Source organism: Anomalospiza imberbis, chromosome 1 (assembly GCF_031753505.1).
Source record: "Anomalospiza imberbis isolate Cuckoo-Finch-1a 21T00152 chromosome 1, ASM3175350v1, whole genome shotgun sequence".
NCBI lineage: Eukaryota > Metazoa > Chordata > Aves > Passeriformes > Viduidae > Anomalospiza > Anomalospiza imberbis.
This window is the reverse complement of record NC_089681.1, coordinates 150,126,067-150,263,462: the sequence shown is the minus strand read 5'-3', so window position 1 is coordinate 150,263,462 and position 137,396 is coordinate 150,126,067. Positions and strand designations below refer to the sequence as shown.

At 47.5% G+C, this 137,396-nt stretch overlaps 1 protein-coding gene across 1 annotated transcript; it reads left to right on the top strand.

The window, feature by feature from the left end:
- The first annotated feature begins 32,501 nt into the window (after positions 1-32,501).
- On the top strand, positions 32,502-121,924 carry WNT3A (Wnt family member 3A). The gene is made up of 4 exons (XM_068176103.1): positions 32,502-33,402; positions 84,031-84,272; positions 118,305-118,570; positions 121,310-121,924. The coding sequence occupies exons 1-4, from the start codon at positions 33,332-33,334 to the stop codon at positions 121,787-121,789; spliced, it is 1,059 nt and encodes a 352-aa protein (XP_068032204.1). The 5' UTR covers positions 32,502-33,331; the 3' UTR covers positions 121,790-121,924.
- The last annotated feature ends 15,472 nt before the right edge of the window (positions 121,925-137,396 follow it).

Sequence of the window (137,396 nt, the reverse complement as noted above, 5' to 3'; positions counted from 1 at the left end):
GTGGGAGAAAATTTCTATGGGGAAAAAATGAAAGTATTCTCAAAGTAGGTCCCAACATCAACAGATTTCCTTGGATATTTCAAAATACGACCTTTTTGCCTGCAAATTACACGCCGGCTTAAAAAAAAAAATCCCAGTGTGCAAAGGAAAGGCTGGAAAAGGGTGGAGTGAAATGTCCTCAGAAGGGAACACTGAGCTCCATGGATGTCCTGGGCTGAGCTAAAAGGACATTTGCTGTTCTCCAGTTTCACTTTCTGCTGGAAAGCCTTGGGAAAAAAAAAGACCAAGCTCCTTTGGTGTTTCCAAACTACCTGACCTTCCTCCTGAACCCAGCCTGGTTTTGGGTTCTGGGAGACCCACTTTGTCCAAAGCCACTCCCCAGCAGCTCTTGGGTGGCAGGAGTGTCCCCAGGGACGTGTCCTCCCATGCTGCTCCATCCTGTGAGCAGCCACACTTATTTCAACAAAAATGGGAAAGCTGCTCCTCCTCGGTCCTGCTATTCCCAGCCTGAAATTCTGGAGAAAAATGACATTTCTTGGTGTTTTTTAAGGAATTTCTCTGAAGTTGCTGACAGTTGCTGTGGCTCAAAACATTGGGATATTTCTAGGACATTTACCAGGGGAGTTTTTCCCCGAGTCCACCATCCCTCCAATCATTTTTGGGATGAGCAATCCCATTGTGCAGAATGCTGAAGGAAAAGCGATCCAGCCGAGAGATCTGGCAACCCTTCAGCTGCAGAACAGCCAGAAACAAACTGAGCAGAAATATTTTTGTAGCCACAACATCAAGCCCACCTGTTGAAAATGTGTCAGGGATTTTCCAGCCCTGCTGAAAACTCTCTCTCTTTGCTTTTATTTTTGGAGGATGGGTGATGCCGGTGGTGTTATTTCACTTTTTTGGACGTTCCGTGCTAATAAAAGTGTTTTATTTCACAGTGTTTTGCTTTCTTTGAAACTGGGCTTATGATTTCCTGCTGGAACTGAAATGTCATTGTCTTGAAGGCTGTCATCTCTCTGGTCCCCAGCCAGCATGTCTGGGAGCCGGGTGTTGTCACCTGGCTTGGTTTGTGAGCACTGCCAGGTTTTGGCCAAGTTAGAAGAAGGTTCCTATCAGTGATCTCCACTCCTGTGAGTAAAATGAGCCTTTTGAAAGAAAACTCAAGTTCAAAAGTCCTTTTAACAAGGGCCTGGAGGGACAAGACAAGGGAGAATGGATCCAAATTGACAGAGAGAAGGTTTAGATGGGATATTGGGAAGAAATTCCTCCCTGGCTCAGTTTCCCAGGGGAGTTGTGGCTGCCCCTGGATCCCTGGAACTGTTCAAGGCCAGGTTGGACCTTGGGGCTTGGAGCACCCTGGGATAGTGGAGGGTGTCCCTGGGTAGAAGTGGATGATCTTTAAGGTCCCTTTCAACCCAAACTGTTCTGTAATTCTGGAGTTTCTGAGCATAGAGTATTTTTCTTGCTGCTCTACCTGTCTGCTGCCAGTGGTTTTGCCTCCCTGCACAGCCAAAATACAGAAATAATAATTTTACAAGTTCCAGTTGCTGCTCAAGTTCTTTCAAACCTCATCCCAGCCTGCTGCATCCCTGAAATCCTTTCCCAGGATTGTTTCCAGCTAAGCAGCAGAACAAAAATTCCAGCTCTCAACAGGTAACTCCCAGCTGGGGACAATCTGAATATCACTGGGGCCTTCTGGTTTTGCTGTCATCCATTTTCTTCTGTCCAAATCTTTGACCAAATACAGTTTGGGAGCCAACCTGAAGCCTTGGAATCTTGGAGCATCCCAATTTCTGTGCCCACAGGGCTGGACGAGCTCAGAATCCAAGGCTGTGTTGCCTGGTGGGTGTTTGGGATGTGACATCACCATGTGGCAGGTGTGGGTAGTTCGGAAGCAGAGCAATGGGAAGCAGGACCCATTCCCAGTGGAAAGTTGGGATGGATGTGCAGACTCCAGGGCAGCATACTCATCCTAGAGGCACCAAGTGGGTCACTCCAGATCTGGCCCAAAATCTGACTTCTATCATATATTTGGTTAATCTGACAAGGAATTTTTCAAGGAATTTCTGTGGAGAAGCAGAGATGAAGCTTGATAGGTAGGAAAGTTCATCCTTATTTGTTTCAAATAAATGTTTTTCAAAGTTTCAATTTGGAAAATCAAAGAGTCATCAAGGCTGGAAGAAACCTTCAAGATATCAGTTCCAACCATGAACCCAACGCCAACATAATCACCCCAAAACTGGATCTCCAAGTGCCACAAAAGTAGTACACATTTTTCACTCTTCTTCACAGCCCCGAAAGAAATCTTTTGTGTTCTGTTTTCATACTCACTGTACTAAAGAACTTTGGAAATCTGAGTCAAATGCAACTCCAAGGTTCTCTGCCTTTGGGGGACTTCCTTTCTCATTATTCCTGGGAAGCCTGAGGTGCACCAGGAACATTCCATGTACCAAATGTGCACATTGCAGAACAGCCCCCCAGTCTGTATCCATGTACTAACCTGGGCAGGGGCAAAAAAGGTGGGAATCTTCCCATCACAGTATCCAGTTTTTGTGTCAAATCCTGATTTTGATGACATCCAGATAGAAGACTTCCCTCCTTTGTTTTATCACATCACCAGATTTCCTTCTCTTCTGAAATCAGAGAGTTGGGAAATTCTTTTCCCTGATTTTCCAGTGGCACCCACCAAGGAGAATGTCAGGGGATAAGTATGGGACAGCTGAGCAGGAATAGACCCAAAAAAATCATGGAACTGGATGGTCTTTAAAACACAGGGATGATGGAATTAGATGGTCATTAAAACACATTAGGTGGTCTTTAAAACACAAAAAGAGGGACACTAAAACACACATCCAGATGGAGCTGGGTGGATTTTAAAACACAGGAGTGATGGAACTTGGTGGTGTTTAAGGTCCCTTCCAACCCAAGTCCTTCAGTGATTCTGTAATGGTTTGATTGAGGATGAGTCTGACAGACACAGCCAGGATGGGATGGAGCACCATAATTCCCAAAAAAGATTTAATTAGTCATTATTAGCTATGGAGAAATGATTAATTCTGCCTCATGTGTTTGGCCAATACCTCCAGGTGAGTAAATCTGGCTGACTTAGTGATGGCTTAAGTTTTAGCTTTTATATTTTCAGATTCTGTGCTGCTTTAGTGTGTGGGTCTGAGCTTCGTATCAGGGGATGGTGAGCTCTCTGCACAGAGCAGGGAGACAAAACAATTCCTTCTCCAGCTGGGCACCAAGGACAAATGATCCAAACCTCAGGCCCAAGAGCACAAACAACGTGGGCTGGAGAGAGATAAACAAGCAGGATGGGACTGCATGGGCTGAAGCTGGAATGGGACAATGAACTCCAATGTGCAAATGGAGCAGAGCTGATCACAGTGAGAGCCCCCGGGAGCGCTCGTGCATTTTGGGACCATTTTGGTTCATCTTGGGTGCAGCCCTGGCTGGGCGCTTGTGCTGCCCAAGGTGGATCCATGGAGGAGATCCTTTTAATAAATCCCTGCTTTATTCTTTAGCTCTCTCCAGCCTCTGTTCTAGGTCAGCCTCTCAAGGCATCATTAGGAGCTCCTCAATTCCCACACAGCATTCCTGCAGCGTGCAAAAGGGAGGCTGGAAAATGAGTGGCAGCTCCTAAGCCTCCCAAGATTTGATCCAAAGCCTGGATTTGGACAAGATCAGCTTCCAAGGTCAGCACAGGGCAGATGGGAAGGTGGGGAGCACGGAGTTGGTTGTGTGAGAGCCCAAAACCAAGCCATTCCATGGCAAAATCCGCCCGGCTCTGTCGGAGAGGCACTTCCAGGATGGACAGGCCGGGCTGGTTTCTGTATGGAGCCCATTGTTCAGCCAAGCACAGGCCTTCCTCTCTGGTTAATGGCTCAGCAAAGTGTGTTGCTTTAATGGTTAATCATCTACTTACATTGTTCAGCGAGGAAAGGCAGGCAGATAATGCCCCTGGCCTGCCGTTCATGTGACAGGCTGACTTCCCAGGCAGAGCAGGGCAAAGATTTCACACTGGGACAAGGAGAGAAAGGGAAAATGCCAGGCTGGGAGGCTCTGGTGGTTACAAAATGAGTAAAAACATGCATAAATCCATATGTGGCTGTAGATACACACATTGTGTGCACAAGCAAAAATGTGTGTAGAACAGAAACACACACAGATCCACAAAATGAAATTATGAAATTTGAAATTGTTATTTCTACCTTTCACTTGCAAGGTTGGCTATTTGTTCAGGGCAGTGAGATTACCTTGATAATTGATGATTATGATATGATGGCTATGATGATGATGATTTTATGTTTTATTACTATCTGTAAAACATATTATGTTTTATTACTATCTGATTTATGATTTTATTACTATCTGTAGTTGTAGTTATCAGTATGACTATTACAGTTATGTATTTTATTATATATTATTCTCATTATTGGTGTGATTATGATTGATGATTACTGATGATGGTGATGATGATGACACCAGATTATTATCACCATCTGCAGCACCTGTGCTGTGGGCACTGCCCCATAAGCTCCTCCAGGAACACAGATACCTCTGGCACAAGGGCATATGGAGGAATTCCTGTCTGGACATGAAATTATTATTTCCACCCCAGATGATTTTCCAACAGATAAATGAGCTGATTATCAAATATCACAGAATCAGAGAATGGTTTGGGTCAGAAGAGACCCTAAAAATCATCTGTCCATGGGCAGGAAAACTTCCCCTAGAGCAGGGGGAATTTCACACAAATGGTTGTGAGCTCACAGGCAAAACTCACTCCAAATTCTTTCAGCAGCAAGTCAGACTGAAAACCATCACCTTCCAGGGTTTCAGAGTCTCAGAAGTGTCTCCTCTTACTCTGGTTGCAAGTCCCGAGCTTGCACATCCCACCCTGCACCCTTTGTTGTCTGAATAGGTCCACCAGAGATGTTGTGGAGGAGTCAGACAGCTCAGTTCCACTCCCTGGTATCATTTTGGAGGGGTCTCTTGTTTGGAGATGTCTCACACAGGGAATACACCACTATTTCAATCCCTGGAAGACCTTGGAATCCTTGAGGTTGGAAAGCCAAGATCATCATCATTATCCTGGAGAAAAGGAGGCTCAGGGGTGACCTCATCACTCTCCACAGCTCCTGAAAGGTGGCTGTGCTCAGGCGGGCTTGGGCTCTTTCTCCAGGAACTGACAGAACCAGAGGACACAGTCTCAAGCTGCACCAAGGGAAGTTTAGGTTGGAGATCAGGAAAAAGTTTTTCACAGAAAGGGTGATAAAGTTCTGGAATGGCTGCCCGGGGAGGTGGTGGAGTCCCCATCCCTGGATGTGTTTAACAAAGCCTGGATGTGGCACTGGGTGCCAGGGTTGAGTTGAGGTGTTGGGGCTGGGTTGGACTGGATGATCTTGAAGGTCTCTTCCAACCTGGTCATTCTGTGAATTCTGAGAATTCTGTGAATCAAGTCCAACCATTCATCCAGCACTGCCAAATCCCCCTGAACCACATCCCCAAGCACCACATCTGCTGTGGCCCTGGGGACATCTACCTGATCCCCTGGACTCCTCCACATGAGAAATCAGAGTTTGTCAGTGCCAAGGAAGGAGCCTCTGGGTCAAATTTTCTCCCTTAGTGTATTCAGCAAATATCAAACTTCATTATTGCATCCTGACCTAAACATCTCTGTGTGACAGTGACAAATGTGCATTTTCACCCCAAGTGGAGGGGCAGGCACTGAGTTTTTCTCTCTGTGACAGTGACAGGACCCAGGGAATGGCATGAAGCTGTGCCAGGGGACGGTCAGGTTGGATATGAGAGGAAAGTTCTTCCCCCTGAGGGTGCTGGGCACTGCCCAGGCTCCTCAGGGAATGGGCATGGCCCCGAGGCTGCCGGAGCTCCAGGAGGGTTTGGACAGTGCTCTCAGGGATGCACAGGGTGGGATTGTTGGGGGTCTGGGCAGGGCCAGGAGCTGGGCTGGATGATCCTTGTGGGTCTCTTCCAGCTCAGGATATTCCATGATTCTGTGATACACCCTAATTTGACAGGAGTTTGGTTCCACACATAATCAAAATTAAGCATCCAACTCCACTCCCTTGAGCTGATCCCTTCCAGAGCATCTGTCCCTTCCCACAGGGAATTGATAAGAGGAAACACCACCACCAATACACTGGGAACATGTCCTTTATTTATTTATTATTATTTATTTATTGCTTATGTCCTTTTTATTTTTAACTTAATAACTAATCACTCATGTCCCATAATGAGGATTTTTTTGTCTAATTACAAAATACCACTGAAACCCTTGAAGAAGAAGGTGGAGAAGAAGGACTAGTTAGTGCTCTAAAACCTTTATCTTAGCTCTATACATATTACTACACTCTAAACCCTTAAACTCTGAGTTTCCCACCCTGTGATATCACACACTTCTATTCAAACTCCACATCCACAATCCCAGTTCTGTCATTCCATTTTGGAAGCCTTCTCCATGGCCTCAGGTCAAATGCAGTGTTCTCCTGGGGGTCAGTGCCTGTCAGCACAGAAAGCCCAAAACTCTCAGTATTCAGGGTTCCAACACTTAATAACTCCCTTGATCCATTCCCATCACCCTGAGCAGGATATCACCATTTTCCTGTCTCCTAAAACACACAGCCCAGCCCCCCAACAGCAGGAAACAACACCCAGGAGGGGAAAAAAGAGACATCTGAGCCACTCAGGGCTGGCAGACCAGACACAGGACTACCCTCAGCAGCCTTGAGAACCGTGTGACTCAGCAAGGTCAACACACTTCAAGTCCAGGAACAACTCTCTTGCCTTTTTGTCATCATCCCAGGAGGAAAGAGGCAAAAGGAGAATGGTCTGCAAACACTTGGAGTGTTTGTTCCTCCCCGGAGAACACTTGACACTTGGGAAGTACTCGAAGCCTTCCAGGGCAGGGATGAGTAAGCTTTGAAGTGCAGGTTCCCTTCCCACCTGGAGAGCTCCAGCAGCACCTCAGCCTGGCTGGAATCTTCTGTCATGAAGCTGATTTTGTTGCTGTTAAGCAGTGATGTCACACAGGATGATGGGGAGAGGTTGTGGCCACCAGGCTGGAGAAGAGGATCAGCAGTAGGAATTAGTCCCTGTCTCCAGGGGGAAAATATGCTGAGGGTTTTAAAATCAGGGGGAATGGGACAGGTTTTTCCTCAAATAAATTTAGAGTGAGGTAAACACAGCCAGGCTGAGCTGGCAGGGATCTTTTTGGCTGGGTCCAGACAGGAACTCCTCCATGTGCCCTTGTGCCAGAGGTATCTGTGTTCCTATAGCTTACCACAACACTGGTACTGCAGATGGTGATAATAATCTGGTATCAGCAGCAGCAGCAATCATCAATCATAATCAAACCAATAATGAGAATAATATATAATAAAATATATCATCATAATAGTAATCCTAATAAATACAACTATAGATAGTAATAAAACATAAAGTCATCATCATCATCATGATTATAGTCATCATATCATAACCATCAATCACAAAGGTAATCTCAGTGCCCTGACCAAATATCCAGCCTTGCAAGTGAAAGACAATGAAGCAAATCTTTGAGATTGGCTTTTCTTCTGCTCAGGGACAATAAGCCAGAGCCCTCTCTCCCCATAGTCCTGAATCTGACCTGTCTCAGGACCCCATCCTCCTCCCAGCACAGGAATCCACCTGTTCTTCCTAACAAAAATCCTTTCTGCTGCTCCAGGGAAGGATGTGGCCTCCCTGGAGAGGGTCAGAGCTGAAGAGCGGAGATGAAAAGAGCTCTCAGAAGATGCCCTGTGAAGGGCAGTGGAGGCACAGCCAGCCTTGTTTGGTGTAGGGGACACCGAGAGGTGATGGGGCCACTATATCCACTGGGAATAAACTTGTCCAGAGGGGAGGGAAAACAGGCTCTGAATGCAGTGACACAGGCTGGAGTTAAACATTAGTGTGACCTGTCTGCAGGCCTGGCTGGCAGCAGCAGGGACAGGGCTTGGGGGTGGAGGGGTCACTCAGAAATCACTAGCTTGGCTTCCAACCCCAGGAACCTCAGGACACCCAGAAAATTCACTCAGGAGCTAAAATTCCCCAAGGCAAATGGTAGAATAACAAGGAGTATTTTACTCAAAGGAGCAAAGACAAAAGATCTCCTCTTCCTCAAGACAGAAATGCAAAGTAACACACAGAAAAACCTCCCCTGCACAGAAAATGAACCTATTTAAAATAAACACAGTTTACCTTTGCCTATTTGTCCCCTCTGTTTTAGCCCATCTTCTCTCCATCCAATTCCAACAAACCCTTCAGCCTTTGGGATCTCATCCCTCTGGAAGACAGCTATGCTCTGATTGCTTTGATTTCAAGCCTTTGCTACCAGGCTGATTTTTTTTTTTTTTTTTTTTTTTTAACTGGGAATCCAGGAAAAACCTGTCTGAGGAGGAGCTTAAAGGCACTTTCATGCCTGGTACAAAATCCCAGGATGGTCTGGGTTGGAAGAAGTCTTGTAGATCATCCAGTTCCTACTCCCTGCCATGGGCAGGGACACCTTCCATTATCCCAGATTGCTCCAACCTGGCCTTGGACACTTCCAGGGATCCAGGGGCAGCAGATGAAAATCATAGGAATTTTCTCCAGTCTGACCAGCTACATCTTTTTGAGGCCACTTTTCACTTTCCCAAGAGCCTGTGAAATTCAGTTTCAATTCAAAGCCCAACTCATTTTCTGCAGATGGCATCTGCAAGCTACAGAAAATCAGTGTTTCAACCATCCATCAGTCATTTCTATATCATTCTTCCCTGCAGATCTCTCTGCTGCTTCCTGTAGCCAGTCTCCAGTTTCAGCATCTCTCTGTTTTAAAGATTTTTTTTTTTTTATTGTCTCCTTTTGCACTCTCCTAAAAAAGAAACTGAAACACTCTTCCTGTGCCAGGGAAGAGAGAGGCTGTTGATCCCCAAAAAAATGCCCAACACAGATCATTGCAAACCAATAAAAGCAACCAGAAGGTCTGTCCCCAGCCAGGTTTCTCTCTCCAGCAGGTCTAAACTGTTTGCCAGACTGATTTTCAGCTAAATAACAACTTCAGGGTTTAAATTTCCAGTCCTTTACAAAGCCATTGCTCTTGACCACGTGATCCCTGCAAAAACAGCTTAGGTAAAACTCTTGACATTGATCCTCGGGGATTCCCCTTCTGAATGTTCCTGCAGCAAATGGTTTTATTTTATCACTTCCTAATAAAACCTGAGCTCTGGGGCTCTTGGGTCTATGGCCAAAGGAAAATCTGGCAGCAGCCCAGGGCAACTCATGACTATTTAGGAGACTCTTGGTGCCAGAGTCGATGCCCAAGAAAAGGATGCAGAGGGTGGAAAGGTCCCAGTGACCCGCAATTCCCCAGTTTGGCTGCTTTCTTCTCCTTCACCACTGTCCTTAAAACTCTGCTGGCCACAGGAAGCCTTTGGATTAACCTCCAGACTGAAGAAGTGGGATTTGGATGCACACTGAAACATCCAAATCTTGGTGTCTGCACCTCGAGGGACGATGGGGTTTTACCACAGGGACTTCCTGCCATCTAAAATCCCCCATGGGCTGCCCCACCTGCCCCACCTGGATGCAGACATCCAAAAGTTTTGATGCCCTGCAGGTCAGGCTCACATGGATGTCCTAGATGCCCCACAATGTCTCAGACAACATTAAACACCTACATTGAGGTGGCTGATTTGAGATTTGGGGGCTCCATGTGAGAGGGAATCTAAGGTTTCATTACGATCTGTGGGGATCTGATCCCATCACCAAATGTGGGCAATACCTGGAAGGATCTTGGACTGCTTTTCTCCTGCTCATGTCTGGACCTTCTGGAGCCACATGGAATGACTCAAATGTAAGGAAAACTTCCTTGCATTTGCTGGATTCAGCAAAGTCTTGTTCTGGGAGATTTCTGGCTCCCAGAGTCCCGTAAGTGGCTGGATAACTTGCACATCTTTGCATGATGCCCTCAGCTTGGACATGGAATGAGAATTTGATCTTGGAAGGAGCCACGAACCAGACCAAGTGTGGTTCTGTATTTGCGTCTTTCCTTCCCCAGCTGCCAGGGAGGTTTAGGAGACACCTGATCACTAATTTCCAGTTTATCTCCATGTTACTCTAACTGTCCTTCATCTTCTGGCTTTTTTGAATCATTTTCCGAGGCCAATAGCAGGAAAATGTTCTGCTGTGTGCATTGGAGCCACTGGGCACTCAGGTTTCTTTATGTCCCTCCAAAATAGTCGCATCACATCACTGGGCCATGGGCAGGAGTCCCAGGTTGGGTGGTTGGCTTGGGAACATTTTTCCAAGCTTTTTGTGGTTGCCTGAACCTTGTGCACACCTGGAGCAAGGGATAGAGTATGTTTGTATGTAGATGTGTATCAACACATCTTTTTTTTTGGATGGGATCTCTTATTTTCCAGAGTTTTTTTTAGGTAAAATGCAATTTCCCAGGAGCCAGTTTGGGGCAGCCACCCTGTTTGGAGTGGGGACACCATGGAGGGGCCTGGATGGGCTCTGTCCATGCCCCAGCTTGGTTAATTTAGGGCCACAGGATCCTAGCTCAGACCTCGAGTTTTTGGGCAAGCACAGGCAGTGTTGTGACCAGCCTGCACACCTGAGCTCCAAATGAAGTGAGATATTCTCAAATTGATGCAGGTTTGATGCCCTGATTGATGGGCAGGGTTCACTCCAGGTTCCTCCTGCAGCCAAGTCCCCATCACCCACCCCTCCTTGATGCCTTGTGCAGGCTGACCTAGAACAGAGACTGGACAGAGCTAAAGAATAAAGCAGGGATTTATTGAAAGGATCTCCTCCATGGATCCACCTTGGGCAGCACAAGAGCCCAGCCAGGGCTGCACCCAAGATGAACCAAAATGGTCCCAAAATGCACGAGCGCTCCGGGGGGCTCTCACTGTGATCAGCTCTGCTCCATTTGCACATTGGAGTTCATTGTCCCATTCCAGCTTCAGCCCATGCAGTCCCATCCTGCTTGTTTTTCTCTCTCCAGCCCACGTTGTTTGTGCTCCTGGGCCTGAGATTTGGATCGTTTGTCCTTGGTGCCCAGCTAGAGAAGGAATTGTTTTGTCTCCCTGCTCTGTGCAGAGAGCTCACCATCCCCTGACATGAAGCTCAGACCCACACACTAAAGCAACACAGAATCTGAAAATATAAAAGCTGAAACCTGAGGCATCACCCTTCCCTCCTCTCTCTTGTTTTAGTTGTTCCTAAACCTCCCTGAGGAGCATGAGGGAAGCAATCTGCTCTCCTCTCACATACTGGCACTGGAGTGAGAAGCAGAATCCATGCCCTGCCCAATTCCCAGGGGATGGAGTGCAGGCTGCAGCTGCAATTTGCAAGGGCATTTTGGCCCCTGGGAGTGTGTGTGGGCATGCCAAGCTCTCCTGGCCTGTAAATCATTGTCAGCACTCACACAGAGCAGGCCACAGGTCAGGGGCTGAGCACTGAAGCATCCCCTGCCACCATACCCTGATTTACGAGCAGTTCCAGCCCTCCTGAGGTGGTTCCTCACCCAAGTGCAGTGGGGTCCCAGGCTCTGGGGAGCACAGGACATTTTCAGGGGGTTCTGCGGGTGCATGATGTGCAGCTTTGTCACACTGAGATGCCTGACACATGGGAAGTGCTGGGTTCAGCAGGAAAGAAGTGGTGGAAAGGACACAAGGGACCTTCAGAGAGGCCCCTGGACCACTCAGCTGCTGGAGGGCCACCTCTCAATCCTGACATTGGTGTGGGTGAGACATGGCCAAGGCACAGGACACCCAGAGCAGGTGCTGGGGTCTGCTTTGGGTGATCTGCTGAGAGATTTCGTGCTTCTTCAGCACAGCATTTGTTGTTGGTGTGAGCCTGAGCCAGGCAAACAGCAGTGAGGGTGTAAAACACAGAAAATCATCACGATCACCTTGCAGCTCTTAATCATTCCCTTCTTAACCTTCTTATCAGCCCAGGTCTTCTCTTTCCCTCATTCCCACATTCTTTCTGCATCCACCTCCAGGCCAAACGGGTGTCTCACATCCACACCCCACAGCCAGACCCCTCCTGAGATCCCCACCAATCTGAATCATTCAGCTACAGCTTCCCCCTGTGGGGAAGAGGAGAGCAGGGAGAGGTCCTGTCTCTCTGTGACAGTGGCAGGACTCAGGGAAGGACTGGAGCTGTGCCAGGGGAGGTTTAGGGTGGAAATCAGGGAAAGCTTCTTCCCCAGAGGGTGCTGGGCACTGCCCAGGCTCCCCAGGGAATGGGCACAGCCTTGAGGCTGCCAGAGCTCCAGGAGAGTTTGTACAACACTCCCAGGGATGCCAAGGGTGGGATTGGTGTTCAGGACCAGTGTGGGAGTCCAGGACATCCCTCTGGCTGCCCTGGCTGTCTCCAGACCCTGGCAGGGGGCTTGGAGACCTTGGCACGAAGTCAAAAACACCTGTGGCTTCGATTTTAGCCCTTGGAAAAAACTGCCAACTCTGTATGAGGAATTAAAAGTCACAAGGGTTTGAGTAGTGTGATAGTTGAACTAACACAGGGTGAAAAAGTAGAATTTTGGGGTTTCTAGAGTAGGGTTCAGGGGGTCAGATGGAGGGATTTGGGTGTGTCCTGGCCTTCTTCTCCTTCTTCTTGTCCTCCATGTCTTGGTGTGATGGTAACATTTTCTATTGGTTTAAGGTAGAGACCCAGTGTCTAACATAGATGATAGGTATTGGCACGTTATTGTAAACATAGTACATGTAATTTCTAGTATAAAATGTAAACGCTGCCCAAGGCGACAGGCAGAATGCCATGGCCTCCTTGCTAGACAGAGCTCAGCAGGTCAGAGAAAGAATGTTATAGATAAGGAAAAATAAACGACCCTGAGAAGCTGATCCTATGCATTTCAGACTCCTTCTTTGGCTGCACGGGCTGGGAAACAAGGACTTTTAAAATCTTGGGGTCATCCCAACAGAGCAGACCCTGAGAGACCAGGAGCTGGATCAATGATCCCTGTGTGTCCCTTCCCACTCAGGATATTCCACGATTCCATCTCTCTGCAATTAACACTGATTTCAGCCCCAGCCTGTCCTGGTTAGTCCAGGCCTAGGCAGGGTCTCCAAGCACCACGGGGGCGGCAGGAGGGGCCGCCCTGGGTGTCCCCAGCTCTGTGCGGTCCCACGTGGAGGAAAGGCTGCAGCACTCGTGTTTTCTGCAGGGAGGATCCCGTGTGCCCTGGGTTCCTCCACTGGGGCACGTTCAAAAGCCAAAAAGGCGTGTGCAGCTTCCAAGAGCATGTTCCTGCTGGCCTGGGCTGCTGGGCAGATAAAAGCAATTCCCATCCAATTTAACCACTCACTTTAAATCCTCCAAAGTATGTGCAAGGCGGCCAAGGCTTGTTGGCACTTTCAGCACAGGCTGGACCTCGTCCATCCTCCCTTCAGGTCCTGTCTTGAAGCAAAGCCACACTGAAGGTTTAAGGGCTCCTGCAAGTTGCAGCAAAGCCTCGGACTGGCAGGCCAAGCTGGAAAGTGCTGGGATATAAATCTCCAGTAGCAGCTTTTATGGTGAGTGAAGATTTAGGTGCTGAAGGTGGCCTTGCTACGGGAAGTCAGTGCTTCTAATCTTGGCCTGAAGCAATAGGAGGAGGCTAAAATTTGGGAAGAGGTTTTTTGGTGAGCCAGTTGGCCTTGGGAGAAGGGGAAGGACGTGGGGACTAGGGTAACACAGCCTCCCCCTCAGGTGCAAAGTTGGGGCATTTTCTCCCTTGTGATCCCATATTAAACCACAGTGTGATTTTGGGATTGTCCTGGGCAGGGCCAGGATTTGGACCCGTTGATCCTCATGGATCCCTCCAGGCTCAGGATATTCCATGAATCCAGGTGTGATTGGCAGGAGCCTTGTAAAACTCCAGGACTAGCACTTACCTGTGCTGCTGGATAATGCCTGGGTGACTCAACCTTGTCCTGGGCTAAAGCTGCACCTTTGCTGGGCTTTCCTTTGATGTTTGGGGTTTTTCTCTTTGGTTTGGGGGCTTTCTTTCCTTCCCACAGGTCGTGAGTAAGAACTCAGTGGTTCAGGCAATTAAACCCACACACAGGATGGAACCTGGCAGGCCAAAGCAAGTCCCAGCGCTGCTGTCTTCCACTTGGCAGTTGAATAATATTTATTATTATTTATTATTTTATTAATTGTATTATAATTTTTATTCTTTATATTTTTTATTTATTATTATTTATCTTATTAATCAGCAGGAAGATTCCTGCTATAAAAAGTTGAATGCTTTTTACAGGTTGAGGTCTTAATGCACAAGGGATTGAAAGTGTTGAAAATGGAATAAAAGAGGGGCTCTTATTTGCTTCTGCAGCAAGTGTTTCTCTGCTTTTCCAGATGTGGATGGAAAAAAAAAGTTTTTCTGCCTTTTTGATGGATTCTTTGCTGGTCCCTGATCCCTAGTCTGGGAATCCTGTGATTCCCTGGTGTGTATAGACCTCCTCAAAGTGCCATGGCTCACTAAATTATGAATAACTGGATTTTCCCAAGGCAGAGAGAAATCCTGCATCCCTACAAGTAGAAAGTTCAGGAACAGAGATGATGGTCCTGGTGGGTGTGGAAAAGGTTGGGAAAATCTGTGCTGTTCTGCAGGCTGGGAAAACCCTGCTGCTCCTCTGAGGAACCACCACCGCCCTCGGGGAGTTTTTTTCCAGGTTTTATTGGCAGAACTGGCAGGCTTTATCACGGGAAAGAAGCAGAGGAACGTGATTTGTTGTAGACTTGCTCCTGCCTGCCTGCTGGTCTTTTCCATGACCTTTTCCACTGACCTTCCTCCCGAGAGCTTTTCCTCAGTACATCCCATGGAAACTTCATCCCGGGGACTCCGGAGCCACCTTGCTGTGGGCACTGGGAGAAGCCGCTCTGAGGGATCTGCAGGTGGAGGGAGTGGAAATGGCCCCATCTGTTGGCCACAAACCTGACCCGGAGCACAGGGAGCTCCAAATCACCTTAAAATCACAATTGTTCGTCCATGTCAGAATAAAAACGCCCCGTTTCCCGTGATTTCCGTGGGCTTCCGTGAGCTGGAATGGGCAGATGAACATCTCCAGTGCAGAGATAAACAGCAAATAAATAAAACAATCCTTGCCTAGCTGAAGACATTTATTTCAGGTGTTTTTTCTCCTTAGGAAACAAGGCTTTGAGTCGAGGGAGTGAAACGCTTCAGGAAAAAAAGAAAACAAAAAGTGGCTTTTCTGTACATTTACAAGTGAGGAATGCACTCTGCAGTCGTTGTGTGGGAAGAGCTGTGAATTCCAGGACACCCTGGGTGCGGATAAAGCTGCCCTGGTGCTCCTGATAAACCCAAAATCTGCGGGATCCCTGGGAAGGGCGCTAAGGCAAGCTGAGGAGCAGAAGCAGCTGGGATGGATTGGGATGCACCTGCTCCACCGGCGGCTCCGTGGAGAACCAGTGCCATCTTCTGGCAAGCGAGACCTTCCCCAGCCCAGCTCCAGCCTCAGCCCGTGCACAGCCGCAGGTTTTAGGGTCTTTTTGGGCAGGGAGCTCTCCAGAGGATGCCCCGACGTCGTGTTGCCTCACACTCGGCCCTGCGTTGTGTTTTTCTAGGCTGTGTGCAGGTGGAGGATAAAATATTGTCGCTGGGAGAGCTGGAAATCTGCCTCTTTTCCACCTCCACGCAGGATTAGGTGATTGTACAACGTTCTGCCAGCTCAGTTTGGGCTTCTCAGAGGGCGATGGAGCCCAGTGACATCGGCTCACTTCAACCCCCACCATGAATGGCACCACCCAAACCCGTGGAGAAGAAGAAGGAGAAGAAGAAGGACCAGCCTCTGCCCTAAAACCTCCCTCTTGCTTTATATCTATTCCTGTATTCTAAACCCCTAAACTCTGAGTTTCCCACCCTGTGATATCACACACTTCTATTCAAACTCCACCCCCACAATCCCAGTTCTGTCATTCCACTTTGGAAGCCTTCTCCACGGCCTCAGGTCAATGCAGTGTTCTCCTGGGGGTCAGTGCCTGGCAGCACAGAAAGTCTGAAATTCTCAGCAGCCAGAACTCCCACATGGGACTAATTCTAATTCCAGTCCCATTTTCCTAATCCATTGAGAATGAGGCTAAAATCTGGGATCTGAGATGCGGCTTGGGGCCATCCTGAAGTAACTCAGCTCGTGAGAAGATGAGGATGAATAACTGGGAAGCAGAGCCCTGAATTACCCTCCTTTGAGCAGTGGGTTCCTCCCAGATGGCAACCTTTAATTTAATCACTTAAATCACTTAATTTAATCAATTTAATCAATTAATTAATGCTCTGATAACTGAAACTGTTGCAGCTGTGTGGTGCAGCTCCAGCTTGAGCCACAGGGAGGACCAGAGCAGCTGAAACAGATTGAGCTGGATAACTCCCATCCCCCACATCCCCCTCTCCATGGACAGGACAGCTTTTCCTGGGAATATGAGCACGTAGTTGGAGTGACCAGAGTCAGGAGCTATTCAGGTCTTGTTTTCCCCATGTACTCAGCCCTGGTGTGGCCACACCTCAAATCCCAGGGTCAGTTTGGGCTCATCATGAGCAGAAGGACATTGAGGGGCTGGAGTGTGTCCAGGGAAGGGAAGGGGATGGAGAGCTCCTGAGGGAGCTGGGAAAGGGGCTCAGCCTGGAGAAAAGGAGGCTCAGGGGGGACCCTGTGGCTCTGCACAACTCCTGACAGGAGGGGACAGCCAGTTTGGGCTCTGCTCTCAGGGAACAGGGACAGGAGGAGAGGGAACGGCCTCAGGCTGGGCCAGGGGAGGTTTGGATTTGATAACAGAAAATTCTTCATAGAAAGGCTGGTCAGAAATTGGAAGAGGCTGCCGAGGGCAGTGGTGGAGTCACCATCCCTGGAGGTGTTCAAATCTGTGGTTAGTGGTGAACACAGTGGTGCTGGGTTACTGCTTGGGTTTTATAATCTTAGAAAGCTTCTCCAACCCTAAAAATCCTAGGGACACTTTGGTGAAGTTCATATTCCCTTCCCACCTGCTCACGAAATGTCAAACCAATGGACAATGAAATGACTCCATATAATCTGAAGTTCTTCACCTGAGGCCAGGTGCTCATCTCTTAAGGGGATTTTAGAAGGAATTTTGAATGAGTTAGAGACAGGACCTCTGAGTTTTTAGAGGATGTGATTTATTTTCTTATCTTCTACATAGGCAGGAAGGGTGAATTCGGCTCACGTCGTTACAGCACAGTTCAGAAGGTCACAAGGCCCTTAGTTACAAGACATTTTAAGGATTTATTGACTAGTAAAATACTGATAACAAGGATATTTAGGTTTTTGATTCAATCCTTAAATATGGACCCATGCTACAGTGTGAGCTTTCTTAGCCAATCATGCTATGACACACAAACCCACAGTGCTGCATTCTAAACTCCTTGTTACCTCTGTAACTACTTTTATTTTTTCTATATCTTAAACTCTAAACTTTCTTCTACTTAGCTTAACGTGTCTCTGCTTTAAACTATAAATCCACATTCTCACTTCTAGCACCTAAGCCTTTTCCAAGGTCTCAGATCAAATCCTGGGTTTAATTCTAAGCTTTAGCTTACAGGCCCAAAGTTCTGAGAGTTCCCTGTATTTCGGATTCCAACAATCTCCTTTCTCACGTCCCTCAGGATTTCCCCTGAGGGCAGAAATTGAATTTTCGGGAGCTGGGAGCTGTTCCGTGGTCACTAGATGGCAGTGGCTGTTCACATTTGGCAGCTCTTGGCAGGTGAGGAGCAGCCCAGGTGAGCAGGACAAGTGTGTGGTTGGCTTTTTGGGCACCACTAAAAGGTCTCACTGCTGTTCCCGACCCTACATGTGAGATGTTCCTACACTTCAGTGTTCCACACATTGTTCACCAGTGGAACTCACTGCTGCAAGAGGGGAAGAAAGCCCCAGCCAATATTTTATTTCAATAAATAAACTGATTTACACATTTATCCTCCTTGCAAAAGCAGAGGAGATATAATGCGGTGATGGGACAAGGGGCATGGCTTTAAGGTGAAAGGGTGGAGATTTAGATGGGCACACGTTGGACTTGATGATCTTACAGGTCTCTTCCAGCCTCATTATTCTGTGATTCTGTGACTGGGGAGGAATTCTTCCCCAGGAGGGTGGTGAGGGGCTGTAATTCCCAGAGCAGCTGTGGCTGCCCCTGGATCCCTGGCAGTGCCCAAGGCCAGGTTGAACACTGGGGCTTGGAGCAGCCTGGGACAGTGGAAGGTGTCCCTGCCCATGGCAGAGGTGGCACTGGGTGAGCTTTAAGGCTTGACCCATCCCAACCCAAACCACTCTGGGATTCTATGACAGCGACAACCAGCAAAATAAAAAAAATTAACAGTGTGACACGGTGAGAAAAATTCTCTTTCCAGGACAGAAAGGGACCCATTGCTGCAGTTTGTGAGTGGTCCCCCATGAGATCATTCCCAAGGAGAAGCCTTAATTTGGCTTAATTTGTGACAGCAATTAAGGGAAGCAATCAGCTACTCCAGTCAATTATGGTTGACCCAGTGTTTGCACTTTCACCACATGGATTCATCTCCTGAGGGAGAAAAGCCTCAGGAGCTGTAGGGACACCTGTGGGAATCTGGGCCTCAGGACATGGAGGAACCTGTCATTCCCTGGATGTCCACACCTGGACAGCTTTGGAGAGCTCTCAGATCATCTTTGGTCCGAGGTGCTGAAGGCACATTGGCACCAAACATGGATGGAGCCCGGATATGTCCTCTCCTGGATTTCTCCTCGGTGTCTGGCACTGGTTTTTCCACCTCTACAAGCTGATTTCTCTGGGATCTCCAGTGGACATCCCTGGGGAGCAGAGAGGATATTGTCCACTGTGCTGGCTGAAGCATCCAGAGGGATGGAGAGGAGGAGGAGGAAGGAAGGGATCCACTCCCCATCTCCTCTACAAGCCCATGGTGATGGTCACTGCCCTGCAGACAGCTCTGGAGAAGGAAAAAAAATCTCAAAAATAGGCTTTTTCCACAGTTATGGATCATCCCTCCCATTCTCCATTTTTTTCTTGAAAAGCCTGAGATAAAGTTTTAAAAATTCATCAGACTCCAAAGAATAGTTAGAAAAAACCTCCAACAGAGCAAGGCTGTCATGGTGGTTAGGTCTGTAAGGGCCTACTCCAGTAACAATGAGTAAATTAATTTTTTTTTCCAAAATTATATGGCTAACATATCATTATATTAATGTGATTTTCAATTGTTGCATTTTCCTGCCCAAATCTCGGCAAGCAGAAAAAATTATTTAAAAAAAAAAAATATATATATATATAAAGGATTGGCTGCTTTGGTTTTGTTGGTCTCTTAATTGTTGAATTTTGCGGTGGCTGGAGGAAATTTATTGCACTTTTTGGGGATGGCCACAAGATTTTAACAGAAGCTGAGACTGGACCTCTCAGAAGCTGAGCACAGGCTGGTAGGTGCTCATCTGGGAGGTGGATTTTTAATTTTGACTGTAATATCCAATAACAGTCTATATTACCCCTGGTAGTCAATGAACGTTCATGTACTGAGTGTGGGGGAAAGAAAAATATCTTTATTTGCAAGCTCACCTCTATTTAATCTGTGATTTTTTGATCAAGTGCCATCACTTCAGGGTCCCAGAGCAGCCTTACAGGTGGCAGAGACCAGATCTGTGGTTGGACATCCTCAAGGATGAAAAGCCCAACCCAGAGCCTCCAAACCAAGCTGGAGCTGTTGTTAAACTTTTCCAAAACATAATCTGGAATTATTTGATTTATCAAAGCATAATACAGCTTTTGCACTGCTCCTGGGGTTTGTTCTTTTATTATTAGAACCCCGTGCTGTCTTGTGGCAGTGAGTTGCTGGGTTTAATCATCAGCCATCTGTAGAGAAGTGGCTGCTTTGACCGGTTTTAATTTCAGTGCTTTCAATCCCATTGGGCTGGATCATGAGTCAGAACAAATTACAGCTCCTTGACTGATTTCTCTGCTGATCATTTTGTCTGCAGATCTTACTCACCACCTCTCAGCAATGAACCCCTGATATTTTTAACCTGCTCCTCTTTTCTGTCTCTATTTCTCTTCCTTTGCTATTTTGACGGAGGGTGAGTGGAGCTGAACAGTTTCATACTTAGCCAATCTCACGAGGTACCCCCAGCATTATTCCCAGTTTCCTCCTAGATATATTCTGACTCCATTTCTCTATTTTTGGGGATCATCCCTGCACAGGGAGCTGTCCGTCAAGGACACAGCTTTTTTTGGAGCAGAAGTCCTGCGTGGTGCCCACCAGTTTGGGTTCTTCAAAGGCAGTATCACCTGCTACCCGTGCTTGGTGACATCAGCCAGTCTCATTTGTGCTGTGATAATTAAACCCCAATTAGCCTAAACCATCACCGGGTTTTTACCACTTTGCTCCCATATCCATCATCTATTTTTTAACCAAATTTGACCTGGATGATCCCTTCTTCCTCCACTTTAACAGAAACTGCCATTTTCCCTCTAGTCCACCTTTTTCCTGCTCTTCCCATGACTTCATCTTTCCATTTCTCTCAGCAGAATTCAGGGCTTTCTTGCTGGTTTTGCCTATTTTTTTTTTTTTTTTTTTAATTCTGGACAGCTGCTGGTTTCTCCATGAGCCACGATCACTCTAAAGCCTGGGAAATCCACCCCATATTCACAGTCCATGGCAACACTTCAGTCTGAATGAGGTGAGAAGCCACTTGTATACCCAAGGTGACACAGAAACCTCGGAAATGCTTGGAAAACAATTTTTTTTTCTGCACTTTGTTGGATGTTTTCATGCTCCCATGGAGACGTGGTTTGTGTCTTTTTAGGGATGTTGTTGGTGTTAAGAAGGAGGAAATTTGGATTGTTCAGCCTGGAGAAGAAAAGCTTTGGGGTGACCTCACTGTAGCCTTCCAGGACCTAAAGGGAGGTGACAGGAAAGATGGAGAGGGAATATTTCCAAGGGTCTGGAGAGACAGAACAAGGGGGATGGCTTCAAAATGGAAGAGAGTAGATTTAGATGGGATATTAGGTGCGGTATTAGGTGAGATATTAGGGAGAAATTCTTTATTCTGAGGATGGCACAGGGTGCCCAGAGAAGCTGTGGCTGCCCCTGGATCCCTGGAAGTGTCCAAGGCCAGGCTGGTTGGGTCTTGGAGCACCCTGGGATTGTGCAAATTGTCCCAAAGTGCCCCATGACGGACAAGAGCCCTGAGAAGGGTTCTCAGGTAAACCCTAAAAACCTGAGGTCAAGGCCAGCTCCAAAGTTCTGCCATGGTGGTTGAGGCTGCAAAGCTCCCAAGAGTTCATTTCCCCTAAAAATTCCTAAAAATTCCCTGTCCCTGGGAGTTCCAGGTTTTACCATGCCCAAAACTGCAGGAAGTGGCCCCGGGGCGTTCGTGGTGAACACGGCAGTGGGGGGGTTGAGGTTTGGACTTTGTGATCTCAGAGGTTTTCCCCAACTCCTGTGGTTCTGGGAGGTGCCAGGCAGTCCCTGGGTGGGGACATGTGACAAAAAGGCAGTTGGACGAGGTGGCTTCTTGTCCTCACCAGCAGCTCCCTCACACCTTCCCTTAAATGGGCTGGACTTGTCCCAGTGGCCTCATTCTCCAGCTCTTCAGAAGAGCTGCAAGGAGTCTTTAAAATTGCTGATTTCTTCCAAAAAATAAAAATACATCATAAAATTTGCATTATTTATGACCAAGCTGGCCGACCCCACCTGAAAATACTTGGCAGTCTCCATTTTTATGCACTGCTTCCTCAAATGTCTGTATCTCCCAATGAAGTTAGCAAATACCTCAATATTTGATGATATTTGCTTCTGTGTTGTGCTGTTTCTGTGCAAATGTACATCAAGCTCCATGGTGGGCAGAACATTTCAGAAGCCACCTTCCCCACCTATTTTTAAAATTTAGAAACTAGAAAGTAACTCGTGACTCCACATATATTTGATTCCTTCAAATCTTACAGGTTCTGGGAGAAAGAGGCAGAGGAGGAAGAGCTGATTCCTGATGTTTGGGGTGTAAATTTCTTGATGTCTTCCAAATTTGCAGGGTCAGATTTGTGCAGCTCCAGCTGCCAGGAGTCCACTGAGAAGGAAAGTAGGTGAGGACAGGATGAGGAGAGGATGGGGAAACATCTCACGGAGATGAACTCCATCCATGAACCACCTGCTGGGCTTTCCTACCAGCCGGATGAAGATCCAACCCCAGTTCAGGCAGTGTTGCCACCAAACTCAGGGATGGGAGCACAGAAATCCCTTTTTCTGGGAAAAGCAGGGTTGGGCAAAGATGGGCGAAATCCTCCCAGGAGAGCCAGCACTTCTGAGCTCACCCAAATATCCCCAAAACTGCACAGTCCCTCCTGCCACGGGGCTGTGGCCACAAAGCTCCTTTCTCCTCCTGCCCACTGATTCCTGGGAGGTTCTGCAGGAGCTTATCCAGTGCCTGAAAGGAGAAGTAACCTTTTAGTGGGTGCCACTGCAGTTCCAGGATTTAAGCCTTGCTTTGGTAAATAGAGGCGTTTTCCAGACTCTGGACCAGCTCATCCCTGGTGTGACACCAGCAGGGCAATGGCACATGGGTGACCCAGTGCCCTGTGAAGACCCAAGCACTTTTTCTACCTGCAGGGAAGGAGTATAATCCTTTTTTTCTTAAAAAAAAAAAAAAATTAAAAAAAAAAATCACAGCTTCCAATGGGGCCAAGCCCTGCAGATTTTACTCCACGGAGCCAAGAGGATTTCTGGGCAGGATCAAAGCCAAGTAGGGCTGTTAAGAGGCAAAGTTCATCAAGCCCTGTGATTTCCTTGCCATTCCCATGAAAAAAACCAACTCCGGCAGAGCCCAGCTCTGCTCCTTTGCAGGCTGCAGCCAAATCCAACCCACATTAAGGGAGTTGCTCCACATCCATATTGAAAAGCGGGTGCTTGCCAACCTCGACGTGCCTTAAACTCCTTGTTTTAAACTCCTGAGCCCTGGCCTGGGGAAAGGATTGTGTGCAGGAATATGTTCGTGCAGTGCCTGGCACTGGGGGTTCTGGCTCATGACTGGGATTTGTAAGCAGCTCCTGCAAGACTTGTGAAGCATTTGAAGTCTGGTTTCCTTGGGAAACTTGGTTTAGCTGATTATGTTGAGCGTCTCCATCCGCTCGTTTCCTCCCCTCCAACTTCTGAACCCCTCGGCCAATCCCAGCCCACGCTGGCAGGAAGATAAAAGTTTCAGCAAGATTAAGTTGTATGAAAATAAGGGCACAGGTAGGGGAGGGGGAAAAAAAAAAAAAAAACTTTTTTACTGCATTTGCCTCTTTTCCCCCGGGAGAAAAGGGAGCTCAGCCCTTATCAGAGCTCACAGAGGAAGGGGGAAGGTGCACCAAGCATCATTAGCTCCGTTTCCCACTGAGTTTCTTGCTGCTAAAGCCACGTTGCTTCATGCCCAGGGCTTGGAAACAGCTTTTTAAAACAGTGGGAAGAATGGGAGGATGTGGGCTTGATTTTGGCCCTGTAGACACGAGGTTGAGAGCAAACCAGAGAGATGCAGCCCCAGCTTTTGCTTCCAAATGCTCTGAATTCCATGGCAAAATTCCCTCCGTGGAATCAGAGGATCATGGGATGGTTTGGGTTGGAAAAGACCTTAAAGATGATCTGGTTTCAACTCTCCTGCCATGGGCAGGGATCTCCCACTGTCCCAGGGTGTTCCAAGCCCCTTCCAGCCTGGCCTTGGACACCTCCAGGGATCCAGGGACAGCCACAGCCTCTCTGGGCACCCTGTGCCAGGGCCTGCCCACCCTCAGAGCCAAAACATTCTCCCTCATATCCAATCTAAACCTTCCTTCAGCTTGAATTCATTCCCCCATAGGAGTGAAGAGCATCAAAGGCATCAATATCCCTGCCTGGGCACTCAGCCCTTCCCCAAATCATCCCATGGGCACCGCTGCTCCAGGCACTGCCCTCCCCCACTCTTACACCCGAGCAAGGAACCTGATTCGTGGCGTTTTGCCCCATTTTAATCCATGGATTTGGATGCTGGGCCAGAAACCATCTGCAGGTGTCACTCCTGCACGCGAAGTCGAGGCAGCGGAAGGGAGCTGGGGACAGGTGGCCACCCGGCAACTGCATTAAGACATCATAACTTCGACTAATTTGTAAACAGGCTGAAAGAACATCCACCCTCCCTGGAAGGGGGAGAAGTGGCTCTTTAAACCCTGGGGATATGACCTCTTGTCCTCTCTGTTTGTAAGAGGGAGGGGAAGAGGGGGGGAAAGGGGAAGGGGAAAAAAAAAAAAGAGGAGGGAGAAAGGGAGAGAAAGTCAGACTTGTTGCCGTGTTAAAACCTGCCCCCCACCATCAGCTTTTGTGATGAAAATGGTGAGGGACACTCTCCAGCTCCTGGTTCTCGCTCTTTGTCATTCAGGCTTTGCAAGGGAGAGCTCCTTTCTGTTTATTTATCAACTGGGATCCCTTGTCAACACCTCACTTGACTGAGGTTTTAGCACCTTGGTGGGGTTTTGTGGGTTTTTTTAACTGCCTCTGCCAAATCGTTCAGGTCTTGTCCTCCCCTGGGTGCAGGCAGATCTTTTCTTCCACGAATTTTGCAAGAACTCTTCTCCCCTTGGCATTCTCCTGCAGCAAAGCACCAGGCAATCCCCAGCCAGCCCTTGACAGTGAATTTTGGGGTGCACAGGAGATATTCCATTATTCATTGTTTATTTCATTATTCATTATCTCACCATTTCCCACCTTGTGGCAGAGCTCTGGCCCCCTCCAAGCTCCTCTTTCTCCTCCTGTGGGTGCACCACTACTTTGCCACTGTGATATTTCCCATTAAGATGTTTGGAAACAAACCTAATGCCAAAAAAAAAAAAATCAATCTAAAAAAAAAGAAAAAAAAAAAGAAATTGATGTTCTGCATTTTTAAAACACATTTAAATGTTTGCAGACCTTGACCAAGGCACTAGTGCAATATCAGGCAGTAACTATAGATGCTCCTGTGCTCTCAAATTGTACCCTACGTTCCTATTAGTGATTTTAATATATCTTAATTAACTTGCTCTGTGGCTGAAGAGAAGACACTCCAGTCTGGGCAGTTTTTCAGTCCAGTGCTTGTCAGCAGCCCAGAGTAATCCCTGTTTAAAATGCATATTGATTTGCAAACACGAGGCTGAATCCCAACATTCATCTCAGCGATGCTATCACTTGAGTTTCAAAGAGGGGGGTTAGGAGCGAGTTCACAAAGGGATCAAATTCTGGTTTAAATTTTAAATTTGTTTTTTCCTTTGTTTGCACCTGCAGCAGGAGTGTGGCCAGCCCTTTGAAAAGGAGTGATTTGAATTGGGTGTTAGAAAGGGATTAGAAAATTTCAACATCAGTGCATCCATGATTTAATAAATAACTGTTCCTCTTATTGTTCTTTCTGTCTCACAAACACTTGGCCTTCCTCTCTTTTTCCTTCCCTTAATCCAATGTATATCTCCACCCTCAAAATAAATAAAGAGAAATCAGATGGAGCAGAGTAAAGAAACTGCAATTTTAAAGCCAGTCCTTACTCTAAGTGTGAATTTGGAATAAATCTTCATAAAATCATAGAATATTTTTGGTTGGAAGGGACATTAAAAATCTAAGTGTGAATTTGGAGGAAATTTTAATAAAATCATGGAATATTTTTGGTTGGAATGGCCATCAAAAATCCTCTAATTCCAAATAATGCTGGACTTGATTTTGGGCATTTAGGTGAAGGTAATTCATGAAGTACTTAATGAAAGAGGGGCAGAAAACAAGGACCCCCGAAGGATGTTTTATTCCACTCACCAAAATCTCTTCACTCCCAAGGAACTGAACCCCTTTGGAGATGCATCTTTACCAAGCTGCCATCCCTTTAGAGGCTGAGACTGAGCAGTAGGAATGTGTCCAGAAAGGGGTTCAGGATTTGCCCCCAAGAGCCAAAATACCTGACCCTTAAATGCCTCTCTCAAAGCAAGCAGGCGATTAATAATAATAATAATTTATTTTTATTCTCTTGGAAAGATTTCATTTCCTCAGTTAGGGGCACCCAGCCTCCTATGAATGGTTGCTTCCGCACTTCGCAGCAGGTTTGGAGGCCTGGAGATTATCAGCTCCCACTGCTGATTAATGGGTTTTTAATCTGAATCTGGCCTGGAGAAGTTCCACACAAGCAAACACATGCTACACACACAGGGCTCAGGTCGTGTCTACATCTATTGGATTTCCTTAGGGGCCACCTGCCACTGATCAGGGTCCTCGGTTCCAATTTTGGGTTATTTTCTCTAAGATTCTGGAGTTCTCAGTGTGCCAGAAAAGCAGGACTGCTCCTTGTGGACTCAGATTTGCCTTCAAATGGTCGGTTTGCCTTCAAAAGAAATCGGTTTTCCCCAAAGCTCATCCTCTAAGGAAGATGCCAAATTATCCTCACAGCAATCATTTTTCCGAGGATGATCTCCACAAAGTGACTTCACTGGTGGACACCACCTGGAAAAGTCTCCCTTACACCAGCCAAGCTCTGACTCCCCTTGCTGCAACCCCAAGAGGATGTGGAAAGTTCTGGAGAAGATGACAGAGTCCCAGAATCACGGAAGGAGTGGAAAAAACCTTAAAAATCACCTTGCTCCATGCCCTGCTGTGGGTAGGGACACCTCCCAGCAGGCGAGGTTGCTCCAAGCCCTGTCCAGCCTGGCCTTGGACGCCTGTGATGGGTGACAGGGACCAGCTCAGTGGGTTTAGGAGGCAGGGACAAGGACAGGGAGTGTTCACCTGGACAAGGTCTGGCACTGACTCCTTGGGCTTCTTAACTCCCCTGCAGCCTGATAGAACTGGACACCCATGCTGGGTTCCCTTCTGCTGTCACTTGTCAGGGAACAGCGGGGTGGAGGCCCTGCTGCTTCCAGTGGCCAACAGAAGATGTTTTCTAGCCTAGGAACCTGCCCTGCCCGAGGGCACAGGGTCAGGGCAAGGCTGATGTCCCCACGGTTGGTGGACAGGTGACAGGAAAGAGCTGCCTGGTGACACCAGCCCGCAGCACCAGAGGAGCAGCAGGAGAGTAGCAGGAGGTCCTCTGGAGCACCAGAGGAGGCCAGAGAAGAGCAGCGCCCACCATTCCTCCTCTCACCTTCCAGGGCAAGGCCCTACAACCCTTGTACCCACCAGAACCCTGTGTCTCCACCAGGGACAAGGACACATCCCCTGCTCCGGTCCCTGCCAGGGGTGGGGAAGGAAAGCAGAGCCCAGGTGCTGCAGGTCCCCGTGCTCTGGGTGCGTTTTTCATCCACCCCTTTCCCTCTGCGGGTTTGTTCTCCTGCTGTACCACTAGGTGGGCCAAAGCCACACGGGTGACAGTCCCACCTCTCCCGCAGGAGACACGGGGCAGGTGGCTCTGCTTCATCCCGGGGGACAGGAGGTGGAGGGAAGGAGCAGGAAGAGGTGGCAGAGAGCCCCAGGTTCCTCCTCGAGTCTCGCTGTCGTTTAAGCCCCATCAGGAGAGGTGTCCTGTCCTAAAGCAGCGACCATCCCGGGAGAGGGATCCAGCTGGGACAAAGCCACATGGCAGAGTGGTGGTAAAGGCACCACCCGTTCAAGCCCTGTCCTTGTCACCTACTGGCCCCCTAAAGCAGCTCCTTGGTGGCCAGGACGTTTGTCAGAGCCTGGATGGAAGGGTCTGCGCTGGTGCCTGTGGGAAAACTGGAGGCACACAAAACATGAGAGGGAGCCCTCCTCGAAAGAACATTTTTGTCACCCGAGGCTGGGTAGCAGAAATAGAAAAGTCAGTGTCGCCGATTCCAAAGGCAAGGAGCAGCACCCACGGCAGGTCTGCCCTGCTCTGCCAAAGGTCTGGGGCGTCCCAGGGCAGCTCTTTGGGCATTTAGGTGAAAGTAGTTAATGAAGTGGTTAATGAAAGAGGGGCAGAAAACAAGGACCCACAAAGGATGTTTTATTCCACTCACCAAAATCTCTTCACTCCCAAGGAATTGAACCCTTTTTTGGAGGTGCTCTGCCTCCATCCAGCTGGTAGATCCAATCCCTCCTGGGCTCATTCCAGCACTGGGTTTTACACTTCCAGCCATCCCCCATTTCCCTTCGGAGCCCTGAGATCAGAAGATAACACAATTATTCGGATATTTTTTAAATGGGAATCCAGGAGCAGCCAAAATTCCAATTACACACGGAATAACCTGGGCACATCACAGCCACAGCCAGGGGTGTTTTCGGGCAATGTCAAATGTTTGCTGCTCCCTTTCATGTCTGCTGTCCCCTCCCAGCTGAGGACATCTCTTTGAAGCCTGAAGAGCTGAGAAACACACCCAAATTTGCCCTGATTTGCTCAGTGCTATCAGTGCCTCCGCAGGGCCCTGTGGGCATCTCGGCCAGCTCCAGCTCTCAGGAGATGAGTCCAGAGCAGATCCCAAACGCAGGAATGCAGCTCCAGGAGGAGCTCACCCCACCTCCACAGGCTGGGATGGGCGGCTCAGCTCTCCCCTGACCCCGGGGGCAGCCAAGGAGGAAGGAAAGGTGGAATCCTCTCAGTAAAAACCCCTCTCCAGCATGGGAGCAACCTCCACTTGTGGGCAGCAGCTACAGCCAGAGCAGCTGAGGGGACACGGATTTAGCACCAAAGCCACTTTGTCACCACTTCTGCCACCGAGTCACCTCCCCAGCCATATGCTGCCCATCTCCTGCCTCCCTCCCCACTCTGATGAGGTGGACATTGACCAAATTGTCACTTTTTGTGCTGCTGTGGCTCCTGGATATGGGGATGACACGGCTGAGATGGGCCTCAGTCTTTAGGGATATTAAAATTGAGGGATTAAAACCGGCACAAATCAACAGGCCCATGACAAAGCCTGGCCTCCTTCACCCCAGCACCCAGGAATCCAGAATCCCAGCATTTGGATAATCTCATATAAATAAGAAAAAAAGTGTCGTTATATATTTTTATAAATAATAAATAAATAAATAAATATTTTAATACATATACTATAATATATTATGTATTTATTTATATTTCTAGTTATATTTATCATTATATTTCTATTTCTAGTTATAGTTATTTTTATTTCTATTTATATCTGTATTTATATTTTTATATATTTCTATTAATATCTGTGTCTCTCACATGCTCTGGGGAGTCCACAGCAGGGCTGGCTTCAGGGAGGGTTACAGAGCTGCCTGGTGGGGATTTCCTGGTGCTCCCAGTGCTCCCCACGAGCCAGTTTGGGCCTCTGGGCACAGCAGGAAAACAAGGCTGTGGTGTTCTCCCATTGCCAGGGTGGCTGCACCATCCCTGGAGAGCAGAGGGTGATGAGTGGGGCACAGAGGGAGTAAATTGTCGGGAGGGGAAGATGAAGCACAGCCCAGCCAGAGCCAGTTCCAGCTGAAATTTGCAGAAGCAGAGAAATTATCAGAGTTTACCAGTGGGAATTCAGATGGGAAGGAGGGAAGGGGCGAATCCCACTGGTGTCCTCCACTAAAATTAAACAAAACCTTCTTCCCCACAGGGGTTTTGTTCTTCCCCGGTTCTGGTAGGTTCTCCATGAGGGTCATCTTCCCATCCTGAAGCCTCTTGCATGGAGGGCACAGGGGCAAGGAGAGCAGAAGTGACTCAGGGAGTATTTGGGAAGTGTGACCAGTCGTGATCCCTCCAAAGCTCCCTCATCCCTTCCCGCAGGCTCCTCTGCGATGGGAGCACCCTGGATGTGCCTTTTGTGGGAGCAGCTGCTCCTTGCGGCGGCTGCCCGCTCCGGGGATCGCTCATGTTTCTAAATCCAGCTCAAGTGGCCCCTGGAGCTGCCAGCTGGGCCATCAGGGTGAGTAAGCAGGACAGAAGCAGCAGTGCCCTCACCAGCCCCGTGACAAGGAGCCCGTGTCCTCCCATGCCCTTTTCCCTGTGCCGCTGGGGCCGCTGGAGTTGCCCAGCTCCTGCTCCTGCAGCAGGGTCCTCGTGGAGTTACAGAGCCCTGGAATGGGTTGGGTCGGAAGGGACCTTCAGTCCCGTCCCATTCCACCATCCCAGGCTGCTCCACGCCCTGCCCAACCTGGCCTTGGACACTTCCCAGGGGCAATCACAGCTTTTCTGGGCAACTTCTCCCCTCAAAAACTCCCTGGAACTCCCCGGGTATTGATGAGCAGATCCAGGAGAGAAGAAGCCAAAGCCCCGCTGCTGTCACTGCACTGGGGGCCAGGTCCTGCCCACCCCAACGTGAACGATGCACAGATATTTGGGGGAAAATGGACCAGCCAGGCCTTAAATCAACCTCTGGGAGAAAACCCTGCAGCTTTGGGCAGCCAAACCCAGCGGTGCCACCTCCCCGAGGCTGCCCTGCATCCCTAAGGCCCGCGGCTGCTTTTCTTTTACCGATTCTAAGGAGCTGCGAAACGCGGCCCTCGGAGGTTCGGGAGTGACGGATATCCAACCACCGGCAGCATTCCTGGGGCCGGGCACAGCCAGCCCACACCCCAGAACCTTTTGATCAGCGTCAGTAAAAGCTGCTGGCGTCAGAGCGAGCAGCGGTGCTGCCCTGCCGGGGGAAGGCACCCCATCCCGGGGGGTGTCTGTGTGTCTGTGTGTCTGTGTGTCCGTGTGTCTGTGTGTCTGTGTGTCTGTGTGCCCCTGACAAAGTGGATTATCTCCATCCTCCTCCCCGAGCGGCAGCTGCAGAGCAAAGAGGTGGGGGGGAAAAAAAAGGGAGAGTGGCTGAATTTGTACCTTCAGGTAAAGTTGCCTGCTGCTTCCTGGAGGGAGGGGCAGAGGCTTTGGGAGATGTTTCGAGCTCTCGCCAGGAACAAAAGGAGGGGAGATTAGCTGGAAGGGATGTGTGTCCTGCCCCGTCCGTCCTCCCCTTTGCCGGGACCCCCACGCCCAGGCTGTGAGTGTGTGTGTGTGTGTGTGTTCCAGTCTGCAGCGTGAGCAATTCCACTTGAAAAGACAGAGAAATCCCCTCCTTTGAAAGTCGCAGTGTTTGGTTCTTTCCAGTAATGCTATAATTGGATGGGATTTTCTCTAATACACAGGGAAAGTCCTTAAGATGATTTTTCACACACCACCACCCCTCCTCCTTTTCCCTCATCCCACCTTATGCAATAAAATTCCCTCCTCCAGCCCCTTCGGCTGCTCCGGGGGGGCGGGGGAGCTGCCCAAGGAGGCGCAGGGGGGGACGGATTTAATACCCTCGCTATAATTGCAGCATCAACACCGCGGGGATTTGCTGGGAGAGCCGCGCAGAGCATCCGTTCCCCCTCTGGAAGCCGCTGGGATCGGCTCCGCGCAGCGATTAAATCTCGGAGCACTTGCCAGAGCTCACATTTGCAATCGCTTGTCATCCAAGCCGAAAGAAAATAATCAGGGCCCGACCCCTGCCAAATTGCCGATGATTTAAATATCCCCGAATGAACTGCATTTCTAGTATAATTTCACTAGAATGAATATATCTCTCCATCTAGCTCCACACAAACATATCTTTATATGTATGCATGTAAAGCCCTGTGTGTGTAAATAGAAATATTCCCGACTAAGGGAAAATATAAATGCGGCTCTTAATGAGGATGAAAGCGCATTTTGATTTGAGCTAATGCAGGGTTGCAAGGCTTCCCCCAACAAAGTCATTAAAAATTGCACCTCTCTTTGTTCCCTGCGAGCCACAGAAATTTTCTGATTCACAGATAAAATAAAAGCGAGTCAAAGAAATAAATAAAGTCTCCTCCAGCTCGCTGAAACCTTAAAAAAAATAATAAACAAAAAAGGTGACAAAACCCAGAAAAACCCCAAAAACCGGCAGCAAGCAGTTACAACCACCAAAAAAAAAAAAAAAATATATATATATATATATATAAAACCGTGGAAAAGAGGATGGTTGTTGTTATTCCAGGGAGAAAAGATCTCCTCGCTCATGCAATGCCTCCATCCCCTCTTTTCGCCTCTCCAGCCCCCTTTCAAATGAGCCAGGGGAAGGGGGACGCCTGTCAGCTGTGGGTGACACTTGCTCCCAGCCCCAGCCAGCTTTAACCAATATGTTCCAGAGGAGCAGCAAATCCGACCACGGACCGGGAATCGAGGAGCTACATCTTCATAATAATATTAATAATGATTCCCCCCCGCTCCTTTTTTATATTTTTTTTTTCCCTGTTTTCCACCCCATGGGGGAAAAAAAAAAAAAATCCGAATTTTTGGGACCGCAGAAATCACCCCCCACCACCGGCACTGAAAAGAGAGAAATTGGGACAATGTGTAGAGAGAGAAATTAAAAAAGAGCTCAATTACTGGTGCCCTGTGGGGTGGATCTGGTGGATGAAGTCGTTCGCAGCGGCGCCTTCCCAATGTCCGGGGCTGGGATTCCTGGAAATTGGGATGGTCTGAAGGAGCCCTTTGGATGGAAGAAGTCGATTTTTTAGCAGATGTCTTCAGTGGAGCTCTTGGATCTGCAGCTGCTTGGACTGGTGGGGAAGGGGGGGTGCGTGCCTGGGGGGTGCCTGCGTGCCTGGGTGGAAATCCTCTTTTTTTCCATAAAAAAGAAGGAAAAAAGCCCCCAAAAAGAGACCAAGCGAAAGTTTCTAGAAAGTTGCTTCAAATGCATCCCAACCGTCCCCGTGAGGAAGTTTGGCTTTGAGAAGAAGACAGAATGGCAACAAGAAGGAGAAAATTGAGAAAATAATAATTTTTAAAAGAAGAAGAAAAAAAAAACCTTTCACACTTTTTTTTTTTTTTTTTTTTTTTTTTTTGCATTTTAGTAGCTTCGACCCAGGGAGTGAAATCCGGGCAGGTTGTTATAGCTACCCAAATCCACAGGGGTCCCCCCTGTCTATTTAAACCCCCTAAATCTTCCTTCCCCTTTTTAAAACTACATTTTATCCCTTGGCTTGTGGGCCAACGTGCCCCCTAATGAGTATTAAAACACTATCTCCTTGCAATTAGCTCATTCCTGACTTCACGCTCCTGATTGACAGAACAAGCCAAAGCATCAGAATTCTCCCTTTGGCAATAAGTGCTGATTGGGTCCTTTTTAAGAGAGCTACTTCAAACTTTTTTTTTTTTTTCTCTTTTTTTTTTTTTTTTTTTTTTTTTTTTTTAATATTTGCCTTCAGTGTCTTGGCTGAGAGAAGAGTTTTTTACCTCTCTGAGATTTTTTTTTTTTCCTTGAGAGTAGTAGAGGAAGCAAGAGAGGATTTACCTGGTCGGGTTGAGCTCACTTCATTTGACTTTTTTTTTTTTTTAAATTATTGTTATTATTATTATTATTAAAATAATCATCCTGCCTCAGAAGAAAGGAAGGTTTTTGGCAACTCTGGTTAAAAAAAAAAAAAAAAAAGAAAGACAACTTTTCATCAATGGCCTCTTTTGGATATTTCCTGTTTCTTTGTGGGTTGAGTCAGGCTCTGTCAAGTTACCCAATCTGGTGGTAAGTTTTATTCTTCTTCTTTTTTTTTTTTTTTTTTTGCTCATTTTCATTTATTTTTCCCCTCCTCTGTTTTCTCTGCAACCCCTGCGCTTAAGATGACTTGAAATTCTCCTTTCGTTGCCACTCAGCTAAAGAGGTGGGATTGTTCCAGCGCCAGCAAGTTCTTAGAACCTGCATTTCACCTCTTTTATTTATGCATTCACTTTGTTTATTTTGACTGGGTTATACCTGATCTCTCCTTCTCCTACTGTAAAAGAGAGAGAGCGAGAGGGAGCGATCGGAAAGTTATTTTTTTTTCCGAGTGCTTTGATCCTCTCCTGTGAAGAACAAAAGGCGCTGCCTGAATTAAAGAGATAATGATACAAGTTGACATGAGCATTTCAAGGTGATTTCGAGCTAGTCAGGTGGAAGGAAGGGGGGGAAAAGAGCGAAACTTTTGGGTGGTTTTTCCCCCCCCCCCACTTTCGCTTTAAGGAATATTGAGGGGTAAATTTAAAATAAATAAATAAATAAAATAGGGGGGTAAATGGGAAGAAAAAGGAGGTGAAGCTCCACCACCTGAGCTGTGGGAAGGCAGAGCAGGGCCGGGGCTGGGGGAGCCGTTCCCGGCGCAAAATCCGCGGCTGCTGCGCGCCCCTTGCCCGCGGATGCGGCACTTTATTTTTTTTTGGGGGGGGGGGTTCGCTTTTTCTCCTTCTCCGCGCTTTGCACCCTACGCCTTTAAGAGCCTTTTCTCGCTCGCTCCCCCACAAAAAGCAAATGGTGCTGGGCAAGGCATGTAAGCGCACGATCTGCTCTAATTACCCCGCCGAGGTAATTGGGCTCGGGGAAGCCCTAGCGCGGGGAGGCTCCGGCTCCGCGGGGCTCCGCGGGCTGAGCCGGGGGGCTCCGCGCCCGCGCTGCCGGCAGCTCCCAAACGCCCCCCCTCAAAAAAAAAAAAAATAATAACCCATCATCCCCGTCCTGCTAATTAATTTTTTAATTAATCCTTGCTTCCCCCCCCCCCTCCCCACCCACCCCGCGGGTGCGGGATGCGCGGTCCCCCCTGTCCGGCGGTGCAGAGGTGAGGGTGTTGAAGGCAGCAGCCTCTCCAACTATTTCAGGTATGTCTGAAAGCAGGGAATTCGTTGGGATGGGAGGAAAAAAAAAAAAAAAAAAGAAAAAGAAGGAAAAAAAAAAAAGAGCAATAAAATGCAAATGTGTTCTTGGGAAGACAGGCAGCGAGAGCACCTGGACGGGAGTCATTAAAAAGCAATCTTTTATTCCCAGCCACCATCTAACTTATAATTAGAAACTCTGCTCGCATTCCTGATTGGAGAAGGAAACGCATTCCTCTAATACCGACATAAATATTCGCTTGTCACCCGGCGAGGGGAGCGCGGTCCCGGTCCCCCCCGTCCCCCCTGTCCCCTCCGTCCCCTGCTCCCGGAGCTGCGGGAAAGGGGGAAAAGATGGGGAAAGGCGCTGGGAAGAGGGGCAGGAGGGCTCCTCCCGAGCGGGGCATCACCAGGTGTGTGCGGGGGGCGGCAGCGGCGGCACTGCGGGCTTTGGGCTGCCTTTTCCCCCCGTCCTTCCCCGGTGCCAAGCAGCGGTTTCAGACGGTTCTTTCGCAAGGAGAAACCCCCCTTAGGCCATGGAAATGCAAAGGAGGCTTGGATTGGGGTGGGGGAGTCGCGGGAGAGGCCCGGAGCTGTTGCATTGGCTGCCGAAATTCCCCCTCGCCCTCCCATCCCTTTCCCCCTTTATTTCTCCTCAACCTTTCCCTCTTTATTTGTCCCCAAGCGAGATACGAAGCCCCCCCCGTGGCTGGAGATGGGGAGCAGCCCTGGAAATGTGGGACTCGGGGCCTGTGGGGTGGCACTGGGGTCCCAACCAGGGCAGGGAAGTTCCTTTTCTCCCAGGCCAGCCCAGCTGTTCCCAAATCCCAAATTTAGCAAAATCCAGCGTGCTGCTTTGTTTGATTTTCATTTTATTTTGTTCCGCTCTTTCTTTTGTTTGGTTGTTGTTGTTTTTCTCTTTTTTTCGGAAGATAGAGCCAGGATTTTTTTTAGTCTGGTCATGCAAGCAGCAAACGTCCCATCCCAACCATCTCCCCTCTGTCAGCTCACGGTGATTTGGGTGTTTAGAGCAGAAAATCTGTCGTTTGCCAGCCCCAAATCGTGCCCCCTCCCCACTAATCGTTTCTAATTAAAGCATCAACTCATCCTAAAGCACGCGGGGCTGTGGATATTTACACTCTGAGAAAATCGGTGCAAAAAAGCAGGGACTGAGAAATGGTATTTTCCTGTGAGTTTTGGTTAATTGTCGTCCCAAAATCAGGGGAAATGTGAATTTGTCAGGGGGATCAGGTGTTGTAAGTTCTGCCTGCCTCTCACAGCTCCCTTTTAGGCTGAGCTGTTCAAATTGCTGTCCCCACCACGGCACAGGGCACCTGTTTGAACCAGACCAAGCAGACTCCCACCTTCCCGGGAGCTTTGGGAAGAGTTCAGTGGAGGGAAAAAAAAAAAAAAAAAAGTCCCTCTGTGATGATGCTGGGTGGGGAAGAGGCTCTGCGAATTCCTTAAAACCTTAAAAAAAAAAATAGCATCCAATAATACATTTACAGACTGGGATAAAAGAGGCTTTGGAAAGAACGGTTTAAAAATAATCCAAGAAGAGGGCCCGATGCCCGTTGGGATTGATGAGCCAGGTTTTAGGGATGTTCTGGTGGGGTTGGTGGTGCCACAGGAGCCCCACGGGACCTTCTCCAGTGCAGTGCAGCACGGAGCTGTTCAACCTGGAGCAGCTCCTGGGAGCAGCAACAGGCTCTTCCACACCCAGGGGGCCAGATTAACAGCAAAAAATCAGATAGTTTGTGGGTTTTGCTGCTTTTTTTTTTTTTTTTTAAGTGGTAGTGCTGTTCATTTTTTGGTTTGTTTAAAAAAAAAAAGAATAATTTAAAAAAAAGAGAGGTTGGAATGAGTGAAAGAAGGCTGAGGGAATCCTGAAGCAAAATTCATGGGTAAGGGAGGATTAAATGTAACCTGTTCCCTGTCCTGGGGGGGTCTGGGGTCCGTGGGGAGTCATAGGAGCAGCATGAACAGAATTTAAACTTTTTCCAAGTGGCTTGCACTGCCTTAACCAACTCCACTTGGAATGGAGGAAAAAAAACCCTTTAATTTTATTTATTTTATTTTTCAATCTGTGCTAAGTGGCCTGACTTGGTCGGGAACACAGCCAGTGGGCAGAAATTATTCAGAAGGGAGAAAAAAAAGGTCAATAAAAATTAACACAGAGCTTCCATGATGGGAATCTTAATCTCCTGCAGCCCAAGATGCTGCTCCTGGGGGAGATGATCCCAGGAGAGGCTCTCTGGGCTGAACTGGAAGTACAGGGCGACCCCTTTGCTGTAGGAAAAACTAACTGGCATCATTTTTCCCGGGTGTGAGGCAGCTCTGGGATGTGTGTGGTTAAATTCTGTGCCTGGAGAGGGATGGGAAGAGGAGCTCTAATGGAGCAACAGGCTGGGGTTTGGTGTGGTGGCATCGCTCTGGGCAGCAGGGTCTGTCCTGCTGGGGCTGCTGTCCCCTCTGCTGCTCTCACAGCTCCTGTGTCACACCCAGAGTGGGGTGGGATGGGATCAGCCCCGTGAAAGACTTGGAAATATCGGGGTGAGGAGTGTTCCTGGAGGTGCCAGGTCTTTGGAAGAGGCTGTGCGGGATGGGGGGTGTGTGTGTTGATATGTCCCTGCTGCAGCCTGGCTTTGCTCTCATTCCCCAGCAGCTCCATGGATTTCCTCATCCATGCAGGATGTGATGTCCTGCAGGACCCCCTTTCTGTGAGAGCTGGGGAAAGGGACCCGAGAGCTCTTCCCATCCGTATTTTCTGCAGTTCAGGAGATGTGAGCTCGAGGGAGCCCTGCCAACAGCAGGGACGCCACTCCAGCAGTGCTCAGGTGCAGCACCTGAGCCCGTCCCTGCTCTGTGGCATCACCACAGCACGAGCAGTGCAGGGATGAGCTCCTGCCTTGCGCTCTCTGTTCCCTTCTGGGATTTGCTCCCCTCAACACGGGTGGAACAGCTCCCATTTTAAAGTGGGTGAAACCCAGGCCGGGCTCCCGTGAGAAACCCAATCCTCGTCTGCTGCAAACCCTGCAGAACCAAACCCAGCCCTGGCAGGCTGCAAGCAAAGCTTGGCTTGGGGTGATCATGCTGTTAGCCAGGAGGGAGGCAGAGCCCTGGGAGGTCACCTGAGGGCCAGCCCAGCCCGCTGCTGGCACCAGGGCTCCTGGAGCAATCTCTAGAGCTCAGAGGTATGAATTGCATCTCCCCACTTCTCTGCTCGATGGGCCGGGGTGAGGAGCTGGAATTCATCTGCATCTCCTCCCCTTCTGCAGCAGGTTGTGGTGAGATGTTAAAATCCATCAGTGCATGGGGGAAATTTGGATGAGTTAGTGACGGGACCTCTGAGTTGTTTTTGATGATGGGATTTATGTTTTTTTATCTTCTACGTAGGCAGGAAGGGTAAGCATGGCTCACATCTTCACTGCAGGGTTCAGAAGGTCACAACACCTTTGTTTACAAGATCTTTCAAGGATTTATTAACCAATTAAACACTGCTAACAAGGATATTTATGCTTTTGACCCAATCTTTAAATATTTCATCTTATGGACTCAGTGTAAGCTTTCTTAGCCAATCACACAAATCCACAAAAACTTCCCATTACCTTTGTAACTACATTTATTTTTTCTATATCTTAAACCCTAAAACTCTAAACTTTCCTCTACTTAGCTTAACGTGTCTCTGCTTTAAACTACAAATCCACATTCTCTTTCCAGCACCTCAGTTTGGAAGCCTTTTCCACGGTCTCAGATCAAATCCTGGGTTTAATTCTAAGCTTTGGCTTAGAGGCCCAAAGTTCTGAGAGTTCCCTGCATTTTGGATTCCAACAAGTGGAGCAGTACAATTGTTCTGCATCCATCCCTGTCCCACCCTTGTCCCAAGCCCTGGAATTGCCTTTTTGCACCTGTATTTACATTATAGCAGTATCTGACCCAGCCCTGTTTTTCCAGGCAGAGAATAATCACAGAATGGTGGCTTAGGCCCCTCTCAGATACCAGCTCTCCCTCCAGTTTGGATTTGGGATGGGTGGTTTGCACCCTAGCAGCAGCAGGGTAGAGAGAAAAGGGCCCAGGGGATCTTTCTGTGGAGATCCAAGTGGTAAAAACCCGCTCTTGCCCATTCCATGCAGAGGATGCTGTGTGCAAAGGGGAAAGGAAATAATTTCCCATCTCCATCTTTTTGGTGGGACTGAAAAAACAAACTCTGGTGGTGTTTGTGTTCTTCCTGGCATAGCCCATCTGTGGTGAGATTAGTAACTGGACCAAGATCACACCAGGAGTTTTTTTTTCTCAGCAGGAACTGAAAATTTTGTGAGGTTTTAGCAAGAAGTCCCTGTTTGAAACATGGGGAGGGCTGGGACTTCCCTAGAGAACCCAGTGTGTGCTAAAGAAAATCCCAAATCCCTCATCTACTCAGCTTTCGGACTCATTTTATCAAATTGTGTTGTTCTGCTACGTATTAATTGATTTGTTCCTTTCCATTTTGAGAGGACTTTATTAGAGAAATTAACCTGAAAACCAGCAACTCGATATTCAAAGCATTGGCTGAAGGAATTGCATCCAATAAAAAGCCTTTCCTAACAAAGATAAAGAAAAGTGAATCCTTTTGCTCCCCAGCTGTCTCCAGGTAACCCTGGAGGTGGAACCTGTCCTTTGCAGACATTTGAACACCTCTGAGAATTCTCACTGGAAAGGTTTTGAGCACGTGGATTAGTTTGGGTTGGAAGGAACCTTTAAAAGGTCATCTGGTCCTGCAGTGAGCAGGGACATCTTCAACCAGGGTAGGATGGGAATCACATTGCTTTCTGTTGGCCAAAAAAAGACTTTTTGACCATTCCTTCTCAAAGTGTTCAGGCTGGAGGAGCCTTGGTTTTTACTCTGGTGTCTCCTAGAAAAGGAAGTCAAGAATTGCTGATTGCAGCAGGGGAAATCAGGCTGACTCACCGGTGCCTCCATCCCAAACCTGCAGGATCCCTTTCCTGCTTGCATCCCGCTTCCTTCCCACCCAGCTCCAGCCATGCAGCAACGCTGCTGCTTCTCCACCCCCTGCACCAATTCCTGCATCACTGGTGCTCAGCATTCCACATTAGACCTCATGAGGAGCAGATATTTTGCCTTTGCGTGCACTGGGAGCGCAGGAAAATCCCAGCGGGATAAGCAGGGGTTGCCCCTGGGCTTTGCCCTTCCTCAGGATTCCTCGAGTGCCCGATTCAAAGCGCCCGGCCGCGTTTCAAAGGGCTTTGTTGGGATAATGACGGCACCTAGCACAAGGGGAATCCTGCGGGCACTGAGTCAGGATGATCCCCTGGGAGCTGCCCCCGGCATGGGCAGCGCACCTGGGTGTGACAGCCTCGTCCTGCCAGCAGGGATGGACAGGTCCCACCGCCATCCACGGGGAAATTCCCTTCCCAGAGCAGGACTGGAGTCATGCTGCTCCCCAAAGAAGACCCTGTGGGGATGAAGGGTGTGGTTGGGAAGAGGGGAGGAGGATAAGGGAGGTCTGGAGGTCGTGGCTGGGAAGGAGAAGGTTCTGAAGAGGAGGTCACAGACTTCTGGTGGTGTGGAGCTTGATGATTTCTGTCCAGTCAGGTGGTGGCTGGCACTGGGGTTAAACCCACTGGAATATGGGGGAAACACAGTCTCAAGCTGCACCAAGGGAAGTTTAGGTTGGATATCAGGAAAAAGTTTTTCACAGAAAGGGTGATAAAGTTCTGGAATGGCTGCCCGGGGAGGTGGTGGAGTCACCATCCCTGGGTGTGTTTAACAAAGCCTGGATGTGGCACTGGGTGCCAGGGTTGAGTTGAGGTTTTGGGGCTGGGTTGGACTGGATGATCTTGAAGGTCTCTTCCAACCTGGTCATTCTGGGAATTCTGTGAATTCTGTGAACAGACAGGGCTTGGCTGGACACAGACAGGATTAACCCCGAGGGACACAAGCAGTGGGTCACTCCACTGCTGCTGTGACTCTCGACATTTGCCTTGGAGCGGGGTCGGCTGCCAACCATTATTTCCTGCCCAGGGAGGTGGTGGAGTCACCATCCCTGGGTGTGTTTAACAAAGCCTGGATGTGGCACGGGGTGCCAGGGTTGAGTTGAGGTTTTGGGGCTGGGTTGGACTCGATGATCTTGAAGGTCTCTTCCAACCTGGTCATTCTGGGAATTCTGTGAATTCTGTGAAAGGAAGGGGAAATGGCAGGGGGAGAAGCACTGGCCAGAGCACACAGGTCTTGCCCATGTGCCCAGCTAAGGCTGCAGCAAGAGTGTCTCCAGCCCAAAAGGTCTCTCTAAACCCATCTCTGCTTTGCTGTCACCACCCAGAGATGCAGCCCAGAGCCAGGACAGTTCAGTGGGGTTTAATTCTGAAACTGGAGGAGCGCTCAGGCAGGAGCCTTCCCATGGGGTATCCATCAGATCTTTGCTGGATCAGGTCCAGGGCTGGTCTTGCAGAAAAGCCACTCATGAAACTGTCCATGCCAGCTGTTTCTATCTATCCTGTGCCATCCATGATGCTTTTTTTCCCTTTTGTCCCTTTAAAAGTGGCAGGATTTAAGTCTTGTTGTCTTAGCACAACCTCTAAAAATCCATCAGTTCATAAATTCACTCCAAATTCTACTGGAACTCCCAAAAAACAAGGGGAGGGAAGGAGAGCTGATGCATTAACTCCCCTGTTCTGAACTCCTAACATAGGGCACGGCTTTAAAAGCAGCCTGGGAGCCAGGGGAGAGCGTTCTGCATCACAAAGGTGTTGTTTGTCCCTCTTCCTGGTTTGTCACCTGCATATTCACACTCCCCTTCCCATCTGGGTGCTGCTGCTACCCAGAGAGAGCTTTGCATTTGTAGAGACTGGGCCTTCAAAGGAGTTCCAGGTGCCTTTGGTCTCCTCCTCACCACAGCTCCTGCCCTGGTGTTAAACCAGTCAGTTATTCTTCCATGGATTCAGTGATAATTATTAGCAGGGACGCTGTTGCTCTTTCCCAAGGTGGATATTCCTCCATGCTGTGCAATTCTTTCCTCCTGTTGCACCTTTGCACTCTCAGGCTTCGCCAGCAAAGTCACAGCAGAGCATGTGGGCTGGTTCCCTTCTCACATCACCGGCCTTGCAAGGGGTTCCAGGTGTCTGGGATGGTCATTTCTCCTCTCCCATGGGGTTCTGTAGGCTCAAAGTGTGTTGGAGAAGGCTCAGGCAGTGCCTCAGCTGTTCCTCAAGCTCAGGGCATGGCAGACCCTCACATTTCCAGCCTGGCCTGGCGTTCATCACAGGTTTGGGAGCTTTCCTGCTCTCCAGGCACCATTCCCAGTGTTCCCAGTTTAAACAGGCCTCCCTGGAATGGCATCCAGCCTACAAATGGAGGTGCCCAGGTTCTACTGCCAGGTGAAGGTGCTGGGTGACATGCTGGTCATCCTCAGAGGCCTGGCAGGGATTGTACACAGGGCACTGGTGACCTGCTCCTTCCTTGGCAGCAGCTGGAGACCAGCTGGGAAAATCCCAGAGCATCTCAGCATCACGCCACATCCCTCTGCAGGCATCTGAGCAAAGTCTCAGGGTGGAATCCACTTCACCCATCCCACGGCTGCAATTTCCATGTCTCCATCCACGCCAGGGGCTCTTGGCTCCTCTCTTTGAGGAGAACTGGGCACTTTCTTCTGGTGCAATTCCTGTCTCAGGCGTTTGATGGAGCTTGGCTGGTGAAATCCTCTGTGCCTGCGGAGGACTCAAGGAGACCAGAGGTACCTCCACCAACATCATCCAGGTTTGGTCAGAATATACCCAAAACAAAACTCTTTGCACACTTGCCCATTTCCTAGTTGTTAAAATCCATCATTCCTGTTGCCAGGCATAACTTCACAGGGGTCAAATCAAGTCATGGACTTTTTATCCATCATTTCTCTGTATTTTATAATCTCTTCAGTGCTCATTGCTGTATTGGAATGGGTGCAGGAACATTCATGACATCCAGGCTGGTCCTAAAAAGCTCAGGCCACCCCTCTCCTCTGGAAATTCGTGTCTTGTCCTGTCTCAGCCCAGCTGCTGAAAGCCTCAGCAGACTGAGGGGTTTGCAGCTTCCTCTGTAAAATATTCAATCCTGCCTTTAATCCAGGACTCTCCAAAGAACAAATGCATCCTCCTCGTGCTCTTAGACACATCCAGAGTCTCCCACCATCCCCCAATCACACCCACAAGTCATTACCTCAAGACTGTGATAGAACTTTATCTCAAGACTTCTTAAGGAGGGATTTGAAGTGATTTCCCTGTGGCCCTGTCCTGACAGTTATCTTGGCAGAGGGACACAGCCACAGATGTCTCTGCATTTCAAGAATTCCTCTGACTTTGCTTTGCTCTTTCAGTTCTCTGAAATCAAACCCTTTCCCCTTTTCCCAGTCCATGCCTCTTAAATTCACTTTCCAGGTTTGTATTTCCTCTGCATTTCTGCTGGAAGATGCAGTTTTATGGCAAAAGTGATGCACACCCATCTTTCCAGGGCAGCCAGCTTTATCCAAGAGAATTCACACCGCGGGATGGAGCAGGGAGACAAGGCAGAGCCCATCTCTGCTGCAGCTGAGCCTGTGAGACAAATCCAAACTGCACTGGGCAGAGCAGGAGCTCCTTGTGCTTCCAGAGGGGTGCACCTTGTCTAATAGAGACATTTCCCGAGGGTGGGAAGGCAGGAATGGAACTCCTTGAACAGTTGCCAAGCCTTCCATTCAGTCTGTCCCTCTGCCCCCACGAGAACAACAATGGAGCCTGTGGCTAGACAGGGTTGTGTGGTGTGACAGAAAACAAATCTAAATCCTTGCAGGCTGAGGGACACAAGGGAGAATTCCCTTTTTTTCCTGAGCCTGCTGTAGCTGGGAAGAAATGGGACAGTCTGGACAGGTAGGAGTCCATCCAAAACCCAGTGAATGCCAGGGGAATACCACTGGGCATTGGATAAGATTTGCAGAATTTACTGGGAGACCCACAGCCCCTCCAGAGACACAAAAATCTGGTTAATGCTGTTTTTTTGGGAGATCCATGATTGGTTTCTATCCCTCCTGGAGGGAGAATTTTCCTGGATATTTTACAGTGAAGTTTCCTTCAGAGTTAGAGGTGAGAGATGAGATACAGCTCATCTGACATCTGTCAGACGTTTACTTTGGGATGAGATGAGTCCCATCCCAGCCATGCCAGTTTCCCAACCATTTCCTGGAAGAGGATTCTGGATGACTGGGACAAATATATCTCCATTTAGCCAGGTCAGGTTTGGCTTTGAAACACTCCTAAAAGTTAGGAGCATCTGGGCATTTTATGTTCTACGTAGACATGTGGAGTGCTGAAAGAGGATGTTTCCATTGGGGGACCCTTCAATGTGAATTTTGAGTGACCAAATTACCTTTAAAAAACTCTTCACTTGAAGTCCTGGTGCTTTCCACAGGTGTAGAAGAACTGAGCAAAAAATCCCATATCTCAGAAGGGCTTTTGAAGGGAATTCTTGTGAACTTTCAATTACTTGCACGTTCTGGGAGCAGCCATGCAGATGAATTTGGTGTGGAATAAGCTACATTAGTGATCCAGACCAGGAGGGCTGGCTACCACCCTGATCCCGTGGATTTGGGATGGTGAAGAGCTGTCCTGAAGGCTCTGAGGACAGGGCCCTTCTGTGGATCATAGAATCCCAGAGTGCTTTGGCTTGGAAGGGACTTTGGAGCCTGTCCAGTTCCACCCCATGCCATGGGCAGGGACACCTCCCACTATCCCAGGCGGTTCAGAGCCCATCCACCCTTTGGATTTATTCTATTATTTTCCTACAGCCAAGGATTCAGGGACTGGGAAGCTCAGTCCAGCCCATCCCCTTTCCCAGCTGGCTGGAGCAATGTGTGCTGATTTTTTAATCTGTAGAGAAAGGAACTGGCAGCCCAACCTCCAGACCCTGAGAGCTGCTGTGCTGCAGCATTAGCAGGGCTGTGGTTGGGTCATCCAAGATTTGCCGCTGGAAGTGCTCAGAGAAAACAAGAGGCTGGGTGGGAAGGGCAGGAGGGAAGTGTGGGGCTACTTGGACACATAATTTGTGCTCTATGGCTCGAAATTATTGATGGCATTGCTGCAGCGTGGTCAATTAGCAGATTTTATTGAGCTGCCTCTTGTCAGTGGGTTGCAGTGACTGGTCCATGAATACCCTCAGCTCATCCTGAGCATGAGGAAAAGTGGATTAGCTCTGTTGCTTTTTTTGAAGTGCTTATTTCCTCTCACATGCTGCAGAGAGAACAGGCTTTAAGCAGCACAGATTTAGCTGTCTAACTCTCAAACACCTTGGGTTAACTGAGATCCATCCCACTGCGGGTTTGCAAAAATAGGCGTAACCGCTTCTACCACCATTAAATCCAGAAATCACCTCATCCATCCTCACGTGCTCCAGGCTGGATTAAATCTGCCTAAATCAGAATTGTGAAGAAGTCATGGATATAAGCAGTGGGTTAACTCTGAGTCATTGCTAGCAGGAATACCATCTGAGAAGGAAGGAGCTTACTGGATCACCGCTTTTTCCTAGCAGGATGGGTCATGGATATTAGTGGATTGATTGCAAAACCTCAAAGTCACTTGCAACAGATGACCGAGGGCACAGTGGGAACTGGATTTTGCCTGGGAGAGTACATGGGCCCAGACAGATGGGGCAAACAGCCGAGTTGAAAGAGAATAGATAAGGCACATTAGCAGAAGATCGGGGATCAGACAGGGAAATGCTAATTCAGTGGCCACTGAAACCCTTGGTGTAAGTTGCCCACAGGCATATGGGAAGTCTGTGATCGCAAGGAGCATTGAGTCCGTTTGTCCTGCTGACTCATGTGTGTAGTCTCGGTCTCCTGGTGAATGAAAGCGTCAAGCTCAGCCTAACACAAGGCAGGACGTTCCCAGCACAGCTTCCTAACAGAGCCGCTAAAACTGCAGTTGTCCTGTTGGCCAGAAGAGTCCAAATTCTAACAGAGAAACTAATTCAGGATTTGTATAGGCTGTATAGACTTTATTGTATGTATCGTATTGTATTTGTATAGACTAGAAATTTGCAGCCACAGATACCTTGGGGGTGTCTGCCAGCAGCGGTGAGAGTGGTGGTGGCTCCTGATGCCCCCAACACTGGCACTCAGAATAAATTGAGGAATTCTGTCCTGCAGACAGGCTCCAGAAATCGGGGAAACCAGGCTCTTGTTGTATTCTGGCATGCAAGAGCCCATTTTGGCAAGCTCTGGTACCAGAAGGGCAGGGCAACATGCAAAACCTTGACTATCTAATGAACTGCAGGCTTCGTGATTAACCAGGGGACGAGGAAATTCAGGAGCTAAAATGCATCCCTGGGATGTGGGAGCTCTGGCCATATTTCTTCTCTGCCCTTCACAAACCTCAACAAACAGCTGGGTGTCCTGGTCAGAGGAGAATCAGAAAGGTGGAAAATGAGAGTTTCCTACAGGGGCAGCTGCCCACGTCCCACTCCAAGGGACAGTGTGGGGTCACTGAGCAGAAGCTGGGCCAGAGTTACCTTTGACTCACTGTTTAAAAAAAAAAAAAAAAAAAACCCAAACAATTTTTGGGTGAGGGTATGAGCCAGGGAGGCTGGACACGTGTGAGTCAGACCACGAGCGAGGAGTTTAGGGTTGTCCTCTCTGCTGTAGGGCTGTGCAGGCACAGTGCTGACGCACAGCAGCCCTGCTGAGCCGGGTTCATCACCCTCCACCTCAGAGCTGCACATCCCAGCTGAGGGAGTCATCCCGGCCCCCTCTGCAGCCCACGAGGGAGGGCTGGCACTTCCTGGCTGTGACTCAGCAGCCCTGTCAGTGTCAATCGCGGGAGGAAAGGATCTCTCTCTGCTGGGGATCAGCAGAACCGAGATGACCAGCTGGGGAGCCTGGCTCCTGCGTGAGCAAGGTTAGGTCAGATGATTTCGTTCCATCGTGCCCAAATCCTTACGCTCATCCTGCCCTTGGTTCCCATGAACAAGGAATTTGTATTCCTTGTGAATACAAAAGGAGAAAGTGTCTCCTTTTTGGGTTCTGTGGTGTTTCAGGGCAGAGGCTGATTCAAGAAAAATGCTCTTGCAAAAGCATGATTTGTCAAAGATTTAGTCATTTGGACTGATTTTCTGTAACCAGGAGTGAGTGGAGGCACCTTGACAGAGACCACCCTCCAAACCAATCATGATTCTGATCCCGAAATCCCTGCAGCAGGACTCACCAGCTCCTGTTGCCTTCTGAGCTTCACGTTTTCATAGTTCTGCTGACCTTGCTGATAAGATCTGTACAAATTTATTCATGTGCTTGTGCTGTCTGGTCCTCGAATTCCCAGACTGTTTCTGTTACTGTGAATGAGGAAGAGTTGGGTTTATCTTCAATTTCCTTGATCTTAGAGATGTCAGGAAAGGTGCCTGGGATTTTCTTTGATGCCAGAAGAATACAGTGGCATCAATATAATGGAAGAGTGAGGGAAGTGATGTGAACTCTAAACTGACTAAACTTCAGGACTCTACACAGGTTTTGCTATTAAATCTGTCTGGGTGCTAAGTTAGGCATGAACAGCCTTGGGCATCACTATGCTTAGACTTTATTATTAATCTTAGGAAAGAATTGACGGAGATGTCTCAGGTGTAATTTGTGTAATTTCCAGCCACCTTGACCATTTTTCTGTGAAATTCAGGCCTTTGCCAAGTGATTTTATGCAGTAAAAGCTGCAATTGCTTGTGCAAAGGGACTGAGGTACTTCGTGCCCCGGAGAGGGAGCCAGGCTGGGGGCAAGGAGGGGCTCATGGAAGGGCTTTCAGATCCACTGCTGCTCTAATCCATCTCTCAGAACTAGTTTCTACATGATCCAAGGCTTAAGCAATCCTGCTGCCTGTTTGTCCCCATAATGACATTTAAACCTCTTGGCCCCATGAGCTTCATTTGGCAGAGGTTCTGAAAAACGTTAGATATCCACAAATGTCACCAAAATGGGAAATTAAATGGGGTAGATTTGTGAGCAGTGTCCTCCCAGGGACTGAAGGGTGTGAGCATGTGTGTGTGTGCATCCATGTTCCCTGGACATCCTAAATCCAGAAGACTCAGTGCTCTCCAGTTTCAGTGCCCACAGAATAACTCCTCATTCTGTTTTTTGTTTTCTTCAATTCACCTTGTTTCACAGAATTACAGGGCACGGAATGGTTTGGGTTGGAAGGGACCTTTGAGGTCATCCAGTTCCAACCCCCCTGTGGTGGGCAGGGATGTCATTCACTGCTTCAGGTGTCTCAGGGCCCAATCCAACCTGGCCTTGGACACTTCCAGGGATGGGGCATCCCTGTGCTTCACCACCCTCTGAGTAAAGAGCTTTCTCCTAACATCTCATTTAAATCTCTTCTTATTTAGTTAAAACTGTTTCCATTGTCTAATCCCTATCTGCCCACGTAAAAAATCCCTCTCCCTCTTTTTTTATAAGCCCCCTTTAGTTACTGTAAGGCCACAATGAGGTCTTCCCAGTTCTCCAGGCTGAACAATCCCAGCTTTCTCAGCCTGTCTTTGTAGGATGCTTGCTCCAGCCCTCTGATCATCACAGGGTTTGTCCCCCTTCCTTCCTTCTCAGTCTGAGATGTGATTTATGAGAGGAGTGAGCCACACCAGGAATCTCCTCATTAGGAGGTTGAGGAAGGGATGAAGAGGAGGAACCTCCTCATTAGGTTTAAGGAGAGTGAAGGACTCCCATGCTTTGGAGATCCGTGGTTCCCAGTCACAGCTGCGTGTCACTCATTTCCCTGGTGGACTGGTGCTGGCAGCTCCCAGTGGAATGTCCTAGAAAAGTCCAGTGAACCCCTTCTGCGAGAGTTCTGTGGTGAGAAGAAGTATTTATTGTGAAGGAAGGTAGTTAAATTCATATATAATACATATGCATATATGTATAGATAGGTAGATCACATATCCCTCTTAGCTTTGGCTTCTGCTCCAAAGACAGTTGGAAGTCATAAGAAATCTTCCTTTGACTGTAACAAACTTTGGGGCAACATATTTGTCTTGTGTTTTGGACTCTGAGATCCTTCAGGATCCTACAAGTTGCCTCATACCTTGATTCTGGGCCAGGAAAGTGCTGCTTTGGAGCAATTCCTTTGTCTCGTGTCTTAAGACTCCGAGCTCCTTTAGGTCTTGATCCTTCCAGCTGCTTCAGCTTTTGATTCTGGGCCAGGAAAGTGCCATGTTTGCTCTGTGTTTATCCTTAAATTCTGGGGCAGTTCTGCTCATTTTCTGTGCTTGGGCACCGGGCTGGGTCACAGGGGTTGAGGTGAAGCCTGGGAGCAGGGAGAGTTTTCCTGTGCTGGGCTGATGCACAGCACGTTATTATCCATGCTATCAGGGACATAGAGTAATAATGTATGGAAATTAGAGGCATATCTCAGTCCCATCTCCCCTATCCCAGTGCAGGGCAGAGAAGGAGCCCAGTTAAGGCTTGTACACATCTGACAACGTGCAGCAAAACTTGGCTTGGAGCTGGATGGGGTTTTGGGGCATGCAAAGGCAGAATTGCAGAACTTTGGTGCGTATCCTTCAGAGCTCACAAAATCCATCCGTGCACCCAGCTCTCAGCTGGGATGGGTGCTGAGAGCTCTGAGCTCCACGGGCTCCTGGCTGAATCCCCAGCCTTGGCCAAGCCTCAATCAATGTGAATAATTGATTTGGTAGTTCTGGGGAACGGCACAATCCCTCGGCGAGGGTGTGCTGCTGAATTTGGGAAACTTGGGCTCAAAACCCTGCTCGGGATCGAGCAGAGGAAACTCGTGAAGCTCATTTTCCCATCCCATGGGTAGGTGCCATAACCACGGAGTTGCTGACTCTGAGCATAAAGGGGACATTGCGTCCTCCAACTTCACTTTGGGAATGGCACCTTAGGGGATGGGCACCTGAACAAATTACCACGAGGTAAGTTAGGGTGTGAACTCGTCAGATGCCAGTTTTTCTGTGGTAACTGCCCGTGTGAATGCTCTTTCCCTGCAATAAACACGAGATGGTTCATATTTACCAGGGGGTAAGAACGTTCACATGGGTGTTCACATGGCTCACACCCTGGTTTGACTCCCAGTAACTTGGGCCTGTGCCTCTAACCTCAGTACCCTTGAAAAGACATCCCAAAAAAGAAAAATCAAACTCCTCTGCTTTACATAAACCACAATTTTGCCATTTCTTCATTTCAAATTGCAATTATTTCAGTTCATCTTTGGTTTGCCAGAAAGGATTTGCTGAGATTGACTCCACTGCTCCTGTTTTGGCAGGGAACTTGAGGTCCTTGAGGTCCTGGTGGCCAGGATCAGCCAACAAGGGCAGATAATCTACAGACACCACACCAGCTTTTCTTGCCTCATAGTCAGAGACCTTCTGGGCACTGACAGAATATTAATATTCCTGTTTCTCACAGCCAGCTCCCGAGCCCTGAAGAGATTTAAACATGTGGAGATATGAAGTCAGGCACATAAAAAGCTCTTTAGCCAGTGGAGAAAGGGTGGTGTGGTTGTGGCATGAGCAGTGCTCCCAGGTTGTCTTGAGGTCACCAGGTGTTTTCCAAGTGCTTTCCATAGATCTGGGAAATGGTCACAAAGTGTTCTGAGGGAAAGACCTGGATTTTCTGAAGGAAAGGCCTTGGAACATTGGCCTGTGAGTCTTCCAGTGCTGCATAGATAGAAACCTTGCCTAGGAGCAGGCACAGCATAACCGTGCATGAGCCTGAGGATAGAGCAAGGGAAAATGTCTATAAAATATTCCAAGAACTGGACTGAATGTTCCAGTCAAATAAAAGTACCCACCAAATTAACAACCCACTTGCGTATGGACTGGGTCTTTGTCTCATGATGATCCCAAAGGCTGACTCAAGTTATCTGAGGCATCTTCTTTCAGGTGAGATGGGGAAGATTCAATTCATCCTCAAGGAAGCCTTTCACCAACTGGGGACAACTCTGCTTTGAAAGCAGGGTTTTCTCAGAATGTCCAAGCACACCTTCAGCCTCCAAGCACACCAGGAGTGGTATCTCTGCTCTGTTGGGTGGCAGAACCTTCCCTAAGGGACCTCTGGACCAAATTCACTAAATTTTAGCCATGTAATGCTCAACTATCTGAGCCAAACATCTTAGAAAGTTGGGCACCCTCTGAGGGCGATTCATCCTTCCTGAGATTGGGATCTCTCTAGTGGATGTGATGAATCACTGTCTGGAGTTGCCTATCTTTCTCCATCCACTCCAGAAACAGCCTAAACACCTCCCTTTTAGACAGGTAAAGTTGGGAGGGATGACTGGGTGCCTGAACACCCCACAAATATCATTGATGTGATGCCAATTGGTGTCTGGGAGGTTTTTATCCCTATTTTAAGAGAGGCTGATGAGAAACCTGAGGTGTTTGTCAGGTCCTTGACCTTCCTTGTTGATTTTGCCTGGAGAAAAGAGGTAAAAGACCCAAATCTTCTTCAAGCTCTTCCGATTTAAACACGGTGTTTTTCAATGCATTTTTCTTTTTCCAGGCAATATTCGCAGACTTATTGCAAAAAATTCTGGACTGTTGTAGTTAATAACAAAGAGTATTTTGGGACTTTAATTTCTGGGCTTAAAGTGACATCTGGCTAATGAAGACCAGGATAAGATTTTTGCAAGGAAATGATACTCCATGAAAATCCTGTGCAGGGCACTTCTATTTTTTCCCTGGAGCAGCTGGTTCTGGCCACTCTACGGAAGGGTAGCTGACCTCGGGTCTGCAAATTCACATTTTTCTTTAGGACTGGAGCATTGTTACCAGCCCAGTATAACCATTTGTGGCTGTGATGGGTACAGCCAAGACCTTGCAGAGAAAACAGAAGCAATTTTTCATCACTGCACACTTCAGAGGGCAGCTCATGGTTTGTGACTGGCCAATGGCTGGCTAGAGCTTTGACAGTGCTTTGGAGAAATACTGAGTTGCCAACAGTGTTTATTAACTGCAGAATCACAGAAATAATAGAAACATAGAAGGGTTTTAATTGGGAGGGACCTTGAGAATAATATCATTCCAACTCCCTGCCATGGCAGGGACACCTTCCATGATCGCGCATGTCTCCAGACCTGTCCAATCTGGCCTTGGACACTTCCAGGGAGTGGGGCAGCCACAGCTTCTGTGGGCACCCTGTGCCAGGGCCTGCCCACCCTCACAGCCGAGAATTTCTTCCCAATATCTAATCTAAATCTCTTCCTTTTTAGTTTAAAACCAAGCTGAGAGTTGATTTAAAAGCCTCTCCCCCTGAACTCACTGTTGGATATTTTTTGTGTGCGTCAATGGCTCAGGAGGATGCAATTCATGGTGGCAAGCGTTTGTCACCCAAAATTAAACATCTGGTTTATAATCTCTGTGTAGAACCTTTTTTAGGGACTAACTCCCCCAGAGGGCAATTCAACCCCGCCTATTCTAGCCATCTATTTTAGGACACAGCAAGTTGCTCTTCTGTGGCCCTGATGATTCTGTTACAAGACCAGAGAGGTTTTGGGTGATACCATTAACTGAATTCCTAACTTTAAGGTGTTCCAGAGAGATTAGATGAACGCCATTGAACATTGGTTTCTGCCATAAGCATGTGCGAAATTCCAGTCCTGGTGAATCCAGAGGGGGTTTTTTGTTTATATCTACTGAAGTCCTGCAGCCTTGAGAACCTGTTTAAAGCTGGAATGGTGTGAACTGGCACAGCTCCATAGCCTGGAGGATGGGGACAGCAGGTGACAAATGTCACACTAATGATATTACAGCTCAGAGATGAGCCCTCAGCTCCGTGTGGCTGAGGATGCTGCGGGAGCTGCTGCTTGCACGGAGTCATGGCCTGAGAAGTTTGCTAGTACCTACACGTCCTCCCAAAATCTAATTGTGCTAATCCTCCAGCAGCCCTGACCCCAGGGAACTTTCTAACCATGCTCTGGAAGCTTCCTCCTTGCTCTGCTCTGCTGCAAAACTCTCCAGTGAGAAAGCCTCTGTCTCCAGAGTGATTTCATAAGAGCAAGCCCGGGTGTTTCATTAGGCTTTTGTGGATGTGTGCTCGGAGAAGGTGACCTGGAAACGGGGAGGTTTCCCCAGAACATCCTAAGCAATTGGGAGATGTCATCACAACTCATGTGGCTCTGCAGAGTGTGGGTCTGGTCTCCAGTGACCTCCAGAGTTCCATGGCAACTTGGTTTTTATGATGACTTTCCCATTCTTACCTTTATGGCAAAAGTGATTTCAATTGAGTTTCTAAGTTAATGCAAACTTTCTGCTCTGCAAAATGTGAACAGAATTGGCGTCATTTTTCTCCAGTTGAAACATCCATCTACTTTCCTGTAACTCCACAATGTCTGAACACCTTTCCCTTTGCTTTCTTGTTCTTTGCAGCATGTTTCCCCTAGGATTTAAGTAACTCTTTCATTTGTTGGTGCAATCCATGCCTTATTTAGGAAGTCAGAGGGAATGGTGGGAGAAGCAAGCTCGGCTCTTTAGCATAAAACAGGTCCATATTTCCAGGGATTTCTTATAAATACTGAGAGCTTCATCCCACAGGTAACTGGATGGATAAGGTTTAATTGCCAAATATTCTGTGTACAGTGAATTTAATAAAGGCAGAATTAGCCCTGCTGGACATTTTTGTATCCATCCATCCCTGTGTTTGTCTCAGTCTGTGAACTGAGTCCCATCCTGGGAAATTCCAGCATTAGTGATTGATAGTTTGACCCCTCTGAAAGTGGATCTGAGATGTAAAAGTCTGTGGGCTCATTTTTTAGGATTGCAGTGAGGATTCCACCACATTTTCCCCCTGTTTGCCCAAAGAAGTTGGGCTGAAATGCATTTTTTGGGAAGAGCTTTGAGCTTAGATCTTGAAGGTGTCAACAGGTTGGGAGAATCCATCCTTACTCTTGAGGGATTTGGCCAGTTGGGGATTCATCAACTGCACCACACTACAGGTCTATTTCTGAGCTGAGTCTGGCTGGTTTCAGTGAACCATCACTAGTTCCCATTTCACTTCCAAATTGGAAAAAATTATTTGTATAATCCAAGTATCTGGTTGGGAGTTTGTCATTTCAAGAGTACTTGGAGTGGATAATTCCAGGAGTGTCCTGTGGACCCTCTGGATCACTGGAGGTCTGGAACCAAGTGTCCCTGTGTTCTGTCCCAGGCTGGTGAGGTGAGCAGGACCCTGTTTATGGTCATAACGCTGCTGATCACGTCTGTCTTGGGAGCCGAGAGCAGAGGTGGGATGGGAGAGTAAAACTCTCGGTGTCTGTCTTGAAAGTTGTCTCTTCTAACAATAAAGAGGTTGAGTTTGTAACTTAGACCTGACTTAGACCAGACTGGACTATCACGGTACCCATGACTAAGGACCTTTGGTGACATTCATTTATTGTTTCCTGCCTCAGAAGCAAAAGTCCTATTAACCTACCTAAAAACTGGTTTATTTGTGAGAAATAAATGCCTTTTATTGTTTTCTACTCGGCATGGCTCTGTTGTAAGGGATGCTGGCTGTCGCTGGTGGAACAGATTTTCTGCTCTTTGATGCAAGCCACTCTTAATGCTTTTAGCTGGAAAAAATTAAGGAATTTAAGGGTTTTTTTTATTGTTACCGCTGTTAGATTTGTACAAAGTGGAGGGGTTTGGAGCAATACTGAAGTGCACCTTGTCATGGCACCTCCCAGCACAGAGGGGCATCTCTGTGACCTCTCCCTCTCCTCAATACAACTTTTAGTCAGTTTTGTACTGCCCGAGGCTTTGGGAGAAATTAGAATCCAGGTCTAAGGGTTTGCCTGCATGTGGAAGTTCTAGCAAATTAAACTCCTGATCGAGTTTCTGCGGTGCAACAAGTTACCACACATCAGCTGACCCTTGGTACCTGTCTGTGTGCTCACGGCTCGCCTGCAGCAAGTGAGGTAATTAGACTTTGCTTACCCACAATAAAAAAGGGTTAATTTAAATCACGTTCACCAGCATTTGCTGTAGGCTAGGGATTCACATATGTAGGATTGCTGTGGGTCAACTAGCACTAGGGAGTAATTTGAGCTCCTCTTGCTTGACCATGAGATTGAGCCCTAAGTGGAGACGGGGATTTGTTGTGGTGTCTGAGCACTGATTCCTTCAGGACGTGCTCCAGGACATCCACACTCAGACTTCTGCAGCAGATACATCTTTTCCTGTCTCCTCTGTGGTTGATAAGGAGGAGAAATGGGTGATTGTAGTGAGACATGATTCTTACCCTAAAGATCTTTTAAAAAAATGGGGTGAAAACACCTTGAACTGTGCCCTCAAATGTGGTGTTTCTTAATTCTGTAAATTGCTGAGAGGGAAAGCTGGATGGCTGTCCCAGATGGAGACCACTCCATGCCTATTGGAGGTCATCAGCTGGATGACAAATGGATCACAATGGACAAACGGATGACAAATGGACTTCCCATTATAGTTTTACCAATCATTTTTGTCACAGATGATGAGGATCTTGTGCCACCCAAGGAGCCTCCACCTGCCTCTCAAAAGGCCTCAGATCTCCCAGAGATCCCATGTCAGACCTGCTGATATCTGAGAATCTATGGCCTAAACACAGAGCACCTTTCAAAGAAGAGAGAGTTACTTTGAGGGGTTCTGTGGCAGATTATTCAATGGCTGCTGACTGTTTGTGTTTCAGGGTTTGTGAGGACAGGTAGGAATGTACTTCCACTCCAGGTTGCTCTGCGATGGTGTCCCGTGTAGGTAAATCATTAGTGATTTCTATACATTTTATAGGTGTTCACGATGACTCAGAGAGCTGAGAATTCTCTGCAGGGTGCAATACCTGCCTTCATGTGAGCCAAAATCATAGAACTGGTCAAGTTCCAAGGTACTGAGTGCACGGGAGATGAATAAAGAGGCTTTGAGCTTAGAAATAATGACCCAAGCACTTATTTACTCTTTCAAATCAGTATCTTTTGATAGCCTGTACAATGCTGCAAGATTCCTTTCCCTAACATAGATAACCTTTTTTAAGTTTCCTTCCCTAACACAGATAGTCCTTTCCACAGTCTCAGTTTTGGGATTCCTAATTTCTTGTAAAATGCTAAGCAGGGAAAAGGACTAAAAGACTTCAGTCCTGTGGAAATAGTGAATTTCCAAACAGAACAGTGATAACCCTCACTGAGAGTTTGATACATTTAGCTAAATGTAGGTGATTAAAACCATTTGAGATTTCCCTGGAGTCCATGTGCAGCTTTCCCACAGGTCCCTCATGATCTTGTCTTCTCTAAGTATCTCATAGAGGGTTTTTCACATGGAAAAAATTAGGAAATATTTAGCTAATTGAATTGATTCCTGAGCTTCAGATCCAGATATTTTTATTTGGCTTTCTACCAGTGCCTAGCGAGTGACCCAAGTCAGCGGAGGTTTAATGTTCCCTGTATTTGTGTACTCAGGAGTGTGCAGTGTCATCCAAAGGGATGCTTTGTGCCACCCCAGGAATCCACATGATTTAGGGAGGCAGGTTGGAGCCAGGTGGGTGCCAGAAAGCACCTCAAATTGTACTCAACACACCTGCGCTCAAGCAGTTGAATTCCAGCCTGAGAATTCAACATGTGATGAGCTATGGGGGAAAAAAAATCCAGAGAATTTCAAGCAGGCACGTACGATTTCTCCCAAAAGGCAGCTCTTGGGAGGTTGGCTTTGGAATGTCTGCTTCCTGACTGAAAATTGTGTTATGTAAAGTAAGGTCAGCTGACTTACGTGCAGCAATGAAGCTTTATCCTGGGAATAATGGGAATGATGGTTGAGAGCTCTGCTAGCCTGGCCATGGAGCTCTTGGCCATCACAGGGAGCTGTTGATCATGTAGACAGGGGGTTGAAATACAGAATTAGGGGATTCTAGAATGTTAAGGGGTTGGGATGGATCTGGAGGATTATCCTCCAGTCCCAATTCCTCCCACCATGGTCAGGGACACCTCCCACCAGGCCAGGTTGCTCAAGGCCTTTCCAACCCAGCCTTGAGAGCTTCCAGGGCTGGGGCATCAACAACTTCCCAGGGCAACCTGAAAATATGAAAGAAAAAAATGACCAACCTCCTGTGTTTTGGTTCAGTTAATTGGGATCAGGTTGAGCCAATGTTCAGGGAAGTGGAAGTTCACTTTGATGTGTGGAGACGAAGGAAGCCCACAGTTTCCTTGTAGCCTACTGACTGCCACTGACCCTAAATTGACTTTAAGTAGTTCTCACTTTCACGAGTAATCGAGTAGCACTGATTTAGATCTGGGTCTGATTATTGTTGGAGAGGAAAATTAAGGTGTTTGTCTTACCTAGAAGGAGAAGTCGTGGTGTTTCACGGGATAATCTTCTATTTACCACCAGAAGCAGCTGCACTAAAGACAGACAGGTTATCAAAGCACTGAACTTCCTTTGCAATAAAAAAATGCATCATCCTCAGGTGACTGATTGCAGCAGAGCTGCTGTGGCTTGACACGCTCGCGGCCTTCAGCAGCACTGCAGCACCTGTGCATGACCTCAACTTAATCCAAAGTCAAGGGCAAAGGAAGAGATTTAAGCTTCGCTGTCTTGGTGGAGGCTCGGAGCACACGCATGGACAGTTGCAGCAGCTCTGCTGGCAGGCAGCAACTTGTGAATGACTTGATCTCATTCATTGTGTGCCAATACCTTGCTTCTCGTCACCTTGGTGAGTAAACAGAGGGAGGCAGAGCCCCGGCCTCCACGTTTATGAAAAGCGTTGCCGTGCCGACGCGCACAACCGCACACGGACCCACGGGAGGGGATGGGCTCTGCACAGGCATGCACCCCTCAGCCTGAGTGGGAATGAGAGGGGACAGGCCAGCAGAACCCACAGGGGACATGTCGGAGTCCAGGACATCCCTCTGGCTGCCCTGGCTGTCTCGAGACACTGGCAGGGGGCTCGGAGACCCTGGCACAAAGTCAAAAACATCTGTGACTTCGATTTTAGCGTGTGGGAAAAGCTGTCAATTTTGTATGAGGAGTTACAAGCCACAAGGGTTTGAGTAGTGTGATATTTGCACTAACACAGGGTGGAAAAGTAGAATTTTGGGGTTTTTAGAATATAATTCAGGGGGTCAAGATGGAGGAATTTGGGCATGTCCTAGCCTTCTGTTCCTTCTTCTTGTCCTCCATGTCTTGGTGTGATGGTGACACTTTTCTGTTGGTTTGGGATGGGGACACACTGTCCAACATAGATGTTAGATATTGGTGCACTGTTATAAACAAACTATATGTAACTTTTGGTAAGGTAAACACCGCCCAAGGGGGCACGGCAGAATGCCATGGTGGACTTGCTAGGCAGAGTTCAGCAGGTCAGAGAAAGAATGTTTAGATAAGAAGAAATAAACAACCTTGAAAAAGCAATCGGAAGCATTCCAGGCTCCTTCTTCAGCTGCTGGGCTAGGGGAACAAGGACTTTCACACCGTTGGGGTCTCACCAGCTGACCCTGACAGAGACACTGCTCCCAGCCCGGGATGGAGCTGCTGCATGTAGTAGAGGAAAGCAAGGAGGGATGGTTCTGCAGGGTACCAGCAGCGCAACTTGGAGAAGGAAAGAAAGGGGGATACCAGTGAAATATCAGTGAAAACAACTTGCCTGGATGCTCTAGAATGACAGTGTAGAGGAGTGACGTTAAAATGACGCAAGTATTATCGTCTGATTTATTCAATGTGATTCCAGGCAAAACCATGGGAATGTGTGATGGAGGTTTCTATTTTATGTCTGGGTGGTGCCAAATGAGTGATAATTTACTGGAATTCAGTGATGGTTTATCTTCAGCTGATGAGAACCTCCAGAGGTGCCCTGACTTCAGTGAAGCTGTTGCAGGGAGAGTCAATGGAAGGGTTGGAATTCAGGATATGACTGGATGGACTCTCCAGGCATTTATCTGTGCCTCAGCCTCAGGACTTGGACATTCATTTGTTTAGATACAAAATGGTGAAACTGCCAATTTGTTACTTTGTGTACCAGGGATAACAAACTCTACGATAACTGCAATAATTTGCTGTCACCAGGTTTGAGTGCCTTCAAGTTAATGATGAAATTTATCTTCTAACCTGATCAGTCACTGTGCCCACACGTCCTCCCCTCTAAACTGGAGAGGCGTGGATTTGATGGGTGGACTGCTTAGTGTCAGGAATTGGTTGGATGGTCACATCCAGTGGCTGCTGGTCAGTGGCTCAATGTCCACCTGGAGATCAGTGATCCCTGGGGTCCTCAGGGGTCTGTGTGGTGTCCCAGTGCTGTGTAATTCCCTTATCAGTGACATGGATCAGTGGGATTGAGGGTACCCTCTGCAGACAACACCAAGCTGAGTGGTGCAGGTGGCACGGTGCGGGGAAAGGATGACATCCACAGGGACCTGGACAAGCTCCAGGGGTTCAACAAGGCCAGGACAAGTTCCTAGACCTGGGCAAACCCTGGGATCAATCCAAGCTGGGGATGAAGGGATTGAGAGCAGCCCTGGGGAGTTGAATTTGGGGGTGCTGCTGGGTGAGAGGCTGGACATTACCTGACCATGTGCATGGGGAGCAGAATTCCAGTGCTGCATCCCCACAGGTGAGGGAGGGGATGCTTCCTCTCTGCTCCCAGGAGCCCCCACCTGGAATCTGCACCCAGTTCTGGAATCCTCAGCACAGGAACAGGGCCAGAGGAGGCCACAGAGATGCTGAGAGAGCTGGGATTGCTCAGCCTGGAGAAGAGAAAGTCTAAGGAGACCTTGGGGTCCCCTCCAATGCCTGAAGGGGTTTGCAAGAAAGAGGGCGACAAACAATTTAGCAGGACTGGCTGAGGTAGGACAAGGTTCAGTGTTTTTAAACTACGAAAGGATTGATTCAGACTAGATGTAAGGAATACATTTTTTATGATGGAAGTGGTGAGGCACTGGCACGGGTTGCCCAGAAATGTGGATAACCCATCCCTGGGAGCGTTCAAGGCCAGGTTGGCCTGGGCTCTGTACGGCCCCACATGCTTGAAGATGTCCCTGGTCATGGCAGGGGGGTTGAGCAGAGGAACTTGTCTCTTCCAACACAAACTATTCTGTGATTCCACAAATGGGAATTCTCTCACTTAGGTTGTCATAACTGAGTTGTGATTGAGTTGCTGCCTGAAAGAACCTTTCCTTTCATCAGATCTAGAAGGACTTGGGTGGATGGTCAGATTACATTTAGGTAACTACATTTTAGGTGGTTTATGTTCAGTGAGATGGGTCCTACCTGAGCTTTTGAGAAGCTCCTGAATGCATAAGCCCAGAGAATTTTTTGTCAGAGCCCCTCAGCTCAGGTCAATGCTCTCCTTTAGAATTTCCTGAGTGGGGATGAAGTGAAGAGTTGACCTCGTGCCACTCAGAGGAGTAGGACACAGATATTCCCCTCCTCTGGACACACCCTCAGTGTGTGAGGTGGTCATTTCTCAACTCCCCGTTATTAAAGGGTGTGAAAGGGCTGTACCTACAACAGAGGTACAAAGACTCTCAGGATCAACATTGTTTAAGGACTGTGCTACTTCTGTCTTTAGCACCCTGCTGATAAGGAACCAGCATGCTCCGTAATCAAAGATTTGGTGTTCAAGAAGAGGCTCCTCACAGAAAATGGCCAAAAATGCACATAAATGTAGCCAACAGTCAGGGTTTATTCATTGACCTGACAAGATACTGGTAGGAGAAGGGCATATGGAACTTGCAAACTAATTTTTGGGGTCTCCGTGAGTGTGATGGAATCCCAGTGTGCTCTTGGCTGTGGAGTCACATTAGATCCCTGTGTAAATGCAGCTGGAAGGAAGGAGGAAGGGTTTTGTCATCACAGCCAAGGTGGGGCTGGTATCTTTAGGGACACACTGGCTGCTAAATGCTGTTAAGGACCTGAGTCCTGGTTTCCTGAAAGTCCAGGAGTGCTGTTTGTCCCCACCTGAGGGCCTGCCATCCCAGGGAGCTGATAGAGATCCCTGGATTCCAGCAGCCTTGCCATGGTACGTTTTGTGCTGCTCCAAAATGCCTTGGGATTAAATTTGTGCAGAAAGGACAGAGCAGGGATGAATTATGTGTGTGCTGAGTTCCTTCCAGCTGAGACAAGCTCAGGAGCAGGATCTCACACTTCCCATCCAGCTGGCAGCCAAATCCACCTGGAGATCTCTCCACAACTTCTCCCAGCCCTGGCTGGACCTCGTGGCTCACTGCACAGGGACCCTCATGGTCCATAGGCAGGAACTCCTTTAGGTGAGTCAAAAAATGGAGCCTCCACCCCGTTGGCCAAGCTGTGCTGAACTTGTCTCAGCTGGAAATCACTGTTTGCATATTTTCCCATAGAATCTGTTTGATTCCAGGCTGAGGTGTGACATGCAGCTCCCCAGCTCCTAGATGTGAGCTCGCCTGGTGCATTTGGATTGTCTCCCAGGTGCTGAATTATCCAAGAGAGAAGTACATTTTTCTTCACCTTCATGGTGTGGTATCCCAGGGTTGGGGGTGTGTGAGGAATTAAGATCTCACGCACACAACATTTGGGGCTGAAGTAATCCTTTTGCTCAGTATCGACCCATTAGCTGCTCTCACAGCCTGAGGTGGGAACTGTGGCAGGCACGTGGCAGGAGCTCTGCCATGCAGCAGCATTCCCCAGATTCCTGGCTCATTAAACTGCTCTGAGGAGCTCCAAGGTTATTATCAATTATGCTGGTATCTAGATTAGTCCCTGCTCTGCCACCTTATCAGTAACAAAGCCATAAAGCTGGCCTTTGGGATCCTTATCTCCTCACTTGGATGAAATCCCCAATCTTGGTTGCCCACTAAGTTGATCTCATCTACACTGGGTATCCAAAAGCTGCCAGCAGCTCTGCAAAGGGCTCAGGGTGTAAAAACATGACCAGAATCCCGATTTACTTTATCCAAAGCCCTCTGAAGCAAGCTCTTTCCAGGAAATACTGATTTCACTCAAAGCTCATTGAAGTGATGCACTCCCAATGGAGGGAACTGGCAAAATGCCTTCTGATTTCCAATCTTCAGGAGCTGAGCTCCAGGTGGGGACAGCCTCTTCTCCCAGGGAACAGCCTGACCACAAGTCCTTATCTGTCTCTGTGAAAAAGAAGAGAAATAGCAGGGAAAAAAAACAACCTGAAGAGTGATAGTATCAAGAATTAGAGGTTTGACTTGGCTGCCCCAGTGGTTTTTTTCTATCCTAAAAAACCCCACAAACAGAAGCTCCCAAGTGGCTTTGAAGGGGAGCTGATAAAAGTAATAATTACTTTGTGCATTGCTTATAATGTACAAAGCACATGCAACACTGGATGAATTCAAAAGTTTAAAATGAGTGTGTGGCTCAGGGATTTAATCTGGGCCATGTTTGTGTGATTCTCTTAAGGCAAATCTGCTCAAGACTTTTGTGAGCACCAAATCTTAGACAATTGTTGTCTGAGTCTTCCCTGGGTTCCTACCTGTGCTTTTCTCCTGGACTTTTCCTGCTGGCCATCATTTAAGAAGTTGCAGAAATAGAAAGAATAGGTGAAAATACATTCAATATACACATTGTGCAAAGACACAACTGTGTCCCCTCCCTGCTCTCATTTCCTACTCCCCTTTGAGTCAGCTCCATCCAGCTGGAGAGGCTGGGGCTTCCTGGAGGTCTTTTTATTGGAAATCTCTTGCTCTGGAATAGATTTTGGATCAGGCTATAGAAGCTTTCCTCCTGCATGCCCAATTTTGTCTATTCCTGCTAAAACATCCCTATAGATCTTTGCCAATTTAGCAACTGATATGAATAAATATTACCCTCAGTAAACAAGTTTTTAATTAAATCCCTCAGTGGATAATTTTGGTTGGTAAAGTAGAGCTGAACACGGATTTATTGGAAGTTTGACCTGAGACGGGTTTTGTTGGTTTTGGTTCGGTTTTGCTTATTTATTTACTAAAATTCTTGGATATTTTCATGTTTTTAAATTATGGAAGTCTTAAAAAACTTGGAACAGCCATTTCTTCAGAGTGGGGTCCAATGTGAAACATCTAACACAGGGAAACCTGGGTCATGTGTGGGATTATTCATTTTCCTTGCATTAAATCTAATCCTTATGAAAACTTTGCTTGAGCCAAACACCTAACCACATGTTTAAGCACGTGGGACATCCTGTCCTTACATTGTTGCTTATTTCTCATTGATCCATCTCTCAGATGGGGCATCAGGTAAATCAGGAACAAATGGAATTGACCCAGGAGGGAGAAAAGGAAATTTCCAGCTTCTCACCACCTGCCCTACTTAGTAGAGTGAGTTGAAAGGTAGAAAACCTAAAAAAAACCTCAGTGATCAGACAAGACTTGAGTGGAAATGCAGAAAACAGCAGCTTTTGGTGCTGTTCCAAAGATTAAAAGGATAACATTTATTGATAAAGTGGGGAGATTCCTAAATAGAAGTAGAAGTGAAGCCTCCCTCACCCAAAATTGTGTTTATAGGCTTACCACAGTGGAAGTGAGGTTTTCATAACCACTGACAAATATCTGGTTATAGGCAGAGACAGGATGTGCACCTCTGGAGCTCTTCTAAAGAACATCCACCCAATGATCCATCAGCAGTTCACCACTGAAATACAGCTCATTCATTAATAATCCATCCATCTACGTGTCAACAGCTTTGTCCTTAATTCCCCAATGGAATGGCTGTTTCCATGGATGGGGATGGTGATATTATTCCCACTTCACTGGTAGGAAATTGAGGCAAACCAAAATGCCCCCAGCCTACAGTCCCACGCTCACACCTTAATAACTACATCACCTTCTCTTCTAATTAAGGTAATTTACTGATAGAATTGATCCATGTGCACACTGGGATGATTATTATCTCAAATCTAGCATTGGGACATTTTCATAACCCACCCAATCTGTCAAGGCTGAAGGTTCTCCATCTCCAACAAGAGGGCTGAGAATTTTTGTTACTCAGTGCTCAGGAGGTTCCTAGGTGTGCTTAATCCAGAGTTGTGAGCCTGAAATTGAAATTATCGCTCTTAAGGTAAAACACACACACACATACACCAAAAAAAAAAAAAAAAAAAAAAAAATCTGGGGAAAATCTGCTGCAGTTCTGATTGGCAGTGTTTGATGATTAAAAACATGATTCATCCAAAAACAACCCACGCCTTTCAGTCTGTTCCCAGAGCTCTGGCGCCAACCAAATTCTGGGTACCCAAGAGACATTTCTGTCCTGTCACAGCAAGCAGCATCGGAATTGCAGGAAGGCAATCCCTTCCCCTGTGCTGGCACAGGGTGTCTTTCACAACGATGACCCAGGGTGAGTCCAGTCTCACTCACAGGAAAGCCTTGGGTGCAAAAGCCTTTGTTGAGCAGGATGCTTCTGGACAATGAATGAAAGGGCCACAGCTGAGGTGTTCCCAAATGGTTTTTAGTTGAAGACCCTTGCTGATAAGTGATTAGATGCTCTCAACAAAAAACAAAAGGTGGTGCTAAAAGGATCAAGGAGGAAAGTCGGTGCTGAGTGGGAGCAATTTGCTGGTGAGAATCAACATCCTTATTCCTGTAAGGCTGGAGAAGCCTGGTAATTCCAAGGCATAAATCCCTTTGAGGCTTGCCACATCCCGGTTTCAGCCGACACTGGGATGGGTTAAAAGCAGGAGGGGCAGCATTGTAAAGCCATGATCTTATCCAAGTCTCATCCAACTGGCTATTTATATGGTTGTAGATATATTGCATCCTATTGTCTGAGGCAGAACCTGGTACTCAGCCTTTTGAGGGCTCGTGGGGAACTGCTCCTCTGATCAGGGAATTTTACAGCACTCGGTGATAGGGGACTTTGTGGCCTGGAGCCGAGGATCATCTCGGGCCTGATCGTGTCAGATTCCTTCCCGAAAACAATGAGGAGCTTGAGTCACTACTTGGGTGGGAAACCTCCAAGGAAATCTTGGTATGACTCTGTATCTTCAGGACCATTAGGACCATGAGGGCTACACCTGGTGGCTCCTTTGTCAGATCTAACAACCCCTGTCTGAGTTAGAGCATTCAAAAAGCTGCCCCAGGTGGCATTTCCTAAAATTCCTGTAGCTCACATTCAGACCTCTGCTCTTAAACCTCAGAGGAATTTATTGGAACCTACTGTAATGTCAAAGATCAAGAAAGGAATGGATAATTCAGGTTAAAACTCTGGTTCTGAGCACCAGAGAGAAGTTTGGTGATATTCAAAGAATCTCTGTATGTGACTTCAGTCTTGTCTCCAATATCCTCATCTGTGAAGGGAAGGATGATGGAGCAGATGGTATGAATCAGTCATTCCTCCCAGATTTGGATGTCCTTCTGATTTTCCAGGCCTTCTCCAGCTTTTCAGTACATCTGGATGTGGCATTTTGGGTCCTGTCCTGATGCCTTGTGAAGGCTGACCTAGAACAGAGACTGGACAGAGTTAAAGAATAAAGCAGGGATTTATTGAAAGGATCTCCTCCATGGATCCACCTTGGGCAGCACCAGAGCCCAGCCAGGGCTGCACCCAAGATGAACCAAAATGGTCCCAAAATGCACGAGCGCTCCCGGGGGCTCTCACTGTGATCAGCTCTGCTCCATTTGCACATTGGAGTTCATTGTCCCATTCCAGCTTTAGCCCATGCAGTCCCATCCTGCTTGTTTTTCTCTCTCCAGCCCACGTTGTTTGTGCTCTTGGGCCTGAGATTTGGATCATTTGTCCTTGGTGCCCAGCTGGAGAAGGAATTGTTTTGTCTCCCTGCTCTGTGCAGACAGCTCACCATCCCCTGATACGAAGCTCAGACCCACACACTAAAGCAGCAGAGAATCTGAAAATATAAAAGCTAAAATATGAGGCATCAGTCCTCCCCTGTGCTGAGTTCTGGGTTATTCCCTCTCCTTTGGGCTCACTCTCCAGCCCTGCTGTGCTCAGCATTCACATCCTGGGGGTCAGTCCCCAGATCCCCACATCCTCCTGGAGCCTTGAGACAGCTCCTGTCACTCCCACAAGCCTGGCTTGGCACCTGGGGCATGGAGGTGGCTTTGGGTGGTGACATCCTGACCCCTCTCTTTGTGCTGCCCTGCCTGTGTCCTTTTCACTCTTACCCCTCTGACGTTTCCATATCCTCCAGGCTCTCTCAATAAGATGTGGTGGAGTTTCTTTGGCTGTTGGTAGGAAAGTTAAATAGCATTGAGATGATTTCAGGGAGTTCCAGTGAACCTTGTTTGATGGCAATTGCTCGGCAGAGTGACACTGGAGAGTTGTCAACTCCCCATGTATTTCTTTTGTACTATGCTGATCCTAAATATGACCATTTTGATTTCTTTTTTCTCTTCTTTCCTTTATATTCTGACTAAAAATGCTGTACCGACATCACTTTTATCACCTCTGTTTAACAATCTCATTTTAAAATTGCATGAAATTAGTTTTCCATAGATCTGTGGTCACTACCACTAATTATATTACAATTTTTCCATCCTCTGTGGGTTAAATTTTGTATCATCCAATTCCCTTTTGGGCCAGATAACAGATTTACAGTTATCCATTTGCTCTTTAACAACACAGTGGATTCCTAACCTATTTGGCATTCTCTTGTTTTCCATCATCACTTGGAGATTTATTACAAATGCTAACAGTAGTTATCCAGAAATAGCCGAGATTCCCTTCCTTCTTTATCTCCTTGTTCATCTACAGGAGGTTAATAAAATATTAGGGACTACAATTGTGTGTTTGAATATCTCTGTATGTTTTCTAACAACACATTAAACCATTATTTATTGGTCATCCTCATGTTCTTAGCAGCTCTGACCATGGATTATCCACGATGGGCTTTCCTTATCACTTATCTGCCTTATTGTGTCCTAATTCATATTCACAATTTCCCACTCTTCTCTCATGGTCTGTGTGTGCACATAGGAGTGGGGTGAGTGAGATTCATGGGCAGTGCTGGGAGCTGATGGATGGCTTTTAAACCACCCCATGGGATTTCACCTACATTTATTTTCTTGTGTTTTTGTAAGAGCAAAGGTGAATTAGGGAATTGCATCCACTTTCCTTAAACTTCTCACACTCCACCTGGACAGACTTTTCTTTCACCCTCCCACTGTAGTTCAGTGCTCCTGTATCACAGTCCCAGTAGAATCATTGATTTCTTAGAACCAGCAAATATGTCCTTTTTTCTTAATCATTTACCAAACCAAAAAAAAGCTTTCAAAACTTTTTCAGAACCCTCCCAGCCCCTCTCAGTCAGCCTGCTGTCATTTTGCCTTTCAAGACCTTCCCTATTATTTATGATTATGCCTTAGCTCTTGCCAGTTCCAAGGAAGTGGAAAGGTTCCTTGTCCTGAGCACCGTGTGTGCACATAGCGAGAGACAGTCCCTGCCCTGCAGCACTTCAAATCTAATCTAAAGAGACAGAAAAAAAGGTGGGTGAAATGAAGAATTATTAGTATGGCACGATGTTAGCAACTCCTTACCCCGGATCCCTGGCAGCTTTCCAGCCCCCAAAAGGACAGGAGTGCAGGTATTTCTTTTCAAGGTAAGAGTAGTGCAGGGGGTTTTGTGGTGGAAACTTCTCCACCCTGATTTTGCCACAGAGGAAGGGGGTTTTATTCTGGGAATTTGAAGAGTTTGAAGCAGGGGTCTACCAGAGAAGAGGCAATGGCTGTGAGCAGCTGCTGAAGGCTCTTCTGGTGCTGTGTCAAAAAAGGAAAAAAAAAAATAGAATCCACATTTCTGCAGCTGGGAAACTCAAGGGAGCATTCCCCTTCTCCCTGTCGAGATTTGACATGTGTGGACACAGACAAGGAGCGGGGTTTGCTTAGGCAATGCACCAGTGCTGACTCCTGTTATTCTGCTAACTGCTCTTCATTTTCTACTTACTGCTGCCTCCCATCCTACCTCATTCCTGGCCCCTTCTCTCTTTCTTTCACCCCTTCATGTCCTGCCTGAGTGCAGAAAATGAGCTTTTTACAGCAGGAATCATCTCCCTGACACTTCTCCACCGAGCTCTTAACACAATGGGAGCCCTAATCTCAGACTCAGGTTCAAGGCATAATAGTAATAATTATTGTTGTTATCGTTGTAATAACAATGATGGAAAGATTTAGAGAAAGCAGGGGGAAAAAAATGTTGCTAACAGCAAGGGAAGATTACCCTGATCCTGGAAAGAGGTGTGTATCAGCAACTTTTAATCACCAGATAGGCTTCCTCTTCCAGGGTGGGGTGATGCAGGAGTCTGGGAGCTCTGGTTGTGTTCCCTGATGGAGCATGTGCTGGGAGCTGTGTGAGTGGGTCAGGCAGGGTGCAGAAAGGGGTTTTCCTAAATTCAGGTGCCCAGAAAGATGAGGAATAGACTGCAGGCATCTGTCCAGGTCTGTCAGCAGACAGTGGCCCGGGCCACAAGGCCAGAGAGGTCAATGTTTGGCCACTTTTGGGGTTTGGAGCTTGGGGTTAACAGCCAATGTGGGCATGTGGGGCTTTCTCCCCCTCTCATTTCTTTGGAGCACGGCAGATAAATAGCTCCAGGTGAAGGCCTGCACATTCTTTATGAAGCAAAACGTGCTGTCGGTGTAAGGAGGCGAATGTGTGGCCCGGGGCACCATGTGCAATGTAATGTGTCTCGAGTCCCTTGCACGGGCTTGTTTGAAATATGTGTCAATAACACCAGCAGCAGCAGCAGTTTGCTGCTCAGAAAGGAAAAGGAGGTGAGCGTGCTGGGGAGAGAGGGGAAAGCAGCGTGGGGTGGAGGGCAGGTAGGTCCCCATCCTCCCCCACCAGACTCCTTAAAAACCCCAAAGCTTCCCCTCCTCCCCACCACCCACTTGGTGAGATCACCCTCATTACAGTGAATAGCCAGCACTAGCACTTCCAGCAGAGAGCCAGTGTATTCACTTACAAACTCATTTTTACAGCAGAAGCAAGAAATGATCTCTTGCAGGGAGAGGGGGAAGCCTCTAATTATTATTTTTAAGGGTGTAAACCAAACCCAGGTTAAAAATTACGGGGGGCTGACTGTCTTTCTCTTCTTGCTTCCTGCTCTGGACAGGATTCAGGTCTCAGTGATTTCAGCAGAGCCAAAATTAGCATCTGCAAGTCCCATATGTGGAAAGCCACAGTCCTTCTGCACAAACCTCTTTGCTGCCACTGCCACGGGAGGGTGGCTCCAGCAGCACCAGCAGCTCTTACAGGGAAGATGGGTCAGCACATCCCTGGGGGAACTGGCAGATTCCCTGTCTCTGGGTATCTCCGGATCAAGAGTGGGCACCTTTCTGGAGGAGGTGATTCAGCCATGGCCAGTGGTGTAGAGGAGATGAGTTAATGGGTGGTCTAACTTGGTAATTATATACATTGATGAATCCGTAAGATTACGGTGTTGTTGGAAGGGAGCTCGGCAGAATTCCTGAGCTTTTGTGACTGCCTCTCACCAGTTCCCCTGCTGAGGAAAACCATCTCACTGGGAGGCAAGGGAGTGGAATGGTGCTGAATCTTCAGCAGAATTTTGTGTCCTGGTGAGGATGTCCCTGGCTTGGTCTACAGTGGGAATTGCTGGGCTTGGGTCTTTGCTCCTGTACTTGTGATAATTCCCATGGAGGGGGTTTCTACCCCACTGCAGCCCCCCTTCTCCTCTCAGCGAGCCCCTGTGGAGCTCAGAACTGGACCTTTGGCCAAAGGGGTTGGTACAGGTGAATGCAAACCTCTTGTTCATCACCTGACTAAATAATCCTGAGGTCAAGGTGGGATTCATCCTGTTGGACACCTGCACTGCCAGTAACTCACAGCTGAGGTATCACGGAATCTTGGAATGGTTGGGGTTGGGAGGGACCTTAGAGATCATCCCATTCCACCCTGTGACATAGGCAGGGACACCTTCCACTGTCCCAGGGTGCTCCAAGCCCTGTCCAGCCTGGCCTTGGGCACTGCCGGGGATGCACAGGTAGCATTACGCTTTCATGGCCAGTGGAGTCTAGCCCTAAACTGGACTTAACTCCATGACTTAACTTCTAATTGAAACTGGTATCTTGACTAGGCCAAATTGCTTGTCCCCTAATTGTGTCCAGTTCTTCCCACTGGACTCAAGGGACATGTGGGATGGCTGGCTGAGGTCTGTGTTGTAGCCTTCCACAGGGCTGAGGGGGCCACATCGAGGCTCCCAGTCCTGGTGTAGATTCCCAGTGGTACCTGAGACACCCAAGCAGGGCTGGAAGCCACTGCACGGGTCCTACAGAAAACCTGTGGCACTTGGGAGCCAGGTTTGACCCCCAAGAGATGTCCCTGTGCACTCAACCAAACTGACCCTGGCATGTCCTGAGCTTTTGGAGACTTCACCCGCCTTGTCCTGAGCTTCTGATTTCCAAACGTTATTAGTCAGTATTAGTAGGAAAAGGAGCCGTAAGAAAGAGTTCCTTGAGGGCACCCTCGATGTTTATGGTCGATGCTTGGGTGCACCAGAGCAGAGAAATGTTCAATCAAGCCTCCAAACACAGGGATTTGTCAATAGGTGTGTCCGTGCGTGGGTACATGCGGGAAGGGAAGGGAACAGAAGGCAGAGAACATCTGATGGTGGCATCAGGGGTAAACACGTTCTCGTGTTCATGGCTTTGCTTCCACTGCCATTTTCAGCCTTGCAGTTGAGCAATCCCTTCCAAAGAAAGCGTCCTCTCTGCCCTCCTGGCTGGTGATAAATGGGGTGATGTCCTGTGGGTGAGGAGCTTAGAGACCTTTAAACCCCTGGTGTCTTTGTGCTGTCAAACCTCCAGGTGTTCCTGCTTTGTGTAAAATAACTGAGCCCTTCTTATTGCTGCTAAATGCCCTTCAGTTCCTCTGAACCTTGGTGATAATCTGTGGAACCGAGTTCCATTGATTAATTAGTTCAGCATTGTAATAAACCCCAGAATTGTGCTCTAAGACAGTAGTTATAGACCCTCTATATAATTTAGGATGTTATTCCTATAAAATTCCTTTTAAACTGAACTTTCTCTTGTCCAGGCAGTATGGGCAGCTGAAAATTGCTATATTATTTAATTTAAAGGAAAAAAAAGGTGCTAAAATCCTGAGTGATTTTGTTCAGTTAAATATTTCCGTCCAGTCAAAATATCTCCTTGAGATCCCTACTTTTCCACATTCTGATGCATTTTCACTGGCACAGGTTGCCCAGAGAGGTGGTGGGTTCCATCCCTGGAAACATCCATGCTCAGGCTGGGTGGGGCTCTGAGCAACCTGATCTGGTTGAAGACATTCCTGATTATGACAAGGGGGTTGGAATGGGTGACCTTTGAAGTCCCCAGACAAACCATTCTTACACAAGCCATTCCATGATTCTCTAATCCTGGATTTAGGGTCTAGGAGCATGGGAAAGCTGAAAACCAGGGAGTGAGCAGCCTCTTTGGTTGCTCCTGCAGCTCTTTGGTGAGACAGAGCTGCTTCTGCAGAGGCTGCATGGTCCCTGTGGCCACTCAGACCCCACAGGAGATCCATGGATGGGTTTGCTTGTCTCCAGTGGAGCTCCCTCCCCACAGTATGGTTTTGTCACCGTTCAGATCTCCTGTGAAACCCAGTTATGAACATTGCATAATCCCCCAGATCCATCAGTGCTTCAGTTCTGCAGAGAAATTCAAGCTGGAAGGAATCCATCTGCTAAGCTGAGTGACCCTGCAGCTTTATTATTATTATTATTATTATTATACTGAGGAGGGCTCGTCTCTGGTTTCTAAAGTAAACACAGGAGGTATCTTGGCAGAGGAGCATGCAGCAGAGAGCTGGGATTGCTTTCCCAAATTCTTGGCTGCTTCCTTTGCTGCATGTCAAAGCTGGTATCTTTGCCTAACAGTGATCACCCCTCCACGAGCTGATCACGATCTGGCAGCCTGTCTGCAGCTCCCCAGCCACTCTCAGACAGAAATCATTAAGGCTGGGATGCTGCTCAGGTGTGCAGGTGCTGCTCCTGACTCTGGGGAGATTCCCAAATCTTTCCACAGAGGCTCCGTGCCCCCGGCACGGAGGGGTCGTTGGTTCTTCACCCCGAATCTTATTCCATCCCCCGAGTCAGAGGTTTGGGGTAGTTTATGCTGCTCCAAGGACAACTCCAGACCTACTTTCTTTCCTCAGAAACTTTCCCCTCCTACCTGCAATGGGGATGGCTCAACCTGGACAAGAGAAGGGTTCAGGGTGACCTAATTGTGGCCAGGACCTGAAGGGAGCTACAAGAAAGATGGAGATAAACTCTTCACAAGGGCCTGGAGTGGCAGGACAATGGGGAATGGCTTCAAATTGAAAGGGAATAGGGCTGGATTAGATATTAAGAAGGATTTCTTCTCTGTGAGGGTGGGCAGCCCTGGAACAGGGTGCCCAGAGAAGCTGTGGCTGTCCCTGGATCCCCGGAAGAGCCCAAGGCCAGGCTGGATACTGGGGCTTGGAGCACCCTGGGATGGTGGAAGATGTCCCTGCCCATGGCAGGGGGCTGGAAATAGATTTAAAGTCCCTTTAGGGTGCCTTCCAGCCCAGGCCAATTGCTGTTTCTGTGATTCCATGATTCTTCCTCCTTCCCCAGTTTCTTTGCCATTCATCAGCCTGACCCCTTCCAGATGTTTTCCATCTAGGCACTGCCTCACCAGTCAAGAAGTTTCCACCCTGGAGAACAGTTCTGTTCCTCTGAGGAACATCAAGGCAACACATCTGCCAAACCACTTGGAGAAGAAACTCTTTGAGCCGCGTCTCCGGGTGTGAGAGCACCAGACCCCGGCAGGTTTAGGGAGAGGAGCCTGGAGAGGAAAGCTTGGTCCTTCTCTGTACTGTCTGGTGCTGCTCACGTGGTGCCATAATGCTCTGGCTCTGTTTTTGAAATTTAGACCAGGTCTGGAAGAACCTTTCATATAAATCACGTTTTTTTTCACCCAAGAGATTTGGAGAGTGGGTGGCATCTTACTTGAGAGTCATAAAATCATGGAATGGTTTGGGTTGGGAGGGACCTTAAAGCTCATTCCATTCCACCCCTGCCACAGGCAGGGACACCTTCCACTGTCCCAGGCTGCTCCAAGACCCATCCATTGTGGCCTTGGACACTTCCAGGGATCCAGGGGCAGCCACAGCTTCTCTGGGAATTCCATCTCAGGGCCTCCCCACCCTCACAGGGAAGAATTCCTTTGAACACCTAGTCTAAATGTATATAAATATAAATATATATATATGGTTTCCTTTCTCAAAAACAGATTATAAAGCCTTGACTTAACTTTAGGCCGTTGTCACTGTTGAGGCATTGCCAAATGGAGGGATTTTGCTCAGCAACCCAAGAAAATTAAGCTGCCTTATGGCTGAAACCTCCCTGCCTGTTCCCTTCACAGCAGAATGAATTTTGGGCTAAAGGAGATCCAGAACATCCATTTCAGTAAACAGGAGGTATCTGCAGACAATGGTAAAAGTCAGTGCTGTAAAGCAAACTAAACCTTTCCCTTCTTTCTCTACACCAGGTTTTATTGCGGCTGTTATTCTTTCTGTTGTGAGAGATGATCTCTGAGAGAGAATTTTTCTCTCTCTCAAGGTGTATACAAATGCCAGGACATCCACTGGCATTTTTCCTGTACCTCTGAGCGACTCATCAGTCTGTACCTCTTTAATTTTACTGAGATCTAGCTGAAACATGTCAAGGAGCCATGAGGATTTTTTCCCATGCAAAGCAGTTTCTTTGCAAAAAAAAAAAAAAAAAAAAAAAATCCTGTTGTCTGTTGCAGCAGAAATTGCACTTTCATTTGGGGAAAAAATCGTTTTATAAGCGGTAAAAAAAGTTAGAGCTTTGACCTCATGGTAGTCTTGTTGCTGTTTTAGTGCTAAATAAGAGTTGTTTTCTCTTTGGGCTCTGGTGTTGTTCATGGCCTTCCTCCATGTGGATTTTTTCTTATCTAATACCAGGTCATCTTTTGCTGCAGCTCTTCCCAAAGAGAGGGAAGGAGAGGATGAGGAGCTCTCTGCCTTCTGCTGCTCTCTACATTTCTCTAAAAGCTGGAATTCAGATCGGAAATGTGTTTCTGCTGGAAAGTTTGTCTTTCCTGACCTGCTCTCATGTTCCTTTCCCATATGGCAGGACCAGGATCCAGACAAATATCCCCCTTAGTCCACTCTGTGACAGAAATGGTCCTCAAAGAAGGTGGAAGATGTGTTTCTGTCTATTTATGACTCTGGAACAGCTGATTCCCTATTGATCAGTCCTTGAGTCGTTCAGAGGCACTGAATGAGAGAATTGTGACATTTCAAGCCAAAGGAGGAGCAGATTCCATGATGAATGAGTGATATGAAAGGAAGCACAACCATAATTTATTGCCAAGTACTTAGAAGGTATTTTGATGGATAGTGCAAGTAGATGAAAAGCCCTTTTGGGTTTGGGATTTTTTTTCTTTTTCAGTTCATTAGTTCAAAGTGAAGCAACTTTTTGATGGTAGCAAAATCAGGCATGTGATCAGAAATCCTTTTTTCCCAAAAAAATCAAAACATTTCACTTAGCTTTTGAGGTTCTGAGTATTTTAAGATAAACATAAGAGATTTTTACACAAAATACAGTTGCTTGCAAATCCACCCTCCATAAAGCTGTTATTTTTACATTGGTCAGAAAAATTAAGCTTATTTTGAGTGCTTGGCAAATATGCCAAACTCAGAAGATTTCAGGGTGGGTTTTCTTTGTAATGTAAAAAAAATCGTGCCCAGTCCTAGGTGGCAGTTTCGGTAGAGTTGATAAAGTAATGTAGGAGTTTGCCCTTCCTTAGATGTTTAAGATTTGGACACAGTGACAATGAGAAATGGCAAAATTCCCGATGAAACTGGAGCTGTGCTGTGGGTCTGCAAAGGAAACAATCCCTGAGGTTGCCCAATCCAAACTTCTAATTTGGTATCGATAATTACATTAAAAAAAAAAAAAAGAGCACATAACAGTGTGACAAGTTCCTTATTGACTGTCTGGGTGCAATAAAAGTCCCTAAACACATGCTCAGTTTTAAATATGTGCTCAAGCCCCAGTGTTAACATGAGGCGCTGGCTGAAGTGCTTCTCTAAATCAAGGCTTCCTGCATTTTCCTTAGGAGTATTTTATGACCAGAACAAAAAGTAGCTGTAGGATTCATTAGAGGGAAAAGAAAAAGAAAGGGGAAAAAAAAAAGAGAGAGAGAGTGCAAAAGGAAGGAAAAACAAAGAGGAGGAAACTTTATGGCTCCGTAAACAGCTGTAAGCAATGTCTCTGGTCGGGTCAGACCGGTCTGAGTTGACAAGGCAGTGTCTCCAATTATATAGCATGCTGTAGCCTGTAAAAATGAAATCAATTTGTTATTTTTCTGGGAGAACATTATAGCGTGAGTTCACACATTTGGTGAGCCTGATGACTCAGTGAAAGCCAGAGGAGGAACTCGCAGCCCTGTGTGTGTGTGTGAGGGTCTGTGTGTGTTCAGCACAACCCAATGCATATTCACAGCACCTTCTCGAAGGAAAGGGTGAGAAATGTGAATAATTTGCTTTATCAGAGCAGTGGGCAGTGAAAATCCTGCTGTTCTTACCTAAAACCTCAAAATGACGGGCACTCTCCATCCGTGGCTCTCATTTCAAAATTGGCTTCATCACGGAGGAGTTTCAGGATAAAATTCCCCCAAGCACTTAAGCACTTAAGCAATTTAGAAGTCCAAATCCAATCTTTGCAGGGATCTGAGGTCTTTGAGCCCAGTCCTCCAAGGTATTTAGCACTGACATAGCCCAGGCCAGACCTCAGCGCAGGGGGATGAGCCTTAATGAGAGGTTTGAAACCACAATATGTACCTTATATTGCTGAGCATTTAAAAAAGTTCAAGTTGGGATGCTTCAGGGGTGGTGGGGGGGGGGTGGGGAGGGGAACTGGGAGCATTAGGACTAGCCACAGTCCTAATTATTGTTGAAATTCAGAGTAGGAGTCTAAATATCTTTACATTGTGTAGGCATTTTTCATTGCCTAATATGTTGCTTTATCCCTTCCCTCCATTCCCCTAATTTAGCACACCTGACCCAGAAAATTAGAGCTATTTTCACCTAAAACTTCATTCCAGTGCCCAAGTTATATAAGCATTGTGCCAGGGAGAAGGAGGCAGGTTCTTTTTCAGGCCAGCCAGTCATTGCCTCACAAACACACATTCTTTCCATTTGTCATGAAACCCTGAGAGGGGTTAGGCTGGGAGAAGTCAGAAGTAAGGCAGCAAAGGTGTTTACATGAAACTTTAAATTACTCCCCTTTCATTTGCAAGTAACTGTTGTTCCTCGTCCCAGGTAAATTTATCCATCAGCAATATCATTAGATGAGTTCATTATAACCACGAGATTTACAGCACTCATAAACGGCAGTGTAGGTGGCAGATTAAAATGTTAAGGCTTATACATCTCTAAAACCCTGCACTGCCATCCTGGCACGTTTTATGAGATAAATGGAGCTGCATGGAGGCAGATCTCAAGCGGGGAGACCTCCAGGGAGGAGCCCCAGATGTAGGATGGGGTATGGAAGCAGCACCAGGGTCACTGGGACCTGGACCCAGGCTTGAAAACGTGGTTTGAGGGGCCATTATTCTGCTGCCTGGGTTGTTTTTCAGATGACATGTGTAGCAAAGGAGTTAATTGCCTTGGGTAATTAAAGAGTTCCAAAGACTTTTTCCAAGGAACTGGGTTGTTAATACTTGTATTCTCTCTCCTCCTCTGTTCTGTAGATCCTAAGGGAAGACAAAGCCAAAGCAACATCTCTTGCACTCCAAGTGGAAGGTGCTGAGTGTTGTGGTGTGCCTTAGTTCCTGTGGGAATTCGCTGTCCCGGCCAAACCTCAGCTCAGGGAATTTTGCTTTCTTAGCACCCACTTGAAGCTGCCATTGAGCTTATTGTTTTTCAAATCCAGCCTCAAACCACTCTAAATAATCTGTCGTGCTGCACGTTAGAGATAGCAGAGACTTTCCTTGGCCTCCTCTTCCAGCTCTCCAAGGATTTCTGAGATTCTGAAAAAAAAAAAAAAAAAAAAAAAAAAGGTGACATTCCCAATTCCTACTTTCAGCTTGGAAAAAAAGAAGGTGTCCAGTTTATGGTCCTCATTTTTCCACAGCCAGTGCTGCCCCCTGGGCATCTCCAGTGATTCAGCCCACCTATCTGAGGCATCTCTCTCAGGATGGGCTGAGTTGCCCTCTGGAGATGCTGATCTTGCTCCACGGACTCCAGTAGACAGCGAGCTTGGCCGAGATTCCAAACTTTTAAATGGTCAAAGTCGGGTGAGGTGAGTCCCACGCTCAGAGATCCTCTGATGAAAGGTGCTGCAGAAATACAATGCTGCTGCATCATCACCATCACCATCGCTGTTATTCATACAGGGCAAGGGTGAGGGAATTATTATGGGAGAGAAGTCACCTCCAAACCTCTGTGTGTTTGCAGGATTGGACTCGGCCACAAAATTATGTGCATACTTTCAGGGTTAGAGGAGAGAAAAGGATTTAAATATAGCCCTTGTGCTGTTCTTGGAGATGAGGGAAGAATTATCCAGCAAGAACAGTTAACCCAGTAGGTTGCAGCCCTTTTCTTTTCCAGTCTGGAAGAAAAAAAATCTGAAGGACAGACACCTGCACAGTGAATTTGTGCTGTCTAACAGGCTTAGATTTCTTTTTGTGAACCTCTTTGAAATGTCTTAGTCTTGATAGCGAGATGCCCAGAGCCAAATGTTGAAGACCCCACTGCAATCAATGTTGCAGAGAGTCATAATTTCTGAATTAAAGTATGACACTTCTGTAATTAGACTGCTTAGGCCTAAGCTTGATTGTTACTGGTCCATGCAAAAAAAGAAAACAACCCCCAAACTGAAAAAATATCTTTCATCAGAATCTGTTAGTTGATTCATGTCTTCTAGAGCCAAACCTATCATTTTGCTGATCTGTGTTAAGGTGGTTTCCAAGTTTTCAACTAAAACAACAATTAAAATTTTTGTTATTGCCCACATTTTGTAGTTGCTTGGGTTTGGGATAGATTTAATTTCATAGAATAAAACCACTTGGATGCAGGAGGGACAATAATGAGCAGAACAATTTCCTTTTCTGTTTAGAATAATGGGGTGTGACAAGTTCCACTTCTTTTCTTTTCATTCTAAAATTTCTCTAGGTTTTGTTTTCATAGTAAAACAGAGAAAAAAATCACAGCATATGCTGGAATATTGGTATTTTCTGTGAAAAATAAGGCCATTCAGTGAATGTAGAATTAGAAGTTTTTCTGCCAGTCCACCCGCCTGGCCTCTGGGTTGGTGGTTCAAACCATAAAATCATAAAACCATAGCATGGCCTGAGTTGGAGGAACCTTAAAGATCATCCCATTCTGCTCCTGCCACCTCCCACCATTCCAGGGTGCTCCAAGCCCCATCCAACCTGGCCTTGGACACTTCCAGGGATCCACAGCTTCTTTGGGCACCCTGTGCCAGGGGCTGCCCACCCTCCCAGGGAACAACTCCTTCCCAATATCCCATCTATCCCTTCCCTCTGGCAGTTTGAAGCCATTCCACCTTGTCCTGCCACTCCAGGCTCTCATAAAAGGTCTCTCTCCATCCTTCTTGTGAGTCCCTTCAAGTCCAAGAAGGCCACAGTGAAAACACTCTGAAAGTCTTCTATTTTCCAGGCTGAACAAATACAATTCTCTCAGCCTTTCCTTGCAGGAACCATGCTCCATCCCTCAAATCAACTTTGCAGCTGTTCTTTGGGCTCACTGCAGCAGGTCCATGTCCTCCCCGTGTGTCTGCCCAAGGGTCTCATGAAGATATCTGTGTCCAGAGTGGAAAAGACACAGTTGGTCCAACTCCATCTCCTGCTCTTGGACTCGACCTCTGGGATATGCTTCTCAGCTTCCAGTTGTCCATGTTAGATGGACACCACACCCCATCTGTCTTGTGGCAGCCCTGTGTGGTGAGGGTTTACAGGAATTGTCTGTAAGTCAATTCCTGTGTGCTCCAGGAGCCTCTTGACATTCAGTGCCATTAGCCATTCATGGCAGCCCCCATTTTTGGAACCTTCACAGCCTTTCAGCTTTTCAGTGGTTTTAGGCAGCCTCAGATACATGGATTTCATGCTGGTCATCTTGAAGGACTATGGTGAGAGATGAGAGAGGGTCTATTTGGGATGTTGTAGGGTGGAGTGGGGGCTGCCCACTCATCACCTGCTTCCCTGTGAGCCCCTCTGGTGCCAGGAGATGTGAGACAGCCCTTGAGGGGTTTTCCTTACAGCTTTTCACAACTTATGCATGCTTCTCCAGCCATCTTCTCAATTTCAATATTTTAGGATCATAATACCACAGATGTATTGTGAAAACGCATCTTTTTAGAGCAATCACTTTACACAATTTGTCCCCTCTTTCATCACGTGGCTGAGATTCTTCTGAGGGATGTGGCACCACAGAGAGGCAGACAAAATGGGTTAGAAAGGGACAGGGGCTGAGCTGAACCTCTGGAAAACTGGATGGATTATAAGAAAGGATTTGGAGGAGGTGTGGCATCTTTCTGTTACGGGGCTCCCTGCAAAGGGAGAAGCACTTAAGGCATCTACAAGAGAACATAAATCCCCTCTGTTATGAGCAGATGGACATCTTTTGATTTAACTTCTTCACCAGGACTAGCTGGACAAAAGGAGAAAAGTCACTCCCGGTGCTCAGTTTGTAATATTTGGTGGGATTTAAGTGCCCTCAGGGTCTTATCCAGGGTCATTTGGCATGTTGCACCCTTGCTGTTCAGTATTAATAAAGGAAGTTATTTTCCCTGTACCGGGGACCCCGGGAGGATGTCCCTGGAGGAAGCTCTCAAAAGGCCTCTCCAAGATGAACAGCAAAACAAAGCTCAGGAATGACAGAATTCAGGGAGAAGCAAGCAGGTGTAGGAGTCTCCACACGCTGCTCCTGATGTGTCAAGGACTTTTGACACGCTGAGAAGGTGGTGACCTTGAAAAGTCAGCAGAGTGGTGCTGTACAGTGAGGTCATCCAGAGCTGAAACCTTCTCTTTTTCTGAAAAAAACCTCTGAGCAGGTACTTCCTGCATATTTTTCCCTCCTAACCTGGCTGGGGTGTCCATTCCAAGAGGGAGGGTACATGTAATTTATTAAGAAGGTGGCCAGGTACGTATTTACAACGGCTCTGCTGAAGGAGCAGATAGATTGAGATAAGGGAAATTAAGAGCTCTCTAGGTGTGTTGGCAAAGAAAAATGCTCACTGGAGGTTGAATTAAACACTTCAGGGCATGCAAGGCTTAAAGATAAGCTAAGAACTTTGGCTGTGGACATACAGAGCAGTGTTTTCATGGCTCCTCCTGTGCTAATGGGAAGAAAAGCCTGATTGGTTTGAAAGGAACAACTCTTTGACCCTTTGCCTTGGTTCAGACTTGAGCAGCGGCTGCTCTGGGCATGAGTGTGTTTGTAAAATTGGGAGCTTCAGGAATTCTCCAGTGGAAAAGAGAGGTTGGGGTCACTGCATCCTGGAAGTGATGGTGCTTAGGGAATTTGAAGGTGATGCCTGGTTAGACCACAGTAGATGACACTCAGCCCATTTCTCGACACCACATTTTCAAAATTACCCACATGAAGGAGATTGTTTAAGAGGAGCACTCAGGAGAGTGGAAAAATGCAAATGCCAGGTTTGATCATTGGAAACAGTGAGGAAAAAATGAATGATGGGAGCTACAAGAGAGTTGAGCAACACTGAAATGAGATTCTGATCTTTATAGACTTTCCCAATCTTTTCTAAAGGTTTGGTTGTTGGGCTGTTGTTGGGTTTTTCTGGGTGGAGGAGAAGGTTGGAAGGTTCATAAGGTTCCCACCTGATGATCAATAATAATGACAGGGAGCTGAAAGAACTGGGTTCTCCTAAAGATAAATTGACTTTAGTGAGGGAGAAAGTGTTTACACCTGGAAGCAAAGTAGAAACCAAAAGAGGGTGCTCGGGGAGATGTTATCACACTCCAGGAGCTTCGAGTGAGCCAGGAGGAGGAGAAGGAGGAGGAGAAGGAGGACTGTGCTCAGCTCTGCTCAACAGCAGAGCCACTGCTCATGGGGAGATGTTTTGAGATTCCACCCTGCACCTCCACACTGCCCCATGAAACGCCGAATTTGCGTTGCACCGTCTCGGGGCCTGATGACACCTTGAGAACAAGGCTCTCGCTGGAGATTGTCTTTTGCAGATTAAACTTTCCAGACTGTAACGCAGATCAAAGTGAGGTGTGACTGTTTCCATGCTGTACTGAGCAGGGAGCAGTGTGAAAAAGCAATTAGAGGTATTTCTGTATGTTTTTGGGGTTTTTTTAATCTTAGATAATCTTCCCAGCAATGGAAATGAATAGTTGAGGGCACCAACCTATAAACTCCTTTTCCTATGACTGCTATTTTCATTCTACCACTGTAGTAACCACCAAAAAAAAAACCCAAAAAACAAAAAACCAACAACAATAAAAAAAAACCCAGAGACAGGCTTGAGTTTGGCTGTTCATATGATTAAAGTTTATGAGGTTGGAATACTAAACTTAGTCAGAGTCCTACTGCTATAGCTTCTCCTATAAGTCCTTCTGGCTTCACAACATTGTGGATGGAGCCTGCAACAGGTTGATGGTAACTCAGTGGATGCTTTATCTTTGTTGGGAACTGGGTAAGGGGCTTTGGAAAGCTTTGGGAAGGATGTTGGTGAATGCAGTTGATGTAGAAACAAACTCTACAGATGTTCCCACCAAAGTTAACTTCAGACACCAGAAAACATCCACATTTCAGACTCTCTGTAGTCATGGCTGGAGGATAAGTAGGAACAACTAAACTAATTTTTTTCCCTGGACATTTCAATGAAGGCATCTCTCCAGAGAGTTTACAGAGATAGGACCACTTACCTCCCAGTCCTAAAGCTGGGAATACCTCCTAAGTCCCTGTATTGTGGGAGTTCAATGGATTAAAATTTGGGTATGTGGCACCCTAAAACTCAACAAGGCGACAGAGGCAACACTCAACATGTCCTCTGAAGCCTGAAGCAGTGTTTCAGAAGGTGTTTTTAGTCCAGAAATGTTGGTCCAGTGATTTGTATAATATTTAACAGTGAAAACAAAAATGTACGCTTGGCATGGGCTCCATTTCACAGATGGCTTTCTGCCAGCTGTGCACCCTGAATTAATCTAATGCTCAAAAATATCTAGCCATTGAGATAAGGAAAATGAGTTTAATGGGTCCTTTCCTCAGTTTTCTCCTGTGGGTTCCTGCAGGCGCCTGCAGGAACTTGTCTCCTTCCTCCAGCTGAGGTCTCTGCGTGGCCTTCAACACAGGCCTGAACTTTCCTGGGTGGGACAGTTTCAAGGAACTCATCCATCCTCGTTGTCAGGGATCATGGCATGATTCACCTGGAGACTTCCATGGTGCAGACATGCCCCAGCCACCCAGGGGGGTTTGAGTCTCGCCAGCACAGCCGGTGGGGGCAAGGCCATGATTCACCCCAGCCCAAAGCACACACCTAAACTGGGCAGGGGAAGCGTGGCATGGAAATGTCTGCTTCTCTCTGGTTGCAAAAGCAGCCTGGGGTGAGCAGATCAGCTGGAGACACCCCAGCAAGCATTGGAATGTGGGTGACAGGGACACAATTTTGGGTCAGGGTGAGCTGCCTTCCCCCTTCTAATGAGATGGAAAAAGGGGGCACTTCTGGAGAGCAGCTCATGCCATTTGTCTCAGCCACCCTCCCTGGGGTAGGATGAATTGGCCTCTAATGTTGAGATTAATAACCTCCCAGAAGTCCAGCAGAGGCGGAAAGAGGCATCTAAGTTCAGGAAATCAGCTGGAAATCCTTTGCTTTTCCACACACCTTCCACCTTGTCCATCTAAAGTTCCTTTACTGGAGGGCACGTTCTTGGCTGAGCTGATTATCCTGGTTCTAAACTCCTAGCTGGAGCCACTTGGGATCCAGAACTGGATGTCCTTATTTGCCTGGAGAGGATGGATTTGTAAGGCTTAGTCTGCAGTTAGCAAAGCCCTTGACATGTGGTTCCTGACCATGTGAATGTCCCCTTCTTCTCACTTCTGCCCCCTCTTGACCAGATCCTCTCCAGGAAAGGAGTTAATTGGCTGCAAGGACCCTTCTCTTTAAAACAAAGTAATTTAAAAAGAATTTTTATCCTAGCCTAGAGAACTGCTGAAGTCAAGCTAATTTTCTTCTGGACTTTGGCAACGGTAGAATTCTTGTGTTATTTTTTAAGTCAGAGGAAAAGAGAGTGAAGGCTTTATTCCCTGACAACCCTGTTGATAATTCAAACACACCAGGCTGTTCCCAAATGAAAACCACACAGCAAAAAATGAATGTAAACAGAAATACACACTGCCCAGGCAGGTTCCTCTTTGTCATTAATTCAGGGCAGAAAAGACAATCAAGAGATTTAATTAGAAGAAAAGGAAATTATACTCTAAAAATCCCTTCAGTTTTAGTAATCAAGGTTATTATTAGAAGCACCAGTAAAAAACACTTTTAAAATCTATCTAATTAGCTGCATATCTGCTGATCTCCCTGCAGAGCTGACTTGTTTGTCTCCAAGGCTTCACCAACATAAAGGTTCATGGGCACTCCTTTCAAGACTTCCACTGGGCTGAGCACAGAGTGTGCACTAAAGTTTAACTGGGATTGGTTTTTGGTTGTTGGTTTGGTTTGGCTTTAATTTCACTCCCCTCACCTTAACCAAAGCCCCACGGAATGATGCTGTTCCCTTTCCCATATTCTTGGTGCTGCCTTTCCAAAGACTCAGAGCTCGATGGTTTCAGCTGCTGGAGTTATTCCTTTGGGTAGCTCTGAACATGCTTTTGACTCAGCTGCCAAAATTTCCTATAAAGCACCTCGTGGAGGTGTCTTGTGTCTCAAAGAAAGAAATAATGTTTGACTCCCTGGTTACAAGGGAAATTATCTGTAGGAGCTGAGTATCTTTGGGGAGGGAGGGAAGGAGGGAAGGAGGGAAGGAGGGAAGGAGGGAGGGAGGGAGGAAGGAAGAAAGGGAGGAAGGAAGGAAGGGAGGGAGGAAGGAAGGGAGGGAGGGAGGAAGGAAGAAAGGGAGGAAGGAAGGGAGGGAGGGAGGGAGGGAGGGAGGAAGGAAGGAGGAAGGAGGAAGGAAGGAAGGAAGGAAGGAAGGAAGGAAGGAAGGAAGGAAGGAAGGAAGGAAGGAAGGAAGGAAGGAAGGAAGGAAGGAAGGAAGGAAGGAAGGAAGGAAGGAAGGAAGGAAGGAAGGAAGGAAGGAAGGAAGGAAGGAAGGAAGGAAGGAAGGAAGGAAGGAAGGAAGGAAGGAAGGAAGGAAGGAAGGAAGGAAGGAAGGAAGGAAGGAAGGAAGGAAGGAAGGAAGGAAGGAAGGAAGGAAGGAAGGAAGGAAGGAAGGAAGGAAGGAAGGAAGGAAGGAAATATTTCACAGCACAATGAGGCTGTGGGAAGATAAATAAAAGGGAAGGAAGATATTAAAAGGAACTGCAGGAGATATTTTGGAGAAGGATAACAATTAAAATGGTGTTTTCTGCTGAGGGGGAATGCAGAGGAACTGAAGATGTTGATTTTCTGTCCCCATTCTTCTGAACCAAGTACAAAGGTGAAATCCAGACTGACAGCATCTCTTTTTCCCTGCTTTTTTTGCCCAGGTCCTTGGCAATTGGTCACCAATACTCCTCCCTGGGGACTCAGCCCATCCTCTGCGGGAGCATCCCGGGCCTGGTGCCCAAGCAGCTGCGCTTCTGTCGGAACTACGTGGAGATCATGCCCAGCGTGGCAGAAGGTGTAAAGATTGGGATCCAGGAATGCCAACACCAGTTTCGAGGGAGAAGGTGGAACTGCACCACTGTCAACGACAGCTTAGCCATCTTTGGGCCTGTGCTGGATAAAGGTGAGTGAGGAGCTACGGGTTTCAGAAGGTCTGTGGTGGAGCGGTAGCAGGGATCTTGAGAAACCTCCTGTGAACTCATTCCCTTTTGAAAAAAATGTCCTGTAAAATGTCCTGCAAGAGACAGGACTTGAGCTGGATAAGGGAGTGGGGTTATCGCAGTTCCAGCTGGGAGCAGGAGGTTGCACTAGAGACCTCCCCAAGTCCCTTTCAGCATGAGTTATCCCATGATCCTGCACCCCTGGGAATGAACACAGAGGGTTATTGTGTTTGCAGTGCTCAAGATGGACCTGGCTCCTTTTCTGACCCCGTGCTGTGATTTCAGCTCTTTAGATGATGGCAGAGGGGAAATGATGGGCTGTTGGGGATGGTTCCTAGGGACTAGACTTAACAGACAACAGCACTTTTTATAGTGTTATGAAATACAGTGAAGATCAAGGGCCTGGGGAAATCACCATCAATTAATGCTTCTGCTTTCCTTGGTTGTGAACACAGTAAATTAGGACAGGGTGGAAATTCGGGCAACTCTTTCTGCACCCCTTGATAGAAGTGGGAACTCTTAAATTTTTTGCCCTAGGTTGTTGAATCTTGTGAGATTTAAGCCCTAAGCTAAGCTTAAGTATCTGGTCTTTTCCCTTGTAAGTTGGTAGGAGCCTGTGAGAACTCCTTCATCCTTCTTTGCCCTTGATGGGTGTCTTTTAAAACCCAGCCTGGTCCTGCTGGTCTCACTGAGTCTGGGATAAGTTTTGCCTTTCCCTTTAGCACAAAAGTGCCCTTTAGCACAAAAATGGCCTTCCTCCCTCCCTCCCTCCCTCCCTCATATAAAAGATGCAGGAGCATCTGGAATATTTTCAGGGAATCTGGTGTATGTAATTGCTGTATACCCACCTTGGTGTCTGTTCTGCAGTGCTTCCCAACTGTTTTTGTTTGTTTGTTTGTTTGTTCTGGTGGTTTTTGGGTTTCTTTTGGGTTTTTTTTTTTTTTGTTTTGTTTGGTTTTTTTTGTGTTTTTTTTTTTTTTTTTAGTTTTCCCCCATTTCTCAGAACAGATTTGGGCATTTTCTTTCCCCAGACCATGTTGCTCCAAGCCCCATCCAACCCGGCCTTGAGGACTTCCAGGGATGGGGAGTCCATGACCTCTCCGGGAAATGGAGGCAGTCTGGGATTACACAGCCCACATCTCCTGTAGCAATTATCCTCGTGGATAAACTGCTCCTCACCTCCTTGCTGCCCGGAGGAACCCCAATCCCACAATCTCCCAAATTCCCTTATCTCCCAGTGGTGCCGCACGAAGGGTCCGTCCCTGCCCCACGCTGGAGGCTCTCGGTAGCCAGGCTCAGGGAGGGAGAGGAGACTGGGACGATTTCATAACTGAAGAATGTTGTTCCTTGAGGGAGAATCAAACCACCCTTCAGTTTTGCTTCACCTACAGCAGGAGAGGGGGAGAAAAAAAAACAGCTCAGTCGCATTCTTGTGCGGCAGATCCCCCAGGGTAGGAACATACTTGAGCTCCTACCCAGAAAGAGAGAAGGGGAAAAGGAGAGAGAGAAAGCAAGGAAGCAAAAATCTGTTTTGCAGCTTGGATTTTGAGTCACCCAGGATCTGAGTGCAGCTCTCGTGGGAGTCAGTGGGGACCCCATCCTCCCTCAGCAGCTCCTGAAGCATCTCCCCTTTGCCTCATAGACTATCTGTGCTCCTTTCACTGAAAAGGATCGATTTTAATGCCTTCAGGAAATCCTTTCCAGGCCCAAATCTTGCTGAGGCTGCCTCAGTGTCTGGGCTGCCCTTGCTGCTGTGGTAGCTCATTGCTCATTCAGGACTAGGCTTGAGCTGTGATTCAGCAGTGCCAAACTGTCACCAGACTCTGGTCCCGTTACGAGCCATGCTCTGATATCTCATCTAAAACCAAACTCTCTTTCCCCATCAGCCTTTTTATGGGAAAAGATCCGACACATTTTAGCTAAGCCTATATTTATGCATAGTTTTTTTTAGCCAGGCCTACGCTCCAGAGGTCCCTTCCAACCCTAACAATTCTGGGATTTTGGAGTGAATCACAAATTAAACAGGAATGGCATTGATGAGCTTGGCTACCAGGGAATGGTGATGTCTAGGGGATCCTGACCTGCTGCTGTTGAAGGCAACACTTGACCCTAAATCCCTCTTGCTCTTTGTATGTCACCCAGGGCAGAGGAAGAGCAGAAATCCCTCATCCCACCCTATTTGACTACTTCCCTATTCAATTATCCAGAGACGAGTGGACTTCCTATCCCTGGGAGTGTCCAAGGCCAGGTTGGATGGGCTTGGAGCAACCTGGGAAAGTGGAAGGTTTCCCTGCCTGTGGAATGTGTCCCTGCCCATGGCAGGGGTGTAATGAGATGAGCTTTAGGGTCAGGGCTATGGAAGAGGGTTTTTCTCCTCCTCTGTGGTCTTGGGAGTGTATGTTCAGGTGTGCAGCTTCATGTAGAAGCTTTCAGACAGGTGCCACTCTTGGGTCTTCCTTGCTGATCCCCAGGAAATGGGAGTTTTGGTCAGTTTGGACTACTTGGAATGCAAAAACCGGGATTTCTGTATGGGGAAAGAACTGAGTCTGATCTCTTTCTCTCTACCTGGACTTAAGCTGCTTTCATTTCTAATATAAAGACACTACAACTCATTTCTAGTCTCCCAGAAGCTCAAATCTCAACTGCTGGACAGTGGAAGGATCCTTCCACTTGAATTTTTGCAACAGTAATATCAAAAGGAAAAATACTGTTATTTCTTCACCTGTGTTTTATGACGTGGAGAAAAACATGGCAATGGCCACATGACCTGAAGTGACCACTGAGCCACAGCTCATGCTCAGCCACTTGCCTGAGAGGCCTGGCAGTTTATAATGCAGTTGTTGCATCTTTCAGTTCACCAAGGAGAAGGGAAGATTTCTGAGTTGCCTCTAAAAAGGCGCAGGATAAAACTTTGGAGGATGTAGGAGAAGGACACCCCATCACTGACAGCAGAAAGTGAACAACCTGACAGGCATTTTCCATCTCCAGCTGAAGTGCAATGCATTGGGATTTGTGCCTTTTGCCTTTATTTTATCTTTTGTGGGCTGAAGAGGCTGTTCATGCTTAAGCTGTGAGTTTAGAGTCTCTCGCTGCCACATGAGCTCTCTTTGAAACTCCTCTGGGCAGAAATATGAACCAATCTCAAGAGAAACAATACAATTAAATCTTATCATGGGCCTGTCTCTTTAAAGGACCTCAGCACATAATTAAGTCAAAATAAAAGTTTCCTCTCTCTCCTCCCCGGCATTCAATAAAAGTAAATTACCTCCAACTATTTAAGCCCGCTGTTCGTTTAAATTTAAAAAGGGAGCCCTTGTCTATCTACTTCTTTCACTCACTCCCACCTCCTTCTGCTAAAGACTGGCCAGGGCTTTAAACCTGCCAGCTGGGCTGAGAAATGGTTAATAGTTATTGTGGAGGAGCAGCTTTTAATGAACTATTGAAGAACGATACATTGATGGAGTAATGGGAGTTTAAGTCTCTCTGTAATGAAACAGGTTCTCAGCGCCGACCCATTGTGGTGTAAATACGGCACGTCTCTCCCACTGTTTGGTCAGGACTAAATAGCAGAGGCCAGAGGGGGGTCTGCTTATGGGGTCTCCGCTTTAGTTAATCAATCTGATTGGATTAGGGTCACTGCGATCCCTAATAATGTCAAAGGTTACGCCAAACTGGATTAAATGCTTTGTTGGAGAGGGCTCGGATTCTTTCAGCCCCGGCCGGCAGGGCTTGTTTATTAGACTTTAACACTCGTGTGCAGCCTTGGGAAGCCGCTCCGGCCTGTTCTGTGTGCTTTGGGCGCACGAGGGGGTGGGAACGAGCCGGGGCAGGGGTGTCCCGTGGCTCTGCACCCATCGGATGTGCCCTGCGAGGACGTACATCAAATTCCCCAGCGGACAAATGAGAGCCTAATGGGTGACCAAGGCCTGGGGGGCGTAAATTCATTCCGGAAATAATGGTTGGCCGCCCGACCCCGCTCCAAGGCAAATGTTGAGAGTCACAGCAGCGGTGGAGTGACCCACTGCTTGTGTCCCTCGGGGTTAATCCTGTCTGTGTCCAGCAAAGCCCTGTCCATTCACAGAATCACAGAATTCACAGAATCACAGAATGACCAGGTGGGAAGAGACCTTCAAGATCATCCAGTCCAACCCAGCCCCAACACCTCAACTCAACCCTGGCACCCAGTGCCACATCCAGGCTTTGTTAAACACACCCAGGGATGGTGACTCCACCACCTCCCCGGGCAGCCATTCCAGAACTTTATCACCCTTTCTGTGAAAAACCTTTTCCTGATATCCAACCTAAACTTCCCTTGGTGCAGCTTGAGGCTGTGTCCTCTGGTTCTGTCAGTTCCTGGAGAAAGAGCCCAAGCCCACCTGAGCACAGCCACCTTTCAGGAGCTGTGGAGAGTGATGAGGTCACCCCTGAGTCTCCTTTTCTCCTGAGTCTCCTTTCTGGTGCAGCTCCTGTTTGGGCACCCACCAGGCTGAACATGCAGTGAAATATTTCAGACCACTATATTTGCTATTAAACTAGGGGGGTGTCTTGCCTTCCAGCACTTCCATCTCAAATCAAGATGGGATGGGATGGGATCTCCCTTTCATCTTACCCAGAATGACCACAAAGCCTAAAAATTTCCTATTGTCTTCCCTCACCACGTTCCTGCAGATGACACTGTGCTGCAAACATGGCAGAGTGTCCTTCAGGAAGTGACACCAAATAATCCATTTGAAGGTCCCCTGGCAGTGGAGAGGGGCAGCACTAACAGCGTGTTACCGGCAGGGATCTGAAATCCCTGGATCTCCAGTGCCTCATTCCTTCCCACAGCAGAGCACACAATGCCTGTTCATGGCCTGACGTGACTGTCATTATCCAAGTAGGCTTCTTGCATGATCCAGACTGGAGAATTTCCCCTCGAGACTTCTGGAATGAAACCAAAATCTGAATTTGACTGCAGCATCTCTTCCCAAAGGACATTTTGCCTTGACATATCACCAAGAGATAGACAGCCTCCTCTTTACATATCTCCTCCACTGCTCTGGTGTAGACAACCAGCCCCTCTATTTTCTCTTCTAGCACTGACCATTTTCTTTGCTACTTAGGCTTCCTAAGAAGTTAAAACTGGGGCCCGCAGAAGAGCAGTGGGTCAGCAAAGCTTTGGGTCCTTCATGCCAGACAGCGAGACAGGTCAAGGTAATTCCAGTTGTTGCTGGGGTCCTGCAGGGCATGATTCATCTGATGTACTCCAGACAGTTCGGATTAAATTATTCATACCCTGACGTTTCTACATCTCTCCATCAATCACTGAGGGAATCCAGGGAGACCGGCTCTAGATGAGAAGATTCTTGCTCCCAGGGACTACATGAAGGGCAGAGCAGGCATCTGTCTAGCACCTGAGAGAGGTGGGATTCAAATCACATCCAGTTTCTTGTGGAATGCTGGGCACTGTCACCTTTGCTGGCAGGCTGATTTCGGGCTTGGCTTATTTGTGAAGTGTGGTTTATTTTGGACTCTAGACATTCTGGGGATAAGCCCCATGTGTTCTTTCTCTCAAGAAAGCCCAAACAAAGCTGTGTGCCAGGGTTGACTCTTTACCATTGTGGATGAGGAAGCTCATCTCATGTCTGGTGAAATCCACGTGAATTTTTCCCCAGATTAGGTGAGAACAGAACCAGACTTTTAAATCCAGTTATAATCCCTTGGAGTCACAAGTCTCCTCCATATTTTTTTCTTGCTGTGTCATAACAACATCGCTCCCCAGGCTCCCTGATGGGCCTGATCTCATCTCCCAGAGTTAGCTGTCAAAGTCTGAGCGAGTCACCCCAGGCTCCCTTTGTAGTCAGTGGAGAGCAGTCGGCATCTCCGGGGAGCAATTCATCTGACCTATCTCAGACACCTATCTCAGGATAACATGAATCATAGCAAGATGTTTATTTCTCTCCATTGACTATAGAGGGAGCCTAGGGCTACAGCCTCAGACTTCCATGGGTGCTTCTTAGAGGCCCATTTTGGGGGCAAATAGTTCCCACCCCCCACATTTCTCCTGTTAGAAAGCAATCCTGACATCGAGCTCCAGATGGAGAGGCCATTTTTATAATGGAACCACATGGCACATGGAAAGGATCTCCTGAACCACTGAATGTAGCCAATCCCTTGCTATTCAAGGCATAATAACATCTCATAATGATTTAAAATTAATATATTTAGCAGATCTCATCACATTTTCCTGATGGCATTCTGGCATCTCAGTTGTCTCCGAGCCAAACGTTCCCCCCCCCACACACTCCTTTTCCCTGCTCTGGATCAGCCTTCTCCACTTCTGCAATAAAGTAAGGCATGAGCAGAAAGCCACAAGATAGTGATCCATCCAGGAGGTTTGTTACATGTAGGAGGTACTCTCCGCTCTCTCATGAAACTCTTCCCAAGAGGATCTGATTTCCAACCACACCCCGTCTACCTCTCCGCTAATGGCAATTTGGGCAGCTGCCCCGGTATCAACAACGGAGATCTACAAACTCTGCCCTGTAACTATGGGGAAGGAAACTGGAAGGATCAGGATTGAAAATGGGACTGTGCAAGCTCCGCTTAGCCGGCAGGATGCAGCAGTCCTGCGAGCCAGAGGTTTGCCAGCTCTGCTGGGGAAAAGGCTGGCACAGCCTGACTCAAGACAGGAGCTCCAGTTGGGTTTAGTGTCCATGCAAATTGAGCTTGGAGTGGGGATTGCTGCATGGGGTGAGGGGATGCTGCAGTGCTGAGTCCACTCCAGCCCAAATTCCTGGCTGCAGCCTTCCTGAGCTGGGTTTTGGGTAGCTAACTCAGTACAGGCAGAGTGTTGGAGCTGCAGCACACTGGGCAAGCAGCTTGGGGAGGTCTGGATGAGCTGTGGCTGCATCCCTGGTTTGCAGCCCACAGAGTCCTGGGGGATTCACAGCTTCCCCTGAGCCTTGGCGAGAGCTGCAGGTTGCAAGGGCAGCAAAGAGAGATGCTGAGGCAAGGAGCCAAGGTGTTCTCCCTCAGCTTTTGGGAGCAGGAATCCAGTGAGGTGGTGAGGAGCTCCTTCTCTTGCTGCTGGAACCATTAGTTAGGACCATCAGAGGGGTCAGTTCATCCGCTGGTGACTTCCGAGGTGTCCAAGGACAAGCCCTGGTCAGGGATGGCACCCAGGAGACTGTGGATAACATCACACCTGGCTGCATCTGCCTCTCCATCCCCAGTGCCCTCGGGTCTGTGGGCTCAAGCATTTTTGGGGTTTCTTAGAGACTCTGACCTCATCACCTCCCTACCTGCACAGTTAACCCCGGGATAAGGACCTGGCTCCCGTGCATCTGGAGAGGAGACAGCCCATGGAACCGGCTGTAAACAGCCAACACCCGGCACAGGCTGCAAACCCTGAGAGGAGTGATGGGCAAAAAGAAACGGCAGCAATTCCAGTAGCCGGTGCCTTTTGCTCTCTGCACTCCCTCCACCTCCCACTCATCTGTCAACCCTGACATGCAGGGGGTTTTTTTGTGGTTTTTTTTTTTTTAATTGTTTGTTTGTTTTGGGTTTTTTAGGGTTTTTTTGATTTGTTTGTTTGTTTGTTTGTTTTCTTTCAGAGGGGCTTTTGGGAATTTTCTTTTTTATTTTTTTTCTTTTTTTTGTATTTGTTTTTTGGGTTTTTTTAGGGTTTTTTTTGTGGAGTTTTTTTGTGTTTTGTTTTTAGGGTTTTTGTTTGTTTGTTTGTTTTATTTTTTTTTCCTGGCTACTTAAACACCAGACGGGGGATCAGTGAAGGGAGAAGCAGCAAGGCAGCCCGTGGCTACAAAACCGGTGGCGTCTCTCCCGGCGGCGGGAGGCACTGGAAACTTCTGCCTCGGGCTGCGCTCACAATGCGCCGGCCTGGCAGGGAGCGGGGCTGCGCGGAATTATGGATTTATTTCCTTCCCCCTTTCCCCTCCCCTCCTTCCCCTTTCCCTGCTGGGTACATCGCATTCCCCAAAGCGAGCTCAGGTTGGGCGCAACAAGGAGCTCCCTCTGCCGCATCCCGAGAGTGCCAAGTCCAAGCGTGGGAGCTAGCCCTAGACAAAAGGGAACAGCAGAGGGAGCTGAATTAGCATCCCTTTGTCCCGGGAGAATCCCGGCCCCAAACGGGCCCTTGGCGCGCCACGGGAGGCACAAACACACACACACACACACACACGCATGGACGGGAGCCAAGCAGGGAAGCAGCGACAGCGGAGGCTTGGTCGCCTTCACCCGGATGATGGGGGGAAGGGAGATGAGCTGGGGGCTGCTTTGGGATGGCTCCGGACCCGGGGAGCGCCGTTCCCTGGGTGGGTTTCGCTGGTTGAGGAGATAAATGTGGCTTCTACGTCCCAAAGAGCCAAAAGGAGTGAGAAACGTGTCTTCTATGTCCCTCCTGACAAGAGGGATCCAAGCCCGTGAATGTGGCTTTTCTTCTTGGGAGATGTGTTAGGAGCTGGCAGTGCTGAATAGAGGAGGGGATTTTAAGGCCAGAAGGGGCTGTGGGATCATCTGGTTGTGATCTCTTGTGAAGGCTGACCTAGAACAGAGACTGGACAGAGTTAAAGAATAAAGCAGGGATTTATTGAAAGGATCTCCTCCATGGATCCACCTTGGGCAGCACCAGAGCTCAGCCAGGGCTGCACCCAGGATGAACCAAAATGCTCCCAAAATGCACGACCGCTCCCGGGGGCTCTCACTGTGATCAGTTCTGCTCCATTTGCACATTGGAGTTCATTGTCCCATTCCAGCTTTAGCCCATGCAGTCCCATCCTGCTTGTTTTTCTCTCTTCAGCCCACGTTGTTTGTGCTCTTGGGGCTGAGATTTGGATCATTTGTCCTTGGTGCCCAGCTGGAGAAGGAATTGTTTTGTCTCCCTGCTCTGTGCAGAGAGCTCACCATCCCCTGATATGAAGCCCAGACCCACACACTAAAGCAGCACAGGATCTAAAAAATATAAAAGCTAAAACCTGAGGCATCAGTTGGATTCCTATTTAACCAGCAGAGATTTTCCTCCTCTCCATCCTCGAGCAGACAAAGGAAAACCAGGGTGGATAAAGATGCCCTGCCTGGTTTTTCCTGCGATGGGCTTGCATGGCAGGGGAATGGGAGTGTCTCCTGCAGAGCACCATGGCGTTTTCCAGCAGGATATTGCTTAGCACATTCCCTACTGAGCTCTGGTGCAGGAGGAAACCTGTGCCTGGATGGTTCAGCCTCTCTCACTCCTTGTTTCCTCAGCCTAATGTTTCTGGGAGCATCTCCTTCAAAGTGAGGACTTGCCCATCCAAAAAGATCAACAGGGTTGAGAGAGGGGCAGGGATCGGTCACCAGGAGAGGGAATGGCTCAAGAGGATTGCTGTGACTCTGGATTTCTGTTGTGCAGGTGAATGATGTGCTCCTAGGAATGATGAGAGCACAGCTGAGCAGTGGGGACAAGCAGGAGTAGGAGGAAAGCAGGTTTTGGGGGGCTCCAAAATATTGGGGGATGCAAAGGGGTTGGAGAGCTCCACCTGATGCAGGTGGGAAGATTTCCTGTGCCAGGACAGGCAAAGGAGGTGCACAGAAGTGGCATTTTTGGCAAACTGCATGAGATGGGTGAAGCTGAGGCAGCTGAGGGCTGTGTGAAGCTGACCCACGACATGAAGCCCTGCAGTGTGTGGTGCTCTGTCTCCTGCCCACTTTCACTGTGCTCCCAGGGGTCACAGAGATGCTCCTGGAGAGGCCACTGCTAGGTGGGCCCATAAAAGAGGGAAGAGGATATGGCACAGTCTGAATATGCTCCAGGGAAGGGCTTGAAGGGAACTCTTGTGGGTTGGTTTTGGTCTGGGCAGGCTTTTTAAAGAGGTGGAAGGTGGTGTGGTGAACCTCAGGAAAGCTCTGGAGCTTTGGCTGGAGGTGACCCTAAAATCTGATGGCAAAGTAGTCTATAGAATACGAATTCTATAGATGTTAGGAAGTTCTTTACTCAGAGGGTGGAGAGGCCCTGGCACAGATTTTCCATGGAAGCTGTGGCTGCCCCTGGATCCCTGGAAGTGCCCAAGGCCAGGTTGGACGAGGCTTGGAGAAGCCTGGGATAGTGGAAGGTGTTCCTGCCCACAGCAGGGGTGGCACTGGATGGACTTTGAGGTCCTTTCCAGCCCAAATATTTGTATGATTCTGTAAAAACACCAAGAGAAATGCAGAAAGCCACCAGATCCTGGGAAATGCAGAGCTATCCTCAAGCCCTGGGAACAGGTCCTGAGTGGAGAAAGTGTCTTTCACTTTTTGTTTCAATTTGACTCATCTCACCCTTCCCAGAGAAGAAAATCAGTTTACAAAGCACTCATGACCCAACCAGGAGAAGTGGTGGGGAACAAGGCAGAGAAGAGAGGTTCTGATTCAGGTTCTGGGTCCTGCAGAGAAGATTCTCCTTCCTCTGCCTCTCCATTTCCCACGGAGCCACCACAGAACCACCTGGATATTCCAAAGGAGGTCACACGCAGGGCCCTGCAGCTCTCAAAACCCAATTTAGGAACCCTTATTGGCCTCCACGAGCATTTCCCTGCAGTTTGATCGACAGGGCAGCAACACTTCCCGGTAAGGCTGCAGTTTGCTGACTCAGCACCTGGCACAATTTCCTCCCCATTATTTCCAGGTGCTAAATCACACTCAGTGATAGCTAATAATTATGGCTTATCCTTTTCTAATCACGCTGCTTTCCCAGGGAAGCTGTTGCCACAGGGATGTTGTGGGAGTGTGAATGGGTGGGGAGGGCACCAGGAGATGTTTCTGCTCACCCGGAGCCATGAAAAAGTTGGAGACCCCTTAGGCTAAGCACACGAGATTCAGCCTAGGAGATATTGTATCTTGTCCAAAATGTGTTTATTTATTCTTCTGAGCCAGTTTTCCATCAGAAAAAGAAGCTGCACCAAACTGGAGATGTTTTGCAGGTTCCCCTTAATTTTCAGGAAAAAAAAAAAATTCACAACTCTGTTTTTTCCTAATGGGTTTTTTGCCCTTTTTTTCCCCCCACATTTAAGATAGTTTCATTTGAATTCTTGAAAATTAGGTATTTTATTTATTTTTAAAATAAATATACTAATGATGATGTTTAGTATAACATCTATTTAGTTATGTTATACTAAATAGAAAATCTTTAAACCATCATAGACTCACATCTTTAGTATTTTATAGAATACAAGAGTGTTTTTTATATTATTGAGGCTGAATGATTTTATCTTCTCAAACAAAAAAAAAAAAGTCTGACATTAACCAGATAAAACACTTAATCAGCCCAAAAATTCAGACTCTTACATGGTCCATCAGATTTTCAACTCTTAAAAATAAAGCAGAACAGAATTTCCTAGAATATATTAAGTTTTTTTGACCCTTGTTACTAACCTTAGCCATGGTATGAACTCCAAACTCCTTCATTCTGCCTAAATATTGAATTAAAATTGAGCAGTGGTCACCCAAACACCCCTCTAAATTCATTTATAGAGACTTGCAGCTCTATAAAACGATAGCAGTAGGAGATAAGACCCAAATCTGTGGTTTATTCTCAAGTTACAACTGCTGAGTCCTGACATGAAGATGCTCCCCTAGGAAATTGCACAGATTTTTCTCATAGAAAAATAAAAGGGTGAAAATTAATTTCAGTGCAGTTGGGTTTGGTGAAGAAATTTGTTTCTGTTCATGCAAGATCTCCAGTCTGCTTTTCTGACTGGATTTCACATACAGATTCCTTGAGAGATGGATTTGAAGATGTAAATGCATCCTGAAGGGGTAGATGGGAGCTCTGTGGAGCCCAGTTTTTACGGAAAACGTTCTGTGGTACTCTGGTGAGATTGATATTTGAGTTGTAATCCTTGCCCAGTGCTTAAAATTAAGAATATTCTTTGCATTTTGCTCCTCTGAACAAGGGGTCTTCTCCTTCAAGATCCATCACTTGCACCTGAACGCTTCAGGCAGGATTTGGTGACTCTGAAGGCAAATATTAAGTTCTGTAAAATTCTGTTTATGGCTTTATTAATTATAACCCTGGCCCAAACACACCCTGATACCATTGATCTCTGTGGATCAGGACAGATTGAAGAGGATATAAATGTTTTACCATCAAATTCTCTATCTCATTGTTTTTCCATTGGGAAAGACAACAGATTTTGTCTGCTAGTGCTGGCTCTCAAAGGGACAGAACATCTGAACTTCCCAACCAGCAGAAAATCACCACCTCACTTCTCAGTTCTGTGTTTCCAGTGTTTTCCCAAGGGTTCAGTAAATAAATCAAATAATCAGTGACCAATATGTGGGAAGAATCAACTCATAGAACCATAGAATGGTTTGGGCTGGAAGGGGCCTTAAAGATCATTTATTTCCAACTGCAATACAGCAAATTTAAAGTTAAAAAACTCGCCCTAAAATCTCCTCACTTCAAGCAGTGCCAACCACTGACCTCCAGAATATTCCTGCCCCATTAGTCATTGACCCTTTTGTTTGTTTATGGGCTAGTTTGGGAAAACTATAGGATAGGATGGGAAAAAAAGGAGGAAAATGGAGGTGATGTCAGTGTTTTTTTTAGCCGGAGCAATTTCCTGATTTTTCCTCTTTCCTGCCCTTCCCTTTTCCTGTTCTTTCCTTTTCCTGCTTTTCTCTTTTCCCAGCTTTTCCCTCTTCCTGCTTCTGAGCCAGCCGGGCCATCTGGAAAAGGGTCAGGAAGGGCTGGGATGAAAAATAAAAAGTTGGGGAAAAAAGGAGGAAAATGGAGGTGATTTTTGGAAGGGGTCTTTAAAGGTCACCTAGTCCAAGCCCTGCCATGAGCAGGGACATCTTGGACTGGGTCAGGTTGCTCAGATCCCCATCCAACCTCACCTTGGATGTTTCCAGCACATGTTAAAACTACTGTGGCGTCCCTGATATCCTCACACCAACCTGACACAAAGCCAGTGATTTTTTAAAAAGAAACAGTGAAGTGCAAAAGGTGTTTGTTTCATGGGTTGATTTTTTTTTTTAAGGATTCCAAACATATTTTCATATTTAACCTGATTTTTCACATATACTTTGCTCTAACATCCACCAGTACCGCATGAGCTTCTTACACTGGTGCTGGCTACAAAATATTAGTTATTCCAAGTCTGGAGAGTGGGGTAGATGCAATTTAAAACCATATGGATCAGCATTCCAGCTGGAAAAGAGCCTGTAATCACTGGTGTTGCAACTCAGTGAGGTCACTGCGTCAAGCACCCCGGACAATTCACTGCCTGTATTTATCCCTTTTATGGGGTTGACCACTAATGTGGTTGGCTAAAACCACATTATATTGGGCTTGTTCAATTGTACTATTGGAAGTATATTGGCATTTTCTTGGTAGGGATGGATCTTCTGATATTTAAGAGGCTTGGAGCTCACTGCTGGTTTGTAAATGCAGGGCTGCACTTTCTTTTGTGAGGTTTGTGACTCCTGGTGCTTTAGGCTTTTATTTGGTTTCATCAATGCTGCTAGAATAAGGAGGGTGCTCTTAGCTCAGACTGGGCAAGTGGGGAAGTTAGCCTGGCTTAAAATGACAGAGGAGCTGTGGAAACCCAGGGCACTGGGAATATTTCTCTGTCTGCTCTGGGGTGTCCTGACCCCCAGGGGAGCACTGACTTTGTCCCTCATTCATGGAGAAAACTTCCAAAGCCTCAAGGTAAGCTAGAAACCACTAATGTGTGAAATAAATTGCAGAGACTGTAGAGAGTGGTGTAGTGTGTCACATGGGTGAGACATTTAGGTTTTAGGATTTTTGGTATGTTATAGATGGGTTCAAGATGTAGGATATAGGGTGTTGTCTTGAGTTCCCTTCTCCTTCTTCTTCCTCTTTCTTCTTGAGCTTAGGTGGTATCTTGTAATTGGGTAGAAAAATCCACATTGCGGGTCTTTAGGGGTCAGTTATTGGGTTAGAAAGGAAAATAATTTAGGTGTCACTTCTTAATTGGGTAGCTTAGTTTTTGATTAGACTTCAAAAGGCCTTGCAACACGAGGTCTTTAGCCATTTTTGTGCTGCTTTTCCTGCACACAGAGTCTGGTGCAGACAGTGTGCTGAAGTTTTGATAAGATAACAATAAACAGAAGCTGAAGACCGAAAAAGTCCAACGTGTCTCTCGTTCCTGACACAGAACCGCTCCAGGAGGGTCTCCCCTGCCAGGGGAGCCCCCAGGGAGTTGCCCAGCTTGGGGCCCGCAAACTCACAAGGAGCTAAGCTTGGTCTTGACTGGGATTAGACAGCTTGGGATGAACCTCGGGGTGGGATGGTGGCTCCTCTTCCTGCTATCTCCACAGGCGATGCACGTCAGCAGGTCCAGGCTGGTGGTTTACCAGGACTGCCTCAGAGGGTGGTGGTGACTCCTCTGGAGCTGATCTGAGTATGAAAACCACATCCCAGAGTGACCCAGGCTGCTGGTGCTGGGCTCCGACACCCACTGGGCACAGCCCTGCTGCTCACAGGCCACAGCCAGGCCAGAAACCATCAACAAAATATTGGAGAGCCAAAAGTGATCCAGGAGCTGCTGGGGAGTCATTCCAGCCCTCACAGCTTGAATTCAGCTCCTCACCCAAGATAATACTCAAACCTGCCTTGAACCTCACCTGAGCAAACTGCCCTGCCATAAAAACTGATTTAACCCAATGGAGGTTAACCAGCTTGGGTGAAAGATTTGTCTTCCTTGTGTAAAACTCACCATCTGGGAGCTCTTCGTCTCAGTGCTTGACCTCTAAGCAGCTCTGTGAAACTATGTGGATCTGCAGATAGTGGGCATTTTATGTCTTGGGTTAAAAAATGTATTTATTCAAGAGGACTCTGAGCCTCACATGCTGCGTGTTGCACTCAGCATTAAAATAAGAGCAAACGCAGGCCCTGAAATTCAAAGAATCCCTTCAGTTCCTCACCAAAACCTCTCTCTGCTTTGCTCAGCTGAGCTCTCACTTTCTGAACTCTGTGTGAGTTTCCACCAATCCCCAAAATTAGCACCAAGGTTGCTGGTGATGCCCAAAGCACTATTATCCACAATAGAACAACCATGAAGATTGGAAGGAAAACATCCCCAAACTCCCACTGTAACAAGAAACAGCACAAAAGATTGTGCATCTTCAAGAAAGTCGAGAGGATGGTGGGACCCAGGAGTGATTTATGGACAGGATATAACATTTCTTACCAGCATTGGCATTGTTCTACTGCAGGACAGGACTGGGCAGTGGGTGGGTGACCCAACTTCTGCCTCCTCCACACCAGGAGGTCCAGCAGAGCCATGGCTGAACATCTGAGGAGTAATTCTCAGCTCCAGAGCAGCAGTGTGGCCTCCAGGAAAAAGCCAGGAACCAACCCTGATTTCCTACACCCACTGACAGCTTTCCACCCTCCCCAGCTAAGATCCATTGTCAGCACAGGCAAAGGCCCCACATCCCATTGCCAGTTGCTTAATCCATTCCTTCCCGCCCCACGGCCCAGACAATAATACCCCACTGAGGGGATCCACCTCCCAGGAAATCCTCCTTTAACACACTCCAAAGGAGCAGCCAGATTTATCTCTGCTGTTGTTCTGGAAAGCTAAATGAGGACTCATCTGTTCTAATCCCCTCTTTAAGATTTCCAGTTGAGGCCTGTGCTCCCATATTAGTATTTCTGACAGCTCCTACGTGTGCCCTGCAAGGCTCCATGAGGGAAATCACCTACCAGCAGCTGCCCCAGGTACCCCAGTCTCTCCCTCTGAAGGCACAAATGAAGGAGCCTTTGCAATGACCCCATAAAAATTCCTGAAATGAAGACTTGGGTTAAATGGGCCCGGAGATCGAGTGAATCTCATGACTCGCCCTTTGCTGGAGAGTTTGGGGAGTGCTCCTTCCATGTGACACATGGCATTTTCATTGGCCTCGTTCTTGGTGTAGCAGATTTTGAGATTTCCCAGAATCAGGCTCCGGGAATGGTTTGGGTTGGAAGGGACCTCAAAGATCATCCAATTCCAACTCCCTGCCGTGGTCAGGGACACCTTCCACTATCCCAGCTTGCTCTAAACCCTGTCCAGCTTGGCCTTGGACCCTTCAGGGATGGGGCCTCCCCAAATTCTCCTGGGCAACTTGTTCCAGGGCCTTACCACCCTCTGAGTAAAGAACTTCTTCCTGACTTTGGTAGAATTCACATTCTGTAGGTGGCTTTGCCATCTGTTCTAGGGTCACCGACAGGGGGTGGGACATTCATTGGTTAGATGGCAACGGCTTTAAGCTGAAAGGGAAGAGAGTTAGGTGGGATATTGGGGAAAAAAATTCTCCCCTGTGAGGGTGGTCAGGCCCTGGCACAGTGTGCCCAGAGGAGCTGTGGCTGCCCCTGGATCCCTGGAAGTGCCCAAGGCCAGGTTGGATGGGGCTTGGAGCAGCCTGGGATAGTGGAAGGTGTCCCTGCTCCTGGCAGAGGTGGGCCTGGGTGATCTTCCAGTTCCTCTCCAGCCCAAACCACTCCATCAGTCTGAGATTCCACGAAATACCAATACATCCACTGAGCTCCTGAATGATATTGCCCACTAACAAGACTGTTTGGAACATGTGATTTACAAGCACCAGAATTTCCTCTCCTCACAGCTGACCAGAGAGAAGCATCTGTTTGTTGGGATGCATTTTCCATCCTGGAACCATCAGCAGCTTTGTTGTGCCCAGGACAAAACCCAATTTCAGTCCTGCAAACCTTTTGCTGGCAAGTCTGGAGCTGCACAGAAGACGTGAGCCATTTGCATGATTAAAGGTTGCTGGACCCAACTGATCAGAAATATTCAGCAGGCTCTCCAAGCCCAGTGTGAGCACAGATCCACTTGGGAAGGAGCTCTGGGCACAGAACTGGCTTCTCCTCAGAGTGACTTCCACAAGAGCTGGATGCTCTCAGCTTCTCTCAGGATTATCTCTGCACCTGCAGAGCAAATTCCTCTAAATATTGTTGTGGTTTTGGTGGCTTTTCCTTTATTATATCAAAACCTGATGCTTTGATTAGAGATGGGGAGGAGGTGGTGATGGTGGGGGTGAATCTGACAGTGTTTTCTGGTATTTAGTCCCTAACTGCAATATTACCTTGAGGTATTTATAAAAAAAATATTAAATTGGCCCAGATATTTTTTTTATGAATAAGGCTTTAATTAACTTTTTACATATGAAATGTACATCAATGGAAATAGTTAGACAAATAGCAGGGGTGTTAGTCATGCAGAGGCACAGGGATGATTCAGTCAGGGACTGCGTGTGTTACAGCAGCCTCTCCCTCCGAGGGCACATGTGAGAGATGCTGAGAGGGAAGGGAAATTAGCATGAGAGATGGAAGTGAGCATGGAGAGGGAATATATTCAAAAAAGGCCAGGAGAAAGGCGAGGTTCCCAGTGGAATTAAAAATTAAGGGCTTCCTTGCTTACGCAGGAATAATTCATAGAGCCCAGGGACCTGAGCTCTGTTACACAACTCCACAGCTCCGTCCTCCCCTTCCCTTCACTCCCACCCCTCCTTGGCTCGCCCAGGTGAATTGGACAAGTTCTCCTCCACGTCCACCCCGATGACAGGAGCAGAGTTTGGGAAGAGCAGAGTAACGGTGAGGGTAGTGAAGCATGAGCAGAGATCGCCCCGGGACGGGGTGGGAGCTCCGACCTGGGAGGTTTTGGAGAACAGGTTAGACAAACATCTGTCAGGATAGTTCAGGCAGAGTGGATCGTGCCTTTGGGCAGGAGGGTGCGAGGTCCAAGTCTGACATCTGTGATTTTAAGTGCTTCTGGAACATGAGCTGAGCCTGCCAGTCTGTCCAGATATTAGTGTGAAATCAAAAGTGTATCATAAACAAAGTAAGTTCTTCTAGGAAAAAAAGAGTATTTTAATAACAAATGCACCCCTAATTATACTGGCTTAACTTTTCTGCCGCTTCCACTGAATTAGATAGAAATTACACCAGGCCAAGAGGAGAATCAGACCACGTGTTTTTCTGCTGATGGCCAAAATATATATTTTTACTTGACTCGATTTATTCAGTAACTGCTTTGCATAGACATTTCCAAAGGCTGCTCGGTTGTTCTTTTCTTTTTCTTCCCCCCAGTTTTTTCACATTTCACATGTCATCTATCCCCCACTCATTACACAGGGCAGCAGCAGTGTTGCCACCAAGGGAGCTCACATTTAACAGCAGGAGAGGAATCTTCAGCAATTCCCATCCCAAGGGACCACAGGATGCGGAGCTTTGATTTTGTTGCCCTGAGATAGGCAGGGATGAAAGCAATGTGCACTGGCAGGAAATCCTTAAGGTGCTGGGCTCCTCCAGCAGCTTGACAAGTGCCTTTCCCTCCCACGAAAATCACCAAAATCAGTGTGAGCAGAACAGGTCATCATCTCCCTTCCAAGTTAATATCATGGATAAGGAGCCATGAGTTGTTCCCACCAACTCTGGAGAGCACACACCCAGAGCTGGGGGGTGTGGATGCTCTTCAAGAACCTGAAACAGAACATCAGATGTCAAGTCAGGAATAAAATCATGTCCACTCCTCAAATATGAAGGCAGGGTGGATATAAGAGCAAGCAGGCATTTGGTGAATTGACAGCAGCAAGAATGAGAAGCCAAAGCTGGAATTGTGGGTTTTCTTGCAATCAGGTAGGCAAAGCTCTGAAAAACCCTCACAGTGTGAAAGAAAATAAGAAAATACACTGAAATGACACATAGCCTGAGCAAGGGAAGGGTTCATCAAAGGATCTGTTATCATTTGGCTTAAAATGGGTGAGCCCAGAGACAGAGCTCAAAGCTGAATCAAAACCCAGAGCACCTCCCTGCTCTTCCCATTCTCCCACAGCCCTGGTCCCTTCAGAGAGACCCCAGTCCCAACCCAGAAGTTATTCCTATTCTGGGTCCCCAGCTTTCCTTGCCTGGGAGGGCAAAATCCATGTGCAGTTCAGGCTGGAAGAGATCATCTCCAGAGGAGAGAGGATTCCTGGACATGAGGGCTGACCAGTGTGTGGCATCTCTCTAATTCGAGGTGGTCGTTATTTGAGCTTAAGAAACCCGGGTAAAGCAAGGGAAGCATCAGATGAATGAAATTGGTTTGTCTTGTGAATACAAATGATGACTGATTAAGAAAATTATCTGGAGGTGTTTGGTGTCCTCTGCTTCTACAGCAGATTATTTGATTTTTTGAGGTTTTTTTTGAGGTCAGGTAAGCCACTCATGCTGGTGAGGGCAAGGTGAGAGCCTCTCTGTTTTGAATGACAAGTAGATACAAGTTCTGGCTATTTTAGTGCTGTATTGTTGTTGTTATTATTATTATTATTATTATTATTATTATTATTATTATTATTATTATTACTATTTAACCTCTGTCTCTGATTTGACAGTAAAGCCAATGGAGAATGTCCACAAATCACATTTCTGTGGTCTTATATTCACCAAGAACACAAGGTCTTACGAATATGTCATATTCAGTGCGTGACAGATTCCCAGGAGGTCCCCATGCCATGTATACACTTTCTGTGTTTTGCTCAGCTTCCCAAACCCAACCAATGACATTTTTAGCCCAACACGATGGCAGGCTGGCTCCTCACAGTGGCTGAAATTAAATGGTATTAGGACATGATGCAGAAGAGGGTGAGGCCTACTTTGAAATTGTGGTCAGGATAATTTTCTTCCATTTTTAACCTCTAGGACTTATTTCTCCGTATCTGGGACCAGCACCACGCTGATCACCAGCTCGTAGACTTTTCTCAGCCATGTACAACAGTGTAAGGAGGAAATCTGTTTTTCCCCACTTTTTCTGTTCTGATTGTTTTGATTGTGTCTTCTTAGGATTGAAGGATTTAAGGGAATGTCTCAGAGCACGGCTGTTGGTCAGGTTGAACGAGCAAGTCGTGATAGGACGAGGGGGATGGTTTTAAGGTGGAGAGGGAAGGGTTAGATGGGATTTTGGGAAGCAATTCCTGGCTAGGAGGGAGGGCAGGCCCTGGCACAGGGTGCCCAGAGAAGCTGTGGCTGCCCTGGATCCCTGGAAGTGTCCAAGGCCAGGTTGGGCACTGGGGCTTGGAGCAGCCTGGGACAGTGGAAGGTGTCCCTGCCATGGCAGGTGGGTTAAAACCAGATCTTTGAGGTCCCTTCCAACCCAAACCCCTCTGTGATTCTGTGGTTCTATGAAATGTTCGTGCCAAGGGCCATAAAAATCTCTGCATGACAAAGTTCTGAGCCTTTATCCACCTGGCCAGCAGATGTGTCCATGGCAGGTGGAGCTCCCTTCTGGAAAGGGAGCTGTAGCTCAGTTTTTGAGGTTCGTGATTTGGTTGGGTGAGGCAGGGGATTTTTTGGTTTTCCCATCTTTAGGAGCTGAGCTCCTTCAGCGGTGTCCTCACATGCACTCCTCCAGTGATGGAGAAATTTCAGACAAGTGTCCAATATATTTAGCTCCCTTTTCTGCTTGAGATTTATACAAGAGCTCCAACTATAATCAGAATATCTGTCATCCACAGCTTATCTGCTGACTTAAAATTGCTTGTAAATCATCCAGCCTGTGTCTGGGGCTTTGCAATTTCCGTATTCCTCTGTGTCTGAATAGATCTGAAGTTCCCTAGCATTTTCCTCGAGTATTTTGGATTAGAAAGTGGGAAGATAATGATGCCTCTCCATCTCACAGGTGGGCAGCTGGGGCACAGGAGCTGTTTGAAAGTTGTGTTTTGTGGGACTGAGCCCCTTCTCCCTTAGGGACCACAGATCCAGCCTCCAAACCATGCTTCCTCTCATGAGCTATTTATAAAAAGTGGCTTTTATGCTGTGGGAGCTACATCTAATTTTTCTGCTTCCCCAACTTGGTGAAACTGAAACCCACAGGAAAAAAAAAAAAAACCCAAAAAACAACAACAACAACAAAAAAAAACACCAAAAAATAAAATAAGATTGCCCAAGCCTGCTGCAGGGAGGTGAGCAGCTCCTCCAGCACCTAGACCCCCTCCCTTCTCCAAATGGAGCCTGTAAAGCAAAAATTTCTGCAAGCCAAAAAATTGCTTAATTGCCTCAAATTGATTCCATGGTTTTATTAAGATATTTTCCCAGCTCTATTATGGTTAATTATTTGTATTACAGTAGACTCGGAGGCCCCAAGCAGAGATCAGGGCCCCATTGTGCTAAATAGTGTACAAGCATTTAATAACAGAACCATTCCTTGCCCCAGATAGCTTGCAATTATGTGGGGAGCTGCAGTGGAAACACACCACAGCTCATGTGAACACCTTTTAGGAGAGGTTAACGTGGATTTTGGAAGCCAAGAGGGTCCCTCATGAGAGCCTTGTGCAGACCCACTCTTCCTGCTGAGCTCCGGTGGGAAAACCTCAAAGGAGAATCTTGATGTTCAACCAGGAGATGAATGCCCCACCTGGCTTAAGGCTTTGTGAGGGGAATAAAGAGGAGAGAAAAGTGGGGAAAACTGGACAGGTTCCTGTGCTGCTTTCCCCTTCACCTTTGGTTTGTGCTCGGGGACTGGGCTGCGGGAGGTTCATGAGGGAGCTTGTTATCCTGGGGATTTCCAGCCTCATCTTGCAGAGGCAGAGCTTTCCTCTGCTTAGGTAAATGCTAAGATCCAGCCTTGCAGGGACCCTGCTTCCTCCCAGCCCCAGTGAGGAAGTGGAGCACAAATACAGAAGGGGAACCCTGTGCGTCTCCTTCTCCCTCCTCCCACCCCACTCCACTCCAAACCTCTGTGGCTGCATCTCACCTGTGCGTGGGAGATCTCATCTATCGAGGGGTCAGCACTGGGGGAGCTTCTCCACACCTTCAAGTGAGTGGGGAGTGTTTTGAGACCTCGAAGCCTTGCTGGAGGTGATGTTTGGGGCTGGGAGTGTGACAGGTTTGGGGTGAAGAACAGGCAGCTGGCGATTCAAGCAAGGGCGTTGTTTTTACCCCAGGTGCTGCTGAGCTCCGGGTGACCCTCAGGGGCTGCACATCTCTGCAGCCCAGGGCTGAGAGGATGTGAAAAGCAGCAAACTGCAGCCCCAAACCAGGGGAAAATCCAATTGTTTCCAAGCACTAAGCTCAGGTCTCAAGCAGAGCAGAACCTCTGGAGATAACGCCGTGTCTCTGTGTGTGTGTGTGTGTGTGTGTGTGTGTGTGTGTAAAATGGCCTCGCCGAATCCCCCAGCTTTAGCCGGGCTTTGAAAAAGATCTGGGTGGTGATTCAAAATCCAGGTTATGACCTGTGACCTTTGGATGAGAAATTGTTGCCATTTAGGATGTGTTAGGAGGTCCATCCTTTTCATCAAATGCGTGTTTCTTCTTGCTGCGGGAGGCAATCACACCGGTATATCATTAACTCGCAGAAAAGGAGGCTGTAAAAGAAGTTGATGGGGGACCTTAGCCCACACCCTGCTGGGGTCTGCTCGGAGCACAATATCCCAGCGACCATGAGATTAAGCTAAAGAGAAAAGTGAAAATGCTTTTCACGATTCACACGCCCTTTAGATTGTTTTATTAAACCATTTGAATAGGGATTTCCCTTTCGGCCGACAACGGGGCCCGGCCAATGCATAGTTCTAGGTTGCTATGACTTAGTTGGTGCTGGCTAATCACAAGTGAGGGCAAATTTCATATAAAATATCTCGGGCTATTGTCAACCTAATGCGGCGTGACAGTGGCAGCACAAAGGGGGATTCATTCACCCCAGCAGGTAATAAGGACGATTTGCCATACCAACCAGGCAGTCTCGAGGGGGGCTGTCAAATACGATCAGAGCAGCGAAATGGAGCCTCACATTCCATTCTCAGGTGGGCGAAGGCGATCCTTTTGTTCAACCATGTTGCTTCTGATAACAGAATACAATTATATTCTCTTTTTTTTCTTTTTTTTTTTTTTCTTTTTTATTTTGCTTCCCTGTATCCTACTGACCGTTGGGGCTGTTTTGCATAGCAATTTTGGGGGCTCGCCTTCTTTTTCTTGCCTTATTTTTTTTTTTTTTCTCCGAGGTCAGGAGGAACCCCAATGATCCTTTAACCTGGAAGGCGCCCAGGAGAATTTCACCCCAGTCCTTCCCCGCTCCTTTTCTGCCTTCCCCTTTCATTAAGGACCCTGTCCTGCCACAACGAGCGCCCTGTATCTCTACTAATCACCCTCGACTGGCACACAGCTTCCTTTTGTCCGGAGCCTCCCAGGGATGTTGGGGAGACCCGGGGTAATTCGGGGCGGATCGAGAGGACCCTGCTGCTCCAGGACGATGGAATATTCAGAAGGCATTGATGGGATGGCGGGAGGGGGGGATCAGAGTGTTTCACACATGACCAAGCCAACAGAAAGACAGATAAAACGTTAAGCGAGGGAAGGCAGGGAGACATACACGGTAATGATTAGATCAGCAGAGAGATAGGGCGATAGAGAGAGAGATAAGGGGGTGTTTGCTTTGCAGGTATCAGACGCGGGTTACTGATACCAGACCGTCCTGCTGATTTGCCTATCTTGGGGGTCTGGTTACCTGCGAGATCACCTGGGGTTGTTTTGACAGTCGCTAATTAACGAGAGCATTCCAGCCTCCAACCCACCCTGGGCTCAGGCTCACATGGGAGCTCAGAGGGCAGCAGGGAGCCCTGGCCCTGCTGCCAGGACACAAGGCTTGCAGGCTGCCCTGGCGTCGGGCAAGCTGGCTCTACCTGTTCCAGGTACAGCCTGAAAGGTTTGGAAGTGTGAGAGAGGTTTGGAAGCACGAGAAAGGTTTGGAGGTTTGAGCACCACGCTGGAGGTTGCAGCTTTGTTGTGCAACGAGAACCAGGAGAAACCAACAGGGAGAAAGTGAAAAGGAAAAGAATGGGGAAAGACCCCATCATTCAGATGTTTTGGGGAAACTTGGCCTTCAGGATTTTACAAGCTGTGCTAATCCAACCTCCTTCAATCCAACATTCCCTCTTATCTGTATCGCCTTCATGTTCCCTGGCAGGAATTGCCCATTTAATAATTTCCCTCCAATGAGCTGAATCACGGCTAATCTGATCAAATGTCTTTTTAGGGCCTTTCATCTTCCCAGGGATGTGTTGACACTAGCACAGCTGGTTCAGGGGAAACAAGAACTCAATCAGAACTCTGTTCAAAACACAGATGGGACCCAAACCTAACCTTTCCTTTAAGATATGCAAAAGTGTGGTTAACTTCTTGTTATTATGCATTTGCATAAGTCTTTGCATTTAGGGGCCTGATTTTTAGGTGGTTAAAAAAGCCAGGCAAACCCTGGAGCTGGATTTTGATGAGAAACTGTGCAGAATCAGCTGGGCATGGAGCTGACGGGGCTCTCTGTGAAGAAGGGGACAGTCTGTGGTGTCACACAGAGCTATGGGGTAGCTCCTGGTTGGCATCACCTGCTGTGCTGTGCGTGCTGCATTTCCCCCAGAGCTGCAGCTGCTCTTGGAGCCACCCTCATCCCATTCCAGAGAAAGCCTCGGTTACCTGCAGCCCCCAAGGACTGCTGTTCTGGCAGAGTGGGCTTCCCTAGGTTTGGAGATAAACCCACATGGGAATGCTGCAAAAAGGAGGGGATGTGACACAAGGCAATGGCAGCAGGAGCTTGGGTGTCACTGGTGAGTGACTCCAGATCATTCAGACCAGTCTGCAGAGAGAGCTGTGTAGAGACTGGAGCTGTGGATTCCCATCCCTGGAAATGGTCAGGGCTGGGCTGGATGGGGCTCTGAGTAAACTGGACGAGTGGAAGGTGTCCCTGCCCATGGCAGGGGGTTGGAATGAGAGGATCTTAAGGTCCTTTCCCATCCAAACCATTCTGTGATTCTATAATTCTCTGATTGCAGTCTTACAAAGCGATCTTTGAGGAATGCAATTAGTGATCCTTCTGCATCCAAGGGATCCCAGGCAGCATTTTAGGCTCTGCTCCTGTTCAAAGGCTCCCAGGGTCTTCAGGATAAGATTGATGGGGATTTATAGAACTCTAGGCACATCTTGGTGAAGCCAGAGATGCTCTGGAACATCCTGGAGCTGCTTCAGACCTGTGACCAGATGAGATGCTGGTTAGAAAGTCTCCATGTCATGGAATAATGGAATAGTTTGGGTTGGAAGGGACATGTAAAGGTCCTCTAGTCCCACCCTTTTGCAATGAGGTGACCACAAATCAGCCCTGAGGGAGCTCGAGGTGCTGAGGTTCTACTGGAAGGCTCCATGGATAAAGAGGGATCCCAGCACCAGCATCACTCCTGTGGCAATAAGGCATCATGCAGCACTGGCTGAGGAGAACACTCCCGTCTTTTGCCCCTCCCCTGTGCAATGCTGCAGTCTGAAATGGTGCCCAGAGCTCAGGCTGGGGAGTGTAAGATGAGCTTTCTGCCCATTGCTTTGCAGATGGGGAAACTGAGGCAGAGTGTTGGAGTCACCCATGCCCAGAGAGGCCCTTTGTGAGCACATGAATCCCACTGGAGGGGGCAGTCACCAGGCTCTGATCTTCCCAAAGCCTCTGGAGGCTCCTCAGGGTAACCACAAGGGTTCCCTGGCTGATGTTGCTGCGGTCGAGCAGAAAATTGGGGTCAGGGCACTTGGTGGTTTAGGCTTGGGAGTGACACCAAGGAAAGAAGCAAAAGCTTTAAAGATCTCAGAATCCTGGAATCTCTTCCTTAAGCTTTCACTTAGGGAAGTATTTTCCAATACAACCAGGATGAACACTGCTCACGCCGCAGAATTTGGGAATGTGCTGTGGAATGAGTTTCCCTCCCACGAGGAATCCTGACTTGTCCTCTCCTTTTAGAGTCCTCGTGCTGAGCACGTCCAAGGCCACAGCTTCCATCCCAGTGGGTGGAAAGCAAACAGCAAGTGTGGGACAAGGAGCCCCTGTTAAGGAGTAAAGGGGTAATTTGAGGAGGTGCCAGGTCTGAGGTGCTGCAGATGGTGAGGATGGGTCAAGGGAAATGGGAACTCTGGAAACAGAGACCTCTCCAGAGGGAAGCTGAGGGAAGCTGGAGGCTGAGCCAGACTTATGTAAACCATTTCAGTTGCTTTATCAGAGGTGGGATCCTCTCTTGCTACAATCGAGAGGAATGTGGGGAAGCTGAAGCTCACCTGCCTCCGAGGCTGCCAGAGCCAATATTTGGTTTCCAACGTTCCCAGTGTTTTCCCCTTGAGCACTGTCAGGGTCCCAGCAGCCGTGACATGACAGCCCTGTGATCCTCCTTCTCATCCTCCTCCTCTTCCTCCTCCTCCCCTGCGATGGGAACGAAGCTTGTTCCCCTCCAGCACTTGGGCACAGCCTGTGGATGGATTTGTCAGCCAGCCTGTGCCAAGGAGTTCCCTGTTCTCTGCTTTCCCCTGGTGCTGGGCCAATATTTAATAGTTCTGATTGGCAAATGATTTTATGCTTGGTGATCTTTCAAAAAAAAAAAAAAGGGGCTTTTAACACATTTTTTTTCTTTTTCCCCATCTTCACTCCTTTCCCTGGGGAGAAATATGTCCTGTGAAAATGTGAACCTTCATTTCTTAGCATGGTTTAGGTTGGAAGAAACCTTTAAAGTTCACCTAGTCCAACTCCCCTGCAGTGAGCAGGGACACCTTTCCAATAGATCAGCTTGCTCAAAGCCCCACCTAATTTCACCTTGGCTGTTTCCAGGGATGGGGCACCCACCATCTCTTTGGACAAGCTGTTCCAGTACTTCATCATCCTCATCATAAAAAAATTCCTTTCTTACGTCTGGATCCACATCTTTTAAGTTTAAAACCATTGCCCCTATTTTAGTTCAGCAGGCTCTACTGAGAAGTCTCTCCCCAGTTTTCTTCCAAGCCCCCAAAGAGCATCGTGAGGTGGGGGACAACATCCCCATATCCTGAACTCTCAGTTTCTGCCTTTCAGGGATCTGCTGGTCAGGGATCTGCTAATCTGCTGCAAGTTTAGCAGAGCCCAGCTGTGCTGAGGGACTGGAGTATCCTCTGCTGGAATCTGGGGCAGGCCGGGCTGCACTGCTCCTCCTGCACGTGGATTTCAGGGCCAGCAGGCAATGCCATTCGTGTTGGTATAAGCCAGCAGTAGTGCCTCCATGTGCTTTTGCAAATCCTGGGAGCTCTGACTCACCAGTCCCTTTGGATTTCACTCCTGCTGTTCAGAAAGCAGCTGTGCCTGCAAGGCTGTCAGTGCTTAAAGAAACTCCTTCTCCCAGGGGCCACCAGCTACTGAACAACTGAGCAGGCTCGTTCTGTATTAATCTTTTCTGGGATTCTTCTTTTCCATCCAAGGTGATGCAGTGTGAGCTGTCATTCAAAGCCTTCTGGTTTATCTTCATGGAGAAGTTTCTGGGTGACCCTCCCCACATGGGAATGGCAAGGCTCTGCTCCCACATCCAGGGAAGTGGGTGGATTCAAAGAGAGCACAGCGTGCCAAGAGCAGCAGGGTGGTGATCTTTGTGCTGCGGTCAAAACCCAAATTCACCTCACCTCAGTCAAAGGCTGGCCTTCCAAAGCTCTTCACAAATTCCTCACCACCTTTTTCCATTGGACAACACCTTCCAATGCCCGGGATGCCAAAGGTGCAGGAAGGACCACGGGAACCAGGGAAAACTGAGCCAGGATGGGCCCCCAGTGTAAAAGACTGGGTTGTGCTGCTCCAAATACCAGAAACACCAGGTTATTCCCAGCTTTATTTCCAGTTTCTTAGTTCTTAGCATTTATTTAGTTTATTTAGTCGGGTTTTTTCCCCTTTTAATCCAAAATCAGTGTAGTGTCAACTGTTGTGCAAATCATAACTGACAGCTGTGGGTTTACATCCCCTCGAGCCAAGGCGGGAATTGAAACCCTTTCTCACACTCCCTCGTGTACCTAGGGAGTCTGCCCTACCAGAAAGATGTTGGAAAGCCTTGGCACCTTCCACCCCTCGAAGATGGGTGTCTCAAGAAGCTGGGACTAGATGTACCTTTCTGTAGACTTTTAGCTTTGAAAAATGAAGCTCAGAGGAGCCAGCACGACTCCTCCCCACAGTCCTGCTAAACAGATAAACCATTTCCTTTATTCCACTCCATTTTTAGCAAAATGCCTCTCCCAAGGGCACTCCAGAGGTCTGTGGTGTCAGAAATTCAGGGCTCACAGCCACACGGTTCCAATGTCTTTCCAATCGTGGAACAGGAGCAGGATCCTCTCCTCAAGAGCAGACAGGGCTGGGAATTCTTTCCTTCATTGTCTGGGACATTTCTGTTCTTTTCCATGTTGTTTATACATTATCCAGCCCAAAAAAGGCACTAAATCAGTGCTTCACTCCCAGGACTCCGTTTCAAAAAGGAAAGATTTAGGGTTTCAGGAATGGGGACGGCAGGGCTCAGTGTTGCAGTATAGATGTGATAGAAAGGGCTTTTCAGAGCAAAATAAACCATTATATTCATCCTACTGCATCACCACAGTCCATCTTGCCACATACCCAGGATACCTACCTGACCTGGGGTTAATCATTCAGGGAAGGATTCAGGGAAAATAAATCACTGTCTGGGCAGAAGAACACACGAGAGCAGTTTCCACATACCGGACAGCTGAGATATTTATGCAGTTATTCATTTGCCTCCCTCATCCCACAATCTGAGAACCCTCTGCTCAGCTCCAGTCCCTTCTGCCTACAATTCTGAAGACATCACTGAATTTAGCATTGCAGGCTCCTGGGGAGATAAGCAGGATTGTCCTCGGGTGTACAGATAAGGAAGCAGAAGTACAGAGTGACTAAAGGATTTGCCCAGAGTCACATAAAAAAAGCCCTGTCACATCAGGAAAGCAAATCTTGGGTCACATCATTCTCAGGACTCTGGATTATCAAAATCAAACTACTCAGCCAAGTGTTTCTGCATCTCAGGATGGGTTTGGTGCTGGGACATGTGGTCAGAAAGGTTCTGCACAGGATGTTCAGGGGACATTCAGTTTCTCAAATTTCAGTCTGGGCTTTCTAGGAAACACTTTCCAGGAGGGACCAGTGACTTGGAGACCTCTGCTTTAAGGGACACCCCTAAAGGCCCTCTGTAAGTCACTTTTTCACTGATATTCAGTCCCCCCAGAATGGAGAGGGAATTCTGGAGAAGCACCAGATATCCAAGCCCCTGCGCTCTGCAGGGAAGCTTAGGAGCAGGCAGGAATTAAACGAGCTGAAGCCAGAGCTTTGGTGGCCAAAAAAAAAAGCGCTTAAAATGCTCTGAAGTCAACATTCCCGTGAGACACTGGTCCCTACTAACCTCCTCCTGCCAGGTGACTTTCCAGAAGCTCTCTTCAAGCCCTAACCAGCTGCTGTCTCCTACTACCAGAACCACCCAGAGAGGAACGAGGCGACCCGACAAATACACGGCCACTTTCCTGCTATCTTCGCTGAATCTCTTGCATTTTTATATGGCACCTTAATAACCCCTCATTTCCATTACAAGTGCATGCTTTCCTTCTGCTTATCTCCATCTCCATGCGCTCCTTCTCCATTCCTGCAGCCACACCGCCTCCGGCTGCGACCCGGGGAGGTTTTCGGAGCCCGGCAGGGTCGGGGCTGCTCGGTAAAGGCAGGACGGTCCCATGGCTTGGGAGGTGGCAGGACGTGACTCACGGGATGGCACCGCTCCATCTGCGTCAATATTGAACCCGCTGCCTTAACTTAGGGGTAGGACATGTTAAACCCGGTGCCCTAATTTCGTGGAGTCATTAAGAGACCGGCTGCGACTTTCTCAAGAGACAAACTCCTCACCTCGGTGCCCCGGGGCCAGATCGCAGCTCCTTTGCCCTGCCTGCCTGCATTCCCCAGGTAGTTACGATCAGATACAAGGCGATTTGCTTCCTGTTGTGCGCTCTTAAGTGGTGGCTGCATTTCAAAAGCAGGGGAGTGATTACGTCCTATCCAGGCTGTAAAAGGCACCGAGCGCTTTCTGGGAAGAGAAGAGTTCGCTGTAATTGGTGCTTCTTAAGGCAAATCCCATCAATACCCTCCAGGCTTTCAACAAGGGCTAAAAACTGTGGAGAGTTTAGGTGATGGACCTGAGATTTAGGGTTTGGTGTCTACAGCCAAAACTGTCTGCCTGGAACTGCTTGTTCGGCTGTGGCCAAGTCCTGGCAAACAGAGGCATGCTCCAGGCTGTGCTGCCTGAAGCTCCCTGGGGTTTGAGCTCTGCACCTGGACAGAATCATTGGGTTGTAGAATCCTTAAGGTTGGAAAAAACCAGCAAAGGTCACTGAGCCCAAACATGGACCCAGCACTGCCACGTCCACTGGTATCCCACGATCCCAAGTTCCTTTTAAATCCCTCCAGGTGACTCCACCACTGCCCCGGGCAGCTGTGCCAGTGCCTGATAACCCTTTCAAGTGAAGAAATTTTCCCTAATATCCAACCCAAATATTCAAATTTCCCTAATATCCAATCCTTGACACAACTTGAGGCCGTTCCCTCTCCTCCTGTCCCTGTTCCCTGGGAGCAGAGCCCGACCCCCCTTGGCTGTCCCCTCCTGTCAGGAGTTGTGCAGAGCCACAAGGTCCCCCCTGAGCCTCCTTTTCTCCAGGCTGAGCCCCTTTCCAGCTCCCTCAGCCCCTCCTGGTGCTCCAGACCCTTCCCAGCTCCATTCCCTTCCCTGGACACGCTCCAATCCCTCCATGTCCTTCTTGTAGTGAGGGGAATGCACAGGGAAACACCTCAGAGCTGATGACTCCTGCTGAATCCAAGCTGGGATTCACAAGCTGTGGACTCCCAAGGTGAGGCCATCCCTCTCATACCCACACAGGAGAAGTTTTCCTGCACAAACACCACGGCTGTTGGCATTTTCTTTTTGGTCCAAGCTTGGCAAGGCACAGGGGGTCTCCCCGAGGTTTGCAAACATCAGTTCAGCACCTACAGCTCCTTCCCAATAAGCCAAAGGCCTGGATCAGGCCTCTCCTGAGCAGAGGAAAGGGTGATGCCCAAGAGATGAGAGCTGACCTAACCAAGGAACGTGCTTTAGGAGAGCACATCATCCTTGTCTCTAAACTAGAGATACCTGGGTTTGATGGATGGACCACCTGGTGAGTCAGGAATTACCTGTATGGCGGCACCCTAGGAGGTGCAGTGGTGTTCCTTGGGGGTTGGGGCTGGCACTGCCTGTTGGTGCCATGGACAGTGGGATCCAGGGCACCCCTCGGGAGGTCTGCTGGTGCCACCAGGCTGAGAGGCACAGTCAGATGCTGGAGGGAAGGGATGCATCCAGAGGGAGCTGGGCAGGCTGGAGATGTGGGTCTGTGCAAACCTCATGAAGCTCATCAAGGCCAAGTGCAAGGTCCTGTGTTGGAAAATGCCACCTCTACAGAGACAGGGCAACTGAGAGGTGCTTTAAAAGATTTGATTCCGTTATCAGTCTCGATGAAGGGTGACACATAAAAGATGAAAAGCTCAATGCCATTCCATCAGAAGCCAACATATTTCCTGGTTACAATACCTTATAAATGTTTTTCAGCCTATTAGCTTTTGCCACGCAATGCTGCTAATACTCCTAACACAAATCACCCATTATTCTACCCCACGTGGTCTTGCTACAATGCATCTTTCACAGTTGTGATTCTCCAAAATATCTGGTCTTTTTGCAAGGCCATTGTTTGAAACTTGTTTCTAGCTCAATCTCTCTCTCAACAATGTCATCTCGATTCCATGGCCTTCCTAAGCCAGCACACCTTATCTCAGTCTGCTTACAGATGTAAAAGACTGTGTGAGCTTTCAGACAGGTTTTGAGAATCCTTTACAAATCCAGTTCTCACAGACATGCACAAGGGTCAGGCCAATCCCAATCCCAAACACGGGCTGGGTGGAGAATGGGGTGGAAGCAGCCCTGAGAAGAAAAACTGGGAATGCTGGAACCATGTGACCTTTAAGGACCTTCCAACCCAACCACTCTGTGATTTTATGGAAAGGTTTCAAGATCAGCTGGGCCACACTGGGAGGATGTGGGAGGTGTGTCAGCCTTTTTCTGGCCAGACACTGCACCTTCCACCTCCCTACCAGATTATAACGGCATCCACCCCACCACCTCACCTCACTGGCTTTTGTGAGAAGCCTTTCATTCTTCAGAGACTCCAGGGCTGCTCAAAAATGTTCTTGGAGACCTCATGTGAAGAGCTCCACCCCCAAAATTTGGTTTTGGGATCCCACCTGGTCTTAGGCAAGCTCAAGAGGCAGAGTCCCCAGTCCTGTTTGAACGGGACTCTCCTGTTCATGCTCTAAGCTGAGCTTTCACAGTCAAGAACTGCACGGTCATCATTTGCAGGATGCTAGGATCCTCCAGGCTGGACAGATGCTGAACAAGGGCTTTTCAAAATCACACTGGGGACCTGAGGGTTCCTGCATTTTCCTTCTCTTTTTTTTTTTTTTGTTTTTTTTTTTTTTTTGGTTGTAGCCCTCGGTGACTTAATAACCTCCCCAAGTGCCCTGGCAAACACGTTCCAGGACATTGCTCATCCCTTCAGCCTGTAAGCTCATGCACCTCATGGGATTTGCATATTGTTGTATTTGGTAGCCTTCCCATAGCAAAGCTTGGGCTCTTGCTTAAGCCCAAAATCCAGCCGGGACTGCTCCGCAGTTGTGATTGCTCCCTGAAAACATGTTGGCTTTTTGGCTTGGTGCATTAAACTCTCTTCACATTAGTGAAGCCTGGAAGCATCTGGAAGGCAAAGATTAGGCCAAAATGTCCAGGGAAAGCTCAGATCAGCAAAATATGGTGCAGGGAAGGTTTGAGTGGTTTTTGAGTAGTCAGCTGATACAAAGTTCAGTAGAAGCTTTGGTGAAGTTGCATCAACTGAAAATGTGACCTTGTGACTTTATGGATATATTAATATTTCAATGTCCCAGCAGAATAATCTGAAAAGTGTCAGGGACAACACAATTTCTAGGATAACTGGTCTATAAGCACAAGGTGAGTGGGGAATAATACAGGAGGTTAAGGGAGGCCAGTTATCAGAATCATTGTGCCTGCTTACAATTGCCCCAAGGGTTTGAGAACAGCCCTGTTCATGGTAAAAATCCCATTTTACTGCAGCCAAAAAAAGCAGTGGTGTTTTCTGAGGTGTGGTGTTGAACTGCAGGGTCATTTCTTGTGAGTGAAGAAATCAAAACTGTGAAGAGAAAGGGAAATAAAAATTGATATATTGGGGTACACCCCACTTGCAAAGCAGTTTGAAAATTTGGCTTTCATTTTGGCACAGCGTGGAAAAAGCACTGGCATCCAGGCAAGCCTTCCCTGCTCCCCTTCCCTGCCCAGCTCTCCCTGGGATGGAAAGCTATGAGGGAAGTTCTCCACAAAGACTAAAACTCCTCAGCCCTTAGCCATGACATCTTCTGGCTGATCCCACCCTCCAGCCTGAGGCAATGGGCACAGAGGAAAGCTCTTTTCCAGTCCCCTTGGCAGGGACCTTGATTAGGCAAGTGAGGAAATCTTGGGGCAGGGGCAAGGTGCACCTTGAGTGCTGTCACCCAGTGAGCGGCACAGCCTCGGGGAAAAAGGGATGGAAGGAGGGGACAGTGTTTGGTTTATATCCTGAGGATTGAGGATGTGACCATCCTGGCATTTTCCTCCCTTCCAGCCACCAGCACCTCTCCCTGTCAAGGAAGAGGAGCTTTACCTGGTGCTGGTCCCACCACCAGGTAAAGCATGAGGCTGTTGTTTAGGTGTAAACCTGCATTTCTTATTTTTTTTGGGAACATACCGAAATTCTGAAGCAAATCTCGGGGTCTGGCTATGTGGTGCATTGACTGCACAGTACGATATAGAATATTCCATGTGGCCCCTGAAATTCTGGTTTGCACAACTGTCTGTGGTGCCACAGCCCTATCCAAAGACCTGAGGATGACCCCAGTCAGAACTTTTTGGCTGACCTCAGTGGCCTTGAATCAAGCCTGGTCCTGTCTGCACAGGAGCTCATTTCCTAGCAAAAGAAAACGTCTTTGGAGTAGGTCCAAGCCAGACCACAGGGAAAAGGAGGATTTCCTGGCCTTCTGCCATGCCCTCCAGAGAAGATGTTCACAGGACTGACCAAACCAATCCTTCACTGGCCCCTCCTCACTGCCTTCTCTCTCTCACAGCCACCAGGGAGTCAGCCTTCGTCCACGCCATCGCCTCCGCCGGGGTGGCTTTCGCTGTGACCAGATCCTGCGCCGAGGGCTCGGCCACCATCTGCGGGTGTGACACGCGCCACAAGGGCTCTCCTGGGGAGGGCTGGAAGTGGGGGGGCTGCAGCGAGGACGTGGAGTTTGGGAGCATGGTGTCCCGGGAGTTCGCGGATGCGCGGGAGAACAGGCCCGACGCTCGCTCGGCCATGAACAGGCACAACAACGAGGCTGGAAGGACCGTAAGGACATTTAAGTTTCTCCTTTCCTGTTGTTATTTTCTTACCTGATAGGACGAATGGTGGGAGGGAATTGAGAGGGTTCAAAAGACCTAAATCTGGGCAAATTTATGTCACAATTTATGCCTGTCCTGTGGTAGTTCTAGGTCAATGTGCCTGGTCTGTGAAGGCTCCACATAAGTTCACCCACACAGATGTAAATGCTTGCCTTGGAGTCAGCTGTCCAGATCTCTTTTATAGAGGATGGATCAAGGCAGGTGTAGCATGGGATTTCATCCCATCTTATGAGGATATATACCCCCAGAAGTTGTGGATGCCTCATTCCTGGAAGTGTCCAAGGCCAGGTTGGACAGGGCTAGTAGAATCTAGCCCTGCCCATTCCAGGGTGGTTGGAACTGAGCGATGTTTAAGGTCCCTTCCAACCCAAATCATTCTGTGATTCACTACTAGAGTTATTAACTCAGTTAATAATGCCCTAATTGTGCCTGTTCCCTTCCACTGACTGTGGAGCACCTGAAGTTTGAGTGCAATTGTCCATTCCCCTTCTCTGCAGCCTTGAGGGAGAAGAAGAGCAGGACAGCTTTTCCTACAACCCATCTTCTCAACCCTGTTCTATTTCCCAGGAAATATTTAAACAAAATTAGAAGCAATATGACTATGGTGCCTCCTGATTAAATTTGGATCATGCCCTGAAGCTGTTTTTACTTCAAACAATCCTGGAACAAAACGTGTTGGGGAAAAGAAAGCAAAAAATCTGTCTTACACACAATTAATCTTTTCCCTAGGTGGAATAATCCCAAAAGGGGGATATTCCTGTTTTTTTTAATCTCAAGAATAGCCCATAAATCCAGAAGAATGCAATTTGTGGGAAACAATTTATAGAATTGAACCACAAAGCCCTTTCTAACAGACATTATGCCACAGCTTCTCTGAGATTACAGAGAGCAGGTTAATGTGGTCTTCTCCCCTCTGCAGAAGGTCTTACACATATCCAGCAGGACATTTTTGCAGTAGAGCCACCACGGTTGTTGTGCTGGGACACATCCTCAGGCAGGCTGAGGTTTCTTGAGAGCTCCTGAAGTAGATACTGTGAATTCCCAGTGGTGTTATCCCACCTCACACCACAGCAGAGCTGCTGGAATACAGCTTTTGAAAGGGAAATACCACCAGAAACCAAAATTGTCTGCAATGGAGATGGCCACAAGCAATAATGTGGTTTCCTCCAGCTCTGGCCTAAATTATCCCAGGTACCCCCAGGGATGGGGCACTGCTGGTGGCAGTTACTGGGATATGTAGTGGGAAACAGAGGACTGGGGCGAAGCTGTGCAGAGTGGAAAGGAGGGATTTTCTTTAAGGTGAGAATTTGCTTTAAAGTGAGAATCCTTGGGAAAAAAACGAGCAAACATCCCTGTGATCACAGGACTGCAAAGGTCTTTTTACTTTAAGTCCTGTTCCTTGACTCTGAGTTCTTCTAGGACATTTTACAGGTGTCAGAGGTTAGAGAGCAGATGCCAGACCATGACATGAAATCCCAGTATTTTAGAAAGCACTGGTGTTTTCCATCCTCACCATGCCACCACCCATGGGACAGCTGTTCCAGGCCTCCATGCTCGAGTGTTCCCAGCTAAACCTGAGCCATGGGCAATGTTTCATATTAGTTCCCATAGGAACTCCAACCCTACCACTCCGCCAGGAGCTTTGATTAAGTTCAGCGTGATTATACGAACCAGACCTCCTGCGGTTCTCTCTCATCGCTAATTGCAACCTGCTTTGTGGTGGGTGATGCTCCGTAAATAACGCAGGGAAGCACCTGGTGAACACCAAGGTGCTGATTCATGGCAAATCTCTTGCACTCAGGCTGGCACTCGCCTGTTCATGTACCCAGAAATTTGCTGATTGCTCTGAAAATGCAGATTATCGAGCTGTTGCATAAGGTTGTCTCCCACCTCAGAGTACTGGAGGGCAACACCTCTATTTATTTAAACTCCTTTTATAAGAGGTAAAAACAAGTAGCAAGCTTCTGGGATACCAGGAAAGTGTTGTGTGTTGAAGCCTGAGCCTTTCAAATCAAAAGTTGGGCTCTTATTTTTTTTCCCTTTGAAGTGATTTTAGAAAAATCATAGCCCTGTCTTTAAAACAAAAATAAATTCCTTTTCAGTTTCTGAAAGTAGCCATAGCAAGGCTACTTTCTATTGAACCTTGTTTGCTTAAGTAAACACAAAACATATGTAAAGGATGGTGTTCTGTTCTAGACAGTTAGGACATTTCATCTTCCTTTTATTTCCAACAGAAAAGCTGCAATTTTCATTTATGAAGGCATTGTTTGAGTAGCTTTTTGTGTTCTTTGCTTCTCTGCCCAGATGTGTTTGAATTATTTTCCTGGGTGACAACACTGCAATATTCCCGCATGAACATTGATAAGACTTCTGTCTTATCAATAAATCTTGACTTCTGACTCCTTAATAAATATCCTTGGTGAAAGTTTTTGGTAAATCCTTAAATTTGAGCTGAGACTCAGAACCAGTCACTGAAACCATAAAGTACAGAAGCTATATGGCTTAGACCCAACAGTGAGCAGGGCATTGATGGGGGATGAGGGGATTTTTGTTCACAAGAGCAAAAATATATCTACGAAAACATCCATAATTCCTCGGAAAATCATGGCCAAGTGGCAGAATGTCCTAAGTGTTTTGATTACAGGTTAACGCGTTCCTTCTCCTTTGCCTTTCTTCTCTTTTGCAGTCCATCATTGAGCTCATGCACCTCAAGTGCAAGTGCCATGGGCTCTCAGGCAGCTGCGAAGTGAAGACCTGCTGGTGGTCCCAGCCAGACTTCAGGGTCATCGGCGACTACCTCAAGGACAAGTACGACAGTGCGTCCGAAATGGTGGTGGAAAAACACCGGGAATCCCGCGGCTGGGTGGAGACCCTCCGGCCCAAATACAACTTCTTCAAGGCCCCAACTGAGAAGGACCTGGTTTACTACGAGAACTCACCCAATTTTTGTGAGCCCAACCCTGAGACCGGCTCCTTTGGGACCCGCGACAGGATCTGCAATGTCACTTCCCACGGGATTGACGGTTGCGACCTTTTGTGCTGCGGCCGCGGGCACAACACGAGGACTGAGAAACGGAAAGAGAAGTGTCACTGTATCTTCCACTGGTGCTGCTACGTCCGCTGCCAGGAGTGCATACGAGTCTACGACGTCCACACATGCAAATAAAGCAGGCAGAACCCTTGGCCGGGCTCCAAGTGGAGAAATGGATTTTGAGCCTACTTCCTCTGAGGTTGCAGACATGAGAGAAGTCTACTTTTTTGATATTAAAAGAATAAAAACTGGACAAAAAAAAAATAAAAAGGCTAAAACTGGTTGGATAGAATAGGTCTAATGACTTCTGGGCTATCCCGAGGTACATCTGGCAGTCACACAAGTTCTGCCCCGACGCCGATGCCTCTGGAAGGAGAGCAGCTTTTTCCACCAGCCCACAACACCAAGCTGGAAAGAAGAGCATTAGCAAAAGCATGGATTTGCTCTGCTCCCGCCCGCCTGAAGTGACTCGTGTGATTAAGTGTCCTTTGAAAGACTTGCATCTTCCTAAGCATCTCCTTTTCCCTCAGCCAGGCAGAGGCTGTGCTGAACAGCAGCACAGAGCTTTCTGAGAGACTCTCTGCAAACCCAAATGGCCAGACTGTGTAATATAAGCAACAGCAGCAAAAGAAATAAAAGCAGATAAATTAAGGATTTTTTAAAATAAAGAACATGACTACTTCTTGCTTTTGCCTTGGAACCAGAGACATCTACAAATATCTAACAGAGCTGGAGAGTGGGCAAGCTCTTGATGTGAACTTTTTAGCATAGTAACTTCTGCCAGATTTGACATAGGATCCCGTGACATCTGTAGAAAGGGAAGGAGGGAGAAGAGGAAGGAGAGAAAGAGAGAAATCTGCTGATGACTTCCTGTAAACACCCTATTGGCACACGGGTGATGTGCACAGAACAGAAAAGTTCAGTGTTTTGTCTGTGAAGTGAGGAGGACTCTGTGTGCATTGAGAAGGACACAGTCCCACAACTGGGAATGCTGCTGCAGCTCTCCAGCCTGGGACGTGGCTCAGCCAGTGAGTCTTCCTTGGAAACATGCAGTGCAGTGAGTCTCTGGGACTGGACATTCACTCCTGAGCACAGGACATCCATCTCCTCAGCACCCCAGGGAAAGGATGGGAAGGGAAAGTGTTCACCCTTCCCACCTCGTTGGGGAGGTCTGTCCCCAGCAGTGGAAAGTGCACTTAGTTCTTCCACTCTCTGCACCTGATGCAGGCTTCCCGGGCACTTGGCAGCAGCCTGAGCCCACAAGTCTGTCAGGAACATGGATCTGAAGGACTCATTGTCACCCATTAATTGACATGAGGGTGAACTGACACCATTGCCACCACACCCCACAAGCTGGAGCAGCCTCAGACTCAAGCCAAACCTTGTTCCACAGCTAATTCCTACAGCCATTCCCACCTATAAAAGTGTCACAGATTAAAATGGACAACACCCAGAGTCTGAACCAGCCCAGAGTTTGGTAAATTTGGACACAGCGCCAAATCCTAGCTTTGCAGGGCTGGCCCATCTCTGCTGCTCACCCCTGCTCACCACCACTGCATGTTGCTCTGCTTCCAATTCCAGATGAGGATCACAGTTTACAGAAACAGGTCTCACCTCCTCCATGGGCATCAGGACTTCCTTCAGGGTATCAGGCATGAACTCAGCCCACCACGTTGGTATTTACAGCACTGTAACCCTGCTTGGGCTATTCCTGGTCAATACTGGGATAAATGAGGGGTGAACCAAGCAAAGAGTAGCAGCCTGTTTTAGCTCCAGATGCACTTGCCTTGTGTCCTCTTTGCCTTACCCCTGCTTTCGGGTTCCTAGCCTGGAAAAAGGACAATGGATTGGTGTTTATTCTTTCTCTTCAGCACAGGAAGGGAAACAGGGCATGAGTTAATTCCCATTTCATGGCAAAGTAATCATGGCTGTTGGCTGGTTCACTCCTGGAAATCTTTGTATAGAAATCAGAGTGCTCCGCTCTGTGTGTCAGCCTTTTCCCAGGAACCAACGGAGAGAGTACCAAGAAGAAGAAGGGAACAAACAGAGCTTAATCCCATCAGAGAGAAAACACGAGGAAATTATGCCTCCGAGGGCTGGCTCTGAGTCACGGCGTCTCCTGGGACTACTCCTAGGCTGGTGCAGTTTATGCATCACCCATTTGTCTCAGGGCTGTGCCCAAGGGCACAAGCAAGATTTGCTTATTGATGGAGGCACTTCTATCTGTGCTTTGCAAAAAAATTTTTTTTTTTAAAAATTGCTGCATGAAACGAGAGCAGGAGAGAGAAGAGAAGCAAAGAAAAATATGGGGAGAAAATCAATCTGCAATATCTGTCCATGTGAACGCCTGCACCCCATCAATGGCCACTCACCATGTGGAGAAGGCAATAGGTCACTGAAAACTTAAATAAAGATCAAGTAATGGATGCATGACTGATTTCCATAGTGCAGTCTTGGAGGAAAGGAAAACTTAATCATGGGAAATAGAGAAGGAAGCCACTCCAGGGGGAGATTGCACCTATAACCAACATTCAAACACAATCTGCCAAGAAAGCAAATCCTCCAGAAAGCCACATAAGGGGTGGAAGACGTTGATAAATTGGAGAGGATGGGATAAGGGATGATACATCTGGTTTCCTTAATATGATGCAGTGCAAGCAGCCAGAGTGAGAGATGTCAGACACGTCCTACCAGGAACTTCTGTCAATAAATGGTGACCCCACAGAGAGAATTCAAATCATGGCAGGCTACCATCCCTTCAATCCATTGACTTCAGCGAGGTCACACCCACAACTGGTTTTACCCTAAGATTTTTAAGCCAAGTGGTTTCAAACTCCTTCTTCTATACCACACCAGTGAAGAAATGGGTTGGAGGATTTGGCTTCCATGAGTGGGAGCTGGAATCTGGCCCCAGCCCATCCATGGCATGCTCACATCCACCATTTCTGCTTTTGCACCAGGACAAGCCCAGCATCACCAGCAGGTGAAGATTTTTGGGAAGCAGGGGGAAAAAAAATTGAAACTGGGCATTTGCTGAGCAATTGCCTCTAGAGGTGAACAAATTTTGACTGCAACAGTGAGATTTGTTTCATCTGGTCTAAGCTATTTATCTACTTTTCTGCTGGGATCAATGGCAAGAAACAAATCCAGAAGGTGATTCACTGTACTTAGGATGATACCCAAGTTATGTTTGGTTAAGTGCCCTCCGGGTGTATCTCTGACTTCAGCTGCTGAGCTCTTCCATGGGTCCAGACTGATGATGTGAAGCCCACCATGAGTCAAGGACGTGAAGCTACAACCTGATCATCATCTGATATGGGCTGGAAGTTGTGGTCCCTCAAAGCTGGGGTCAGGCTTGAGCCAGCTCAGTGGGTGGGGACTCCTCCCCCTCCATTCAAGGGGTTGTTAACGAAGCCTGTGGGTACTTGTTTGGGTTTGTTATGTAATTAATCATCTCTGTGATGATACAATGTAAGGGGTTGAGCAGCTGCTACTAAAGTCAATGAAAAATGCCTGCGTGAATTCTGTTCATCACCCCAAGCACACCCAGGGGGTTCCAGTCCTGGGTCTGACTCTGCCCATCCCTGAGGGGGGAAAAGAGCCCGTCAGGGGTCTGGGAGCTGGGCCCGTGTCTGACTCCATGGTTTTGGAGAGGGGGCTTGGGCCATTGCGCACTGCTACACATGAATTTGGGAGGTGTCTGTGGAAAACTGAGATCCCTCTCCACTGCCTACACCGGGTGCCTTGAGTCAGGGTTTCCACTGCACTGGTGAGAAAAATTTAGTCAGTGATGAGTGAGGTGCCATCCTTCCTTACAGGAGATGGTCTGAATACCACCCAGAGCTGCCTTCTGCCTCAGGTTCTCCTGTGAAAACAGTAGGATATTACTTATGGAAGGGTCTTGGCATTTCACTCAAGAATATAAACATCTGGTGATATATTACAGCTGCCCTAAAATGTTCTGTTGGGGTCCAGATGTTGTTTCAATGGCCTGAGACCCACACAGATCATAAACCTAGGCAGCTAGAGACTGCTGGGTGTCCAAAATGACCTAAGATGTCTTTGTGTAGGCAATTGAATTGGGCACTTCTCTGGACGTGGTTTTCTGCCAAACCTTCTCCCCCACCTTGCTGTAACGCTCCAGTTTATAATCAAAAGGAAAACATCATTCATTTCCCACAAATGGGAGCTGGCCATCTTCACCTCTGTGCTCCCTGGTGCCCTTCCCTTCAGTGTCCACTGGTGAGGTTTGTCCTCGGGCAGATGGTTTGTACCTGGGCTGTGGCTCGCAGGAAGGGGGAAAAGGGACAAGGTGTCACCCAACAAAGTAACAGATGTAAAAAACAAAAGTAAAAAAGGACCAAAAGGACCATAATTCCATCCTCTCACATGCTGCTATCCAGCCTCTCCTTAGATGAACAGATGGGTCGGATGGGCCCCATCAGTTCCACATCCAGCTTATTAAAGACAGTGGCGTTACCTGCGAGGGGCGAATTTGGCCTCATCTCTTTTCTTTCTATGAAAGAAATGGAAAGTTTAGGAGTTTGGTTGTTTTGTTGGTTTTTTTTGTTTGTTTGTTTGTTTGGTTTTTTTTTTCCCCTTGGTTTGGTTTAATTTTAGAATTTGGGGGCTTCTCTTTCTCAGAGAAAATGAAAATATGGGGAGGGAAGAACATTTTTGTTGCTTGACCCTGGTGTATCTCTCTCAGCTGAGTGTCATGCCCAGCACTGACAGTCTTCTCCAAAGCATTTTGAAGTCTCCAAAACTGCTTCCACTCCTTATGGGAAGCTTCATGTGCAGATCTAAAGCAGTTGGGATTTAATTTTTGGAGGGGATTGCAGAGACCCACAAAATGCAACGTGGCACAGAAATCCCTGAGTCAGCCCTGACCATGTCAGCAGTGCTGTCATCTAAGCTGAGCATTGCAGATTTTCTGTATTAACAAACCTCAGAAAACAATTTCTTCTGCCTCTCAATCTCAAATATTTTTACTGTTTTCATTGCATTCAGATGTATTGCCACAGAAATGTCCCTGTTACATTTTTATGTAACATTTTTATGTTACATTTGTCATGTGTGTTCATATTCTTATCATGCCCCCATCCTTAAATTAATACACAGGAAAACACTCAGCTTTGGGTCACTTTTTCTTTTTTTTTAGCTTCAAAGATTGTTGTCAGTGCTGAAAATCTGGTGTTTGATGTTGTTGGGGATATTCAGGGCTGCAGCATGAGCACTCTGCAGGAGCTGGGAGTTGTGAATCCAGTCCTAGGATCTGCACTACGGAAATTACTCCAGACTTCCCTTGATGCTTTAACGAGATCCATTTGGGAAGATGAAAACAGGGCCATGAAAGGCACCAAACCCAACTGCCCTGCAGATATCAGCCATTGCTGAAGCCTGGCTCCATGGGCTGCCCACAGGGAAACAACCCCGGGCTCTTCCAGAGTCCTGCTCCAGGGCTGAGGGGAAGGGATCACCCTGCTGGCAGTGGCAGAGTCGGGGGGATGTTTGCTCAGATCTGTTATTCCTGAACTCCAGCAGCTGTTGGGATGAGATGTAAGAGAGTGCTGGATGATGGGAGAGAAGGTGGGCTGAGCAGGACGAGACCTCATCTCTTCTTCATACCTATAGTTTCCTATTTTCTACCTCCTTCCAAGCTAAATCTTGGCTGGTTTAGTAGTGACTTCTCATTATGGGAATATCTCTTCTTTCTAGATTTCCCCTCTCTCACTGGAAGCAGTGGTGGCATCTGGCTGAATTGTTTTATTCACGGCTTAACCCCTCCATCCTCCTGTTTCCTGCCCTCCCTTGTGTCCTCCAGCAAAGTTCCTGCTCTGCAGCTCCTCACCCCCCAGCTCAGGTCTCCATAAACATCTGTGGGGTGCAGAATCCTCAGTTGGATGGGAAATGGAGGCTCCTCTGACCTCCATTTCAAAGAAGGGGTGTTTAGTCCTCATTCCTCCCAGGGTCTTCGTGGGCTTGGGCAAGTTGTCTGCTCCCACTTTGCTGCATTTTCCAGAGGGGTCTTTGGTGCATCTCCACTTTGGAGGAGGAGATTTTCTCTCAAGCATGAACAAGAGACCAGGAGTTGATTCCCAGGCAGAGGTGCTTACAGTGGGATTTGGAATACAAAGTGAGATGCTTAAAGGCAGGTATCTACATGTGTGCTAGGTGCCTAAACCCCCATACAAACCAAATTATGGGCTCCATTTGCCTAAACTTAGCGTTTAGGGCTGAACTAAATTATTGAAATAGGTGTCTAGAGCCATCTGGGATGCTCCAGGGTACCCCTCTGGCTCCTAAAAGCTACTCTGGAAGAATGTGGGCTTCCCTTAAATCTCAGGGCATATCTGACAGATCCATGCAGATGCTTCTCCATCAGAGATGGGTGTTTAGATGTCTGACTGCCATGCAGACACAGGCTTGTGGACATCCACAGGTGTGTGTGTCTTCATCCATGAGCATGTGGATCCCACTCCAGATCCCACTGGATCTGGAATATGGATCCCACTCCAGATTCCAAACTCTCTTTTAGATTCTCTAAGGTGGAAAACTGGTCATGGCCTCAATTCTCTTCTCACTTAAACCGACAAAAATCAGGTACAAGTGCCTCAAGGGGAGCAGAAGTTGGACCTATTCTGTAAAAATAATTATTTGAATCCTCTTTACTGCCTAGTTTGTCATGGCTTTGACCCCAAGGGAGCATCTCTGCTCTTCCTGTTGAGGAGCAAAAAATGGAAATGGACAGGTCCCACCAAGTCATCCACGGGCAAAATCCTGCTCTTAGGTGAACACCACCCAGCTAGAGAAAGTTCCTGAATCCACAAGGGTCTTTTCCACATGATCTCCTCCTCTGTAGACCTTTTCTTACACATGTTCTGCATGCCAAGGGAAGTCTTGGACAGCCCTGCATGGAAGCGGGGAAAGTGTGAGGAGAAGCTTTCCTCGTTTCCCTTTCTTTTCTGAATTTCTTCTTATTATTTATTAGTATTTATTTATTTCTCTCCATTCATTCCACTCCACCAAAAAATCCTGAAGGCAGGCCTGCTACAGACACAGGCTGAGCAAGCAGCTGAGTGCCACCCATGTTTTTGAGGGATGGCACCATCGTGTCAGAGCTCCTTCCCAACACTTGCCACCTGCTGCTGCCACTTGGAAAGCACAAGAGGTCTGAGTCTTTCCAAGTCAGCCTCCCAAAAACTCCAAAAGACTTCTGTATGGATAAAATCCTCCTGAGTCTCTCGTGTAGTCCTGGTTGTCCCACTGCCCCTGTCCCCAGCTGATGGCAGCTCAGCCTTCACCTCTTCATCCCAGTGGGGTCCCACTCCATCAATCCCTTGTGGCATCATTTTCTGTCACTCCCAGGACCAAACCTGCCTGAACAAGACCTGCTGTAGCTTTGGACTCTCTGACAAGCCCACCAGCAGTGTGGAAGACATAAAACACAAACCTGTAGCACCCCAGGGGATTCCCCCATGGTAAAAAACATGCTTGTCCAGCAGTCAGGGACAAGTATCTTCTTGTGAGTGGGTTTTTTCGCTGTTGCTTTCCCTTCCCACAGACTGTCTGCCTGATTACATCGCCTTCTTCAAAGCTCCATCACTGTCTGTAACCCCTGCCCTCACCCCACCCGAGCACCCCTGTGTACAGATTGCATGTATGATACAACCTGAAATTCCAAAGCTATTGTACAAAGTAGAGTTGTCACCTTTTTCTTTTTTTTTTTTCTTTCAGTATTTTGTTAAGTCTGACGATTTTTTTATGATTATTTATTTTATGAATAAATGTATATATTAGTAAGAGTATATATTTGCGGAAATAACTCATCGGGACAGTGTTGTTGCTCTGCTGTTGTGCTTGTGACCTCATTGGCTTTTACCCCTTTTTCTACTGACAGCACATTAGCAATGTCTTGTAACTGTTTTTTGTTACCAGTTAAGTTTGATAGATGTGTTAACTTTATAATGAAAATTAAAAAAAAAAAAAGCAAAAAAAAAGCACATTAATTTTAACCTGTATTTGGGTGGTTTTTCCCACTGTTCCGTAGTTGTGACTGGATGGAATTTCATATCACGGGCTGAAATTCAGCTGGGAAGAAATAAGAAATAAATATGCCTTCCTCTTGTAGGACAGGAATTGTGTGCTTTGGAAGAAGAGATGATGTCACCTGTGTTGTCACCATTTAACCCAGGCACAGCTTCTGTGGGAGGTGACACCCCAAATATGAATAAAATAAATCCACTCAAACTGCCACGAGTCCATTTCTCAGCTTGAGCATCACCAGGACAGGGACCCAGTTTCTTCCTCCAGAGCAGTAAAAACCCAACATGGCAAAGGGATGAGTTTTCACAATGTCTCTGGAAGGCCGTAAGAAATTTCGTGTTGGTTTTGCCAATTCCAATCATCCCTTCCTTCCTCTGTTATTACTTTAGGTTGGGAGCCTCAAACCTCCTCTAAAACCAATCTTGGTGACTTCTTTATAACTGACAGAGGGATTTAAGCACATCCAGAGTTTTATCCCAATTATTTAAACCACAGGCCTGAGCTGGTATAAATCACCTTCTGGAGAAATGTGTTTTCTTACAGAGGCTCTTAATGAACACATCTATAAATACAAAACAGCTTTTCCCTGGGAAGGGAGGTGGGCAGCACACTGGGACACCCCAGACAAAATATCCCCTCCCAAAAACACCCTCCATGCCTGGCTTTGAACAACACAGGTCAAACACCACGGAGAGCTTTCAGCATTCCGGGCTCAGCATATTTTCCAGAAATAAATGATAAACATTCTTATTAAAGAGCACTTGAGATAAGCCTATTTGTTAAGCTGTGTTGCCTGCTTTGCCAGGTTTGAGCAAGAGTCTGTTTTCATCTTTTTTTTTTTTTTTAACCTAAATAGGGAAAACTAAGAAATGAGTGGACGTGTCAGTTACTCTCAGCTTACACATGCTATTAGCCCCTCCAGATCCTTTTAGGAATGAAAGAAAATAAGGTCTTGATAACTCATTGCTGCCTCATGACGTTGTTTTTGGGGAAACTCTTGAAGTTTCCTTTTGTTTTTGTAAAAAGAATGGCAGTGGCCTTTGCTCAAAACGACCCAGGTCACAGAAGTCACCTAAAACTGTTCCATGACCAGGTGGGAGATATTTGACACGAGAGCCAAGGGTCAAATCTCATCCCCAGGCATAATTCAAGGACTGATGTGCTGCAGAGGGGTACCAGGTACCTGACAGCCAGAAGAGTTGAGAGCTCTGTGTTCCTTTGAGAAGCAGTGCATTGAACTTGGTGAAGCTTGGTCACCAGCAAAAAAAATTCATAGAATTAAAACTAGAACTAGAATTAGAATTGGAATTAGAATTAGAATTAGAATTAGAATTAGAATTAGAATTAGAATTACAGTTAGAATTAGAGTTAGAATTAGACTGGTTTGGATTGGAAAGGACCTTGAAGTTCATCTCATTCCAACCCCTTGTCACGGGCAGGGACACCTTCCACTGTTCCAGGTTGCTCCAAGCCCAGTCCAACCTGGCCTTGGATACTTCCAGGGATCCAGGGGCAGCCACAGCTTCTGTGGGAAACCTGTGCCAGGGCTTCCCCACCCTCACAGGAGAGAATTTCTGCTGTATGTCACTTAAATTCCCCCTCCTCAAGTATGAAGACATTTCCTATTCTCCTGTCACTACAGTTCCTGATGAAGAGTCCTTCTCCAGATTTCATGCAGCTGCTTCAGATCCTGGGAGGTGCTGTGACCTTCTCCTCTCCAGTCTAAACAGCCTCAAATTTCTCAGTCTTTCACCTCAGCACTGGCTGAGCTACTCCTCAGCAAACCATGGCCAGGTTCACACTTCTGGTAGTACTTCATCTCCTCTCCTGACTGTTTTCCATGCACAAGCAGTACCCAAACCAGCCTGGGATGAGCCAGATCCATAGGAACTGTGCAAATTGTTCTGTACCCGAGTTCTTCTGCACCAGTCTGGTGAAAACCAACCACCCCCAATGTGAGTGATGCCTCAGGTTTTAGCTTTTATATTTTCAGATTCTGTGCTGCTTTAGTGTGTGGGTCTGAGCTTCATATCAGGGGATGGTGAGCTCTCTTCACAGAGCAGGGAGACAAAACAATTCCTTCTCCAGCTGGGGACCAAGGACAAATGATCCAAATCTCAGCCCCAAGAGCACAAACAACGTGGGCTGGAGAGAGAAAAACAAGCAGGATGGGACTGCATGGGCTAAAGCTGGAATGGGACAATGAACTCCAATCTGCAAATGGAGCAGAACTGATCACAGTGAGAGCCCCCGGGAGCGGTCGTGCATTTTGGGACCATTTTGGTTCATCTTGGGTGCAGCCCTGGCTGGGCTCTTGTGCTGCCCAAGGTGGATCCATGGAGGCCTTTAATAAATACCTTATACTTTAATACCTTACACTAATAAATACTTTATTCTTTAGCTCCATCTAGTCTCTGTCCCAGGTCAGCCTTCACAAGGCATCATGAGCAAGGCACACAAAGCCTCCATGAAGCCACAGCCTTGCCACACAGGCTTCGTGGACTGCAGGGAGTGGGGTTCAGCTCGTGGATTCACTCACCCCAGTGAAGGTGCCCCGAGAACCACAAACAGGCACAGGGATGCCCTCCAGGCTCTGCCTGTCCTCCGGGTGCTGCTCCAGGAGATCCACGGGTCTGTGTCGTATCTGGGAGCTCCAAGGAGATGTCTCAGATCCCCCAGGATACGTCACCAGGCATTAGACACTTTAGCCAAGTAACTGAGCCCAATTTGCCTGAACTTGAACCCAATTACCTGAACTTTCAAGTTCCTGTTATTGTTCACAATGAGTTGAAAGATTCATTTCACCATAAGGGCTGAGTGCTGCCTGTATCCCTTTGGAAATCTGGATGTCATATGGATTTGGCACATACAGACCCTCTGGGAGGTCCGTGTCCTTCTGGACTGGCAGGGGGATACCCAGAGGAATTACACTGAGATACCACAGATGGCCCTGGACACCTGTGTTCACTCAGGCACGTGGAAAATCCCATCTCCACTGGCTGTAACAGGAGCTCAGAGCCTTAGAGCACATGCAGGCAGCTCTTTGCATCCTGCCACCCAAATTATGATGTCTTAATCTGCAAGTCGAATCCCGCTCGAGCAATCAGTCCAATCCAGCATCCTTTGAAGCTGTGAAATCCGGCTGAAAGCAGCTCCTGACCAGCAGCTCACCAGGCCATAAAGAAACACACTGTGACCCAATAAAATCTGAAAGCTTTGCCATCTCATTGCTACCCAGCCTGGCTTTGGAATTTGCTTACTGATGTATTTTATTTGCAGGTGTGGAAGGGTTTTTTCCCCCCATCATGCAGTCATTTGGAGGCACATAGCCAGATTTGCATTCCACAGGGCTACAATCCGGTCTGGGATTTGCCTGCTAGTGTCAACAGGTGAAGTGTTAACTAATGAACTTGGTGGTGGTATTAAGGTGAGGTCAGCTCAGTTTCTCTTCAAGCTGGTTTTGTGCAAGGGCAGCAAGGTTAAATCACATTAACAGTGATTTAAATCAGATCTGTGGTCTGGACCTGACCCTCTGAATCCTTGTGCCATTCTTCCTGGTTCAGCAACATCTCAACACCCTAAATTTCATCTACTCTTTTGTCAGACAGGAGGCACAGCAAGGCTGTGCCTGTTGACCACATCTCACCAAGCCCTTGAGCTCTCAGAAATCCACTTGCTCTGTAATTCTTTTTTCCTGGAATATGTGAGATAATTCTCAATTCTGTGTGTGGGAAAGAGTGGTGGTAGTGAAGAAGTGCCAGCTTTACCACAGTGAGAATTTCTTTCATGCAGGAATCTGGGGAGAGCCTTGAACCTGTTTGTTCTGTCCTAATCAATGCAGCTGGTTTGTGCAGGAAGTGTCTTTCATCCTGGGAATGTCAAGGTCTTTATGGCAGCATATGGAAATCCAGGTCCAAGCCTCCCCTCCCTATCAGACAAAGGCTTGAAGCCCTGGCTGAGTCACCAGCCATCTCCCAGGGACTGATAACTCCAGCCTGGTCTTGAGCAACCCGGCTGGAATTTCGGTTTCAACAAACTGCTGCTTTCCAGAGGACAAATGCTTCCTCTGGAATTTCTGTTCCTCAAGCTGCTCCTTCACAGGAAACACACCCAAATTCCAGGGGCTATCAAAAATAAAGAAGCAGCTTGGGTCCTACTTATTTTTCAGATTCAATGTCACAGAAGGGACTACATGGGAGACTTCGGTTAATCAGGATGAAGATGGGGGAGTTTTTTGACAAAGAGTTGTCACTGTGAGTGCAGAATGTAATGAGACACAGCCCCTTCAAGCACCTACAGGTGGTTTTACCTCCCACATTGCTATGCCAGGATTTTGCAGGGGATTTCTCTGTTGTGCTTTCCTCAGTGTCCGTTGGGACAACGTGGTGTCTCAATGAAGTGGAGAGGGCAGGACAAGTAAATAGTCCTGAAGTGGGTAAGGGAAGGACTTTGGCTGGCATGAACAGCTAAATCAATAAGGAAGCTTGTTCCTGGTCCGGCCATGGAGTGGGAACACCACCCTCCAAGCACCACAGTCACACAGGAGGAGTTTGGCACATGGAGGGCTGGCAAGGAGCTAGCCTTTAGGCTTGTTAATGAATGATAACTGAGTGGTCCTCAAGAGCTCTGAATAAGTTCCCCGGCTCCCAGCTGTGGTTTCAGGCTGGCAGGGGCTGCTCTACACACCTTGCCTTAGCAGCAGATGTTGTTCCTGCTGGGGGAAGAGAAAGGTTACTCATTAAAAGGCAGCAGACACTCCAAACACGGAATAAAATGTGACCAAAGGACTGGCTGTGCAACTTGGATGGGATAGTTTTCCTCCCCTTTAATTAGGATGTTTTGATAGCTGGGGAGCACAATGAGATCGAGGTGTCATCATTGTTATCACAGCCTCGATCACAATGATAATCCTTGTTTTGTGGTGGTGCCTCTGGGCTCATCACCATCCTAAGACCATCCCTCATGTGCTGGGTGATGCCCAAACACAGCACAGGCTGGTGGACCCTGTCCTAAAGAACTTCCAGGCCCAGTGATCTGGTTTTGGCTATCTCTGTTTACATTCACAGTGATGCTGATAAATAAAACCAGCTCTCAACCATTGCTGTGGGCTGCCTGAGCCAGTCTGTAAAAACAGCTGTACCCAAGGAGGTCACACAGCTCTACATGTCGAGCAGATGTCTTGCAAATCATCTAAATGCAGAAAAACATCAGATTATTAACAGCAGAATGACTGGTTAACTAGAGAAAAGTCAGGTCCACCTTTCGCCATCATTTATCAAACCTGTAATGTCAAGGAAATTACTTTTTCTCCCTTGTGGCTTGCAATTAGTACAAGCCAATAAAAAACTTAGTGTTCTGCTAGCTCATCAAGCAGGTGGTTAGAGCTTGCTGGCATGAAGAAGGTGGGAACTGCTCTGTAAGCACAGGTTATGTGGTGCAAGCCAGCATAATCCACCAAAGAAATCCTTGGGGCAGACAGGCTTTGGGACACAATAGTGCTGAGAGGTGAATATGGATCAAATAGCCACCGTTTCTCATAATATTACACCCAGGAGACATCCACTGTAATTAGGGTGAGAACAACAGAAAGGAGGTTTTCTGCTCATGGGGTTTGATGGTAGAAATCTCCACCACAGGGAGCTGTAGGTATTTAAATTTATCTGAATTTTGGAAGCATGTGGACAGTATTCACCAAAGAAAGACACGTGAGGAGATTTAATACTGAAAGGCTTGAGTCTTCCATGGGAAATCCCAGCTGGAAGTTGCTGGGAGTCGAGTGGAAGTGTCACCCTGGGTTTGTCGTGTTCTCCTGCTCTTCCCCAGTCACACTTGGTCTGTGTCAGAGACAGGAGATGGGGCCAACACAACCTGATCCAGCTGATCATAAATCCATGGACATAAATGTCCTCGAAACAGATCCATGAGAGACTACTGTTCCTTCAACACTTTAGGGTGGAATGACTTTCAGAAAAAGGTGATTTTATTCTCTCAGTCTGACTAAAAAAATGAAGGCAGTGGTCATTCCACCTGACTTTGAAAGTTTAAAAGCCTGACAAATTTTACAGCCAAGGAGAAAGCGGGACATGTCCAGCAAGTGATTTGCATGACCAACCCTGGGTGTCTGTTTTAAGAGATGAATCTCTCTCTCAGGGTGACTCTCCTCTCCCTTGACCACAAAACAAGCCTGGGCTGACTAACTTGGACCTGAGCATCTCACTTTTAGAGGTGTAAATTAGGGCTGATGAAACCTTCCCAAAATTGCATGCCTCACCTCAGATTTGCAGGATTCTCGATTGTGAGGTGGAACTCAGAAAAAGTATCCAAAAAAAGGTATAAAGCACTAAAGCAAAAGCACATATGTTTCACAGGTGTTTTGCATGGGTTAAATAAATTTTTGTATCAAAATTTCCTTTGAACACGTCAGCTCCTGGCCCAAAAATAGTTCTCCCTGAGAAGTCTACAATCCCTTCCATAAGAAGGAAAACCTCTTGATTATCACAGGACCTGAAGAGTGAAGGCCACCTCTAACTAGGGAGAAACTTGCAGCTGAAGACACCAAAACAAATCCCATTCTTGACCAAAAAATGCCGTCAATGTCTGTCCACACCATGAAATAATAAATCCTTAATGGCATTCATCTGAACAGCTGCTGAAGAAGCACAAAAGGTTTGAATTGAGTCAGCTGGATTTCAACTCTGTGGCTGCAAGGAAGATTCAAACCTTAAAGGTGCTCAAACCCAGTCCTCACCTTGCTAAATTTTTCCCAGTGGTGGTGAGTGGGCTCCTCTTCCAGATCCAAAGTCATCAGAGCTGTCGTCTTTCACTTGCACAAGGATTTCTGTTGGATTCAGGAGCTGGCTGTAAATCCAAATTGGAGGTGATTTTGAAGAGTAAATTTAAGGGGCTGTAACTGCACAAGTGCCACAAACTCGGTTTGTAGTGCTGTTTTTAAAGAAGAGTGTGGATTTTCCATGGGAAAAGAGAGGAAATTTGGGACATTTCATTCCTAACCTGCTGCAGACTGACCACCAAGCAGAATTAAATGATCATTCCCATTGGGAAATGATTTCTGAGGACAGAGGAACTTGCACTTATTCCAGGTCCATGAACTCTTAGTCTCAGGAATCTGCAATTCCATGTGAAACTCCCCATTTGTTGGGAATACTCTAAAGTGTCCAGTTCATGTAATGGTCTTTAACTTTAAACTTCTCAATGCAAACAGAAAGCAAAAGCAGCCTCAGACTTTGGATAGTTTGAATCTTGGATATCTGACCGATTAAAAGCTTGGGAATCAGCAGTTTGGAGAAACAGTGGAGATTGGAACTGAGTCTTTTTTAGGTGTGTTCTCCATGCTCTAAATTCATGGTTGGATATTCTTTGGGGACTCCACTCCATCTGGGAAACTCCTCACTTTGAAACACCTTCATTAAAGACCATCTCTTCCTTAATTCTCCTCTGACCTCCAAAGTGACCTCATTAGCACCAACCTGTCAACAGTGCCACCATGGGCAAAAAAAGCTCCAGAGACAATTTATTCCAGCCTTCTCAACCCATGGAGATGCCTCAAAACCCACCCCTGAAGCAGAGTACCCACCGAGATGGTGAAAAACCAATCCCAAGCATCTGGTTTGACAAAGACAAGAGTGCAAATCTATAAACAAGCATTTTTTCCATATGACTTGACTTGTCCATTTTT

What these genes read in the sequence shown, in the direction of transcription:
- WNT3A (XM_068176103.1), top strand. Translation starts at nt 33,332, where the DNA reads ATGGCCTCTTTTGGATATTTCCTGTTTCTTTGTGGGTTGAGTCAGGCT. An exon ending in TGGGCCTGTGCTGGATAAAG is followed by an intron (nt 84,273 to 118,304) that starts GTGAGTGAGGAG and finishes TCTCTCTCACAG; the next exon opens with CCACCAGGGAGTCAGCCTTC. An exon ending in ACAACGAGGCTGGAAGGACC is followed by an intron (nt 118,571 to 121,309) that starts GTAAGGACATTT and finishes TCTCTTTTGCAG; the next exon opens with TCCATCATTGAGCTCATGCA.